The sequence below is a fragment of the Theobroma cacao genome, chromosome 6 (assembly GCF_053813885.1).
Source record: "Theobroma cacao isolate CCN51 chromosome 6, ASM5381388v1, whole genome shotgun sequence".
Lineage (NCBI taxonomy): Eukaryota > Viridiplantae > Streptophyta > Magnoliopsida > Malvales > Malvaceae > Theobroma > Theobroma cacao.
The window spans coordinates 25506050-25641331 of record NC_142644.1 but is presented as its reverse complement, the minus strand read 5'-3'; the positions used below and the strand labels follow the sequence as shown (position 1 = coordinate 25641331).

Sequence of the window (135282 nt, the reverse complement as noted above, 5' to 3'; positions counted from 1 at the left end):
TTCATGAAGTAGCTTTATTAGTTTTTCTTTTTCCATTGACACCAACGTCACACCAATTCTAACTTCTTTCTTATTTTCTTCATCTCCCAAATTAATTGTTTCAAGTGTCTCTTGATGTGGGACAATTTGTCTCCCCTCCTGTTCTGCTAGTCTGAACAAGTCCGGAGTTAAATCATAATCCTCCACGTTTTCTGTATTGTCAAGTTCCCTGACACTTGTACCTTTTTCAAAATCAACTTCAAAACCACTGTCATTATCATCTTTGCATTCATTATTTGGAATCTTGGAAGGTAAAGGGAATTGAAATATGTAGAGCTATTGTATAGGTAAATAGTTAAAATAAAGGGATGAAATGACACTAATGGAAATGATTAATTATGAGAAGAGATATGAGAAATGCACTACGCATGTCAATTTATTAAAATGATAAATGATAAAAAGCCCGATACATAAAATTCCAATGCTTTTGGGCATAAGCATGGATGTTTAGTTTGCATTACTTTGAAATTGAATCATAAGTGACTGGTAAACTCATGGTGGTCCAGTTGCTTAGCTTTAGATTCGGTGGCCCAAGGTATGTAGTAGGAATCTCATCCACATTTCCTGGCTGTTCTTCACCTTCATCCGTTGCACATATTGATAAATCAGAAAAGGTCCCTCCTAAAGCTGACATTGATTCTCGGTTCCCAACGGTGAGTGATTCAGGAAAGATGCAACCTCCAGATCGGAATGTCTTGTAAAGATGAGGATATGTCATTCCTCGAATTTCCAACTCATGCCCCTTAAAGCGAGCCAGCCTTTCCTTTCTTCTTTCGGCTATCATTTCTTCTCTTTCCTTCTTAGTTGGCTTGTACCCCAGGCCAAACCTTTCTTCATTTTTGGTAGTACGTATGGGACTTCTAATGCCTTGTAGTTCTTTTCCCAATCCTGCCCCTGCTCGGTATCCTTTTCCTAATATCTGACTGACAACCATCTTGGTGGTTTTGGAAAGCCTCGGAATAGGCGGTGTGGTTCCTTCTCCCACATACGTGGTGTTAACGAACTCGAAGGATCGAAAGGAACATTCAGGCACTTCTTCCGCCGCTTCCACGTAAGGCGTATCTGCTGGCTTGCTTATGAATAAGTCCTCTTCCCCGTTAACACAGACAATCTTCCCTTCCACGATGAATTTGACCTTCTGATGAAGAGATGAAGGTATGGCCCCAGCCATGTGTATCCAAGGTCTTCCCAACAGATAATTGTACGAAGGAGCAATATCCATAACCTGGAATTCAATGGTAAAGGTACATGGGCCAATTTCTACCGGTATCTCAATGTCCCCTACTACTTCTCTCCTTGTTCCATCGAAAGCTCTTACGATCATCTGACTCTTTCGCATGTAGGACATGTTGATGGGTAAACGGGCCAAGGTCCTCATGGGCATCACATTTAAGGACGATCCGTTGTCAAACAGTACCTTTGCGACGGTACAACCTTTACACTTGGTGGTGATGTGCAAGGCTTTGTAATTTCCTCTACCTCCAGAAGGGATTTCTTCATCGCTAAAGGATATTATGTTACCCACCGAAATGTTCCCAACAATGTAGTCCAAATTTTCAACTGAGATATCATGATCCACATATGCTTGGTTCAGAATCTTCATCAGAGAGTTCCTATGTGGTTCTTAGCTGAGGAGCAAAGATAGTAGTGAAATACGAGAGGGCATCCGGTTCAATTGCTCAACTACATTGTACTCACTATGTTTGATGAACTTGAGGAACTCGGCAGCTTCTTTTTCTGTCACCGATCTTTTTGAGCCATCTGTCGATTTCGGAGGTTGTACCTTTTCTTCTCTAGGACTTTGCTCTTTTTCCTCTCCCTTCTCATTCTTGAGATTCTCGAATGCTTCCGGTGAATAGCAGCGTCCGCTGCGGGTAATCCCTCCAACACCAGTTATATTGGCAGCATCATCTTGAGATTCAGCTATCCATTTCTTCGTTTCCGAAACTTGTACATTGCAGTTGTAGTTCCATGGGACAGCTTTGTTGTCTTTGTAGGGGAAGGGTTTAGGGACTTCGATGATCATCTTGGCACGATTTTTGTCCTCCACAAATTCTCCTTTTGGTTCGTAGAAAATGGTCAAAGGTTTTATCTTCATTGGGTGAGTGGACTCCTTGGATATCATGTTTACTGCTGACTCTGAAGTTTCCGTATAAAACTCGATCTTTGATTCGTCCATCATTCTTTGCACTTCCTTCCAGAAAGAACTACAATCCTGGATTGAATGTCCCACACATCCTTTGTGATACAAGCAACATAGTCTTTGGATATCTCGTGAGTCGTTCACATTAGGACATTCAGGCCACACCTCGAGCATATCGACTTTTACCAAGGCTTCAAATACTTTCTCCATGGAGGTTTCCACTTCCCGAATGTTCTTTTTGACATACATCTCCCTTTCGATTGCATTTACCCCTGCCCTAGCATGATTTGGCAGTGGGTTGTTGTTAACATTTTGTTCTGTCTTTTTTTCAAAGTTCAGGATTCCTGCCTTGATCAACCCTTGCACCTTATGCTTGAATGCCGTGCAATTCTCGATCGAGTGACCTTCGATTCCATAATGATAATCACAATGGGCGGAAGTGTCATACCATCTCGGGAACGGAGGTTTTAATGGCTCTATGTATAAGGGTGCTACTAGATGGTTTGCAACTAACTGAGTAAACAATTCAGCATAAGGGATTGGGATTGGGTCAAACTGCACTTTCTCTTGCTTGTTTCGCCATCCTCTTGATTCACCGGTAGTATGGTTATTTGAAGGTGTTGTTTGTTGTGTGGTTGAAGCTGTAACAGGTGTGGAAGCAGGTGGGTAAGGTGTCCGTTGGATGGGATTATATGGGTACGGGTTAGGGAAGGCATTTGGTATAGGCGGGTATGGGTATGGGTTTTGTGAAGTGTTGTGCACAGCTGGGTAGTAGGGGTATGGTAGGTATGGCTGGTAAGGGTTGTATGTCCCTCCTTGGTGTTGTCCTGAAGTGATGGCTTGGGCTTCTCCCTCTTTCCTCTTGAAAATTCCCCCTTTCCTTGTGTTTGTCGTATCACCTCATTCTATCTTCCCTTGCTTAATGGCGGTTTCTATCATTTCTTCCGAAATCACCATATCAGCAAAGCTCTTTGTGGCACTACCAACCAATCGTTCATAGTAAGGGGCTCACAAGGTGTTAACAAACATTACAGTGGTTTCTTTCTCAGTCAATGGTGGCTGAACTTGAGAGGCCACATTTCTCCATCTTTGAGCGTATTCTTTGAAGCTTTCAGTGGTTTTCTTCTCCATGTTTTGTAAAGAAAGGCGATCCGGAGCCATATTTGTAACATGCTTATACTGAGCTACAAACGCCCGAGCAAGGTCTTTCCACGTGTGGATTCGATTGCGGTCCAGTTGGACGTACCACTTTGCTGCAGCACCAGTAAGGCTATCTTGGAAGCAATGTATCAAGAGTTTGTCATCATGAGCATATGCAGCCATCCTTCTACAATACATGGTGATATGTGTGACCGGGCACTTGGTTCCATCATACTTCTCAAAGTCTGGAACTTTGAACTTTGGGGGTATAACCACATCTGGAACCAAACAAAGCTCAATTGCATCCATAGAACAATACATTCCCATTCCTTCTACCATGCGCAGTCTTTCCTCAAAAAGGTCAAATTTTTTATGGGTATCGGGATTATCTTTCGATTCAACGGATCCACATTTGAGCTTCTCTTGTTCCTTTGGATCATCCAGATCAGGTACAGAGATGGGATCTGAAGGACTTGCCCCTCCAATTGGCCTTTGTTGAGCATAAGTCGGTGGTGGTCCTATGGGTATCCCAAAAAATGGATATTGACCCACGGATGGCATGGGAATAGAAGCATTCCTTGCAGGTGGAGGTGTAAATCCCGGTGGATACACGGGGTCTGTATTGGCTTCTGTCTGTTGAACGTCTTCTAGTGTACCAGAACTCCCTGCCGCTTTCTTTCCTTTATCTGTAGATATTAGCTCCAAAATTTTTGATAACTGACCCATGATTTCTTCTTGCTTCTTCTCAATCTTATCCATCCTCTCTGAATGCTCGTCCCCCATGATCTTAGAACGGGCTCTTGTATTGTATCTGTGGAGAATTTGTTTTTCTCGAATTTTGTTCTATTAGTTCAAGGAATAAGTTAGAATTTTATATTGAGTGCATTATTATTTATTACTTTTATCTGAATCATGCATTATGATGCAAATGAAATGTATTTGAATAGGAAGAATATTGGCCATCCAACATTTACCATAAGAAAATCCGCATCCATAAAACTTAAATATCCAATTGCATCATTGTCTAAAACCATACATAACTATCAAAAAGAAAAACCGACTTTGTCATATTGGTCCCTAACCATCTTGAGGTGACTGATCAACCGCTCACTCAATTCATCCTTGGGAAGGATCTCTCGCCTGAGTTCTTCGGTCTTGTCTGCCATTACTCGAGCTCTAAATGCCACTTCTCTCATCTGTCTCAGTATCCATTGCATTTCAGCTTCTTTCCTTTGAAGGCTTTGTGTGCATGAATTGTTTCTTTCCCTCATTTGGAAATATTCTTGCCTTATTGCTTCATACTGCGCCTTATAGCCCTCCATGGCAGTTTCCAACATGTCGCAGTCATTTTTCAACTCTTGGATGGTTTGTCCTTGTCTTCGTACCTCGTGCTGCAAAGCATTGTTGGCACTTTCGAGTTCTTGTATTCTGGCTAACAAAGAAGAATTCGCCACGCTTACCTCCTCAAACTTGCTTTGCCACTCATCCCGCTCTTTCAAAGCCACCCGTACCTTTCTTGCAGTCTCTTTCTTCACTTCTTCTAGCTCATCCTCATGTCTACGCTTCATATTCATCATCTCCTTTTCAAGTCTTTTTCTCGTTAATTCACTCTCCAGCAGGACGTCTTGAGGTTCTGGGTTTACGGGATGTTTTGATGGATCATTCGGGGGATGTATGACATTTTTCACCCTTTGGTCATGCCAAGTATGATATCCTGTGGTGACTTCATCGGTAACCCTTCCCTGATCTACTCGGCAAGTTTTCTTCCAATCTTAAGCAATTTCCTCAATCCTCTTTAGCGTTTCTGGCTCTCCATATGTAAACTCTAACTGGTCGAGTTGGTGAGTCATGGGCACGAATTGCTCAGATCCGAACTGTCTCCGCACCATTATTGGGGCATAGCTGATGGCTCCCCAAGGTCCCATCAGTGGTACCCACGGCTTATCCCCACATTTATACATTACTTGCATTCGTGGCATCCATGGAGCTCTCCAAGTCACTTCAATGCTCATTAACCTCCGGAGCCTTGCGACCCACTCTTCTTTCTTTTTGTAGTCGGGCCATTCACTTTCGCAGAACTCAAGGATAGGACAACTCGCAGACAGATAAAGCTTTCGAAATTTGCTCTCTTTGCACTCGAAGTGGCTTTTGATCCATATGGTTAGGAGTTGAGCACATCCGATGAATCGTCCCTCACCTTTGCGTCGACAGAAATTCAAGGATCTGAAGGTTTCAGCTAAGATGGATGGGGCCGGGTTGATGCTCCTTGTCACCTGATCAAAGAAGTCTATGACTGACACCTCCACATGACCTAGAACCTTCGGGAAGACCACTAAGCCGTAAATTGCCATCGCAAAAGCCAAGAGACCTTGTTCATCCTCCATGTGTTTCTTAATATATCCGTTCAAGAAACTCCACGGAAGGCATTCTGTGTCTCCTTTCTTCTTCAAATGCTGATCCACTTCTACCGTAGTCATTCCTAACAACTTGGCCAACTTTCGTCGGTGTCCCGTCTTCTGAGCCCTCCAATAGATCTTGTCAGGCTGCATATGGTCTATCCGGAGCAGAGAGGAGTACTCTTCTATGGTAGGGGTCATGTCCACCTTGTTAAAGACAAAGCAACGATATGAGGGATCCCAAAACTGGACAATGGCTCGGAGCATCTGGTCATCGACTGGTACATATAGGAGCCATGCAATGTGTCCATACTTGCTCTGAAAATTATCTCGGTGAGCACGTCTCCATTGTTCCCAAATTCCTACCATCTCTGTAAAGTCGTTCTGCTGAAGATCCAAGTGAACTCTCTCAGGTAAAATTGAGATATGTCCTTGGGTCAAACAGTCTCCTTTTTCCTGTTGAATCTGCCTTATCTGTAACTCTATCTCATAGTCATTTCTGTATATATTGAGCGGGCCTGCTGATGACGATGCCATGGATATAACTGGGATCTCTTAGGTTGAATGTTGTGTAGCCAATATTCCTCCTATATGCAATTACGATGTATGCAAATGAACATGTAACATGCGCATGACAAGCAAAATAAACTTAAGTTAGTATGGTAAAAAGAAATAATGTAATGTTAAAAATAATGAGAGAATAACAAGCAATATCATGGGTATTATTGTCTACTCCACGATACTTTATTATCTCGGGGCATAATTTAAAATAGAGGGAGTGGGAGAAATTCCTTCATGTGTACCAATTTATAAGGTGTATTCTCACGGGTATGGCCCTTTCTAAGGTTAAGCTGCTCTCGGTACTCTATATGCTGAGCGGGGTTTATAAACAGAGCTAAGGTTCCCAAATCGTTCCTCACTGTCGTCCACACGGACTAGTAAGGCACCCCGGTCCTCACCCATTACAGGCTTCAAACGGACTAGGTTCGATTTGAGTGGGAGTCTTCACTAGCCCATGCGGAGGTTATCACCTCACGAGAGCGTAGCTACTAAACTCCCTCCTAAAAAGGACATAACCCGGGTGGAGGGTTTATGCATGAATGTAAAATGTGCTGTGTGTGTGAAGGAAATCATGAGTTCAAAGTAACAATCTCACATCCCTCTACCCTAAAAACCCCACAAGTATTAGAAGCAATAAAGTAATAAATGCGAAATAAACTAATATACCAAACAAAATATGCAGTACAAATCATTAATATTAAGGAAACAGTGGATTATTTAAAACCTCGGATAACCTATTATTTTTTAATGGCTCGACTTCGGCTTCCCCAGTGGAGTCGCCAGCTGTCGTAACGTGCGGGTCCGGGAACCCGACCGCTAGACGTGAATGTGAAAACTCACTAAAAAATTAAACTAGGAGTCGCCACCAATCTTTTTTTTTTACTAGGTGCGATTGGCCACCTATTGACTCGATTCTAATCGATGCAAACTTAAATTAATTTTAAGCCCACCGAAAAGAACCTTAAATCGGTCTACAATTTTCTGGATCTAGGTTCGGGAGTACGGTTACGCCCGGGGAAGGATTAGCACCCCTCGGACGCCCGTTCCATGAACGGTACCATTTTTAGATTATCCTATTGGGCTTTAATTTTTAATTTCACTAGATTTCCTTAATTATTATTTTTTATTTTATCTCCTATTTAACCTAAAATGGAATGCAAATGAGTGGCGAGATGAAATGCATGGCATGAGATAAAAAATGCCGGACAAATAACCTTTTATCGAGGATATTTTCCGAATTCGCCCATCATACTGGTGGGACTCGGGATATTCTCTCACCTAGGGAATTATCCGAGAAACTCGCCTTCGCAAATTCGACGAATAATTTCCGTCTTCGGGGTCATCGTACATTTTCTTTTTAAAATAATATTTCGTGCATAATGAACCTAATTCGGGCAAAAGCCTTTTATTAAAGATGGTTCTCGAGCCCTCCCATCATACTGGTGGGACCCGAGGACATCTTTTCACCTAAGGAACTTTTCGAGAAATACCCGCCTTCGCAGGATCCCCGAAAGATCCCATCATCGGCACTAAGTTAAATGATTCTTTATCTATATTAAATAATCTATTATCTCATCCTATTTTTATTAACTCTACATTTTACATAAAATTATCTCCTTTGATTTGTTGTTTTTTTTTACTTTACCGATCTTATTCCATTACATTTTACATGTATACATATTATATATATTTAGTTTTAGCAATTAGATGTATTTCTTTGTTTTGTTATATATTTATTTATTTTTTCATTTACCTTTGTAACCAAATATCTATCTCTTCATAATTTTATTATTATTTATTATACATTTAAACATATATATATATATATATATATATGTATATATATATATATATATATATCCCTATATTCTTATCTATCTCCATTTTTTTTACATTTTTTTTATATATTATGAAACATCCTATTTTTATTTTTACCTATTTCATTTTTTTTGTTTTTGTTTTTAACTAATCATCTTTAAAATGAAATGCTTGTCATTTTATCTCTTTGCATCTTTACACTTTTGCTCATGCTAATTTCCCTACTTACAGAATGCTATTTGAAGATTTTAAAACATTATATTGAAATGATTTAACTTTGCCATATATCATTAATCACCACAATAAGCCCAATTCATATAAAACACAATAAATTATGAAAGACATATGATTTTTTTTTACCTCACTTGAACGGTGTCGTTTGGAGCCTCTTTTTGCACTGAGGTATGGTTTTCGTCATTTCTTCTCTATGCTTCTTGTTCCTGACTATTATGTTGCCTTTTTCTCTAAAAAAAATAATCTCCATTTTTTCTCTTTGCTCTCTTCCTTTTCTCCGCCCCCTTCGCCGGCGATGGGATCCAGGATCTTGCCGTCCGCCTCTCTATTCCTCTGCTCAGTTTTCCTTTCTTCCTTTTGCGCCAGCTGCCGCTCCTCTCTCTCTATTCCCCCGCTCCGTGCTTCTTTCCCTTGCGCCAGCAGCAAATCCTTGGCGCCAATCTGCAGACTCCCTCTCCCTCACGCCTGCGGCTTAGGAATTTTGGTGCTGTTCACTGCTTCGTCTCTAGCCATGGCAGATGTGGTTGCCGATGTTGTTGCCCCCGTGAAGCCGAAGAATAGAGCATCCAAGAAGTTCAGCTCTAGAGGTGTCGATCTTGACGTTCTCTTGGAGATGAGCTCGTCAAACTCTTCCCCGCTCCTCTCGCCGAAGGTTTTTTTGAGAGATTTGAAGAGGAGGCCCTTGGCTTTGACCAAGAAAATTCTGTAACCAAATGGGAGGCCCCACCTGGTGGTTTTTAGCTTGCAGGTTGCTTTGTTACTTTGGCCTACCGGATCTCTGATTTTTCCCCTCCTATTTTCTCCCCCTGTTTCCCTTCCTTCCTCCCCCTTTATGCTATAGTTCCCCATCCCTTTTATATCCAGTTCCTGGGCTCTCGAGGGGGGCACACTCCACTGCTTTTTCACTTGGCACCGGGGGCAAGTTCCACTACCCTGCCAGACGCGAATTTTTCGCGTCTGGCAGGTGAGAGAGGTGCCTGGCAGGGTGCGTCCGCACCCTGCCAGTCGTACCTCTCTCCTTTCTTTTTTTTTTATTTTTATTTTTTATATATATTTTTAATTTTTTCTTGTTTATAATTTAGTGTCTACACCAAGAAGGATATAATTCAAACCAATAAGCTTGAAAATGACGAGGATGATCATCATTTGATAGAGGATACATCTTAAGAATAGGTTGACATGGCCCACGTTTGAGGTAAGCATGACAAATTTCATCCCTTTGATTGATAGGAAATTCTCATATCATTGGTCGTAATCAAGGGTCAAGTTCTATATGAAAAACATTAATTTCTTTAGGATTGAGCCTTGGATGCTTTGATTCGCACTGCTCTTGTTCATGAGTTGAACTATTAAGGTTTGGTGGCTCAAGTGTAGGAGAATCATTTGAATAATCTACCTCTTTTTTAAAAAAAATTTGTCGATTGTTTTCAACTTACTCATATTTTAATCAAACTTGAAAAAAAAAACAATGTAGTCAACATTCAATATTCTTATTTATTTATATTTAAACTTAAAAATAAAATATAAAACTATAATGAATAAAATATAAATAATTAAATACGAAATACAGGATTTCACATAATAGTTAAATAATATAAATAGAAAGATGAAGGTAAAAGAAAACTTTACCTCCTCTTAATTTAACACAATGTTGGTGGGTGATCTATGTCTTTCCTTGTCTAAACTCACAAGCTCATATATCTCTTTTGAAGAATAAGGTGTGTTTTAATGATGAGTTACAAGAAAAAAGAAATAAAAATAAAAAGACATAAAAGAGAAGAGAAAAGAAAAAAGAGAAAGAGGTGTAAAGAAACTTAAATTAGGGTAAACTTAAGCAGGTTTGTGAGGTTGTTTGATTTTTTTATTTATATTAATTATTAAATAAAAAATTTATTTTGAGTGGGCCATTAATAATATATAATAAATAAAAAGTTTTAAAAATTTTGGGGGGGCCATTGATAAAATATATATAAAAAATAAATATTTTTAAAAATTTTAAGGGGGCCGTGGTTGGCTTACCCTCCGCTCCTATGACTAAGTGAAGTAGTGAAAGCTACAAAAGAAGAAGACTTTGGATAACATGTAATTGTCCTAGTTATCAATAAAAGAAATCAATAAAAGTTGGTATCAAAAATCTAGTTGAATGGTCATTCAAGAGCATGTGACTTTGATACCATGATAAAACTGGAAAAATGAGAGAATGCCAGAAAGAAGAAAATGGGAAACATTCCCATTAATTCATTGATGAAAGAGCTGTTGTAAAAACATATACACAAATAACAAAAAGAGCAAAAAGATAAATAATCATATGCAAAAGACCATATTGGCCCTGTAACTAATTCCTAGCTAATTACACAAGTAATTAAAACATTAAGACATTATAATACAAATTACATATTTCTATTATCTGAGTCTGTAACTTGGAAGTTTGCAGCCTTGTTCTTTTGTCGAATTATTTCTTGTTCCACTTGTTTCCTTAGTAAAAGCCATTGCCTTTAAAAAATAGATACATAAATAACATATAATTGTCCTAGTTATCCTGTCAATTATGTTCATGGACTAGCTAAAGATGACCAAATAATTTAAGCTCCAATTTTAATTAGAAAAGTGATCACCCGAGCTTAGTAACCAAAAACTCTAAGAAGAACAAATGGATAAAATAAGGGTAAAATATCTTACTCTTGTAAGTTTTCATAATTCCATATGGTTTCATTAGAATTTGAAATGCATAGTTCGTCTTAAAAAAAATATCTTTCGTTAGATATGTAAGTCTTATCGTGAACCAATCATCAATATTTTAGTTAGTTTGATAATGCGACAATATTTTTAAGATAATTTTGATTTTTATTAATTTTAAAAATTACTACTATATGAAATACAATATTTTTCATTTTTACAATTTCTTTCTCTCCCTACCCAAGCATTCTCTCTACTTCTCTCACTAAATTTTCTCCACCGCTGCGAATGACCACAACAGATGGCATGGCAAACGTTGATCGGACTTTCCTCTTAGGATGGTAGGGGAGAACCAGATTTGGTATTCTCGCAGCTGAATTTGGCAAGGGAGTGCCATATCTAGCCTTCTCGTGGCTTCGTGCGAGTACAAGATCACATTAGAGGGACACGATCTAACGCTCTCGTGGCCAAATCCAATTGAGGAGCCCTAGATCTGACCGTGGAGTGGTCGATCGACGTAAAAGAGTATCTCTAGTCGGTTTGATAGAAAGGAAAAGAGTGGAGAAAGAAGCAGGATATTTTAAATATTTTACATTTGTCCATTAACGTTGTTTACACATTTAGGGTAGATTGTTCATTTCAAATACTAATGGACTCGCATGGAATTATGATCAAAATTTAAAAAGGAATTGATATTTTACCTTAAAATCAAACCTTTTAAATCAATGAAAGTACATAAAAATAAGACAAAATGCTCAAATAAGTCCTTAAACTATTTAAGAAAATTCAAATAAGCTCTTATTCTTTTATTACATTCAATCAAGTTCTTATATTTTTTATTTTAGGTCCAATAAGCCCTTATGACTAATGATTGATTAATTGCCATTTGCCTAAGTGTATTTATCATTTTATATCTACATGGTATTGACATAAAATTAATATGAAGGGTGAAAAATGTCATACAATGATATTATCATGTCAAATTAACATGTCACATTATCATCAGTTATAATATATTAACATATCATATCATCATCAATTATAATATTTTAATATATCATGTTAACTTCATGAGTCATGAAATAATAAATGATATTTTGATTAAATTAATTATTAGTCATAAGAATTTATTTGAATTAAAATAAAAACATAAAAACTTATTTGACTCAAAATAAAAATATAAGAGTTTAATTAAATGTAATAAAAATAAAAAAAATTATTTTAATTTTTTTAAATAGTTTAAGAATTTTTTTGGATATCTATTACATAAGTAAAAGGAAGCCCCAAAGGGGCTTCCTCATTTACCCACGTGTCGACTCAGATAATGTCCACGTTTTTAATCTCTAAACCCATGATGAGTAAGTCAATTTACAGAAGAGTCAGTCAATACTCAATTAAATTAAAGCAACATTAAAAAAGAAAAATCTTTACCCTCCGTCAATCCAGTGAACGCATTTCCCTCCAAGTCCTTGGTGTTGTGTAAGATGCTTTTCATGCTCCAACGGGGTCCCCAAGTTTTGCCACAAGAAGGTTGGAGGAGAGAAATTGGTGTTGTGATGTGTTTGGTGTCTCGAACAGCACATTTTTTCAAACGAGACACGTGTGTGGTTTTAATGGAATGACGTGCTTAGCTTGCTTTTCATGCTTTCGTTTCACGTCTGACTTGATTTTCAAATTTGGGTGAGGAGTTTGTATTTATTTATTTTGGTTACTCCAAGGCCATCCTTTCTGTTATTTCGAGTTTGCGTCCTTCATTTTTTGGTTTGTATGCTCTGTTGTTGGTGATTTCTCCCTTTGAGTTTGGCTGGTTTGCTTTCCTGTTTTATGTGCTTTGTGTCTTTCTCTGCTTTGATTTTGCATTTTTCTTCTCAAGGGTTTTCCTTCCATTTTTGACTACTATCTATCTTTTCCCAGTTTTGATTTGTCTCATTTTTTCTTCTTTTCGGCTTTCATTGTTGTTTCTTGATTTCATTATATATATAAAAAGAAATTTGATTACTCCCATTTCAGTTTGGGTATTTTTAAAAAATTATTTTTCCTTCATTCCATTATTTATTTGTATAGTTGTGTTTTTGTGTTATAGTGATAGCCATATCTCTCAGTTGTGGTGGATGAATGAGCCATTTGATGCTTTTTTTTTGTGTACTATCATCTTTAATCTGTTGAGAATAAACTCTTATGGTTTTTTATTTGTTGTTTATTGATGTAATCATGAACGTAAGAATGTTGAATATGAATTACTGAACAGTTTAAATGGAAGTTAATTATTTATTTTATTTATATTTATTATAAGTAATTCCATTTGGATCAGTCCCTTGAAGATCTATCTTTCTCATGGAGATATTGATTTGACAGCCTTTGTGGCCTAAACTTAGAGGAGGCTCTAGCCAACGATGTATGTTCTATCCTTCAAAGAGAAGATCATAACAGAGCTGCAGAGTTTGTGGTCAAGGATGTCCAATTAATTCAGGCAAAGGTTTTTAACTTCAACTTATGTGTTTCTATATATCTTTGCTCAGTCAAATTATTTGTTTGTTGCTTGCCTAAGTGACAAACCTATTTACATTTGTTTTAGTCATTCTTTATTTTTTTGTTGACATTTACGTTTATTAGCATTTTGAATTTGATGTTCCGAATGATTTCTTGGTGATGGGCAAAGACTGGCGAAGCATTAAAGCAAACAGTTTAGTGCGAAGTAAGAGCACCCAAAAAGAAGTCCAGGTAAAAGTGATTAAAATATTTCTCTTTAATCTTTATCCCACTCCTCTTAATTATAAGTTTCTATTAACTACCAAGTTACACGTCCGAAGACAAGGATTGTCACAATCTATGGTAATATTTTTTATGATCACATGTTTTTGATTTCATTGTTTTTATTTATCATAAGGTTTTTATTTTTTGTCTTCGTAACAATTGCTTTTTCTCTATTTCTTTCCTTTCTATTATTTTTGCTTGCCTTATCTTATTGTAATTTTCAATTTGTTTTGGTTCCTTATTTGTTACTCATTGATAATCATTTAGTTATTTTATGACCTTTTATTTGCGTTCATTGAGGTTTTATATTATAATCCATGGATTATTGATTGTAAAAAAAGATTTATACAACATCTTAATTTAATGAATATCATGTGCAAACCTCTCTTTAGTTTCTCCTTCTTTCTGCCATTAATAGTTTTTTTCTTCTTTTACATGCTCAGGTCAAAGCAGCTAGCACAAAAGAATCACAAACTATTTATCAGTGTGCTGCTATCCTTATTAGTCTTTTTAATATGACAACTATGTAATTATTTCTATAAATAGTTTGTAAGAAATTTATTCACAAGAGCACATGAAAGTTACAAAATTAAATCTGATATGGAGTTGCTTGATATTTTTTAATTAATTTTTATTCTGACTCCTTATGTTTATTTCTTATCTTTGTATTTGAGCACAAAAATTTTGTTTTTTTTTTTCAGTTTATTTTTTTGTATGTAACTTATTTAGATATTTATTCAATTGTGTTCGAATTTGTTAGTTTTTTTATGAAAAATAGGTTACTTTATTCTTAATTAAGTTAATATATAACAGTAATGTTGGGAATATATTGGTCAAATCATTATACTCTACTACTCTATTAAATTTAATAGAAACTGTTGAAGTTACGAAATTATTTTAATAGCTTTTATAGTAACGATACAATATAATTCCGATTCATAACAGTTTATATTTTATCTTAATTTTTTTTCATAAGCATTAACTTTTTGTAAGTTAGTTGAAAATTAATACATAAATTTGTGAACAACCATGTAATAATTATTCGCTTTGTGGTTAACTTTACAATAATTTTTGTGTATAGATATTTTTACAAACACATATTTTAGGACAAACAATTCTAACTCAAAAGTTTCCTATCCAACGAAATAAATATTCTTTCATTTTGCCGCAACGCAAAGTAGGGGTTCAATTCTAGTTATGCTTAAAAATAAACCCAAAACAATAAAAAAATTAATAATTTATTTGAACAACAGAAAAATATTAAATTTTATTATAAAATAATTTATGCAAAAAAAATATATTTACAAGTTATTTTTCTAGCAGATAATCCAACAAAGAACAAGGAAAAAAAAACAGATACACCCAAAAAAAATGTCGTCAATTTTCGTTCAAAAACTTGCCCGTCGCCCTTTGTCAACCTATCTGTCTCGTACACTCTTCAGATACTTCTCCATCGACTCGGGATCTAATAACTCAGTGGTTACTGAAAGGGCCGAATTGACTCGGGTGCCAACTCTGGTGGAGGGATGCGACTATGAGCACTGGTTCGTGGTTATGGAGGCTCCTAAGGGATACCCACTTAGAGATGAGATCGTTGACACCTACATTAAGACCCTAGCAATGGCTTTAGGAAGGTAAAAACCCTTTCTTTGTTTCCTTTTCGCAGTCCAAAAATGGTTTTTCTTGTTTCATTTCTTTGTATTAATACGCAGTGAAGAGGAAGCTAAGAAGTCTATATACTCTGTCTCCACCAAGTATTACTATGCATTTGGTTGCAAAGGCCCGGAAGATTTGACTTTTAAACTTAAATGTAAGCTTTTCAATCTTATTTTTGTGTTTACTTTCCAAATTTATTCCTTTTTAAGATTGTGAAGTAGTAATACAGAATTGTGTTGGTTGCAGCTCTGCCTAATGTGAAATGGGTTTTACCAGATTCTTATTTGGTTCACGGAGACAATAGCTATGGAGGTAATTCTTCTAGCTTTGCATTGTCTTACTTGCTCCTCATTATGCATTATTATGTTATTAAGATATTGATTAATAGATTTTTTTTAGTTCGGCTTGTGCTTGATTTCTGGATAAGAGACTAATAAGTTCATTTTGTTTCTTTTGAGGATGATAGAAAATTGTTTGAAAGATAAAAGAAAAGGCATGAGAGAGAATGCAATTAAGTATTTATGATGATGCATCTATAGTTGACTACTTCTGAACTCCTTTCTTGTATTACTACATGTTCAACAGTAGTGATATTGCTCAGTTCAGTTGTTCACATCATTAGAAGTTAGAACTTGCGTGGGCTACTGTTGTTTCTTAAACCAAAAGTTGGAATACTTTCTTTGGCTCAGGAAATTGAGACATGCAAGTGAGGTAGTTCATGTACCCTGAAGTTTCCTATTCATTAGTTTGGAAGTCAATAGTTGATGTTTATGTTATGTCTTTATATAGCTAAGCAAAACTCCTATTGTGTCATAATCCAAACTCTTCTTAGATGTTAAGCTCTGTTTTACAGCAATCAGTATCAGTAAGGAGAACTTTTCATGCAATGCACTTGATGGATCTGAATGATATTGAATTCAATCATATTTATGAAATGTGTTATACATGAGCAATTCTTCCTCTCTTTATAACAATTGCAGCAATTCCTTTCTGCAGTTGGATACTTCTCTTAGCCAATTATCAGTTTTAGTTTGTTCTGCTAATCTGCTTGGAGTTTCTTCCTCAATTTCATGTTAATACCATTCATAAACAATTCTTCCTGCCTTCTTAACAATTGAGTGTCAAGCACTGTTGTGGTCATTTCTACGATTAGAGGCTTTTCTTAACCAATTATGAGCTTTTCATTTTTTGTGTTAAAATCCATTTGGTTTTTCCAGGAGAACCATTCCTTGATGGGAAGGTTGTTCAGTATGATGACAAGTATCATTCTGACTGGATCCGGGTTCAAAATGATGATGAAAGTAAAGAAACTCATCCAAAAAATGAAAGGGGAAGACAAAAGAAAAAGTAGCATTATAGAAGGCATGCTGCTGTGCTTTAGCTTTCTCTTATTTGGGTGTTAGAAGCTTACCCATTATTTTAGGAGAATTAAATGAAAAGAAGCAAGCACACCAGAATCAGATGTTACTTCGACTATCTTGTCAGTGGATTCTTAGATATTTGCTTCGCTTATGCGCTATATAGAATAGTGCCTTTGGTGCAACTCATGGTCAAAATGAATCTTTGCATTGCTGGTCAAAATTTTGTAGCATGGGCACAATGTGGGCTTGATCCTGCAATTACAAGGACCAGAGGGTTCAATCACCTGCCACTGGGTTTGCATTGGCTTTTACTGAGAGGGGGAAAAAAAGGATGGGGCACTCAATAGTGGAAGCATTGCCTTATGCAACAAATGTTCAAGATTAACACCCAGTTGATATTTAGAAATTGAAAAAGCTTTCAATTGTATTTGATCCGAAGGAGAACCCTTTTACGGTAAGACTGCTTAGTAGTTTTCTTTGCAAGATTGTAAGGAGAGAAAGAGCTTAATTTTCCGGCTATAGTTTTTCTTCCTTTTCTAACTTCATGCCAGCTGTAACTTGAATTACCATTCGACTAGATGATTGATTTTTTTCTTCTGTTATTAAGCTCCTTTTATATTTTGACATTCTTATAAGCATATTTCAGCAATGACTATTATTAGAAGAAATTCTCATACAACCTGTTAGGTATCTAATTAGAAAACTCAGAAAAAATTCAACTATATTGAGAAGAAATAATTTTTCAGTAATTGCTGAAATATGTTTATAAGAATGTCAGCCATACGTTGGAATTACATCTGCTTTGTGGAAGTTTGTATGAGAATTTTGAGAGTTGTTGTACCAATTTTTAATTTCAAAATGTCTTGAATAATGAATCATTGTTTCATCACCTATCTGATATTAATTCAATAATTGAAGCCTCCAAGCATAAGCTGTACAGTATGAATGGCTAACGGGGTGGTGTTGTGTGAGTTGAAATTCAGCATTGGCCTTTACCAATTCAACGTCGTTAACAAATTTATTTAATATGCAAAGAGTTCCTTGAGGGATTTTTATTTCGTTTCAATGTTTTCCAACACTACTGCGTCGCTTCCCCCTTATGCAAGTTGTGCAGAGTATGAACATCAAGCATCTTGAGGCTGTGCGTCTAAGCTGAAATTTGTCTTTTAATTTCGAATAAATATAGAGTTTTAACTGTTTGGGTTTGTATTGATTTCACACTAATGGTGGATAACAACTGGCGAGTCGTGCTACTAGTGCTTGTTCCTGGCCTCATTTTTGCTACATGATGCCAGGAAATTCTGGTATGACTTCTGGTTCTACTAAAGAATTATAGCAATAAAGAGTTTTTAAGTTCATATAATTTCTTCTGTTGCCTAACTTTAAACCAGAAGGTGGTGTTCAAAACGGGGAAATGCTAAAAACCGTGCGCTGTATCTGGCCAGAAGGTGAGGATAAGGGGGTTGGTGGAGTGGTGGAATTGCAAAGTCTTGTGTGGTAGTCTAGCACGAAAGAATTTGTAGCTCAGCTTTTGAAACTCTGCAGCGGACTCATGGGAGGAGTCATCTCTTGGTTTGCTAATAAGACTTTGAGCATGGGAGGAGTCATCTCTTGGTTTGCTAATAAGACTTTGAGCATGTATGCCCACAAGCTTAGATTTTCCAGTTCATCTTATTATGGAATATTGACCATTCAAAAATATCACAGCAGAAGCCAATGAAGATTTAACATTCAAATCCACAAGAGTTTAGGTAAGTTTGCACTAATTAACAAGGTCCCAGAAAAATAAATTGCAGTCAATTGCCTTCAAGAAGGTTCAGGGAAAGTCAGAATTTATATCCTTTCTAACATAATTAGCATAATTGCAAGAAGGGAATTGGCTGCTGAAATTATTGTGGAAAAACTGGAAACGTATGGTTAACTTGTATTATCGTACATTATTTGTCGTCAAACCTAATCCTTGGCCCACAGCCTAGGCTAATCAAAATTTCTGGTATAATGAATGAAAAGCAAAGAGAGGGTGTGTGTTTTCAAAGCAGAAAGAAAGCATGTATTTTATAGGAAAAGCCATGGAGACACAGGAAAATTTGCATCACGGTTCCGGACGTATTTGAATCACACGTATATCCTATGGAATAAAAAAAGCAATAAGTCCAACAACAAGCAAATGGAAACTTCTAAAGAGATAGACAATGAAAGGAAGGGAAAACAAAAAATCTCATTGTACAGTCTGATTATACTAAAGTATGCTTGTCTGCCTGATTGCTTCTAGTGCTTGGGACAGTACAAACTTGTTCCAAGAGTTCTATACAAATAAGTGTCTGAATAGACAGCCCGAGACCTTGATGGTTTCACCCGACGTCTACGCCCGCGACCTTTCTGGCGCGGTAGTCGACTTTTCTCTTTCTTTTCACCCCGTTGTCCACCATTTTTTTCAATTTTTATCTCATCATCACATTGCTTTTCCTCTCTTCCTTCAATCTTCTGCACAATAGGCTCATCGTTCTTGCCTTGAGTTGGAACTATGTATACAAAGGGTCCAATCGGGATGTCAGTTAAGTCCAGGAGAGGCTCCAAGGCCTTGACCACATTGCTCATGGTTGGTCTAGATTTGGGGTGGTTGCTCAGACACTGATAAGCTAATGCGGCAGCCTTCCTAGCCCCCTCAGTTGAGTACTGTCCTTCAAGCCTTGTGTCCATTATTCCATCAAGTTTGTAAGGGTCCTTCAAAAGAGGCCGTGCCCATTCCACCAAGTTCTTCTCTCGACCAGGTCGGGCCTTGTCCACGGATCGCCTCCCCGTCAGCAGTTCTAGAAGTACTACTCCAAAGCTGAACACATCGCTCATGGTCGTCAAATGCCCTGGAAAATCAGAAATGGCATTATCTCGCGTCAACCATTATTAAATTAAGAATGATTTCAGCAAAACTAAGATAAAAGTTCTAGTACCGGTCGTTATGTATTCAGGAGCTGCGTAGCCTTCTGTGCCCATGACACAAGTGGTGACATGAGTTGCTTCTCCTTCTGGACCATCCGTTGCCAATCCAAAATCAGAGACCTTTGCGTTGTAAGCCTGACAATAAAATAAACCTTTGTTCCTTCAGTTTCTCTTCAGTCTTTACTGATATGTGAAAACGAGTTGGACAATTTAATATTCCTTTTTTGGTATTGGGTCAGGGGTGTTTTTACCAAGTCTAACAAGATGTTTGAAGTTTTGAAATCCCGGTATATGACTGGCTTCTCTTCTTCATGGAGAAAAGCTAGACCTTTTGCAGTTCCAACTGCAATTTTGAGCCTGGTTAGCCAAGGCAATGGCGGACCATATCCTGCATTAAAGGCAAGAATTAAACAATTTTCAGTCATGAGTACGAAATGTTCAAAATTATATTAATTCCAAAAGAGGAGAGCAAACGAACTTTTAAAAAGTTGGTCTTCTAAGCTGCCACGCGCCATGTATTCATACACCAGAAGCCTGTGCTCCTGCTCATAGCAATATCCGATTAAGTTCACCAGGTGGGGGTGCTTTAATTGCCCCAGGAAAATAACTTCAGCCTGTACAAAATCAGAATAACTGGTCTTTTTACTATCTTCGACTCAAACCTCATCAGGAACAGAATTGAAATGGTAACATATAAATGCTCACCAGCCACTCCCTATGCCCCTGAGAGCCATCCAAATCGAGGACCTTCACAGCAACAGATTGAGCTTTGAGGCCTGGCCTGAGATTGTCATCAATGAACCCTTTGTATACAGGTCCAAACCCACCCTCACCGAGATAATTACTCTTGGAGAACTTGTGCGTTATCAATTCTAGCTCCTTGAGGGTAAAAATATGAAGGCTTATTAGGGAATTTGACAGATCGCTCAGTGACAGTGGAGAGCCAGGGTGGCTGATATCAGAGAGTGATAGCCTTTGGCTGGGACTGTGCTTGGAAGCATGAACTTTAGGCCCTGAGGATGGGTTGTTGGATTTGATGCAGCTGGGGAGGATATTTTTCCATGACAAACACCTTTTGAAGGCCATATTTTTACTGAAAGTTTTGTGTTAGGCTTCCAGTTCAAGCTCAAATGCGGTTTATATAAGGCTGAGCAGGACAGGAAACAAGGAGTAGAATATGATTGGATTAGAAGACGAAACCAAACCAAGTCTATGACCCTCCTCTTCCTTCTCGCCCAATTTTCTTATCTACTGTGCAGCAAGAAAAGTTTTATGGCTCGTGGATAGTGAAGTTGCATTTAAATAACGAATTTGGAATCCTAAAGTCCGTATACTGGCCAGAAAGTAGTTTGACTTTGGGCCAACCTCAGGACTTGCAAAAGGTTTTATCAGCAGAAAAACTCTTGGATGGTTTCATATTATTAAAATTAAGGTCATTGGCTCTTTTCTTTTCGTCATATGCTTAGTTTGAGCCTTCTATGTAGCTTCATAGCTGATTTCTAGGGGACTCTGAAGCGGCTGACAAACGTTTCCGAATGGTTCATATTATTATAAAATCCACTTCTGTGCCTATGTGGCTCTTCCCTGCACTTGCGTGTGTCGGTCGTGTGGGATCATGAGTAGGAAAAAGAAAGCTTATAGAAAGATAACTGCTTCTTTAATAAGCCATAAATGATTCATTTCTTCAGTAGTGTCACACGGTTATTGCTATCAGCCAGTGGCTCAGGGGTCCAGTGGTGCCGGCCTCCTCTCATACCAATTTTATTTTAAAGACAGAAAATTCATAAAATTGAAAGGAAAAGGCAATATGGTATACAAGCTATAGTAATATGCGAGCAGATTGCCTAATTGACCATGTCATTTCCATTTGCCCTATAATCATCGTTGTCTTCAAGCTTACAACCACATTTTACGTTTACTTTAGCTAATGCCTAGAGTTTATAATCTTTTTCTTGATTCCTATCTACCTATACATGCTTTAAAACTCAACAATACGAAAATCCAACTTTTCAAATATATATCTCTATTTAGAATCTCAAATTCAACTCTCACGAGATTCATTGATTCTATATACTCTCCGATAATTAAAATAAATAATTGGTGCATAGAATTTTTTTAATATATTGAAAGATATGTGTACGGTTTGTGCTCGCATTCACATATGTATATTTCCTTGATCTCTACTATTATAGGTACAATTGAAATTGAAGTACAAAATCATACAAAACAAAAGTCAAAACTTCAAGATTTTTCCACAATTTTGAACACGAAAATAAATGTATATGTCAAGATTATCAATATAGAGGTATTAATGGCTATATATCAAAATCATGGAAAAATTTGCTTTTCATGAGGAAGCATGAAAGCAGAAGCAAGGTTGTTACTAGAACTAATGCATATATACATGTCTTGATCAACTACCTAATAACCTACCTAAACACTTGGAATTTTCTCTGAAAACAGTCAACAAGCACCTTGTAATTAATAATGTAATCCTCAAATCCAACACAGGCTCAAAGAAAACAACTGCAGTACTATCTCACCAGGGCCGCGGTTTCATTGAGCAGGTTTTTAAGCTGGCTAGCTATATATTTAAATCAATTGCTCATTAAACTATACATAGCCTCTCCCTTAAATCCCTGTCACCGTGAAGAAGGACAAATCCCTCTCGCTTCCAGGAGCTGGGACTGCATTCCTAAGGTAATGAAGCTGATCAACTTCAGCAACTTTGGCTATAACAACATGATGAAAGGGCCCCCCACCCCAAAGTTGTACCTTCTCCATTAATTGTTTGTTTTGCAAGTTGCTAATGAAAAGATATTCTACTTTCTCCATTTGTCTCGAGGTTACTGAGGATATTTTTTGAGTCCCACCATTTTTTTTTTTTTCAATTCCTCATGGATATGTATGACCAATATATTTCAATTCCATGACTTAATGACAATGTATAATGGAGATGATCACCACCGCAAGTTCCTGTATACCAATATCTTGGGTGGAAAAGTCTCCTTGGTACTTTTTCTTTTCCCAATTACAACGATTTATGATTCAAGCACACCACCCACCCCTTTGCTTTTTCGCAAGGGGAGACGATAGCACTAAGGATGAAATGACCATTGACTGCTTTTTGGTCTCTTTAGATATCCATTTACCTTTGCTTCCATGCTTTCTTTTTCGATCCAACCTTAATTTTCTTCTGTGTAATTGCGTTTTTCATACCTATTCATCAATCTTTACCATAGTACTGATATCTAATTACAATAATAATACATTTCCAGCTAGCTGATCAGTTTTTGAGATTAAATTTTAGTTGACTTGATTAATTAATTTGAGCTCTGTTGCTTAATGTAGAAGTAAATTTTGGTTTTCCTAGCAGTACCCAGGTGAAAATTTCCAAATTTATTTATTCTGAACCTAACTTCTCAGAAAGACTTTTGGTTTGGTACATTTTTTCCATCCTAATTGAATCACTAAGTCACTCATATTAGTTAATAAATTAAGGCCACCTTTAAACGTCATAGTAGATTTTTTGTGAGCAGCACCAAAATGACTGCAATCCCAATTAAAGCAAAATTTTAGCTGTTGATATAATTGTTGGGAGTCTGTATTTTATTGACTCTGAATTCCCCACAAAGATAGCTTAGGGTCAATGAAGAAACCATTAAAACCCTTGAATGCTACAAACTTTGATGAAGCTCCTATGCTTTTTACACTTAACAACTGATTTAATTCTTTATAAATATATATATAAGAGAGAGATATGGATCTAATAAGATTACAAAAAGAAATCTTACATGTATGGCGTTGTCCAAAAAGGTTGAGCAATTGTCGTGGAAGGGTTGAGTACCCAAGACAGAAACTAGGGCTGTTTTAAGTCAACCTAAAATTTGGAATGAAAATTCAAAAAGTCTTGCTTGACGGGGTACAAAAAGAAGGGAAAGGGGAACATGTGTAGTTATCTTTTTAACATTACAAGGCTTTTCTAAATCATTCCAATCAAAGTCTTCGGTATAGATGTCAGCATGGTCCACGTGGTGACATTTCACGCTGGTGACTCCACCACTCGTTTCTACGGCTCTCGTGTTTTTGCCGATGTCTTTTAAGGAACATTCGCTCGCATCCTGGAGGAATAAAGCAGGAAGCTTCCTTAGTTTATGTCACCGCTGCACCAGGAAACAAAGTAAAACCCTTTTGGGAGGTGGGCAGTCCTTTCCTTTGCGGTCCAGGGACAATATTTATGACTGAACAATAAACCAATGCCCACTTAAAATTAAATGAAATATTTCAAATGACCCAAGACCGGTAATTAATGTACATAATTTTTCCTTTTCTCTTTTCTCTTTTGGAACTTTGATATAAAGGAAGCAATAGCCTTCAAGTCAGGGTTTTTATTAGGAGATATACTTATTTGACATTAAGAGGCAATTGCAGACTCCCAAGAAAAATAAGCTTTTTCATGATGAACCAAAAGGAAATTTGATCGAATCGTCACCATAAATTCTTTGTAATTTAACAAAATTTTCACTAGGGTCATGATTAATCATGCTTTATGCGTTCAAAAAGGTGAGCTTGTATGTAGGTCTAAAAATGGTTTTATTGACTATTTAATAACCATTTTAAAGCAAGGATTATTTCAGAGGTTTCAATCGATTTTGCTTATTCATATTTGCCAAAATCTTTGAAGGGCGCACTCAGCCCAAGGATCCTAAATGAAGAACGCCGTCTTGACAAATGGTGCATGAGGATTTCGTATCAAGAAAAAGTATAACCTATTCCATTTTCATACTAAGAAAGAACATTATTGCGAATGAGAAACAATTGCTGCATCAAGATCTCCTGGTCTGTTTCCCATTCAAACCAAATCTTTTAACACATTTTTGGCCAATCTACCAACCACTTTTAACTTCTGATATTTCACACTTGACAAAGTACATTTTTGGATAGAATCATGTTGTTGTTCCCAGATACTACCGACTAAGTTTGCTTCTCCAGTCTAACTAGTCGAAAGTCACTAGATTTAAACACTAATCTCAACTTAACTGTTTTAACCCTTTTTAAACTAGAAGTTTATGAATAAACACTCCATTTTACCATTGAAATTTAGAAAATATCACAACGGAGATAGAGAAAATGAGCCACTGGGAAATATTTTTGTTAGTGAAGGTTGGTGTTGGAACATGGTCCCGCTTCTTCTTACCCTCAAAGAAAGAAATACACCCCTTACCAACATCTTGATCCCTTCACCACATTAAGGTGTAAACGTGTTGACCCTGGAAGATGTTTAATTCTATCATTTTTGTTAGTGAAGGTTGGTGTTGGAACATGGTCCTGCTTCTTCTTACCCTCAAACAAAAGAAATACACCCCTTACCAACATCTTGATCCCTTCACCACATTAAGGTGTAAACGTGTTGACCCTGGAAGATGTTTAATTCTATCATTTCACAATCAAATACCTCATCAAAACACAAATGATTCAAGAAATAACCACTCCATGAATCGCTTTATCACTGATTGAATAAGATTTTCAGCAAATAACTCTCATTTCTGATATAGAAATTAACTATATCATCGTCTCCGGGTCATATCAACATCTCATCTACTGAAATTGGGAGTATAATGCCAGTTTGAATTGACCATATAAACTTGCCAACAAACACGACTGTATAAAAGCAATGAACGAAACGAATGTCCTATAGTTATTTTTTTGTAATAATCTAGTCACATACACTCGATTGGAGATCTAAATGAACCAAGAAAAATGTATTATAAAATTGGAGGGGAAAAAAAAAACTATGAACAGCTCTCACAAAAACTTTCATCCTACTCAGCATGTTGAAACTGAAGGATTTAACCAAACTCGAAGATTAAAAAAAAGGCTTGCTTCCGGAAATATACAACTGTAGAATCCATAAAAGAAAATGAAAGAAATCAGCCACATATTGCCAAAACATAACCAAAGAATAATTTCAGCAACTTAAACAGGACTGGGGTTTAAAAATACCTCGTTGTCCATGGAATAGGCACACAAATGATATTTACATAAAGAAACCTGCAATATTGACTTATGATAAGCAAACATAAGCAAATTTATCTAAATGAGGGAAAACAACACAATAGCAAGATGTTAGGAACCTTTGGTGAACAATAAATGGAACGCCAAAAAACTGAAAAAATTTTGGACCATCAAACTGAAATAATCATTTGGCCATCTTGATGCTGCTATCTGAAAACAAGACTTCCATTCTGTTGGAGACGTAAATTTTCAATAAGCAACTGGTAAAATGATCTCAATGCCTTGATGTCACTACCCTGCAAATACAAATAACCAAAGCATAGAGAAAACTAAGAGCAGCTCCAGCAAAATTCATGTAATTTAAGCTTACAAATCAACTAACCAGTTACAAAATGCCAACAATTAGGATAACCAAGCCTAGGGCCATAAAAGCATGGTCGCAATGAAGCAAATTTAAATGTAATGAATTCAAGTATAGATTTTAATGAATACAATTAGTGTGACTTTGCCTTAGCATGTGCTTAAGTGTCAAGCGTTTCCATCCTTGAGATGGGTTAGAATTAACATTCTACTACTATTATAATTTTGTAAGAAGGCTTTTATCAATTCTGCAAGACATATTACCCATATCTAAGGTTCAATCCCATTCAGTATTAAAGGCAGTTAAGAGAAAAGTAACTCATTATAGTAATTTTCTGTAAGGAAAAGTTATCAGAAACCAGGTTCTCAGGCTGTCAAATGCAGGCTCTAACTTGTTGTGTCTGTCAGTTTATCATATTATCCAATAATGAATTAAACCAAAGAATATAAGTAGGAGCCATACCTACCAATAAACCAGAGAAATGATATGAATGGAAAATACATTATAAATAGATTATAGAAAATAGTACCTTCAATTTTTGACAATACTGCTCTACCAGATTTTGAGGGCAGTGTGCAGATGGAAATCCTTTTGATACAAAATGAACAAGAAAATCATCCCCAAACTTCTCATACATCACCTTCTGAGCCAACACAATTTCTCCAAATAAAATAAGCTGACAACAGAGATAAAACAAAAAAAAAAACAAGAGTAAGCATGAAGAAATGAGCATCAACCCTCAGCACATCCATTTCTGTAAGTAACATTGTCTATTCACCAAGCAAAGCAAATAACACTCATCACAGGCCATGCAGAAAGAAGATAATGATTTTTCAGCCCATATAACAGGCAATAAAAGTTCTTCTACTTTTACTTCATTGCACACCTTAGCATACTCTAATGCAGCTTTCACTTTTTACCATGCATTGTAAAACATTCAATCAAGGGTAAGTTCCTAACAACCTGAGAAAGAATGTGGATGCAAAGATGTAACGGTCCAGCATATGAAGCTTTTTTCTTTAGTAAGTAAAAACCCTCAAACCATGTTCAACTATCATGCTGGAATCTTTTTCTTTTTTTTTTTTTTTGAAATATTTATTTAGATCTCCTTTATGAGATACAACAACAATGCACAACAAATATGTAAAGTAGTTCATATTGTTTTACAAGGCAGAATAAAGGTTATTACTGTAAGTCTGTAACAACATATCATACATAAACACCAACTAATGCAAAACAAAGACAAAATAAGTGAATAAAGATTATTCTTACAGTATTTGCGTCACCAAATTCGAACGATTTATCAAGCACACTGTACAAACAACAGTTTGTCGCAAAGGTCTCTATCATAAAACTTTGGAAACCAGGTACCTAAAAATATTTAACCCCTTAGAGCCATAAATATAATTAAATCCACACAATAAAGCAAAGCATGAAATTTTAGAAGGAAACAAACCTTTTCTTCACCATAAGGCCGGGCACACCAGTCTTTAATTAATCTAATAAATATCTGTACACAAGCCTATCTCACAGAAAGCAAAAACAGCAAGTTAGATCCAGTTCCTGTTCATACTAGAATTTTGGAATGTCCAACCCTTTAGGTAATGAATAATCAAAGCTATTAACGCACCTTTCTTGTATTAATATCCTTATGATGGCAAGATGTATGTAACAGCAACTGCATAATTGAAGTCAAGTAGCCCAGGCTTTTTGGGGAAAGGAAAACGGAAGACAGATCATGCGTAGTTATCACATGAAGAAAAGTATATAATGTCTTTTGAAGTTCTAGCAATTCACGAATTTCCTACAACAAAAAGAAGTTTCAATGAACACAGAGAAAGAATTGCACGTGTACCATATGCTTGCAAAGACTCATGATATGTGCTATTGCAGTGTTTCACAATTGAACTGGGAAAAAAATTCTTTACTAATCGCATAGAGAACTTTGTTAACTGTGTAAATTTGGACAACCAACATAGTAGCAAGAACATATCATGAAATGTAAATTTGAGTTAAACTCAAACCATAAAGCAATACAATGACTGCAACAGATAATGCTAAAGATAAAACTCTATAGAACAATATATCATAATTTCAAACTCAGACGTGGGCCTAGGACCCAAAAAATTAGTTAAAGTTCTGAAATTCCTACAACTGATGATTATCTACCTCAGTATTGGCTTCAGGTCCCGAAGAATCAGCAATCCTTCGGATGGCACTAAATATCCTACCAGCAATAGCCGGAAATACTTCTTCCAATATATCATGGACCAAGGTGCTGAATTTGCATATAAGTTGATTGAGCAATAAGAGGAAACCAACCATTTCCTTTGGCTGCAAAAGAACATAATCCAGAATCAAATAAATAAATATGAAACTGAAATACATCAACTTAAGCTCCTTTTTATGCATTTTTCCATGTATCAAGGTAAAAGCTTAATCATTTCCAAAAGAGCTTATGTTAACACCCAATAAGGAAAAAACATCACATTCGCACACCCAGAGAGAGATCCCACAAAAACCCAAGTAAAAAACCCGAGTGTAAATGTTTGAAAAGTAACTCCCATTTAGATCACATTTCTTCTTGGTGTTGACAAATAAATATATAATTAATTAACAACTCGAACACAATATCAGATAATACTTTTGACGAGAAAATTCTGTGCCTATTTCCACATGCAGTAACTACACATATTCCCAACACCCATTGGAGGTTTTCTTTGATTAAGAATTAAAAGTTATTACCTCAATGATTCTCCTTTAATGGCACCTCTTTTCCTTTAAAAACCAGAAGAAAAAATAAAAAGGCTCAATTATAACTGTTATATACCTCACTTTCTGCAAGTAATTGCTCCAATGCCTTTGGAAGGTAAGGAAACACAGATGCACCTAAGGTGTCCACCATACGGTGTATGAATGATAAAACCTAAATACCATAAAGATTAGCGTTAGGCAATGTGTTTGATACCACGAAACCAAATATGTTCAATATTCGGCCTTGAACTCTTACCTTAGTCCGCAAAGGCTCCACCTTTGGAAATACAACAAGGATTTGGAGAAGAACATCCAATGTCTGGATCAAAAAGTGATAAGCTGGCTTTAATAAAATTAAAAAATAAATAAATAAAGATAACACAATGGCATGGTTTCTTTCCAGCACATCCATGTAATTAATTTATAACAAACAATCAAAAAGATCCATTATTAACTACTGGATAATGATGGAAATTTCTCAACTGTGAGCATGAAAAAAGGTGCACTTAAAGTACAAATAAAATCATCTACCTTAAAAACTAACCTGCTTAAACATGTGACCAATCGCAGGGCGACTCGCAGTTGCAAGGCGCTCACTGAAACCCTGAATTACAAATAAAATTACAAGGATAAACTATGCAGGATCAAAACTCAAATTATTAACAATTAAAAGATAGCTTAGAAAGCATCCTCAATTACAAAGGACTAGGCAAATAAGGATTTTTTACATCACAATAATGAACAATATGCTATTAGTAAACGGCTCAACCATCACCGATTGGATATAAAATGAAACACAATAATGATAAGGGAAAAGCTTCTAACTCAGTAGCACATTAGAAGATCTTATGATGATAGTAAAATAACTGGTGACTGAAGATTCTTTGAAAGCAACCAATGTTTAAGGGAAAAACTCTTCACCAAAGAGCATATTAGATGATCAAAGAATAGAAGAGTAACCTTGCTTAGAGCATTAATTGCCACAATTATTTGCTGGATATTGGCAATTTTTAGAGGATACTCTTCTGGAGTCAATATTTTTGCATTCATCAGCATTGCCTCAACCTGCCATATAAACCATATGAGTAAACTGCTGCAGAACACATGAATCAAACATCAATTTGCTCATAAACGAGGCCGCATGAAGCATGCACTAGCAAGAAGACTACCAAAAAAGTTAGATTCACACTACAAATCAAAACCTGTTGACAAAGAGGAGTTAGCAATGAAGAGAGATAATCAGATTGCTTTTCCAGCGGCACATCTTCCATCCCAATCAACAGGCCAATTGCCTGTGAAAAATCACAGAAAAAAAAAAGAAAAGAAAACAAATAAAGGTCATCACTTGCCAACACAAGGAAGGATATTTATGAATGTCTATACATGTGAATGGAAAGAGTGGGAATACACGTGTAAATGCACCAAAACAGGAGGGGCGGGTACTGGGTAGAAACATAAGAATGAGATAAATACCTCAAAAATGTGAGCACCATCTTCAGATGCAAAATTCATACTTGTAAATCGAGCAACAACATCTTGCAGGCTCTGACCATCAACAGAAGAATCCAGTTAACAATTTTAGAAATAAGGTGGCACATACACAGTCACAAACATTTACTAGGAAAACAATAAAACATGGCAACCTAAATCATGATGACAAATAGATAATTTGGTACCTGCAAAATCATCTCTATGAAAAGCAGAAGCTTCGATTTCAGCAATTTTACAACCCTCATGAACAGATAACTTGCCCTGCGACTCACATTGATGTTTGGATGGTGTATGCCTCTTTCATCATGAAAGGCAGCCAATACCAAAGGAATATATTGTGTATTCTCCTGGACAAACTTCATATACCTTGTTATCGTCTCCAAGTACACAAGGGCAACTATCCTATTGGAATGGCATGGAAATCTTGTTGATAATAGATTTGTCACCAGTTCACTCAACAGTCCAGTTCCTGCCCTCATTGCCTCATCAGTCATAGACTCTCCAAGTGCGTACAAAAGGGAAAGGGCAGCTTCTACCTCTTCCACATTCCTGTCTGACGAAGATGCAATAGCACTAGCAAATGAATTCGTGATAAAGATCTGAGTAACTTCAGGTGCTACTCGACCTACGTTCCGTAACAACACAAACAAATCCTTTCTAAACTCCACCATCCTGTCTTCTTCTTCCATCCCAATCTTATCCAATATATCAAGATTATTGCGGTACATGGGATCATAACGAATCTGTGTACGAATCACTTCCAGTATCTGACTGATGTGAAGCATTTGTTTCTCTTGCAAAGGAGAAAGGGTTTTCATGGTGGCAACATAACCTGAAAGAAATTGGACAATACTAAATGCTGCATCCATCTCACAATTTTGCATTACATAGAACACTGTTGGCAAAACTTCATCTAAAAGCTCCATCGAAACCACCTTAGCATCTTCTGAGTTCAGCCGCTTGGAACACTCTAAAACCTCCACTGCATACCCTGTTATTAAGGCTGCTACTTTCAAAACCAACTCAGAATCATTATCATCAGATATCAAACCAAAAACTCGACTTATTTGAAGACTCTTCAAAAGAGTTAGTTTTGACTGTGCATCCATTCGTTTAGAAACTACTGCCAAAACACATCCGGCAGCAGCACCACGAAGTTGTTCTGATAAACCATCAAGCAAAATCAACTCAAACAGTAGCGGAATAAACGCATCATTCACAATCAACCCAATGTCAATCCAGGAAATATACCTCCTCATACAATCCAAAACAGTAGTGCAAACTTCAGGATCAGAACTCCTATACATAGACACAATGTCATACCATGCTCTAACAATCTGAGCCACACACTGTTGCCTCATTGCATCCTTAACCCTTCCTGCAACTGCCACCTCTTCAGGTGTCCGTGGATAATCCAAACTAATCAACTCATCATCCAATGCATTCAAAAGCCGAGAAAACATATCGATCAACACAGCCCCTTTACTCAAATGAGGCAGGAAATCAACAAAAACTGATGACCAAATCAAAGGGTACTCAAAGTAAACCAAAATAACCAAAACCTGAGCAAGCTTGTTTTTAATAAATGTAGGACTTTCCAAAACAGCACACAACTTACCATCGATACGTTCTAAACACGCCATCGAAAAAACTGACTTTCTGATAAAGTTCTTCTCTTCCAAGCTCATGGACCCATATTTTACACTAATAACATCACGTAAAGTTTGTAAACACCAAAACTGAACCTGAACGAGCTTGCAAAAACACAACTTCTCAATACAAAGGCTACATATTGACGGGGTTTCTTTAATTCGCTGACAAAAGTTCACTGCCTGTGATTTTAATCCTGAATCTAAGGTAACTGATTCATCAAAGCTAATCAATATTGCCTTTTCAACATCATCCATACTGATTTTTCCTTAAAATTTCTTTTTTCGTATAGATGAATTTCCAAAGCCCAGTTTGGAACTTTATTTGATTTTACTTCTGGGGTTTTGAACAGATTTTGGAATATACAGGAAAAAAAAACGAAGGGATTTTGAGATATGGGTTATTGAGAGCTTACCTTAAAGGTGAAGAGATCAAATAAAAAGGGATGCTTTTGTTATATAATACAATGTGAAAGTGAGATTTTATAGCCAGGGTTTTTCTCTGTTCGTTTGCTGCAGAGAGAAGAATAGAGGAAGAAGAAAACCCTAGGGTGTGTTTGGATTGGGGTTTTCAATTTATACGTTTTTTAAGTTTTCTCATCAGAAGAGGAAAAAATATACATATAATTGTGAAAACGGGTAATTTACCAGGGCAGAAGGAGAGGGCGGTGGACTCTGGTGGTGATTTTAAGGGATGACAAATTGACTACTTTAACCCTGTTGGTGACAACGGGGAACATACTCTGACCTTTTTCGAGTCTTTTCACTGGTTTTTGTCGAAGCTTGAAATTTTGTTGAGGGTATTTTGGGAAGAAAGGAGGAGACTGTGCCTACTCCTTGAAAAAATTGATAGCCTATATAGGTGGAAGAGACTTTTACTTATTAAGGAAGATGGGAGTATCTTATACTCAGATTAGGTTGTAAAATTTTTATAGTATAATATTTTAAAAAGTTTTTGAATTATTTAAAATTTTTTTTAAAAGTTTTATATTTTTATTATGTTCAATTAAGTTTTAGTATTTATTTGAGCATTATACCAATTATTATCCATTATAGGTTGGGTTGGGATAATATTTCTAAGGTACTTACTATCTAAATCTAATTATAAATAGTGATTTTTAATATTAAATTTTAATTTTTTATATATTACTTTTTGTTTATAATTCTTTTATAATTAGTGCAATATTTATTAAAATTCATGATATATAAATTTAAACTTTAATTATTTTTTATGAATTAATTTATTAATTTAATTTTTATTAATAATATACATAACAATTGATTTCAAATTTATTTTAATCGAATATTTAATGGGTATAAGTATTTAACGAGTGGTGTCTAAGATATCTAATTACGAATTCGAGTAATAATTTTAAAATTTAATTTAGTATTTATAAGATTCTGAATTCTATCAAATAATTAAGTTCGAGTTAAAGTATTTAGAAAATAATAAATACTTAACTTGTTGACTTCCTTATTTTTAAATGAGACTTTTTTTTTAAGATTAATGGGACTTATTATTAATAATATAGATAAGCCACAATTTTTTTTTGTTGAAAGGCGGATAAGACACTAATTTAATATATGGATTTCAATTATGTACATATATAAATGAATTAAGTAGATATTTTATGGTTAAAAGCAATTTTTAATAAAATTTTACAAAAACAAACATGCAAGGATAATAAGATAATAAAAGACAATTACATTTTACTATAGGAATTTACACCTAAGAAATTTTTATTCGTTGACATTTTTACTTTTAAATGGGACCTTTTCTTTTTGAAAGATAAATGATATTTACTATTAATAGTATAGATAAGTCACTATGTTTTTTAAAGGTGGATAAGACATTAATTTAATACATGAATTTCAATTATATATAAATATATATATATAAATGAATTAAGTGGATATTTTATGGTTAAAAACCATTTTTAACATGAATTTTAAATAAATTTCATGAAAACAAACATGCAAGGTTAGTAAGATAATAAAAGAGAATTACTTGTCATACTAATTTAAACTTAGTGCCTATTTAACTTGACTTTTTTACAATTTATCTACTTTTGAAAAGCGTAAAAGAGGTCAAATAGGATTTTAAAAAGTTGTTTTAATAAAAAATAATTTTTTAAAGAACAAAATTAAAAAAAAAAAACTTAAAGAAAAGCTTTAAAAAGGAGTTTTTTTTAAAAAAAAAAAAACATGCTAGCTTTTAAGAAAGACCCATTTCTTAATCAATCTCTCTTTCCTCTCTCTTTTTTTGCAAGTCACCTTCTCTAACGTAAATTGTGATTTCCCCTTTTTATCTCTCTGTACAAAAATGACTAAAAAAACAAAATAGAAGACATAACAATAGAATAGCAAAATTTTAGATTTTTTGTTCTTATAAAAATTAAGGGAAAAGAAAACAAAAAAAATTTAAAATTGCATTTATATACTATTTAAAGGTTTTCTCTTTTCTTCATAAAAAAAATTTAATATCAAATACATCTTTTTTTATTTTCTCTTTTTTATTGAAAAACTGAAGCATTGTAGTTTGATTGTTTGCTATATCAACAAAAATCCAATAATATTACTACCATACAAAATTTGAAAGCTGTTTTATTTCTGTATGGATTTTTTTGATTTTAATATATGAAATTATATATAAGTTCGAAGCAGATTTATTCCGTTTTGGTTTATTAGGTGATTGAAGATAGAAGAATACCCTTAATCATAATTTTAACCAAAATTAAATTTTATATAATTTATTTTACCAAACAGTTTTAATTTAATTTTAAAATTTATTATTTTTCATAAAAGTTTCATAATAGCTTTTAAGCTACAAAAAAACTAGGCCAAATAAGAATAAATTTCTAGGCATAATATTTAAATAAATCCCTAAACTATTCATGAAAACTTAAATAAATCTTTAATCTTTTATTGCTTTCGATTAAGTCCTATGCTTTCATTTTAAATTGAATAAGTCCTTATGACTAATAATTGATTAATTGTCATAAGTCAAAATACCACTTGTCATCATATTATATCCACATGATATTGATATGGCGTTGATGTGAATGGTGAAAATTTATATGGTCATTTTATTATGTCAAATTAGTATGTTACTTCATCATCAATTATGATATGTCAATATATTATGTCATTATCAATTATAATATGTTAGCATGTCACGTTAATGTTACGCAATATAGAATGATAAATAATATTTTCACTAAGGCAATCGTTAATCATAAATATTTATCTAACTAGACATAAAAATATAAGAACTTATTTGATTTAAAATAAAAATATAAGAGTTTGATTGAATGCAATAAAAGTATAAGAACTTATTTGAATTTTCATAAATAGTTTAACAAATTTTTTAGATATTATATCAAATTTCTATGTATAAATGAATAGAAATATCATTTTGGGTTTTATCATTGACAATTTTGTCACCAATTTACTACTTGGGTACACATACATATGACTTGGGAAATGTAATGCATTGCAAGTCAATGCTTTCTATTCAATAAAACAATAAACAAAGGGGAGTAATCCCATTAAACCTACTCTTAAATTATATTATATTATTTAGTATTGCTGTAAGTATTGTTCAAGCATGCAAGACAATGAAGAATCTTCCTTGGCTGTGAGGGTAAATTTTGCAAGGGAACATGATAATAAAGTGTAGCGGCCAAAGAATATCGCTGATTCATGAATCATAGAATAAAATCTCAAAACAATGATTAACTCAAAGCAAGTGAATCGATTTTTCAAATGATGACAATGACCCTATCCCATGTTGCTTTCAGCATAGATACTCACCAATTTAAAGGAAATAAAGTGGAGCAATCCCATTTGTTTCAGAGTAAAAAGTGTTATAATGAGTTGAAATGTCTAAAAATGACATTATACAAGAAGAGTAAAGAATGAGTTTTGTTTTTTTGTTAAGTAATTATTGCCAAAACGTTTCATATTGTGAAATTTAATTTTAAAAAACTATATATAAAAAATAAATTTTAAATTTTGTTTAAAAAATTAAAATTACTTTCAACTAGAAATTAAGTAGTCATATTCTCACTATATTTTATTAATGGTACCAAATTTATATTTGGAATTTCAAAATATTTAAATAATTAAAAGAGTGATTTTATAATTTTAAAAATATATAAATGGAGTATGCATTTGGGCCTTGAACTCCTCCAAGACTAGATGGGCCTTTCAACCCATTATCTTTTAATTAAACATGGATCAGTATTGATATATATCTATATATTGAATGTGAGGAGCCTCAGCCTGAATGATAAACATATAAATGGAGTATGCATTTGGGCCTTGAACTGACTAGATGGGCCTTTCAACCCATTATCTTTTAATTGAACATGGATCAAGTATTGATATATATATATATTGTGAATGTGAGGAGCCTCAGCCTGAATGTAGAGAGACTCAGCTTGTTCGGTTGGGAGTACGACCTAAAGTTTTAGACCCATTTGTTAAATTTGGGTTTGGACCTTATGTTTGCAAAGTGGCTCATAATGTTAGAGCAATGTTTCCATCACAGATTGATTAGAATATGGAGCCCCCGTGGGTCAGAGTTAGAGCTGTGGCCGTGGCCATAATTAGATTTGATCATTTGTGTTTTTATATTTTTAATTATATTATGTAAATATAAAATATTAATAATTATATAAATAATTATGAATATAATACGATTAATTAATTATGTTATGATTTTAAATAAATATATAAATATATGTAATAAACGTGTAATACGACATAATACGACTAATAAATTTATTAAAAATTTTGAATTAAATTTTACATGATTTATAATATGTTTACAAGATTAACACACGATTAATATAATTAAAATGATTAAATTAAAATATAATTCTATTATTCAAATTTATAACAAAAAATTATAAATATTATAATAGTTATCATATATAATAAAATTTAACAAAAATAAATTTTAATTATCATAAAAATATTAGTAAATACATGAAATAACAAATGAGTTTTAAACATGTTTACATGTGAACACTCTTAATAAATGAATAATAAATAAGTCACAAGTCATACAAAAATATAATAACACCATTAATTAATTATGTCTTAAACTTATTTTAAACAAGTTAAATGGAATATGATTTGTTTGTGTCTTAAATGAATTCACACAATTAGTATATAAAACATGATTAACTTAAATCTAAATCCATTTAAATTTGTATATAGTCATATTGTATTATTATGTGTATATAAAATTATCAAATCTAATTAGGTGGTGGTAGTGGGGTACAAATATCGGACAGACTCCCATGGTAAGGCGTGGCCGTATGGTTGTTTCGAGATTGATTTGTTTAGGGACAGCCTGGACGCAATGGACACGACTTCTCTTCATTATTTCCAAAGCCAATGGGATTAAACTTCAAAAGTACTGTGGTGACTTTTAACAATTGACTAATAATAATGTGTTAAAAGAATATTATTATAAAAAATTAATTAATTTTAACAAGTGGTTTAAGTACAGTCATTAACAAGACTATTTTTCTTAATTTATTATTAATTATAAAATTATTATATACATCAATAATGGATTTTTTTTAAATCTACAAACAAATCAAATGATTTTTTTATTTTGACTAAAGATTAAAAGATTAATAATGTGTTTTATTGTAATATATTTATAAAAATTAATAACTTACTTAATTATCAAATAAATATATTATTTTATCTAAATATTTAATTTATTGATTGATGCATCATTTACTTACTTAAAAAATAACATTATTAAAGTTTTTCAATTAGTTTGTTGTGAATAAATAATAATAATCTTTATTTTAATCTTTTTATTTTTTATTTGTTTAATTAAAAAAATATTTCAACAGTGATTTTTCATTTTTTTTCCTAGCATAGACCAACTTACCCCCTCTAGTCATGGGTAGTACCAATGTCTTTATGCATATAGAAAATGTTTTTTTTCTAAGTGAAAAAAAAAACAAAAACAAATTATTTAGATAGGATTGATTAAGGCCTTTTAAAAGAGAGCATGTGCATCCAGATCATCTTTCACAAATTTTGAATATAAACCTTAATAACTTAGCACTAATGATGATCCAAATAAAAATAAAATCAATACAACTTTAAAATGAATGAATCAATCAAAATTCTTTTAATAAAAATAATAATAGAGGTAATCACTGTATTTATTCAAATTCAATATTAAAAAAAAAGATATTTTTATAAAAATGAACAAAAAATAAAAAAGGAAAATTTGAAAATAAAAACAATAATTGAATCTTTTGAATTTGTTTTTGTTTAGATTTAGAAGAGTGAATAATCGGTGAGGAATCTCGATCACTTCAAGTTGGTGAAGGAATTGGAATTAAAAAAAGAAAACATTCTTTCTTGTTCGGATAGTGAGAAAGTGAGAGAGATAGTGAAAGAAAAGTAAAAAATAAATAAATTTAATTAAACAAATAAAATATAAAAATGTTAAAATGAAATTTATTATTATCTGTTTATAAAAACTTAATTGAAACTTTTAATACTATTGTCCTTGAGCTAAAAAGATTTTACATGGAAAAAAAATAATTTCCGGTGCTTCCTGAGAAAAGATCCTTAGACAAAGGGTGTAGGTAGAATTTTATCAAAATAAAAATTGTCAAAACAAATGCCGTGAAAAATTTTTTTTAAATTGATTACTACTTGGCAGCTACCACAGAGTTAGGCAATTGTACGGTGCCAATTTGACTTTGACCCCATGCACATCATTCAACCCATCACAAAAGTCCAGCAGGAGACCAACAAATAAACGGTCCATGATTGATCCTATGTTTAACACTGCTCACACGATATTAAACCCTGGTGGAGAGCCCCTAAATTCGCGGAGCAGAGTCGACACACAAGACACCACGTGGACAGAACGAGACAGACACGGACGGTGACCGTGCCCCGAACGAACCCCTATGCCACCAAATCCTCCGTCTGCGCAATTAACACGTGTTCGCCGACTACGCTGACCATATGGCATCGGCGGCTGCTGATGACACGCCACGTGCCGCCAACGAACTGTCAGGAAACTTTGTTTTTGGCACAAAAAAACAGCGCAAAGAAAAAAACGAAGCGGGGAGATTCAAAGGAACTTGTGTGTGGGAAGGACCAAAGTAGGGAAGTCCTTGTCGCGGAGTAGAATGTGTTCTAGAGCTTCTCCACGAAGGTAGAGAGAATTATCTGTCCATCACCTCACTGTAGATTTCCCATTATGCCCTTTTCTGAAAATCATCAATTAATAGTATTTGCCACTAGAATTTTTTTATTTTAATTTTTTAAATCTTGCATGGACCCACTTTATTATTAAAACTAAATGCTCCCACTGTTTTAAGTATTTTTATTTTTTTCTTCTCATTTTGTTAATATTTGAATTAAATCCAAATGGCCGTTGGATTGTAGCTTCCCCTATACCCATCCTGATCCACAAGCATAGATAATTGCAAAAAACAATTAATTAATTAATTATAGAATATGACGCCATAAAATAAATATAAAAAAGATCCAATGGAATCCTCATCCATGAAGTGAGTCATGCAGCAGAACAATGATTCCCGCAAGAAAGAAAATATCAATAAAGTTGGACCCCACTCCATGTTGTTGTGCACCAAAAGCAACTAACATAAATCATGTGGGCATATTATTTTGGGATGTTTAACAATGCTTGCTTGTAAAGCTACGACACTTGACTTGAGTTCCAATGTCATTGCCTTGCCAACACTGCCTTCAAATAATATTAAATTAATTAATAGTATTGATTAAAAAGCAAATATCAAGAAGATAAGAACAAAGTGAAGTGTCATAAACATTAAATAAATATATTAATGATTTCTACTTAAACCAATTAAAATATTTAAATCAAATTTAATTTTAAAAAATGATCACATGTCGTTCTAAATAAAAAATCCTCTCTCACTTTGACTGTAATTAAGATTATTTGTTTGGTTTTTCTCCTAACTTATATCAGGTTAATTATTTCAATTTTATAAATTTTTACCCTTTTTGTCACTTTACGCTTAATTTTATCTGATCAAGAATAAAAGTGTTCATATAATACGTATTTTATATGAATATGAAATTAATTTACTTAAATTATATCAAGATATACATAAACTGAAAAATATAATTATAAATAGATAACACAATGTAATGTAATCAACTAATTTGTCAATACATAGATATAGTTTTATTAGCTTAATTTTGAAACTTTAGATCCATTGGATGCTGGTAATTTAGCCATCATGCATCTAACTTTATCCTACAAAGTTTTTGTTTGAGTCATTAATTACAAAAGGTTCTATTCGTTATTTATTTTCCTAATTAAAAATCGTTAAGAACATACATAATTTACTTTAATCACTAATCAGTTATTAATCAACCAAAAATCCAGATTATCCAAACGGAAAGCAAAGTTGGATCCTTGGATTTGTCTGGATTCAGTTAATCCCGTTAATGACCAAGGACACCTCTGTAATTTCGATGTTCCTCTCCCTGGCCGCAAAGCAATAACAAAATAACTCATCCCCAGAGAAAAAAGGAAAATAAAGAAAAAAGAAGAGTTCTCAAAGGAAAGATCAACGAAGGAGAAAGAAAGCTCTCTCTATCAAGCTTTCTTTTCAATAATCTCATGTGTCTTTGACTCTCTCTTTTCAAAAAATAAAAAAATTGTCATTTTTCTTTGTTTCTTTTTTTCTTTAATTGTCCATTTCTAAGTAGAAAAAAATGTCTATATATTTGTAAATACTGTAGCTTAAAATTTCTTCTCTTCAAACAAACCCCTCCTTTCGATTCTTTGGTTTTTCTCTTCTGTATATATATAAATATACACGTAGAATCAAAGAAATTTCTTTGATTTCTAGTTTCTACCATTGAGATCCCATTTGGGTCTCTTTTTAGAAATTTCTTTGATTTCTAGTTTCTACTATTGAGATCCCATTTGGGTCTCTTTTTACAAAATTCATTGGTTTGTGATATTAGAAAGAAACCATGTGCTGAGTAAATTGTCGGGGTTTTTTTTTAGAGAAATTTACTGGGTTTTTTAGGGGAAAATAAAAATTTATTGTTTCATTGAAAAAATTGTTTGGGTCCTGAGAAAATTTCTGGGCTTTGTTATTTTCTCGAGAAAATTAGTGGGTTTGTCTGGGGTCTGTGAAAATCTTTGCTTTCCTGGAGGAAAGTACTGGGTTTTGATTTTTAATTAATAAAAACATTTTTTTTTTGTGGAGTCGATCTGGGATTTTCGTAAGCCATGGCTGTTTCAACAATAGCTCTTTACGCTAGTCCACCGAGTAGCGTGTGCTCCACGCCGCACCAGATCAACATCAATTCTCACTCTTCCTACGATTTCGACTTGAATTCAAGATCTTCATCTTCAACTTCCTCAACAACGGCTTCCTCTTCTTCACAGAGACCCATTGTCGGGGGCTTATCATGCCTCTTCTCCTCACCCTCGGTAAAATCAAGCTTTTCTAGCGGTGGAGGAGAGGATTTAGGGTCCTACAGGGGGGAGGAATTGAAAGAATTAAGCAGTTCATTTTGTTATTCATCGAGCAAATTCGGTGGTTCTTCTTTGAAAACCTCTCAGAGCCCAGTATCGGTGTTTCAGGGCCCCGTTTCGTGTAGTAGCTGCAGTCCTCCGACGAGAATTGTTCGTGAAAAGGGTGGTGACGGGAATTTCCAGGGCTCGTTACGTGGTGGGACAAATGGGTTGTTCAATGGATTCGTTAGGAGTGCGTTAGGGTCTTGTATTGATTATGATTCCCCGAGTTTTGAGGGGCAAAGTAGTGATTTGGTTGATGAATTACCGTTTACCATGGAGGATAATTTCACGGAGGAAGTGAATCCGGATCCTTATGCTAAGGAGTTGCTTTTAGGTGCGCAAATGAGGCACAAAATCTTTTGTGAAGATTTTGTAGTAAAGGCATTTTATGAAGCCGAGAAGGCGCACAGAGGGCAGGTACAAACAGAGAAATGAATGATAACTTCGATATTTTTTTTGTTGTTTAAATTTTGTTTTAAGGTGAAATTCTTTGTCTTGTAGATGCGCGCGAGTGGTGATCCTTATTTGCAACATTGTGTTGAAACTGCAGTGTTGTTGGCATCCATTGGTGCTAACTCCACGGTAGTTGCTGCAGGGCTTTTACATGACACCCTTGATGATTCATTTTTGAGTTATGACTATATTTTTAGGACATTTGGTGCCGGGGTTGCTGATTTAGTTGAAGGGGTAAGAGATACGAATTTCTATTCTATATTGTGTTGCTTGATGTTTATGCTCACACATTGCTGTTGCTGTTAAGATTGTTTCTTTTGCTTTGGAATTTGGCATTTGACGCAGCTTTCTCCAGATCTAAAATCATCCTAACTTCTAAAAGTGTTCTAAGAATTATGGAATTTTTGGTATATTCAGTTAGCAAAGTGCACGAATGAATGAAGTATTTCTGATGTCATATTTAGTTAATTGGGCAAATTGCTGTAGCTTGTTGGAATTTAGTTGCTGTAGATAAATAATTGTGGATGAGTTTGTAATTACAAATTACATGGTATATTCAATTAGCAAAATGATCCAATGGTGCACGAATGAATGAAGTATTTCTGTTGTCATATTAGTTAATTGGGCAAATTGCTGTAGCTTTTTGGAATTGGTTGTTGTAGATAAATAATTGTGGATGAGTTTGTAATGACAAATTACAAGGCGCTTGTGTAGTCTTTGTGGTATATGTTCTTAGTCCTTGGTATTTTAATCAACATATTCCCCTGATGTTATAGTTTTAACTTCATTTTCATATTTAAAAAATCTAGGTATAAGCTTCCCCAAATTAGTGCATTATGGACATCATATTGATGGCTGCTACTTGGTTGTTATAGGATCTTTGTAATTTTCTTGCATTATATCAATCAACATTTCTTTGATAAAAGATTTGAGTTATTTGCTTCTAATTATTTAATTGTGGCATTCACATAGGTTTCCAAGCTTAGTCAATTGAGTAAGCTAGCACGTGAAAACAATACTGCAAGCAAAACTGTTGAGGCAGATCGCCTGCACACCATGTTTCTTGGCATGGCAGATGCAAGAGCAGTTCTCATTAAATTGGCAGATCGATTGCATAACATGATGACACTAGATGCATTGCCTTCTCTCAAGCAACAGAGATTTGCTAAGGAGACTTTGGAAATATTTGCACCTTTGGCCAATCGTTTAGGAATTTCTAGTTGGAAGGAGCAACTGGAGAATCTATGTTTCAAGCATCTCAATCCAGATCAGCACAAAGAACTGTCCTCTAGGCTTGTGGACTCCTTTGCTGAGGCGATGATCACTTCTGCTATAGAGAAACTTGAGAGGGCTCTTAAGGATAAAGAAATTCCATATCATGTTCTCTCTGGACGACATAAAAGCTTATATAGCATTTATTCGAAGATGTTGAAGTAAGATCTCTCTTTCTTGCTTGCTCTTGTATACACAGACACACACAGTCCTGCTCCCAAGCATGACTTAAGTTCACTGTGACATGCCCAAACTCGCACACATGTTGGTGTGTGCTATCTAAAAATGTAATCTTTTTGTCAGAAGAAAGACTAAGCAAGTTTTCTTGGAAACCTCTTTCTAGAATTCTTTTGACTAACTGATTAAACAAAGTTTGTAGGAGTAAGCAGTAATAGTCTAGATGTTAGTGTGGGAGTGAATTGTAATTTGAAGCAGTAAATTTTCCTTGTTTATGATCCTATAAGGCTGTAAGTCATATATTTAATGACATCTGTTTCAGTATCTAATGAAGTGTTAGTACTGATGTGTATTTATTGTAGCAACATATTTGTGTGTTCTTATCTGCCTGTATGGGAGAGCTAAATGATCTTATGATAGCACTATTTCTTGTTTTTCTCATGTTATTTAATCTTAAAAAAGTTACATTATTTTATTTTTTGCAGGAAAAAGTTGAGTATGGATGAAATCCATGATATTCATGGACTTCGTGTCATTGTTGAAAATGAGGAAGACTGTTATGAGGCATTGAGAGTAGTTCACCAGATATGGTCTGAAGTACCTGGAAAGCTCAAGGATTATATAAATCAGCCCAAGTTTAATGGGTAGGTTAAAGTTTATATGCTTTGGTATTGTCCTTGGATGAAATTTAAAAATTCTGAAGTTCCTTCTAATTTGAATGTGCAGGTATCAGTCCTTGCACACAGTAGTGATTGGCGAAGGCACAGTTCCACTTGAAGTTCAGATTCGAACAAAGGAGATGCATTTGCAGGCTGAATTTGGATTTGCAGCTCATTGGAGATACAAAGAGGGTGACTGTAAGCACTCTGCATTTGTACTTCAGATGGTTGAGTGGGCTCGATGGGTTGTGACTTGGCACTGTGAAACAATGAGCAAGGACCAATCGTCAATTGGCTCTGCCGATTCCATCAGGCCACCCTGCACATTTCCTACTCATTCGGATGATTGCCCATTTTCTTATAAGCCTCACTGCTGCCAGGATGGACCTGTCTTCATCATTATGATTGAAAATGATAAGGTATGTTCCCTAAATGAGGCTTTATTGCTGTAATGTTGGCATGGCCATTGTGCGCCACATACCTATATGCTATCTTTCCTTTCGAACGGAAGGCAAATGTGAAGTGAACCCATGCTTTTAAGTAAACATGGTAGTTGACCCTGTGCCACTGTGCTTTGGGAAGGTTTCATTTTACTACAGAAAGAACAGTTCATCTAGCAGTGTTCCCAAGTTTTTATATGATCTGAAGTTTGGTCTGAATATTTTTGGTTTGTGAATGTTGCAGATGTCAGTGCAAGAGTTTCCCGCAAACTCGACAATGATGGATTTGCTGGAAAGAACTGGGCGGGGTAACTCAAGATGGTCTCCATATGGGTTTCCTGTCAAGGAAGAATTGAGGCCAAGGCTGAACCATGAGCCAGTGAGCGATCCTACATGCAGGCTGAAGATGGGTGATGTGGTGGAGCTAACACCAGCCATTCCTGACAAGTCTTTGACGGTGTACAGGGAAGAGATACAGCGCATGTATGACCGAGGTCTCCCTGTTTCCAGTGCTGGGCGTCCGGCTAGTAGCATGGTTGGCTCAAGAAGTTGACCCTGTTTGATTGTTTCTTTATGATAAACCCAAAAAAGAAAAAAAAAAAAAAAGCAATGGGTTTTCCTTGTATATAAATGATGAATATTTGTACGGAACATGCTCTATGGTTCTGTTACTAGGAAACATTAGCTAACTGGATTCAACAAAGATTAAAACGATTGATTTCTCATAGTTTCCGCCATTAATGCAATTGCATGTTAGATTTTCATAATCGCAAAACAGCTTTGGTTTCTGTCCATGTTTAACAACAGAAAATCTCATTTGTCTGATGGATACTTGGGGATTTGGCTTTCGAGACGCTGGTTTGGGTACTTAATGCAATTGTTTCACACATTATAATTTGAGTAAAAGGCTCCTTTCGACAGCAAAAATTGAACCTAGAAAGGCTCATTTTACAGCAAAAATGGAACCAACCGCAAAAACACCTTGGGTGGGGCTTGCTTTTACCGCTCCCAATCTATAATTTGGGAGGAAATGATGAATTTCCCATCCTATTTTGTAATATGGCAAAAAATATTCTTTGAGTTCTATTTCGAATATTTTTGAAGTATATATTATCATATTTTGAACTTAAACTGAACATATACATCGAGGGAACATAACTCTATTAAGCTTGAAGTAATTTAAATTTATTTTAAAAAATCTAACAATTATATTTTTTTATAAATTTTTAAAATTAAATTTCATATCTTAATTTGTTCAAGTATTGTTGAAAACATCATGATCATTCATTCAAAAATCTCAAATCACAATTTTTTAGGGTAAATTTTCACGTAATTTTCCACAACCATTTCTCACATCATTTTTCCCAAACCTATTTTTTTCAAAACTCCCAACAGCAACCCCAAACTAGGCCTAATATAGTTTTAGTGTGTGGCAAAGACCTATATTGCTCCCCAACCTTCAAAACCACATTCAGTTTATAAGCATACAGAGAACATAGCAGTGCCCAAATTTCCAAGGTGGAATGTAACTAGGAGTGAATCACATTTAGATTGAAATGATCCATTACATACCATCATGATAACCGATGAACAACCTTTTCTCTTTAGTAATGATACAACTTCATGTATAATATCCTTCATGAAGGGGTTGCTGAAACATCTCACAAAGCTAACCAATTGAATCCTTACTTTGAGCGCTTAGCTAGGGGAAATGATACTCTTTGAGAAGTTGGCTGCGGCATATCTGTCTTCTGCTCTTGGGAGGGATTAGGATCAACACTTTCTTCATCCTCTTCTGTCTCTTCCACTGCCTGCTTCCTAGGGATAGCAAATTGGTAGTTTGTGTTGATCAACGTATCCTGGTCAGGTGGGATGGCGATACCAGGTGCCGGTATGGCCTTTGGCAATGGAACTTTGTTCCGATTTCTTGCTAACTCCAATAGCACCTAACAAGAGGAAAGATCGAATATTTTTCACAATTTGCATTTATACAAACAAAAAGAAACTATCAATGAAAAGGAGGTGAAATCCACGGTCATTAAAAAAGAGAACGTTATCAATCGATCAAAAGCTATAACATTAAAACTTTTGTTGTTGAGCATCAAGTAGGGAAAGAGTGAAAGCAAAATTACCTCTCGCGGTGGGGGTTGTGAGAAGCTGAAATTGACTTTGGATTGAATAGCAAGCTTGACATCATCGCAGTCGATGGTTTGCTTCCCAGCATGCTCCGAGTAGACCTGCGCATCTGTCAACACGTCGACAACATAACGATACCACAGCTCAAGAAACTGATGAATAACGCGAGGTTCATAGTCCTCGACACCCATTGATTTCAGCAACGACTTCACAATCTTAGCATCCCTTGGCAGGTCCTCTTCCCCTTCTGCCATTACCCCCTTAGCTACTTCACCCATATCAGAAAGGTAATGTTAGAAAAATCGCAGATTCGTTCGCAATCCAATTCGCACAGTATAAAGGGCCCATGAAACCTCTTAAGCTTTTAAACAAGTAAGATTAACGAAACAAACAAGAAAAGGATTCAAAATCGGAAACCCTAGGTGGATTGGATGGAGAAAGAATCGGTGGAATTACCTTGCCGAGAGATCGATGGCAGCAGAAATTGCAAGAGTTGCCGCTGCAGAGGGTGAGATCGAGATGGAAAGGGTTAGACTGAGAGATTCGAAAGCCTTGAAGTTGAAACTTGGAAGCCGATTGCTGGAGGGAGAAAATGCAGAGGACTTGTTCGGGTCGGGCCTAAAAGAAAAACAAAATTTTGTTACATTTAAGCATAATAAATGAGACTACTATGATAATAAATGAGATTTTGTTACATTTAAGCATAATAAAATATGAAACTACTATGATATTATAAATATATGTATTCAATAAAATAAATACTAGTTATTATTTATATACTAACGGTGAATTTTCGCCTTGCAATTAGGTCTATTTTTTTGTCCTTCACAAGCTCGTAGGCTTAAAACAGTCAATTTAACATAATGTTCAAAGAAAGAACTTAAAATAGGATGAACAAAAAAAAAAAATTGAATAAATAAAAATTAACTGCAACCTATTCTTTCCAACTACACTATTTTCATAGAAATTTACAATGTATTTTGACATAATAACTTAAAAAAACTCTTAAATTATTTAAAAAAAATTTAAATAAGTCTTTAATCTTCTAATATGTTTAATCAAATTTTTGTATTTCTATTTTAAATAAAATAAGTCTTTATAATTAATAGTTGACTAATTGTTATTAATTAAAATGTCAATTGTTATTTTATTCTCACCTCATGCTAATGTGACATTAATGTAGAGAGTGAAAATATCATATGATCATGTTATTATGTTACATCAATATATTACATTATCATCTATTATAACATTGCAACATATCATGTCAATTACAACATGGCAACATATTATATCAATATTATGTAGTATAAAATGATAAGTGACATTTTGACTAATGACACATAATTGACAGGATATTCACATGGAAGATGGAAATGACACATAATTATGTCATTATATCATATCAGTATATCATGTCGTCATCTATTATGATATTAATGTAGAGAGTGAAAATATCATATGATCATGTTATTATGTTACATCAATATATTACATTATCATCTATTATAACATTGCAATATATCATATCAATTACAACATGACAACATATTATATCAATATTATGTAATATAGAATGATAAGTGACATTTTGACTAATGACACATAGTTGACAGGATATTCACATGGAGGATGGAAATGACACATACTTATGTCATTATATCATATCAGTATATCATGTCGTCATCTATTATGACATAACAATATGACATAACAATGTGCCATGCTAGTGTAACGTGAAATAGAATGATAAATGAAATCTTGACTAATAACACCTTATGCTAACGTGATATCGAAAAGACATTGATATAGAGAGTGAAAATATTATATGATCACGTCATTATATAACATCAATATGTTATGTTATCATTTATTATGACATGTCAACATATCATATTAGCATAACGTAATATAAAATGATAAGTAATATTTTAACTAATAATAATTAGTAAACTAATAGTTATTAAGAACTTATTTTGATTTAAAATAAAAATATAAAAATTTAATTAAAAATAATACAAAAATAAAAATATATTTAAATTTTGTTTAAAATTTACAATTTTCACTATGCTCCATCGGTGGTCCAACCCAATTGTTGCCTACCAACTAGCATCCTAATTGTTTTTATAAAGAGAGATTCGAAATTAATTTTATTGAATCAAATACTTAGTGTACCGTAAATGTGGGAAGTGAAAGATTTGGCCATAAAATGGCATAAACCAATTCTTGGATCGAAGGATATGGCTATATTTATCCATTTGGTGTATATCATAAAGTTCAATTGTGGTTTGCCAGAAGAATTGGCGCGCATAATCTTTGTTACTTGTATAGTATGAGACTGTTGAATAAAAACCCGGGTTCAGAATAAAACAGCACTGGAACGCCGAGCCAACTTTACTAATGCAACTTGCTACTTTTTATTTTTTAATTTTTCTTGTAATATTACACATCCTTTGCCTTATTTGTTAAAAACCAGCAAAAACAATAAAAATGAAGTAGAATATGCTAAGGATAAGCAATAAGTCATCTATCTCCAAAAGAATTCTTGGACAGATTCTTGCCATGACAGCACAAGCATAAGCAACACCAAGATACCAGCTAGTCCCCATGATGAACCCCCGATTCTGAGCACCCACGATGGATCTGGAGATGGAATGATCGAAGCTCTAGCTCCACTTTGCATCGATGAAGATGATGATGTAGTCCTAATGGCAGCGATAAGCCCCGCCAGAACCATCGGCAGAACGAATCCGGAGCTCAATTTCATCTCATAATAACGCGTCTCGTTTTTCCCCCTAACGTACAATGGAGATAGAACCACTGCTGTAATCAGAGCCAATGCCATGGCTACTCCTCTTTGAGATGTGTTGTTTCCGCTTGCGTAAGTGTATGTAGCCATTGCCAGACTCTCGTCTCTCTCTCTCTCTCTCTCTCGCAAAAGAAATAAACCAAATTAATCTGCAATAAGATTGATGGAGGCCGTGATTGAGTTTATAGGAGGAAGAAGATAATACGAGTGAAGGAATCTAGTTGGAAAGCTTGTAATTGGATGACAAAAAGTGATAAACAGCCGTCCAAAAAGTGAAAAAGAAGAAAGGTGAATGGACTGAATTTTGAGTAAAAATTGAGGAAAAGGTGAAAAAGGGTGGTGAAGGAAAGAAAGAGATTTCAAACACTTGGAAGTAAGGCATCTTTTTATTTAAATTAGGCTGTGTTCATACATGGCCATAAGCAATGCTAGCTGTACTGATTCTTCATTGGAATGCAGCTGTTTATGATTCACATCCCTCTCTAACATAAAGTTATATATATATATATATACACACACACACGATAGAATTTCTAGGGCTAATGGGATCTTCCAATAGTGTCTAGTCAAAAAGACAGTATCTTAATACCCTAATCAGGATCTTCTTTCATGCTTCTTTTGATATGAAGATGGAACAAAAACCCTCTCTGGTCTCAAAATGTCTTAAACCAGTGGTTACAATTGCTGCTTCCTTCGAACTGATATCGTGAAGAAATTTTGCACATATTTCACTATGATTGCTTAGGTACGTGCAACTCATGTGACAAAAGGCCTGAATTTAGCAATTTTTTTATGAGATGATAACTGCAAAGTATTCTTTTCTATATATTCCCTTGGTTTTGAGAAAGATATATGCCAACCATAATTTAGGCAGTAAATAACCCTATGCTACAGCCAAGTGAGATTTAATTTTGATATATATAATCCAATTTTTCCGAGGTTATTCTTGAAAGGCAAAATGACAAAATAAGTTCTCAATCTATACTAAAATTCACATTCAATAAGCTTCTACTTTTTTACTTTTAATAAACAAGATTTTATGTTATTATTTTTTCTAATTAAAATTGAATTTGGATGAAAAATGATGACATAGTAACTATTTTGTTAACTTATCCATGTTGACATAAATGTGACATATATATATATATATATATATATATATATATGGAAAAACTTTGGATGATGTGATAATTACTTTGTTAAATAAAAATATTTAAAAATCAATTAACTTTGATTATAAATAAAACAATTATAATATTTTAATTGTTATCAAAGTTAATTGATTTTTAAAGGCAAAAGGAGGGAAGTAAGTGTGAGTTTTCCTCAAAAATCATTTCATTCGATAAAAGAATTTCACTTTGTTGGTCTAATTTTCTTAATTTCAAATCCCTTTCCCCCCATTGATCGTGCTTTTCGCAATTTTGGTTTTCCAAATGTCGTTTAAGTCAAGACAATCCGATTCCTATAAATCGCGAAGCCACTTAAGTATATGATGATGCGTCATTTTGTCGTAATATTTGACCTGAAATTGCTAGTAATAATTGAAGAAAGAAGATTGACAAAGTTAGGGAAGGGAGAGAGTAGAGTGTATTAATTACAGAGTAAAGACTTGATGTGGTCGCATTAATTAATTGTCCTCTTAGTGATTAAATTATGCTTACTTTGTCAACTTGTTGGACTAATCGGCCATCATCCCCATAGATACCCACCACCTCCCTTAATTTCTTGGACCATTGCATTTTCCCCTAATTAATTGCTGCAACTCCTATGCCATGATATTATCGCCTATTTTTGGCCAAAAGTGCTCAGAGCCTTCTTTTCTTGCCTTAACAAAACGTTGTAAGTGGAGATAAGCCGTAAGTTACTCAATTCTTCCAAATAAGGACAAAATATGTCCGGTCGTCACTTTACGGATTGACATAAACATTCAAAATTAGCAGTAACTAATCAAAATTAGAAAATTTTATATTCAAAGTCACTTATTGTCGATAACTTATCAATTACATAATTCTGTTTTTAAAATATAAATTTAACTTTTCTTCAATTTCATATATTATATATTATATTAACTGACTGAAAATTTTAAAAGTGATAATAGAAAACGAAATTTTTTATGATATTGTCTTTCTATCTAATCTTACGGCTTTATTTTTAATTTTTTTTTGTTGGATGGAGGAAGGTTTGAAATTTAGTTTTCTAAATAGAAAATATATGTATAATGTGTTTATATTGAATCAAGTTTTCGACTGCTCTGACATTACATCTCCAAAGAGAATAAGAAATTGTTAGTTTTATACGTTTAATGCCTGTTAAACAATGTATTGAATCTAGCAAATGGATACGGACCAGCTCTTCCCTTATGCTACTGGCTGCTGCTTATTTTCTTAATGGTTTTTCTTGATATAAATATGTTTAATTAGGTCATAATAATTCAATTAATGCATATTTGGCTGGGCATTGACAAGTTATTTATTTATTTATTAGTTTTTGCTTTTGCGTGTAAAACTAAGATTAAGGTTACGTTTTAGACAAAATATTTTGACATGAAGGTTTCTTTGGTTTTAAGGAGTGCATGAAAAACTATAATTTAATATCTTTTGATTTAAATTGAAACTATTACGTGTGGATACTCAGGACCAAAACTCCCAAACCCTCCTAGTGATGAACACTGAGAGCAAAGCAGTGCACGTGTAGCAGATTAGGCCTCATGAATTATCCAAATATAGTATGACCTTCCTGTAAATTACAGGATGTATAGGTCAATGGTGTATAAAATCGAAATTATTAGCGTATCTAGCAAAAAAATTGAGGTGTTATGACTTACCGAGAAGCCTTCCATTAGTTCGAGTATTGATTTGATACACCATATTTAATACGTCCGAAAATCGTTTCTGAAATCTGATTCCCAAGCAAAATCAGCAATGGCATCCACAAAGCTCTGGCATGTCATCTCCTTCTATATCTCAACCGCCCTCGCCATCTTCCGCAACCTACTTCTTTGCACCCTCAACTTAAACCAGTCTCCTTTCCTGACCAAATTCATGGACACGATCTTATCTCTTTATTTTCGTTTTTGTGATCTGTCTCCCTGCGCCATTGATTTGGATGACCAAACCACCGTCCATTTCTGGGTCGCCAATCACCGGCGTTTTAACAAGCCATCTCTTGTCATGGTCCATGGCTACGGAGGCAATTCACTCTGGCAGTTTCTTCATCAAATTGGTCCTCTGTCTAGAAAATTCAATGCATATGTCCCGGATTTGTTGTTCTTCGGAAAATCTCACTCGAAAAGCCTGGACAGGTCTGATTTGTTCCAGGCTAAGTGCTTGGCAGATGCGTTGAAGAGGCTTGGAGTTGACAGGTTCTCTGTTTATGCAATTAGTTATGGAGGATTCGTTGCGTATCGGATCGCTGAGATGTACCCTGATGCGGTGGAGAAGGTCGTGATCATGAGCAGTGGAATACTGTATACTGATGATCAGAGGGCAGAGCAGTTGAGGAGAATTGGAAGGCATCCCTCTGAGATTCTTGTTCCCAAGAACCCGGATGATTTAAGGTTACTCGTGAATCTGTCAATGTACAAGCAGAATTCTCTCCACTGGCTTCCTGATTTTTTACTTCGCGAGTTCGTAACTGTGAGTTTACTGTCTTTGGATTTGGCATTTTGACCGTTTATGTTTGCTCTTGCCTCAATTAAACAAACCTTGCTTGTCATCTCAAAGAATGAGAAAATCAAATTTGAGTCTTTCAGATGATGTATGATCATTGTCGGAAGGAGAAGATTGAGCTTGCAGAGCACTTGGTGGAGAAGAAAGCAGATACCAACCTTCCTGTTCTAACTCAGGTTGCTTGACTAAAACCATCTTTTTCTCATTTCTAGTAAAATAACCTGTCTGTTCTGAATCTAATAGATTGGGGTTGTGTTTGGGTGAAGGAAACACTTATAATTTGGGGGGATCAGGATAAGGTTTTCCCATTAGAACTTGCACATCAGTTGCAAAGGTAAACAGTAGCAACTCTTTTCCATATCTTTTAAGTAGTTGCCATAATTCTAAACTTTATTTCAAATCTGAAGGTTGGTGTGATAATTTCATGGATACAGGCACTTGGGTTCAAAATCAAGGTTGGAGATTATCAAGGACACAGGGCATGCTGCTAATATGGAGTCGCCTGATGAGGTTAATAAGTTGGTTATATCGTTTGTTTCAGGTTGCTCCTAGCATGATCAAATGAATACGATAAGATTGTACTTCAAACATATTATATCAGTGACAGTATCCTTTTTCTCTTTTTAATTTTGAGCATATTGACAATCAGATGAAATGCTGATGCTTGTCTAAAGGAGAAGAGAACACAGGCAAGCATGTTAGTATAATCATACCCCTAGTCAGTTCCAAGTAATTTATGACTCGCACGGAAGGCCTGGAAGGCCTCAAAGATTGCTAAGGCTGCTGCCCCTGGATTGGAATTGGATTATGAGTTTTGGTCTTAAAAAGAATTTAAATCTCCATTTGCTATTCTTATCCACCGCAGCCATTATAACTGTTCACATCATATTTGAATTTCTACTCAATTGTGGAAATGGTGGATGCCATTGGAAAGTGGTGCATGTTTTCATTCACATGGACTGCAATCTGAATGAAGTCAAGCTTGACTGATTCAGATTCTACCTTGCTACATGTTTTTCCCCTTTTGAAGGAAGCGGGAAAGCCAGCTACAAGGAAAAACCAAACCAAACTACCAGAAAAGAGACAGAGAGCAAAGAAACTAAGTAATATTTGATACGAGGGAAGTAAGAACACATTTTTTATAATGTGTTTAATTAAATTACATTATAATATTTATTTTACAACAAATCACTGTAATGTAATTTTACAATGCAATTACATTACAACTAAGGAATATAATACAATTACAGTTCAAAACTAATGTAATCACATTACATTACACTTTATAATATTATTAAAGATATTTTTACCTTTCAACTTTATTACTTTGTTAGAAATATATTGTAATGCTATAAGTAAATAAAAATATTAAAATAAAATACATAATATAAGAATTAGAAATTAAAATAAAATAAAATGTAAGAAATTAAAATTTATATAATATAGGTAAAAGAAATTAAAATAAAATACATAATATAAAAATTTTTATTAAAGAAATAAAAATAAAATATAAAAGATTATAATGAGAGATGAAAATAAAATATATGACATTAAAAATATATTTAAGAGATGATATTATATAAAAATTAATAATATAAAATACAAGTATATTAAACTTACATTTTAGTAAATAAGGATAATTTTGAAAATTAACATTATATTCTCAATAAAATATTTATAAACCAAACGTTATAATGTTATTTTTTTTATATTTTAATAATTATTTTACTTGTACACTAAATATTATTTTTTTTACAATTATATTACTTGTAATTACGTCACTTGCAATCATTACATTGTAAAGCACAAAACATTTTAAAGTAGACAGACTAATGCTAATGCTTCTGAATACCATCCTCGATTCCCCAGCGTTGACGAGATGTATTACTTCTAACATTCGAGACAGAATAGTTGAATATATAGATACGTAGAGAAATCAACTGGAGCAGGTGCTGGTGTTGTTTATTGGGCCTTCCATCCTAATTTGTGAGATGAGATGAGTTCTACTCATTGCCATAGCTTTAATTTATGTCAGTAATTTTAACTGCTTATGTTTATTTATTTATTGTCAATATATATATATATATATACAAACATATTGAGTCTTATGTTAAATAAGAAGAAATTGCATTAAAAGCTTATGAAGTTTGATTGTTGCGTTTAGCTTATTTTATTTTGATTTTGATTCAACTAGGTGAAATTATTAAATTTAGGTATAATATTTAAATTTTTTTTAAAATTTTAAATAAGTTTATATGCTTTTATTACTTTTAATCAAGTTTTTGTATTTTTATTTTTAGTTAAATAAACCTTTATTTTGAGTTAAATAAGTCATTATGACTAATAATTAATTTAGTCAAAATGTCATTTGTCATTATATGTCGCATGATACTAACGTGATATGTTAACATATTATAATTGATAATGATAAAGTATGTTAACATATTATAATTGATGATAATGTGATATATTAATTTGACATGACAATATGAGCATATGATATTTTTCACCATCTATATCAATATTATGTGAATATAAAATGATAAATGGCAATAATTAGTCATAAAGGCTAATTTGATCTAAAATTAAAGTTTAAGTACTTAATTAAAGGTAATAAAAGAGTAACACCTTATTTGAATTTTCTTAAATAATTTAAAGATTTATTTGAGCATTATGTCTTAAATTTAAAAAATAATTTCTAGATAATATTTTTAAAATAAATTAATTTTTATTTAAAGATTCAAATGGTATTTTCTAACTAAAAGATGTAGACATGGATTACAAAAAATGTTCAATTGCTGTGTATTATTTTATTTAAAGGTAAAATACACTGATTTTCTTAATTTTTTATCATAATTATACATGGGTTCATTAGTATTCAAAATGAATAGTTTACTTCAAACTTGTAAAAAATGTTAATGCCTAAACGTGAAATGTTTAAAATACTCTTCTTTTTTCTTCATTCTTTTCCTTTCTTTTATGTTGGTTGGTGTACGTAGAATGTTAGATTCAATCGGATCTTTTTAAGGGAGTGCGAGATTTGGTCACGTACTCTAGATCTCGTGCTCCCCTGATCTAGTAAGATCTGGCATTCCTCGGCGAGATCCAACCTCAATGTGGCCAATCGGGGGAGAATTTTTTTTAATAAGAAAAAAATTTTAAAAATAAAAAATTATAATTTAAATAATAGTGATCTTTAAAATTAATTAAAGATAAAATTGTCTTAAAAATATTATCATGTCATCAAATTAATGATAACATTGACGATTAACTACCGACAGGACTTATATATCTCACAAAAAAATTTTTTTTGAATGGATTATCTATTTTGAATACTAATGCGTCCATGTGTAATTATGATCAAAAGTTAGAGAATTAGTGCATTATACTTTTTATTTAATTACTTTTTTGAAAATATAATACTTTATATTATTTTTCAAACAATAAGATAGTAAAAAAGTACTAAAAAGAGTGTGAAATTAAGACTTTATTTTGAAAATTAAAAAGTTCAATGCTCAAATTGGGACCAAACATTTGGATAATTTTTTAATTAAGAACCAAACGTTTCAATTGTAATAATTAAGGATCAAACGTTTTTAATTCTTTACCATTAAAAACTAAGTTGATAGGTGGATAGAGTGTGTATCACACGTGATAAAAAATCATGTGAGCTAATTGGTAACTAAATTAGCATGTTATCCAAATAAAGTCATGTTGAAAATTTAATTGTTACACCTTATGTTGAAAATAATTGTTACATGTTATGTTAAAAATGTAGTTATTATACGTCATATTAAAAATTTAGATGTTACATATTATATTAAAAAATATAATTATTACATATTATTTTGAAAATTTAGTTATTACAAGCCATGACAAAAAAATTATTATACACTACGTCATAGTTTAAACTGTTATGATTTGACAAAAAAGACCTTTTGACAAAATTACTTTTTCGTCAAGGCAAAAATCTAAGTCAACGTCCACTGTCAAACACTTTTCACTTTAGCTCTTAATTGTAAGGAATTAAAAACGTTTGGTTTTGATTATTACAATTAAAACTTTAACCCTAAATTGACAAAAACCCAAAAATTTGAACCCCAAATTGAACATTTCATCAAAATAAAAATATACTTTATTTAAATTCCCTTTCGGTTGAAATCCGACCCGCCTAACCATGCCCGTACAAATAAAAATCACTTAATAGAAAAGTGCCATGTCACCACAGCCTCGTGATTATCATTAATTGACCAAAAAACCCTCATTTCTCACTCATATTAACCAACCACCCCATCGCAAAATCCAAAACCGCCCACTTAGCAAACAGTTAGCACCCACCCTTCTCTCTCTCTCTCTCTCTCTCGCGCTCAAGCAGACTCTCCTCATTGAGATCACCTCTGGACATCGGTTCCCTCTGTCCCGCCGCCGATTTCGTGACCTCCGATGTAAAAGATAACTAAATTACGAATATGTCCTCTCACGAGCAAGCCCTAGCGTCCTTAATCTCACAACTAGCCCTCTCCTTCGACGGCGCCGTTTTAGGCGTCGCCCTAGCCTACGCCGCCGTCCGCACAATATTCAGGTTCAAGTCAACCTCCACTGCCCTCCGTAAAATTCGTGTTGCACCGTCCCTTGGCGTGGCCGACCTCCGTTCCCTCCTCGAAGAGGACCAGTCGGATTCCACCGAAGAACCTATCGTCGTAATTCGTGGCGCCGTCGAGGCGAGATCGGCCGGCGATGGACGGAGCTGGAAGAGCCTTAGGAGTAATGTGCTTGTTTCTCAAGAGTCCGGTGATAAAGCTGTTATTATCCAAAGAACACAAACTGTACGGTCCATTAATATAAAAATATTTTTATATAATATGATTTTTCTAGTTTTAATTTTGATTAATTAATAATTGGATTAACATTTTTCTTTCTTTTAAATGAAGTATATTTATCATGAATGGAGGGGATTTTTTGGATGGACTTCTGATTTACGTGCTATTATCGGAAGGTCTTGGAATAAAAAAGAGTCCACTTCAATGAGAAAGGTTAGTTAAAAAATTTCCCCTTTCCCTTAGGTTAAAAAATAAATAAATATTTTTTATGCTCAATTGTTTTAGTTGTGTAATGCTTTTCATTAGAAGTTTTTCTTTTTGTGTTTGTTTTGTTCAAGCATTGGATTTTGTTCTGTTTTTGTTATAATACTCTTTCTGGTCCCTTTTTTGGGTATTAATGTTTTTCAGGTTCCTTTCATTCTGGTTGAAGGAGGTCAATGGCCCCAATCTGATTGTGTCATTGTGAACATGGATGGCTCAAGGCATCCCCTGCCCCTAACTACAGTTTATCATCAATTGCAGCCTATCAATGCTTCTCCTTATACATTCCTTCAGGCTTTGTTTGGTCATGAATACCCTGTGAGTTAAGAAAGATGTAAAATTTATATTACTTCTTTGAAGCTAAAAGTTTATATTGATTACGGATTGCAGTCTTGCATCATTTGACGTATTACACATGCTCAACTTTGTTGAAATCATAGTTTTATTTGTTTTTAAGGTTGGTCTGCTTGATGAAGAGAAAATTCTTCCCTTGGGAAAGGAAATCACTGCTGTTGGCATTTGCAGTTTCAATAATGGAGTGCCTGAAATCAAGTCATGCAAGGAGCTTCCTTATTTTCTGTAAGGGGGTTTGCTCTAGACAGTATACTGTTAGCTTTTCATGTATTTACTTTTGGGGCTTGCAAATTTTCATGCTTGTAATGTGAAATCCAAAACTCTAGCTGTGCCTAAAACTTTTTGTTTCTTATTTGGGCTTGGCTGATTTAAATTTTCATGCTTCTAATGTGAAATAGAAAAGCATAGCTGTGTTGCAAGATTTGTTTTTTATTAGGACTTGACTATACCTTAAGTACTAATTTAGTTCCTTTTTTTCTCAAAGTTTCTTGTTTCATTCTCAGTTTCATTATTGACTTAACAAGTTTAAAAAGAGCAATGACATTTTAATTGGCCATAGCCCAGATTAACCTGAAATGTATAGCTCTTGCTTCAAACATATATATATATATATATATATATTGTTTTTCAAAAGCTTGCTTCAACATCTTACAAACCTCTTCATGCATGCAACTGCAGTTCTGACAAGACAAAGGATCAGATGTTGTTAGATCTTGCCTTCAAGACAAAAATACTATTGTGGAGTGGTATGGTCCTTGGTTCACTGTCTATTGGTATCCTTGGCTATGCTTTTGTGAGGTATTTTGTTTTAGTCTAATGATCTTCTTTTTGCTTCTCTTACTACTGAAAGTTTCATTCTTGGATTTATCTCCTATAAAAACCTGTAGAACATTTCAATTATAATGCAGTTATGCACATTCTTTTCTTAACTTTGTGACTACACAATTGCCTTGTTCACTTTGTTTAAGATAAACATTATTTGGTTGATGAATTGCCTTCAGGAATTGGAATAAATGGAAAGAATGGAGGTTAAGACGGTTTCAGCAATCAGCTCATGCTGCCCCTGATGATGCCACCTCTCAGATTGCTGGGGATGAGGAGGCAGGTGATGTTCCAGATGGAGAGTTGTGCGTGATCTGCTTGATGAGGAGAAGACGGTCTGCATTTATTCCATGTGGTCACCTTGTTTGTTGCCAACATTGTGCTGTATCAGTTGAACGAGAAGTGGTGCCAAAATGCCCTGTTTGCCGCATGGCAATCCGTAGTTCAGTGCGTATATATTCATCTTAAAGAGAAAATGGTTGCTGTATTTAATTTTTTAATCATGGCACAAGATATTGACATCAGGGTGGCATGGAAAATCATCAGGTATAGTTCTAAGGCATTCCCTGCTGTTGAAGCCATAACTATAGCTTTTCTAACTGATTTCCATAGCATTGAAAGGGGTTGGAGTTATTTGGAGTTGACTTAGCTGCATAGCATGGTTGGGGTGATATGAAGGGAATTAAGTCAAACTAGAGATTCTTGTGCTTAATATTTTTTATGGAAGAAACTTACAACCCTGTTAAGTTCTGATTTTGAATTTAATTTCATTCTGTCCACTTTATATAGATCCTTGAACTAAAGTTTGTGTATATCCCTAGTAAAGAATTGAAGCAAAATGTATATTCCATTTCCTACCTATGCCTATAATCTAATTTTGAAGCATTGAGATTGGTGCTAGAATTCTTCAATTAAGTTAATGGTTTACTACTTGGATGAAAGAATAGGATAATATGATAAAATGTCATGTAGATGGAATGAAGAATAGCCAATAATGAATATTTGTATGATGTTAATTGGATCGTCAAGGTTGTTAGCTATGCAGTCAATATTTGTTCTTATTTGCTTGGGTATGTCGTACGAGTATTTGTTGGTATGCTTGGTGGGATAAGGATGATTGTAAGATTACGGGTTCAGCTTTTCTTGAGGGAGCATTCCAGAACTTTGTATCCATTTAGTTAGGAAATCTTATGATGGATAGCTTTTAAACGGGTATGGAGTTGATCAAATTTCAGTTCATGCCTTTTACTCGCCAAAAATTGAAATAGAAAGAGGAGAATAAGCTGCAAAAATTGCTTACTAGTCTACTAATCTTAAGAGCAAAACTGCACTACGGTTGAGTTTGCATTTAAAATCCAAATATCTACCTGGATTTATTATGCTTATTCTTGATATTATTGTCAAAAGAATAATTTTTTTTTAGAATTTTAGGAGATAATATTGAACTGTTTACAATGTCCTTGAAATGAATGGTATGTCCATATTTCAAAAAATTCGATATGCTTGCCAATGGAAAAACTTGATTCTATCTCTCAGATTGAATCAACTCAAGGCATATGCAGCTTGCCGCTTGAGAGTGTACCTTGTAGCTAATTGTGTCCCTTACAGCTGCTTTTTCTGCTTGAATTAACTCCTGACGACAAACGGGGGTATTCGTGATGGTAGTTCCCTCGTTGGCCTATGTTTTCATTGTTTAGAAAAAAAAAAAAAAAAAGAAGAAGAAAGGATTCATTGTACGGTGACGCAGAGCTAGCAATTGAGTTTCGTAGATAGAAATTTTCTAGTTAACGAGAAAAGTACTGTTGCCTCTTAATGTATAGTGGAGATCTTGGATGTAACCATTGTCTCCATTTTTCAAAAGATTGAAAGTAGGCAGAAGAATTGCAGTGTTGTTCTATGCCAAAACTGATTGAACACCAGACTGCAAACCATCCTTCACACACAGTTTTATAATTACGAACTTAATAGCAAGCATTATAAGCGAGAATAAAGAAAATAAAATCAACAACAGCTTTTAACTCTCTTCTACCTTGATATCTAGCTTCCACAACGAACAAAAAGAAACAGGCTGCCCTCTCCACCATAATCCAACGCAACCGTTCTTCTCTTCAACTCTCATCTCCCAGTTACTATCATACTTCCTCAACAATGCTCGAGCTCCATCTATGGCATCCTCCCCGAACACTTCTCCAACAAACCCCACACCTCTCATCCTCTCACACCATTTCTCTTTCCCTTCATTCATCTCTCCTTGGTTTGTCAAAGCCTTCGCTGCCTCTCCTTCCATTACTCTTCTTTCTTCGCTCTCTCGTCCTTTAAATGCTGAGCTTGTTGAGTCCAAAAACTTCCATAGGTACTCCACTCTCCGTGAGAATCCTGTTGTGAAATCTCCACAGTTGCTGCAGCTACAGTCCATGTTGTTCTCGCTTAGAATCACCCCTTTTGGCTCTAAACTTCTTAGTACTTTCAAGAACTCCGTTCTTTGATCAGGCGTGTTGTGATTTAGATGATGCAGTCTGAATTGGGCGCAAACGATTAAGGTTTCTCCAGGTGAGTTGTCAATAATTTTTGTATTAAGGTTTTGTAACGGATGGTTCTCGAGTCTATTTATTTGCAAACTGATGTTCATGGACTTGGCGAAACCAGGAAGTCGAGAGTAGAAATCATGATCTGGTGGACCAATAGAAAATGGGGTGTCCATGATTTGACTCTTTTCAGCTGTGGCTGCAACGACGGTGATGCGAACCAGAGGAGGAGGCCCTCCAGAGCGCCGAGTCAAGGCCTCAAGAAGTGTAGGCCATTGCACACCATGAGATACCCCAATATCAAGAATGTGAAGATTACGAGTCTTATCAGGCTCTTGAGCAAGAATCTGGAGTATGGAAGCGTTTGCTACGTTATTAGGGAATGCAAACCAAGGACTAACCTCATAGAATTTGAGTAAAGATCGTTGAAAGAACTTTGGCTCCGTGGAAGCAAAAGTAACTGGCCCTGCGGAAGCAGAGGAAGAGGATAGGTGGTGCGTCAGGGCTCGTAGGCCATGGTCTGCAAGGCGGTGGTTGGAATCTCCGGTGGATGAGGCGAGCTCATTGAGAACATACAATAGATGTTGTACACGAGTCAGGTTACCGGCAGTTATGGCTGTGGCACAAGGGTTCAGTAACTGTTCTGCCCATCTTCCTTCCTTGTTATTACCGTTATTACAGTTATTTCCTGAAGACTTGTTTGAATTTTTCTTGTTTCCAGCTGACCTTTTATTTGCCACCACCTCTTCAAGTCCTGCCTTTCCTTTTTCGTTTTCGTTGATCTTACTGCTCTGATTCTTCTTCTGTTGACGATTCTGGGCTGCCCTTGGAACCTGGTCGTCAGAGGGTTTCCTTTTCTTAGATGAATTGGGTGGCAAGCCAGGATTAGGAAAGGAGGAACCAGACTGTATCAGGCTACCGTTAGTAGTATTTGCAACAGCAGCAGCAGCAGTTATGGGGCTATCGATTGCAGTAGCGCCTATGTTAATCAGATCTTGACCTATACCTTGATCCTGATCCCACCATTGGTAGCTATTGATCTCGCCTGTGCTGTAAGGATCATCCAAGAAAGATGGAAGGAATGATACCGAATCCTCGAGCCAGTCTAGGATATGATCCGGAGTTGGATTTGGTTCTGCTTCTTCCAGTGTCATGATCGTTGATTGAAAACTGTGTTTGAAACAGAGAAAAAAGGTAAAAAGAGAAAAGGGTTGAGAAATATAGAGTTGTTTGATCATTGACCAAAAGAAAGAGAGAGGACAAGTGCTTGGAGACTTCTTTTTGGAGATTGTTAAAACATAAAATAATGTATGGGGCAGTGATGCAGCTTGGAAGTAGACGGTAGAGGGAATATTGAAACTGTTGGTGCGCTGTTCATTTGGAAGATGCGATGTTTTTATTAAGGTTTCTTTAAGCCTGTAGGAAAAGGAAGAAGCTTTTGTCTCTTTCAGGTTTTAGGTATTAACTTATTCGTTTGGTTGAGATGTACAAATGACGATTGGAGAGAAGTTGTCTCGAAGTTTAAGGGATTGAGATGAAGCTGAATTTGGGGTTTGAAGAGACGGCAAACTCTGGTTTTGCTAATTGAAATGTGGGGGTGTCTTCTTGTGTTGGCTGGGCAGTGTAGGAGGCTGTTCTTGTTTTTTACTCCCTGGATCTATTCCACTTTAGATACTCCTTTTCGATTCGTGTGCTTTACAATTCTATCATAGATGTGTGATTTCATACGGTCGTATGATTAAATCTTATGTTTGAGATTGTCATGACCCATCCTATTCTCAAAGAGTTGACCAGCCCAAATCCTATTTGTAGTAAAAAGAATTGAAAAAATATGATTGGGACACATCTCACATGTCATGGTTTTTTTTTTTTTTGAAATGGTAAGAGGATTGTTTGAATAGAGTTGCACAAAAGTGCTATTACAAATTAAAGGAGCTGCTATAAAACTTCGGCTCCTAAGCAGAAGCAGCTTTGAGACAATATAATGCAAGGCCATAACATAGAGACACTCAAAAGATAAACAACTACTCAATACATTAAACGGGGACCACTAACGAAAGCAAAACTGAATGATACATAAAGAACCTGGAAATCAGCAGGACACAACAAACTTCCGATGCAATTTGGCAGCGAGTTACTTGCTATGAATCGTAAAATCATAACACAGCAATAACACAAAGGGCCAGAAAGATAGATGAAAGTTAGTGGCCAAACCTGGTAAAGGTTACAAGAGGGCTGAGAGATGGTCAGACCTGATTGCTCCGGCTTATGCAAGTCCATCAGCCAAGCTATTTGCCTCCTTAATGATGTGGGTAAAGGAAGTTAGATATATTGTTCATGCGGTAAGAAATCGAATTATGGTCTAAAATTTATCGGCATTTTTAGAATCACTTTCAATGACAGGTCAATTTTATTATTTTTAATTTAAAAAAATTAATGAAACTATTTAAAATTGACAGATAAAATTGGCATTTTAGTAAAAGTTGCAATTGCATTTTACTAAATTACTGTAGTAAGGCTTTCACATGGCTTCCTTTTAGTTTAGTTATTTATTTTGAGAACCACTTAATAAAGAACTATATGATTATATTATAGTGCTAAAATGTTAGGTAAGTAGGATCTATAAAATACATATGTCTAGTCAAGACCCTTTTTTTTTTTTTGGAATGGCCGTCAAGACCATTTTAATTATATTTCTAGCGTTTGAGAAAATTAATTACTCTTATACATTATATAAAATTGATACTTTTTTATGCAGATTTTCACTAACGAATTTTTAATATCTTTGTCAGCTTTGATTTTTTTATAAATTATTTTACAGAAATTCAATTAAAATATGTTTTCTAGTTTATAGATAAGATTTTATGATGCAACTTCGATAATCAATTATAAAACCAAAATTATAAAGGTTGAATACTTATTTTTTTTATTATTAAATTTTCATTTTATTAGACAATAGTTAACGTTAAAAGTCTCGAGTTAATACTAATTCAAGAAGAGTCATCTTTACCCCATTCTGTGCTGGACTATCACAAAATACCATGTGTTTTTTTTTAATTACTTAATAATACATGTTTGGGTTTAACGTTTTTCTCTTCTTTCTCTCTCATATTTTTTCCCCTTTGGCAGATGGTGGGTATTCTCTCTTCTTCTGCTTCTTGTTGTTCCAGCAAGAAAAGCAGATGAATCATGACCTTGGGTTGGTAAAGGAATCAAAGCGAAGAGAAAGGCAGATGAATCTTCTTCTGCTTGTTGTTGTCTTTGCGACTCATATGCTTTACAATTCTCTGATCAGAAGTGCGATTTCATACGTCTTATGATTAAATCTTATGTTTAAGATTGTCATCAACCACTCTCTCCTCAAAGAGTTTTTTTTTTTTATTTGAAAAATGAATATAGAATTAATACAAAATAGTACTCTCAATTAAGTTTGGAGAGCCAGGGTTTGATGATTTTCTCCTCGAGCTCGAGGGCCACTTTTCTTAGCTTTTCTTGGGGGCAAGCTTGTTTTTGATTTTGTTGACTTCCTTGGTGCCAATTTGGAAGGTCTTGGTCAAGGCATTGTCTGGCACCGGGGGTGTTGAGGTAAACAATGTTGCAGCGATAAATTGAGTTCCAGGCAGTTGGCTGTTGAATCCTGCGATCACGGAAGCTGGCTTGGCACCATTGTTCTTCAGGAAATGAACAAGACCCTTGGCGAAGACAAAAATGTCGCCTTTCTTGATGGATTTGGAGATCAACTTGTTTGCTGTAGTGATGAATCCTATATCCAATTCACCATCAAGAACAAAGATGACTTCAGTGGCACGGGGGTGAGTGTGGGGTGGGTTGAGGCCACCAGCTTCATAGTCTATGCGGGCAAGTGACGCCTAGGGTGTTAAGACCTGGAATTTTGTCAACGTTGGCTCCTGTTACAACTGATCCGATCGAATTATTAATTGCTCCTGGATTGGCTAGACCGGTAAAGAAAAAATCAGCTTCCGTTACATTTGCTTTGTCCTTGCATGGAAATCCATTCACCTTTATTCCTGCTGCTTTGTTAGCTACACAGAGATCCCGGAGATGATCGGGTTCAGATGCAACCACGCCGAAGAGGGCAATAAGGATGAAGAGATATGAAAAAACCTTGGCTGCAGCCATGAAGATGACAATCAAGAGAAGCAAGGGGGCAATAATGGATAAGAGAAAAAGCTGAGAAAAGTTTTTGTTTTGATTGTTGGAAGAGAAAGGGGCTGTCTACTTCATACATAGAGAGAAATGGTTATGGATTGGGTGGTATAGATGTGACGTAGAAGTTTGGAAACAGGCTTCATCTTAAAAACAAAGCAATTTGTATAAATGCAGGAAAACAATCTACCATCTTTGACCCCATAGCATTCTGGACTTTTCAAGGGGACAAAATGTAAAGAAGAAGGAATTAGCTAAAAGATTTTAATGCACGAACAAAGCGAGGGAAAAATAAATAAATGGACCTTGGAAGCCACATCGTTAAATGATCAAACGTGATAATAAATTAAAGAGAACAAGTTGAAGTGGAAAGAAGAGCAATTAATCAAAGTCTGGTGGCGATAATGTTTTCTGGCATTTGGGAAGGAAAACGGGCTATTTGGGATGGGAACGGGCTACTAACGCTTTCGCTTTGCATTTTTTTGTGTCTCAAAGGCCCAAATCCTATTTGTAATAACGCTTTCCACATGGTTTACCCTTTTTGTTTACTTATTTATTTTGAGAACCACTTAATAAAGAACTATATATATAATTATATTCAAGTGTTAAAATGTTAGGTAATTAGGATCTCTGAAATACATAGATTTAGTCAAAACCATTTTATACTTCTGATCTTTGAGAAAATATAAATTCAATAAAATTGATTAGTTGTGTGCAGATTTTCACTAATAAAATTTTAACATCTTTACTAGCCATTCATTTCATTTCTTTATAAGAATTATATATCATTTTACAAAAATTCAACTCAATTATGTTTTGTGTATTTAACTTTTAAGAGTTTTTGATAAGGTTTTGGTATACAATATCGATGTCCAATTATAAAACTAAAATTAAAAAGGTTGAACATTTTAAATTGTTTTTAATATTAAATTTTCTTTTTATCATACAATATTTAACTTGAAAAGTTTCTTCAAGTTAATACTAATCAAAGAAGAACCATCTTAACCTTTTTTCTTTTTTTGGTTCATATTTTTCAAATTAGATCTATAGTACTAAGTACATGCAAAATAACCAAAAAGAAAATGCTAACTTATTCAGGTGTACATCCCAAGTCTGTTTATTTGAAACTGAAAAAGGACAAATAAAGAAAACGAAATGAAATGTTGTAAAGAAAGAGGACCCGAAAACAAGCCGGATTTCATGAGGATGGAAATGGATGCTTATACATGCATCAAAGTATCTAAGCCAAGTAATAAGCCAATCGCTCAAGCTTATCCCAATCCCAGCTAGGCTTGAAGGCGACTTGAGAAAGTCTTTCAGGTAAATCCACCAAATTGATTTTCCTAGTCAAACCAAGATGTGCCATGAGAAGGGCGACATGGGTTAGCAATTCCTCACCTTGCTGAAGTTGCCTTGTGTGCTCTTTCCACGAGCATTGACTGGCAGCATAAATCAACATGTCCAGCCACACGTCACCAATAAGCTCCCATTTCTCTTGGTGATCCCATCGAAATTGCGATACCAAAACTTGCAATTGAGACGCAATATCGCATCCTTCAAAGAATACTGACTTCCTCCGGCTTCCCATCTCAATAAAGAAGGATCGAGATTTGACGTCTATGCCAAACATTCCATTAACAGCGTCCTCGATTTTTGTATCTTTATGGCAAAAATTTTGTGCTTCAATGCAGGTATGATGGTGCCTTACATTACCAATACCTTCAGGAAGCATTGCTGGACACAGAAAGAGGAGATACATCATGTAATCAGATAAAAGCTTACTGAGTTGGCAATATGGACCGAGGTTACCGACTCGATGTCTTTGACGATCATCAGAGAAAACGAGATCTGTAGCAATATGCCATAAGAGGAGACTGTGGGTAAATTCTGCATCATTTACACTTCAACCATAGTCACCCACAATTCCTTTTTTTTCAAGCACATCGTAACCTCTGTTATCCAACAAATCTGACAGATTTTTGTACCTAAAATTATTGTCCTTATGTTGCTTATGTCTTTTTAGGAGATGATCGTAAATGAGTTTTTTCAAATCAGGAGTCACATCCTTCCAGTTAGTATGGAAGTACTTTTCCAAATTGTCCTCCTGATCAAATATGTTGAAGACTGCAGCAAGCTTGATTTTCCTAGGCTGGAGGCAGTAATGTAGTAGGCTATGCTGTGCCATGCTTTGTATTCCTTTCTTCGCTTTAGTCATAAAAACTTAGAACCAATGGCCTTAAGAAATCTGTTATTTCGACGTGTAAACCAAAGAATGCCGTGGTCTGAGCTAAGATGAAGAATGGCTGAATAGATTTCAATAAAGATAGCTCCAACCATTAACAAGTAGGATATGCCAATGTCAACTTTGGAGTAGCCATGCTTACCAACGATGATCAAGAAGGAAATTAGTGTGGAAACGGTCAATGATAAACAAATGCAGCGGAGAGTCACACCAATTGGAGAAATAACTATAGGAATCTTTGTGTAGAGCAAATCATACAAGAAACCAAGTTCAATCTGTACCATTTTGAAGGCTTCTTCTGCAGACAATTTCCCCAACTCAAAAATGTAACTTAAAGGATTGTAAATTCTTAGCTTGAGGTCCGAAAATAAGGGCCTGAACACCTGAAATAACAAAAAAGCTCGATGAAGACTCTTGTATCTCTTTTTAATCTGTTTATGCTTTAAATAATCCTCCAGCTTCATGTCCCCCTGTGAAGGCTCCTGTAGAAGGTCATTTTCAAACTCGAAGGTGTTGGCATCGGGAGCCGAGAACACAGACTTCCTAAACCGCTTGCTACTGGCTAAGAAGAGAGCCCAAACCCTCTCTCCGTACTTGATAATTCCAACAATGAATATTGGAATGGCCATAAACGTAAGCACAGTTACGGTTAGGGTCCAAAACTTGACATAGACATAGAGAGCAACTCCAACCTGGAAGCATAGCCCGAAGAAATGTCTAGGCCACAGCTCATTGTCTGACAATGAGTAAGCAGTGATGGTATCAGGGCCACCAAGATGCAAGAGCAGGAATGGGGTCCAAAATATAACTAGTGGGCTAGTTATTTGTTCCCGTCTGCTCCTAAGGAGGGTACTCAGGGCAACCGTTGCCAACCAATCTGCAAACAGGTACATCGTCCAAACAAGGAATGAGACGAGTTTTAAACTTTTGCCGCTGAATTGTCGTCGATTCCCATATCTTATCAGTATGAGTTGAACAGTTAGGCTGAGTACAACCATTGCTCGGAGTTCCCATTTGAGCCAAAGGGATAGCATAACCTCTGACAACGTTTTCAGAAATGCTGCATCCTTGATCTCTACGAAGAGCAGAGCGATTGCAACTGCAAATTAAAACAAATGTTAAAGCTAAATGGATATCTTTTTTACGTTCTCGAGCACTAATGCGTTGGGCAGGGACACAATGTATTTGTTGTAAAGTGGTAGGGTTAGTCATGGAAAGGTCTGTTATGGTGTTTTTCGCCATCTACAGGGAACTTTGGAAACTTTTGTCAATTGTACAGGTCTTTTTGAGATGATTATGAGTTGTTATGCTCAAACATAGAGCACAACAGATCATAATCGACTCGTTTTTGTTTCCCAGGTGTGAACAATTGTTCCCCCTGTGATTTATATAAACAATGAATTTACATTTCAATTAATTATGGTAATTAACAAAAAGAATTGGCTAAAACTAATTGATTTCCAAGTGAGATATTTCGCTTAACCAGAGAGGATTATACAGGCTTACTGAGATACCATGATAGATGCAAAAAACATAAGACCTCCAACAGTATTATTGAAATGTTCAAGAAGCTCCATTAACCGAAAAAAAAAAAGAAAATTGTGGGAAATGATATTTTTTGATAAAAATATTTTAAAAGTAACTATCAAAATAAATTTAACTATTTTTAGCCATATTTAGTCATGACTTGATGAAAATACCCTTTAAACTATTTTAAATAAATTAAACCATTCATCACAATTTCTCTCCATTTGTATTTCGAATTTCTTTCTCACCATCTCAGTCTCTCAAATTTTATCGATTTTTCTGTTCGACATTCGTCTGCTATGCTTCCGATTTCTTTCTTTCACATTTTCATATTTCTCTTTCTTACGCTTTCAAAACACTAAGCAATGATTTTAACGTGCTTGGGTAGGTGGGTGGCTGTTTGAGAAATTCGATTTTTAAGTATTTTGAATAAAACTAAAACAGTAGAAATAATCATAAATGTATGAAATAACTTTTAATTGAATCAATTCGAGACCTAGATATCAATAAACTCAAAATTTTGAAATTTATAAATCTAGATTTTCAAAGAATATTTTTTTTTTAGTTAAAGTATGTGTTTTAGATAAAAAAAATATTTATATTTTAATTTATGAAAACATGTTAAAAATACTTTAATCTGTGTCAAATTGTCAAAAAAAAAGTTGAGAAGATTTGAAGTTTCACAGGTTTTTATACATGACGTGTCACAAGTTTTTGTACATGACGTGTAACATGCTAACCATGACTTGTCACAGACTTTTGTACATGGCGTGTCACACGCTAATCATAACTTGTCATAAGTTTTTGTACATGACGTGTAATACGCTAACCATGGCTTGTCACAAGTTTTGTACATGACGTGTCACATATTTTTGTACATGACGTATCACACGCTTACCATGGCTTGTCACAAGTTTTTGTACATGACGTGTCATATATTTTTGTACATGACGTGTAACACGTTAACCATGACTTGTCACAAATTTTTGTACATAACGTGTAACATTGTAACTTTATTAAGGATAATTTTATCTAAACTAAAAATAATTAAAACTATAAAAAAAGTTATTTTTAAAAATATCTTATCTTTAAAAATTATTTTAAAGATATATGTAAATTGCACGTGCAGCAAGAGTGTTATTTTAAAGAATTTTTAAAAAAAATTCAAGGAACTTAATTGCACGTGTAGCAAGAGTCAACGAGAGCAGAGTGTTTGTCTGATATATGTAAATGCCGTCATACTTACTTGTAACTATCATCGCGCCAATGCTTAACGCACCAACGATGTGGGAGATGCCTCGGATGCTCAACTCAAAAGCAGCCTGAACACTTTGAGATCCCGCCTGAAACCGTTTGCGATGTGATTCAGTGCTAATTCTGCATAAATGCGACTACATAAAACTAAATAATTAAGCGAAAGAGGAAGCCACCTGATCTTGGTATAGATGATTGCTGGTGGCGAGATTTGGGTGGAAATCCAATGTTTCAGCTTTTGTTGATTTTCATTAATTTGTACATTGATACAAAAAAAAAAAAAGTTAAAAGGCAATAAAGGATACAAAATTATGGTATTGAGGGAGGGGATGGATTCATAAGAGGGAATGCATTGCTTACTGAATTGGTTAGAGACTTTTTGGGCAGATATGCCTAGATGTCATGAATATGTTACACCAAATAGCTCTATATATATAATGAAACTTTAATATGTTATACCAAAGTATGGGGATAACTTAACAATTTTAAAAGCTAATGTACTCAAGGACTGCATAAGAATAATAGCATGGATTGGCCGATGAGCAATGGATTGATGCAAAGAGCTTGTACGTTTACTAACGTAAAGCGCATAAAAGTTAGAAAAGTTTCAGACTCTCTCAATGTTCTGGCTCTCTTTTTCTCACTTGAAAAGTAAATAGCACAGAAATTATGATTGATTCCTATTTTTGGTGCAACGGAGAGATTATTTTACCGGCCAATCGAATCTTTTAGGGAGTCAATTCATTAGTAGTAATTTGTTGATAATTAATATGTGCTCTAAAGTAATTTCTAAAGTAATTTTTGTCTTGTACTTGACTTGATCTTTGTATCTATTTGTGGCTCTTTAGATTATATATCTTTGGAAGGCATTCCTTTTAGATTTTATCCCAAGAATTAACCCATGGACACGTATACGTGGGAATGAGAAGATACCCAATTCAAAGTTGCAAGCAAACTCTTCTCCCTTTAGGCTCTATTTTATGGTTTTCCCAACGTTGTATTGTCTTTCTCCTGCTCCAATAGGGATGGGTTGTTATTTTTTCAGGAAAATAAAAAGTTAGGAGGGGCGGATGAAATTTCTATAACAACAAACATTACACTGACAATGTATATATGGGTGTGTTTGTTGACAATTGAGATGCAGATATAAGTCAAAAATATAAAAATAGGTATTTTTGTACTAAAATAAATAGAAACAGATATTTAATGATTAAAACATGATTTTCAACATTGAGCTATCAAATAAGTAATTTACTCAAAAAAATAATTTTGTTGACAATTGACATGCAGATATAAGTTAAAAATATAAAAATAGGTATTTTTGTACTAAAAATGAAATGTTGTGTATTTCTTAGTCGACATTTAAAATTGAAAATACAGAAAAAAAAATAAACAATTGAGTGATTTTAATTATTAGTATAGCAATAATTACAAGGATAGTGTGTCTTAGCCTGGTTAAGTACTTCTTTTAATTCTTCCAAGCATATTAAAAAAATAGACAAGATTGGATTCAATTCTTGGACTATATATTTATGATTAAGGACACGTGAATTCATCTCACTTATGCCTTCACTTTGTTGTTTCTCTACATAAAAGAAACCAAAGCTAGTATTAATATTCTCTATTATATCAACCATAAGTAACCAGTTAATCATAATAATAATTGAATACCTATACCGAAAAGATTTGTATCCGAGTATTTAGCTCATTAGTTGATGCATAATCTCCTTACTTAAAGTGCAGAATTCGAATCCCCTTCCTTCAATTATAGAAAAAAGCATTTTAGTAAAAAAACACTCATTGTTATCTCATATAATCACTTATCTTGATTGTCATTTTATCACAAGTTAAAGGTAATCTTTAACCTATATATATATAAAAGATAATCATATTTATTCATTATATTTTAAATTATCATTTTAAATACTCTTTATAAGTAACATTATTAAAATTTATCTAACTTGTAAATATAAAAGAATTTTAATTGTATAGAATGATTTTCATTAAAAAATATATTTATCTTAATTCTAATAGTATTAAATAATTTATAGATTAATATTTAAAATTTTAATTATATACACTACAACAAAATCGAGTTTTAACCACATTTCTTTAGGTAACATATTTTTTTATAGTGAAAGATTTAAAAGTACAACTATTTAAACTTTTAGTTTCACTTTTTTCACATTTAGTAACAATATTAAAAAGTACAGCTCTTGCTAGTATATACAATTTTTATTATTACATTTTATTCATAATACATCTAAAAATTTATATAATGAATTTAAATATACAAAAATGTTCTAAAAAGTATACAAAAGTGTTATTAAAAATATTTATAATAGCCCATTTTAAAAATGTATTGTCGTAAAGTCAAATTTGTGGTAGTGATATAATTATATTTTATTTAAAAGTAAATAACTTTACACTTTGAAAGATTTTCAAAAAAAAAACTTTACACTTTAAAAATATTTTTATGTTATACAATTATTATTTAAATAAATAAAAAATAAATATTTAAATGCAATATACATATGACGCCATGTTAAAGAGTTTAAAGTTACTATAAATTAATCTAGATGCCATGTTAATTTCTTCTAGGAACAAATGATTAGAATAGTACTAATAAACATTAATTGTAGTAAAGGAGGCATTCTTGATCTTCTCAGCCTCAAGATGAAAAGACAATCACTTCTTGCTGATTGAAAGTTATGCGTGCAACGTTGTTAAATGGATTAACGATCCAATGAGTGAATCGTGAAGGTTGAGATATTGGATGATTAGACATTCATTGAAAAAGGCAAATCAAGAAACCGACACATTGGCTAAAACTACCATCCATCTTCAGAGTGAGATTTTAATAGTGTTCTAATTCCCTCTTCAATCTTGGTTAGGTGGTGGTGAGGTTCGATTGTGTCTAATCTTTGATTTGAGTCAGGTTAGGGCTTATATGGTGAATGAGTCTTGTTTCGTTGGATTTGTGTTTTTGTTTAAGTTATGTAATGATCCTTCCCTTGTTTCTAGTGGATTGGGAGAGCAGGTCTTGTTTGATGCAAGGATGTACAGACAAGTTCTTGAGTGTCTACAACCTCCAGGGGATTTTTTGTTTAGGAGGGGTGATTGCAATGGTTGTTAGTGTATTTTCAAAATTAAAGGTTATAATACAAAATGAAAAGCTATCTTAACTTGAAAGTTATATCACATTAAATGACATAGTTTGACTATTGGATTATAGGTAGGTTTTCATGTGAATGGTTATATCTTTTGATAAAATGATATCAAAAGGTTATGAGATAAATTGAAAAAACACCATAGTTCAAAAATTTAAATACAAAAAGTTATTGTTTCAAATTATAACTCAAAGATTATGTTTTATGAAAAGAATGGTTGTCTTTTTATAAGATGATTATTGAAACAATATTTTTATCCAAAGGCTGTTTCTTGCAAAATGTAAAGATATCTTTTAAACAAAATGGTCCTTAATGAAAGAGTTGTGTCCTTGAAGAAAAGACATTTGCAGGCTTATATAAAGGGCTTGTTGCTAACCATTTTGACAGGTCAAAATCAAAACAAAACAAGAGAAAGAAAAGTGTTGTGTTCTATTAACATAAACACTTAAGTTCCCATCAACTACAAAAGCGTTTAAATTCCTTATAATCTATTTGTTGTAGAAAGTAAGCTCTAAGGCCAAACAACTTTGCAAATCCTCAGGTATATCTAGCAGTCTACTATTATAAAGTGCAAGATGAAGTTAGACGTTAGCTTTATTATATCTCTAAAGCTATTCGCATTATTTCCTTTTACATACCGAGTGGTGAGGGTGAAATAAGTCTTAAAGATAACGTCTATTAAAAGACTCATCTTGAAATCAATTTTGTCGATTCCTTAAATTCCATTTAAACCTTAATTGTATATTTCTTGAATTCCATGTAAACTTCATTTGCACTAACGGTGGTTTTCTTTGATGTTTTTGGTTTTTGATCTTGGTTTGTATAGGGGTAAGGTTCCGCTTTGTTTCTTGGAGGAGGTTTTGGAAAAGTATATCAAGTAAATAGGACTGATATATGATCCAAAACTATCTATCATTTTGTTCTTTGCAATGGTGGAGGGGGTTTTTCCCCTTTTTATGAATGAATTTGATGCTTTTAAAAAAAACATTAATAAATAGCCCATAGCGTTATGGACTTTTCAAGGGGACAATATGTGATGAAGAAGGAGGCTAAAAGATTTTGATGCATGAATATAGAAGGGGATGGGATGAGGCTACTAACGTGTTCGCTTTCCAATTTTTTTTATCTCGAAGACTTGTTTAGCCCAAATTCTATTTGTGTTAATGCTTTTCACATGTTTTACCCTTTTTATTTACTTATTTATTTTGAGAACCATTTAATTGTCGTAATGTGCAGGTCTAAGAACCTGATTGCTAGAAAAAATTCAAGAGTCACCACCAATCTTTTTGTTTTTTTATTTACGTGCGATTGGTCACCCATTAAATTTATTCTATTCGATGGAGTTCTAAATTAATTTTAGGTTTATCTAAAGAATAATAAATTGATCTACGAATTTTTAGAGTTGGTTTCGGGAGTACGATTATGCATGGGGAAGAATTAGCACCCTTGTGACACCTGTTTCACGAACGGTACCATTTAATCATATATTATCTTAAACCATTGATTTTATTCTTATGTTTCCTTAATTATTGTTTATTTATTTTATCTTTTATTCTGTTAACAAATTAAAATATTTTATTTGATTTTACAGGTGTGACATGCACTTAATGCAATTATGAAATGCATCGCATAAAAGATCGAATAATACCAAACAAAAACTTTTTATTGAGGATACTTCCCGAATCCGTCCATTATCCTAGTGGGATCCGGGAATACTCTCTCACCTAGAGAAATACTCGAGAAACTCACATTTGCAAATTTACTAGGTAAATCTCATAATTAGGATAGTCGTTTGTTGGTAACAATAATATTTTCGTGAATGCCATCCCTAACACGAGCAAAAGCCTTTTATTAAAAACCTTCTCCGAGTCCTCCTATCATACTGGTAGGACTTGAAGCTATCTTTTCACCTAGAGAATTTTTTGAAGAAACTCACTTTCGCAAGCTTTATCGAAAAGTCTCATTATCAGGGCTTTGATTCGTGTACACAATACATCTATATGCCATGACATTCAACAATGCAATAATGATGTGTGGTATGCCCATAAATTTCAATATTTGTTTCTTCATTTTCCTACAACTCTTTTGTTATTTCTTTGAAATTTTTTTTTATTGTTCTTCTTTGTATGCCTATATATGTTATATTTATTATTTTTATTTAACTATATTTTAATTTCATTTTATTGTGAATTTTTTTTACATTTAAGTATTTATCTATTTTTGCTGTATGAATTTTCCTTTTTACCTAAATACTATTTCTTTTTAAACCAAAAATCTCATTTCATAATTATTATTTATGTATATATTTTATAAATCAATTTCTTCCCTATGTTTTATTAACCTAACCTATTTTCTTTTTAACTAACTATTTTTTATCTTTTCTCATAAATCTATTTTATATTTGCCTTTTTATATTTTAGTTGTATGGACTGTTGTGAATTTACATTTTTTTGAAAATTTTATTTTTACTATTTATTTATCATTACGAATATCATCATTTTTCATAGCCCTATATATTTAAAACAACACATTTCATTTATTTCTTCTTGTATTTATTATTTTCATTATTATATTATTTTTTTATATTTTTTTTGATTAGTAATTAAGTTAATAAGTTTTTCATTTATATAGAATTGCAAATATCATGATTCAAAATTAAAAACCTCCCATCATATTGATAGGGTCTTAATAAAAATCTCTAACCTAAGAAAATTCATTCGAAATTACAACTTCTCGCGTTTCAAATAGACATCCCATCGTCGGTATAATAATATAATTTTCGTTATCATTAATATTATAACATTTAAAAAAAAAACACCAAACTTAGATACTTTCCTAACTATACATACTTTATTAATATTTCTCTATCTTTTCATTTTTTGAATTCAAGTGTTTATCTATTTTTATATAAAATGTTCGCTTTTTATCCTCATCCATTTTTAACCCAAATATTCCATTCTATTGTTGCCATCATTATTTATTTATATATTTTTTACCCAATCTATTTCTTATAAGTAAATACTTTTTCTATTTTTAATTATTTTTTATCCTATTTTTACTAACTTACTTAACCTATTTTCCATGACCATATATTTTATTATTATTTTTACTTCTTTCCTAACCTATTCTCCTTATGACTGAATATATTATTTTTTTTATATTTTCTATATCTACTTGATATATTTTAATATTTCTATTATTTTTCTTATTATTATTATTATTTATTTTTCCATTTATTTTAACTGCTTGTCTTTGAGGTGTTATATAAAATTTTTTGTAATATTTTCTAGAATCATTTGAAGCTATCTAAATTAATTCCACGTAAACAGTATATTTTCAACCAATTACAATGGGTATACTTCAATATGCCCAAACCAAACAGATCCACAAATAAAAAGGAAGGGCTTTACCTTATTGGGCTAGGAATGCCCCAAGTTAACTGGCCTGTCGAGGGAAAGCCGAATCTGCTGCAGCAGGCCACGACCCTTACTCAAACTTCTCCCCTCTCAAAACACGTCGTTTAGGCCAAAGCCTATTCTCCCTTCACTCACCTAAACGACATCGTTTGGCACCTATCCCTATGTCTAAAAGCTTATTTTTCTCATTTTTCTCTCATTTTCCCTCCTCTGTTTCTCTCTCTATCGCCACTCTCTCTGCCTTCTCTCTAAACTCCTTTCTCTTTCAAACTCAAAACCTAACCCTAAGCCTTCAATCTCTTCTCTCCCTAATGGCGGCTTTGCTCTCCTTTCTCTCTAATCAAACAACCAACAAATCTCTAACCCATTCGAAACCCAGAAAACCTCCCCTCCATCGATTTCGATTTTTTTTTTTTTTTTGCTTTTGTCTCTTTCTATTGTGGTTAGCATATTATGCTGGTAGAGAATAGGGTTTTCTTTTTGTGATTTGTTGGCTAGTTCACCGGCTGCTAGAGTGAAAACTAGGATTTTTGGGTCCTGTTCTAAGGTTTTTAGTTGCTTGATTTTTCTGGCTGCTTTGTTTTTTTTTTCTTTCTTCGTTTTTACAGATTCGGTTCCTCTTTAGGGTGTTCTCTCAAATCTAGCCCCCTTAAGTTTTATTTTTCATCCCTCCCCTTGAACCAAAATTTTTAGTTTAGGGTTCTAATGGAACCCGATTGTTCAAATTTTTGGACAATCAGAAGCGTCCAAGTCAAAGGTGACCCCAAATCCGACTGCCCAAGGAGCATTCAATGCTCTGTGTAGATTGTTGACTATGGAGGCGAAGCATGCTTCCAGTTATTTATTTTATTTATTATTTATTATTTGGGAAAAAGAGCTATATATATATATAATTCTATTCAAGTGTTAAAATGTTAGGTAATTGGATCTCTGAAATACATATATTTAGTCAAAACCATTTTATATTTCTGACTTTTGAGAAAATATAAATTAAATAAAATTAATTATTTGTATGCAGATTTTCACTAATAAATTTTTATCATCTTTATTAGCTATTCATTTTTTTATAAGAATCATATATCATTTTACAAAAATTCAATTAAATTTTATTTTGTGTATTTAACATTTAAGAGTTTTTGATAAAATTTTAGTATACAATATCGATATCCAATTATAGAACAAAAATTAAAATGGTCGAACATTTTTAATTTTTTTTAATATTAAATTTTCATTTTATCACACAACACTTAGCTTGAAAGGTCTATTCAAGTTAATACTAATCAAAGAAGAACCATCTTAACGTTTTCATTATTTTGGTTCATATTTTTCAAATTGGATCTATGGTACTAAGTTCATGCAAAATAACCAAAAAGAAAATGCTAACTTATTTAGGTGTACATCCAAAGTTTGTTTATTTGAAACTGAAAAAGGACAAATAAAGAAAACGAAATGAAAATGCTGTAAAAAAGGAGGACTCGAAAACAAGCCGGATTTCATGAGGATGGAAATAGATGCTTATACATGCATCTAAGTATCTAAGCCAAGTAATAAGCCAATCGGTCAAGCCTATCCCAATACCAGCTAGGCTGGAAATCGACTTTCTGAAGTCTTTCAGGTAAGTCCACCAAATTGATTTTCCTAGTCAAACCAAGATGTGCCATGAGAAGGGCGACGTGGGTTAGCAATTCCTCACCTTGCTGAAGTTGCCTTGCGTGCTCTTTCCACGAGCATTGACTGGCAGCATAAGTCAACATGTCCAGCCACACTTCACCAATAAGCTCCCATTTCTCTTGGTGATCCCATTGAAAACTCGATACCCATTCTTGCAATTGAGATGCAATTTGGCATCCTTCAAAGAATGCTGACTTCCTCCGGCTTCCCATCTCGATGAAGAAGGATCGAGATTCGATGTCGATACCATACGATCCCCTAATAGCGTCCTTGATTTTTACATCTTTATGGAAAAATCTTTTTGCTTCAATGCAGGTATCATGGTGCCTTAAATTACCAATACCCTCAGGAAGCATTGCTGGACACAGAAAGAGGAGATACATCATGTAATCGGATAAGAGCTTACTGAGTTGGCAATATGGACCGAGGCTACCCACTCGATGTCTTTGATGATCATCATAGAAAACAAGATCTGTAGCAATATGCCATAAGAGGAGACTGTGGGTAAATTCTACATCAGTTACAATCCAACCAAAGTCATTCGTAATTCCTTTTTTTTTAAGCACATCGTAACCTCTGTTATCCAACAAATCTGACAGATTGTAGTAACCAAAACCCTCATACTGGTCTCGTTTTTCTTTGAGATGAGAGTAAATGATTATTTTCAAATCAGGATTCACATCCTTCCAGCTAGTATGAAAGTACTTTTCCAAATTGTCCTCCGGATCAAATATGTTGAAAACTGCAGCAAGCTTGATTTTCCTAGGCTGGAGGCAGTAACCTAGCAGGCTGTGCTGTGCCATTTTTTGTATACCTTTCTTCGCTTTAGTAAAAAAGACTAACTTAGAACCAGTGGCCTTAAGAAACCTGTTATTTTGACTTGTAAACCAGAGAATGCCGCGGTCTGAGCTAAGATGAAGAATGGCTGAATAGATTTCAATAAAGATAGCTCCAACCATTAACAAGTAGGATATGCCAATGTCAACTTTGGAGTAGCCATGCTTACCAACGATGATCAAGAAGGAAATTAGTGTGGAAACGGTCAATGACAAACAAACGCAGCGGAGAATCACACCACTTCGAGATATAACTATAGGAATCTTTGTGTAGAGCAAATCATACAAGAAACCAAGTTCAATCTCTACCATTTTGAAGGCCTCTTCTGCAGACACTTTGTTCTCCATCTTAAAAATGTAACTTAAATCACGGTAAATTCTGAGCTTAAGGTCAGAAAACAAGGGCCTGAACACCTGAAATAACAAAAAAGCTCGATAAAGATACCTGTATTTGTCCTTAATCTGTCTGTGATTTAAATATTCCTCAAGCTTCATGTCCCTTTTCGAAGGGCTCTGTAGAAGGTCAATTTCAAGCTCGAAACTTTTGGCAGCGGAAGCAGAAAACACAGACTTCCTAAACCGCATGTTACTGGCTAAGAACAAAGCCCTAACCCTCTCCCCATACTTGATAATTCCAACAATGAATATTGGAATGGCCATAAACGTGAGCACGGTTACGGTTAGGGTCCAAAACTTGACATAGACATAGAGAGCAACTCCAACCTGGAAGCATAGCCCGAAGAAATGTCTAGGCCACAGCTCATTGTCTGACAAGGAGTAAGCAGTGATGGTGTCAGGGCCACCAAGATGCAAGAGTAGGAATGGGGTCCAAAATATAACTAGTGGGCTGGTTATTTGTTCCCGTCTGCTCCTGAGGAGGGTACTCAGGGCAACCGTTGCTAACCAATCTGCAAATAGGTACATCGTCCAAACAAGGAATGAGACGAGTTTTAAATTTTTGCCGCTGAATTTTCGTCGATTCCCATATCTTATCAGTATGAGTTGAACAGTTAGGCTGAGTACAACCATTGCTCGGAGTTCCCATTTGAGCCAAAGGGATAGCATAACCTCTGACAAGGTTTTCAGAAATGCTGCATCCTTGATCTCTACAAAGAGCAGAGCGCTTGCAACTGCAAATTAAAACAAATGTTAAAGTTAAATGGATATCTTTTTAATGTGCTCAAGCACTCATGTTTTGGGCAGGGACACTATGTCTTTTTTGTAAAGTGGTAGGGTTAGTCTTGGGAAGGTCTGTTATGGTGTTTTTGGCCATCTACAGGGAACTTTGGAAACTTTTGTCAATTGTACAGGTCTTTTTGAGATGATTATGAGTTGTTATGCTCAAATATAGAGCACAACGATCAGAATCGACTTGTTTTTGTTCCCCCTGTGAATTATATATACAATGAATTTACATTTCAATTGATTATGGTAATTAACAAATAGAATTGACTAGAAATAATTGATTTCCAAGTGAGACATTTCGCTTAACCAGAGAGGATTATACAGGCTTACTGAGATATCATGACAGATGCAAAAAACATAAGACCACAAACAGTATTGTTGAAATGTTCAAGAAGCTTATTTAACCAAAAAAAAAAAATTCAAGGAACTCAATTACACGTGCAGCAAGAGTCAACGAATGCAGAGTCTTTGTCTGATATATGCAAATGCTGTCATACTTACTTGTAACTATCATCGCGCCGATGCTTAATGCACCAAAGATGTGGGAGATGCCTCTGATTTTCAACTCAAAAGCAGCTTGAACCCTTTGAGATCCCGCCTGAGACTGTTTGCGATGTGATTCAGTGATAATTCTGCATAAATGCGACTATATATAACTAAATACTTAAGCGAAAGAGGAAGCCACCTGATCTTGGTATAAATGATTGCTGGTGGCGAGATTTGGGTGGAAATCCGATGTTTGAGCTGTTGTCGACTTTCATTAATTTGTACCTTGATATAAATATTAAAAAAGAAGGGTAAGGCAATAAAAGATAGCTACAAAATTATGGTATTGAGGGAGGGGATGGATTCATAAGAGGGAATGCATTGCTTACTGAATTGGTTAGGGACTTTTTGGGCAGATATGCCAAGATGTCATAACCATGAATATGTTACACCAAATAGCTATATATATATATATATATATATAATGAAACTTTAATATGTTATACCAAAGTATGGGGATAACTTGTCAATTTTAAAAGCTAATGTACTCAAGGACTGCATAAGAATAATAGCTTGGATTGGCCGATGAGCAAAATGGATAGATGCAAAGAGCTTATACGTTTCCTAACGTCAAGGGCATGAAAAATTAGAAAAGTTTCAGACTTTCAAAGTTCTGGCTCTCATTTTCTCACTTAAAAGTAAGTAGCAAATAAATTATGGTTGATTCCTAATTTTGGCGAAGCAGAGAGGAAATGTAACAGACAGATTATTTTGCAGGCCAATCAAATCTTCTAGGGAGTCAATCTATTAGTATTTGTTGATTATTAAAATGTGATCTAAAGTAATTTCTGAAGTTGACAGCAACTAAATTCTTGTCTTGTACTTTGAGTTGATCTTCGTATTTAGTTATGGCTCTTTATACCATGTATCTTTGGAAGGCATTCCTTTTAGATTTCATTCCAATAATTAACCCATGGACACGTATATGTGGCAATGGAAAGGATTCCCAATTGAAGGTTGCAAGCAAACTTTTCTCCCTTTAGGCTCTTGTTTATGGTTTATCTAATATTCTAATCGTTTTTCCAGTCAAAATTGAGGCCATATGCAATTTGGCCGTGGCAAAATAAGCCTAGATGGGTTGTTATTTTTTCAAGGAAAAAAAAGTTAGGAGGGGCGGATGAATTTTCTGAAAGAAAAAAAAAATGACATTGACAAAGTATATATGTGTATTCGTTTGTAGACAATTGACATGCAGATATAAGTTAAAAATAAAAAAATAGGTATTTTGTACTAAAATAAATAGAAACAGATATTTAATGATTAAAACATGATTTTTCAATATCAAGCCATCAAATAAGTAATTTATTTAAAAAGATACTTTTGCATTCATATATTAAAAAATTATACGTTCTATTTGTTTATGCTTTAAAATTTAAAAATGAAATGTTACATATTTTTTAATCGACATTTAAAATTAAAAATACAGAAAAATAAACAATTGAGTGGTTTTAATTAATTAGTATAGCAATAATTACAAGGATAGTGTGTCTTAGCCTGGTTAACTTCTTTTAATTCTTCCAAGCTTATTAAAAATATAGACAAGATTGGATTCAATTCTTGGACTATATTTATGATTAAGGACACGTGAATTCATTACAATTATGCCTCCGCTTTGTAGAGCTTTTTCTCTACATAAAAGAAACCAAAGCTAGCAGTAATATTCTCTTCACTCGAGTGATTAACCATAAGTAGCCAGTTACTCATAATAGGAAACAAATGCCTATACCGAAAACATTTTAAGCAAAACAACTCTCATTGTTATCTCATATAGTCACTTTTTTATTTTTTTTAGAGGCAAAATGAATGTGATTATATTCACTGACAGAACAAGAAATGATAGTCTCTGTACAAGCTCAACACCGCAGTATGTCAAACATTCAAAAAATAGTCCTGCGGCATATCAACCACTTGAAAATGATTCAAGAGAGGTTGATTAAGTTGAAAACTAGCAAAATGAAACCCTGTACATATCTCCTAATTAAGTCAGACAACACTCCTATACATGATATTCACCAATGGACAATAGGACAAATTCAAGCAAGGTTTCAAAATCACGAAAGACTTCTACAAAACAGAAAATTCATCAATGGACACTAGGACAAAAAAATATTTATCTCAATTAATTATGGTAATTAACAAATAGAATTGACCAAAAATAATTGATTTCCAAGTGAGACATTTCGCTTAACTAGAGGGGATTATACAGGCTCACTGAGATACCATGATAGATGCAAAAAACATAAGACCATCAACAGTTTTGTTGAAATGTTCAAGAAGCTCATTTAGCCAAAAAAAAATTCAAGGAACTCAATTACACGTGCAGCAAGAGTCAACGAATGCAGAGTCTTTGTCTGATATATGCAAATGCTGTCATACTTACTTGTAACTATCATCACGCCGATGCTTAATGCACCAAAGATGTGGGAGATGCCTCTGATGCTCAACTCAAAAGCAGCTTGAACCCTTTGAGATCCTGCCTGAGACTGTTTGCGATGTGATTCAGTGCTAATTCTGCATAAAGCGACTATATATATCTAAATACTTAAGCGAAAGAGAAAGCCACCTGATCTTGGTATAGATGATTGCTGGTGTCGAGATTTGGGTGGAAATCCGATGTTTGAGCTGTTGTCAATTTTCATTAATTTGTAACTTGATATAAAAAAAATAAAAAAAAAGGTAACGCAATAAAGGATAGCTACAAAATTATGGTATTGAGCGAGGGGATGGATTCATAAGAGGGGAATGCATTGCTTACTGAATTGGTTAGAGACATTTTGGCCAGATATGCCAAGATGTCATAACCATGAATATGTTACACCAAATAGCTATATATATATATAAAGAAACTGTAATATGTTATACCAAAGTATGGGGATAACTTGTCAATTTTAAAAGCTAATGTACTCAAGGCCTGCATAAGAATAATAGCATGGATTGGCCGATAAGCAATGGATCGATGCAAAGACCTTATACGTTTACTAACGTAAGAAGCATTAAAAATTAGAAAAGTTTCAAACTTTCAATGTTCTGGGTCTCCTTTTCTCACTTAAAAGTAAATAGCACAGAAATTATGAATGATTCCTATTTTTGGTGCAATGGAGAGACTATTTTGCCGGCCAATCAAATCTTTAAGGGAGTCAATTTATTAGTATTAATTTGTTGATTATTAATATGTGCTCTAAAGTAATTTCAGAAGTTGACAGCAACTAAATTCTTTGTCTTGTACTTTGAGTTGATCTTTGTATCTAGTTACGGCCCTTTAGATTATATATCTTTGGAAGGCACTCCTTTTAGATTTTCCCTAGAATTAACCCATGGACACGTATACGTGGGAATGAAAAGATACCCAATTCAAAGTTGCAAGCAAACTTTTCTCCCTTTAGGCTCTATTTTATGGTTTTTCTAATATTGTATTGTTTTTCTCCCACTCCTATAGGGATGGATTGTTATTTTTCAGGAAAAATAATGCTACGAGGGGCGGATGAAATTTCTAAAGGAACAAAAATTACACTGACAATGTATATACGTGTGTGTTTGTTGACAATCGACATGCAAAGTGGATATATATAAGTTAAAAAAATAAAAAGTAGGTATTTTAATTTTGTACTAAAAAAATAGAAACAGATATTTATATTTATAGCTTTTGGGACCAGCTATAATAAGAATGAAACATTCAACTAGTGACCAAAAAGAATAAAAAGCTAGCTAGCTAAGTGTTACGTTGACATGCAAAGAGGTCTCAACCATAGGTAAATAGATAAGATTATAATTTTTTTGAATAGCCGATGTTCCTAGCAGTCCCTTTTTTTACTTTTTCAAAAATAAGATATACGTCCAAATATTTAATTAATTATAAATATATTTACTTTTCTAATAAAAAAATATAAACACATGAGAGTCTTAGAGCTTCATTACAGAGATGAATTGCATACTATATTCCTCAAGGATGCATTTATCTTCTATAGCCATTGCACTTGTGAATCTGTCATTGTTCAATCAATTTCATGTAGTAATAGAATATTGAATGAGCTTGAGACCCCAAGGAAGCAGCCTCAAGCAAACGATTGACATGATCTTTTATTTTCTTTCCCTCTTTGGTGTTTGTATGCATCGAAATATTTGATTATCTTCTTATCAAAAATATGATAATTTATTTAATAATTTAAACGAAACAAGTACATGAATTGAAAACGCAAACATAGAATTCCATAAAATGACATCTTTACAAATTAAATTCAGAAATGTTGAAGACAAAATTAATATTTCCTTGCAATGCCTAGCCAGTACCACCAAGAACACCCTTAAGCTTCTTCACTTGAGCGTCATCAAGGAATGTGGTTGTCTCCACCAAGCCAGAAGGTAAATCATTGGCAAACAGAGCAAAATCGAGGATCTGGAGACCAGGGTTTGGGCTGTTGAAACTAACAATAGCGAGCCCTGGTCTCTTACCAGAACTTATTTGAAAATGCAACAACCCTGGAGGAAAAACCATAATATCTCCCCTTTTCAGTGTCTTCAAGTAAACACTATTAGCTGGAGAAATGAACCCAGCAGTAATGTGACCGTGCACCACACAAAGAAGCTCGGTTGCAGCAGGGTGAGTGTGCATTGGGATTGCACCGCCTACAGCCAGGTCCAACCGTGCTGCAGACATTCCTAGCCCATTTAACCCTGGAAATTGTGCCACAAATGCAGGGCTCACCGCAGCTTTGATAATGTTTGTGGTGTTTCCTTCCAGGCCTAGGCCCGTAAACATGTAGTCGTCAGCTGTGACTTTGGCAGCCTTTTTACAAGCATAGCCAGAAGGGGTTTCTGCTCCCTTCAAGTTTGCAACGCAAAGTCCTGCACCAGGGCAGTAGCTGAAGTGCAGAGAAGGGAGAGGAGGAAGAGATTGTGAAGCATTTTAGTGGGGAACTGTTTTTTTTTTTTTTCTTTCCTTACGGTAGTATTCTTTTCTTTTAGGGGCTTTGGATAAAGATATATAGAAACTTATGCTCACAAACGGACTAGTATGGTGCAATTTGGTAACGATATGCCCATGTTGACGAAGGAGACAAAACGAATGACGAAGAGGACCACAAGTCTTTGCATTGTGTAACAATTTAAGTCCAGTTCCTCTCACGTTGAACTGGCATAAGCTGTAACATCATTCATAACAATCAAAGTTCAAGAATTGACTTAGCAACTTTTCGAATTTAAATCACGTGGTTCTTAAAAATTCAAATTCAAATTTTTAATAATAATAAATTTAAATTATTATACAGTTCATAATAATCATATTCACATCGATGTGAGTTGTGGGGTATCATATTCTGTGAATGCTTTCAAGCCTTCTCATTTTGTAATAAATACTACATTGATGACAAAGATTAACCTATTCAATTAATAAATGTAATACTAGTAAGTTGCTATTAAAAAAAATGTAAAACTAGTAAGTTAAAATATATCTCTATAGCAAGTTGATAGCAATTAAGATGAGTGTTTATTTACATTAATTGCATGCATCTTCGGCATTCAATTCCTAAGAACGAAGTAGGAATAAATTCCCAAAAATTAAAATGGACATATTACTTTGAAAAATCAGGTATAGAGAGGGAATTTAGCAAAACGTGGTCCAAAGTCACGTGCAAAAGAGCCCAAGGGGGACTCATAAGAAGACATCGTGACAGCTAAATGCCTAAATGGTTCTTAAACAGCGCCTTGCTGCCTAAATGGTTCTTAAACAGCGCCTTGCTGTCATTCAAATCGCGACCATGGAACTGTTGTGTGGACTATAAGGATTCCCCCACGTGTTAAATTATCAGGACACTTTACTACTTCATCTGCCTCAATTAATGTATGAATAATTAATGTTGATGTAAATAGGGTTTAGATGAAATTTAAGGAACTAGCAAAATTGACTTTAAAGTAAGCCTTTCAATAAACGCTTCGTTCCCATCACTCGATATGTAAAGGGGAATAATGTGAATAGCTTTAGAGATATAATGAAGCCAACATCTAACTTCGTCTTATACTTTACAAAAGTAGACTACTAGATACATTCGAGGGTTTGCAAAGTTGTTCGACTTTAGAGCTTACTTTCTGTAGCAAGTAGATTACAAGGAATTTAAACGCTTTTGTAATTGATAAAAACTTAAATGTTTATGTGAATAGAACACAACACTTTTCTTATTTTCGATTTTTCTGTTCTTTTTTTGTTTTTGATTTGATGTGTCCAAATGGTTGATAACAAACCATTTATATAGGCTTGTAAGTATCTCTTATTCAAGGACACAACCCTTTCATTAAGATACTATTTTGTCTAAAAGGTATCTTTATATTTTGTCAGACACAACTTTTAGATAAAAAGTATTGTTTCAGTAATCATGTTACGAAAGGACAACTATTCATTCTATAAAACATAATTTTTAAATTATAATTTAAAACAATAACTTTTCATATTTAAACTTTTGAGCTATAGTATTTTTTCAATTTGTCTCATAACTTTTGGATGTCATTTTATCAAAAAAAATAACCATTCATATGAAAATCTGCCTACAATCCAATAGTCACACTATGTCACTTTTTATGACATAATCTTTAAATTAAAATAACTTTTCATTATGTGACATAACTTTTGATTTTGAAAATACACCAACAATTAATTTCACTGACTACTGTTTAGATAAGTAATTTTAAATTTTCTCAATTCCGATGCTCATAATCAAGCCAAATAAAAAACAAGATCTTATAAAATACAAATATATTAGTAATATATATATATATATATATATTTAGTCATAGTGAGAAGGAGATAATTTTGTTTTTCTTTTTCTATGTAAAAAGAATTTGAAGACAAATTGACTGCTCTAACCTTAGGGTGGGATGTAGCTGCGAAAGTTTTTGCTAGTTTTCCCACTTGTCTCGTCAAAACCTTATATTTTATAAGCATCAATGAAAAATAAAGACTTTTTACTGTGGAAACCAATTAATTAATGAATTAAAATAAGAACAGATATTATTTTGGTAATCAGCAAACAAACATATTATTAGTCAAACGATGTTAGGATTTAAAAATACAATTTTCGATCATTTAATTGAAAATTTACAATGAGCAATATGGTGAATTACTCTTTGGCCCAATAGATTGGTCCTGACCCACCAGTCGAGTCCATAAGAGTACATAAAATTCCAAATATGCTTAAGATGGCCAATCTCTTTCTTTGTAAGAGGCAATGACGTGACACATTTGTTCATAATCGAGGAATAGGAATAGCAAAAAGGACACATTGGTAATTTAGCAAAAACAAACAAAAAAGAGAGAGAGAAAGAAAGAAAGTTCTATCCCGTTGTCACTTAATTTGATTGTAAGGAGAAAACACTGAAGCAGCATTAAGGTTGACAAGAGAGAGTCATGAATGAGGTGCCAGAATAATGGTTAAATAATTTAATAATTAGAGGGAGTTTTTATGAGTTTGGTGAGCAATGATAGCTATCGTTAAAATGATATACTGTGATTTGGAAGTTGGGAACACACAGCTTATCACTGACTCATTCATAGAGGTCTGGTGTCTGGTTCTCAGTCAAAAACCTCCAAAAACTTTCCCAGGTGAGCTTTATTAGACCTACCATGTCTGAGTAGCTGCACCCACCCTGTCAAGAAATGCTTCACAAGAAAAAGATGACTGTGACAATATGGAAAGGGATGTGTTCAAGGAAATATGTTGGGTTAATGAATGAAATGCTGCGTTAGTTGAGATATCAGCAAAGAAAGAAAGGAGAGAGAGGGTCATGTGTTTTGGGCAGAGAAACAGAGAGTGAACAGTTCTTTTTCTCAGAGTGCACTTCCCTGACACACACCCTCCTGCCCACTTTCAACAAATGGAAAAGGCCATATTTCTTTTTTTGCCTTTATAATGCAACCAAACAAACCAAGACTTCCTTGTAACCAATAGACTATCACTTGCTCTGCTACAATACCACTTTAGTGTGAACTTACTCAAGTGGCCTTTCCCTTTTACGAAGGCAAAAATAATTCATGCAACAACCCAAGTATACGTTATACCCATGTTCTTACCACAAGTTTTGGTGAGACCAATAATGGCTACTAGCACTATAACTTGGAGAAATTGATTGGACCCTCATCAAATTTCCTCGACTTTTACCCCCAAGTTTTTGGTCAGAATTCTAATAACTGCTAATAGCATTTGCATCTACTTGAATTGATTGCTATCATAGGATTTCCCAAATCTTATCCCAGATATTTTGTGAGACAATGCTTTAGGATCTAATAACATGTGAGTTTTGCAGAATTTGGTGAGATCTTGTACAATTTCCTCTGTTTTACTCAAACGTTTTGGTGAGAGTATTTATAACTTGTACAAAACATAGTAACTTTAAGAAACAGATCATCTTGTCTGTTGTTTGGAATGATATCTTAAATGTGTTTGGGTTCCTAGGTGTTCCGAAGCAATGCAATGACCCGATTCAAACCTAAGATGTAAGGTTATTCCTTTTGATTCATTTAATTTTTTTAACATTGCTCTCCAAATATGATAACATTATAAGATCAATTCGAAAATCTTTTTGTGTAAGATAGACTTCTCTTATTACCCAAATTAATATAGATCCTTCAAACGAAAATTGAATGAAGGCTTATGCTTAAAGAGTAATGACCTACTTTGCATTATAAAGTTGGTTTATGTATAACACAACTTAGAATACAATAACATAAACAAACTTAATTTAGATACATGATATGGTTATAAAAGAAAATTTACATTACAACATCGGAGTTGCCGTCGTTTGATGGATAACATTTAATATCCTCTACGTGATTTTGTAAAAACGTTAAAGGGATTTGAATAAAGAATATTCTTTTTGTATATAAATTCTCAATTAATTTGCCCTTAATATATTGTCGTTTAATTATCTTGATGAAAATATTTAATCAGCATACTTATGACTGCATTAAATATGTGCACATGTCCAGAAAGTGTTTTGAACCTTTATCTTTTTTGACTTTCACTAATTTATTTAGCATTAATTTTTAAAATTATTTAACTGTATAACAAAATCTTATATGGAACTTATTTTAAAAATTTGTATATCTACAAAGAGAAAGTAAACAGGAGAGTGAAAATATATAGTATCGGGTTAAAAATGAGCAAAAGAAACCGGAACGAAAGTGTAACTTAAAAATGATATACGTGCATATTTAAGCCAAACCAAAGTCTGTCAAACTATTCGTGAAACGAAGTTAATCTTTTACCTTTTACTTTATAAAACAAATAATGTAAATTATGAATTTGAGCATTTAATTTTTTAAATTTTTTATTCTAATCATTTAATTTTGAAATGACGTTTTGTTTACCTAAAAATAATAAAATGTAATGTTTGAGTTACTCAGTTATCAAAAGCTAACCGTTGTTTGACATGACGTTGCACCAGGGGCGGAGCCTCCTTAAGTGATGAAGTGACGGGGGCATGGATGGCCAAAGTTTTAAAATTTTTCATATATTTTCTTAATGATTTTTAAAGTAACTTTTTTTAATAATTAACATAAATAAAAACTAATAAAATAATTTTATATATCTCACTCAATTTTATTTTTTTTAAATTTATATTATTTTTATTTTTAGTCGATTTGTTCATATGTTTGAACTTTTTGTAAATTTTCTTTTTCAATTTTTGCAAACTATAAATCATATTTTTTTTTCATTTTTGTTATGTTATATGTGATATTTATCTTTTAGTTGTTATGTTCTTTGATCGTGAAATTTATTTTTAATGATTTTAATTTTTAAAATTTAATAAATTATTTGTAGTTCTCAAATATAAGTTGTAATGTTACCTTATTATTTAAAATTTTATCAATGAATCATTTTTTTAATCTTAATTATAAAAGAAGAAATTAACTTAAATATATATTTTTTATCTGTTTTACATTTTATATTTAGTTAAAATAAAATTATCTTAAATATATAGTTTTTAAACAATCTCAATTATATAAAAAGAAATTATTAATCTTATATATTCTACACAATTTAACTATTTATATTCTACATAATATAGTTTTATATTTTTATTATCTATTTTTTGATTGTTAATTAAATTTAATATATTAATTTTTTAAATTTATAACCCTTATATTTCAATGTTTGACTTTCTCAACAAAAATTAGCTAGTTCCATCCCTACACTTCACATCAACTATATTTAATTACATGGACAATGCCACCGACCAAATGAATTGAGAGATCAAAATTAGTAATTTACTCAAAAAGATATTTTTAGGTCCATATATTCCTAACACTTGTTTGTACGGTAAAATCTAAAAAAAAATAATATTGCACTTTTTTTAGTCTATATTAAAATTAAAAATATAAATAAAAAATAATAAAATAAACAATTGAGTTATTTTAATTATTAGTACAGCAACAATTACATGGATAGTATCTTAGCCAGGTTAACGTTTAAAAAAAAAAAATCTTGCAAGCATTATTAAAAAACACAGACAAGAGGATTCAATTCTTGGACTATCTATGATTAAGGACACGTGGATTCATTTAACTAATGCCTCCATTTTGTAAAGCCAGAAGTAATAACCAATTAATCATAATAGTAAATGAATAGCTACACCGACAACATTTTAAGCAAAAAAACTCTCATTGTTATCTCATATAACCACTTATCTTGGTTTTCATTTTATCATAAAGTTACATATATATATATATATATATATATATATATATATATATATATATATACCTACATACATATATATAAGTATGGATATTAAAAAAATTTTAATTGACTAAAATAATCATGTTTATTTATTAATATTTTTAAATTATCATTTTAAATATTTTTTATTATTAATATTAAAACGATTTATCTAATTTGAAAATATAAAGAAATTTTAATTGTATCAAATGACTTTTATTATATTGTTATACATATTAATAAAATTTATCTAATTTATAAATATAAAAGAACTTTAGATGTAAGGATGATTATCATTAAAAAAAGATTTATCTTAATTATAATAGTATTAAATAATTTAGAAATTAATATGATAAAATTTTAATTATATATAATTATATTTTTATTTAAAAGTAATTTAACTTTACACTTTTAAAAATAGTTTGTATATTTATTATTTGAATAAATAAAAAATAAATATTTAAATACAATATAGAGTAATAACTAATAGTAATTCATCACAAAAAATTCTGAGAAAGTTAAAGAGCAGATAAATCATTCGAACTCTGAAGTTTAGGATGTAGATGTGCAGCTTTTTCACCCATCTTGTCTAAAAACTAATATTTTGAATAGGATCGTTATAAGTCGACCGATGTCAACAAATTAATCTAGGTATGAGGTTTATTAGTCCTAAGAACAAATAATTAGAGCGGTAATAAACATTAATAAATGACTAAAAGGAATTAAAAAGAAGAAAAAGAAAAAGAAAAGGCATCCGTCCGTACCATAAACCAGGCCTTAGCTTGCGTTTCCTCTGTCGCTCCTGTGTATCCTGTGCGTGCGTCAGTATGACACAAAAAAACTTGTCCTTTTTCTTCTGCAAAGTTTGATATGCCCACCAATCACTTTACTATTTGCGCCTCTTCCAGCGTATGTGTATGCATGCATTCGTATATTTGTTTAAGTGCAACCCAACGATAAAGAATTCGGAAAATTTATATTTAATATATTATATTATTTACTCCATTATTTTATTATTTTTTTGTTTCTCGACTCTTGAACTGAGACCATTTAACAGCTTCTTTAGCTGTGAATGGAGTGCTTATTACAAGTAGAATCTGTACTGGTTACCTGATCGAATAAAGCTGAAAAGGCATTCTTCTTATGATAAAATCATACTAAGTGTAAAGGAGGCTGTAGACAAAATGTTGAAAGTGTAAATCCAAAAAGAAAAAGAGTGAAAAAAGCATTATCAGTTCACCATCTAATTATAGCACAGTAGAGAGTACTGTATCTCAGCTTCACATAATGGCATGGCACTCATTTTAAGGAGAATGACGTGGAGACAGCAAAAGCAAAAGGTGTGCATGTAATGTAACATTAATTACACTCAATTTATTATTAACCTTCTTTTCTCTATGCGTGTTATAATACTGGTAGGAAGTAGTATTGTTTTATTTAATTACGCTCTACTTCTTTTTCTTTACCCATTTAATTCGTTTTATGGATTTTTGTAAAGATGTCAGAGACAAAAGCAACAACAACGGCAGCGGCAGCAGCAGCAGCAGCAGCAGAAGCAACAGAGTTGCAGTCATAATAAGAGCAGAGTTACTCAGAAGGAAGAGAGAGAGAGAGAAAGAGGGAAAAAAAAGGAGTAGGAGGAGGAGGTGGCAGCAATATTATCAGAGCCATTAGTTTTATCCATGCACAGAAAGAAGATTCTGCTACCCAATTGACTCTGCAAAAATACCCTTCAAAACTACCAGCCCCAGCGACAAGAGACCCTTCTTTCTGAGAGCTCTTTAGATTGGTTCTTGTTCAACTTCTTGTTCCTTCAGAAAGATTATATTTTTAGCTTTCTTTTTTGTTCGACTTTAGAGATGATTAGTGCCAGAAATAGGTCTCCATTTACTCCAACTCAGTGGCAAGAGCTTGAACACCAAGCTCTCATCTTCAAATACATGGTTTCAGGAGTTCCTATCCCACCTGAACTGATTTATTCTGTCAAAAGAAGTTTGGATTCTTCTTTAGCTTCCCGCCTCTTCCCTCACCAACCTAGTAAGTGTGCAGAAACAAATTGGATTGTTCTATTCATTATGCCTTCGGACTTCGGACTTCTTTTAGCTCAAATTTTCATTTAATCTTGGTGTCTTTTCTTTAATTTTATCTAATTGGCTCCTTGTCAATTAACTTGTGGGGCTGATTTAATAAGTTTTTTTTTCTTTGTTTACGTGTTTGTGTGTTCGGGTGTGTTTTCTTTAATTGTTTTTTGGTCAAATGAAAATTTTGGTGTCTGGGGGAGGGGCTGCAGTTGGGTGGGGTTGTTTTCAGGTGGGTTTTGGCAGAAAAGCAGACCCAGAGCCAGGGAGGTGCAGGAGAACGGATGGGAAAAAATGGAGGTGCTCAAAAGAAGCTTACCCAGAATCCAAGTACTGTGAGAGACACATGCACAGAGGCAGAAACCGTTCAAGAAAGCCTGTGGAAGTTAATTCAACAACAGCCGTTTGCACAACACCACCACCAACAACAAGCTCGATACTTTCACCATCCTTCTCAACAATCAACAGAAACCTCTCCATTTCCACTTCCAGCAATTCTAGTCTATCCTCCAGTTCTTCTTCTTTCTCTTTTTCTCCACTCTCTTCTTCTCCTATAGCTCCTGAAATCTACGCCCATCACAATCCTAACCAAATCACCCATCTTAACCCCTTCCTTTATTCTCATCCTTCCACTTCTACAAGACCTCCTGGTTCAGGCTTATCATTTCAAAATGACACATCACCTCACCATTTCTTGGACTCTGGAGCAGGAATTGTTTCTTACTCTCATGCTAATAAAGATTACAGGTTTTGTTATAGCTTAAGCCTTCAAGCAAGATTAAATTACCTCTTAATCTCTTATACTTTTGCCTTTGCTTTATAATTGCCTGTGAAAGTTGTTATTCTTTATTAATAGGTACGTTCATGGAACAAGGGAGGGTATGGATGAGAGATCTTTCTTCCCTGAAGCTTCAGGGAGTGCAAGAGTTGTATCTGATTCTTATCAGCCATTGACAGTGAGTTCATACAAAAGCTACCCTCAGTCAGAGTATCAGAGCTTTGGTGACAGTGGCTCGAAACAGCGGCAGCAACAGCAACAAGAGCAGCATTGCTTTGTTTTGGGTACTGATATCAAGTCAGCTAGGCCAATCAAACTAGAAAAAGATGATGAAACTCAAAAGCAAGTGCACCAATTTTTTGGGGATCATTGGCCACCAAGGAACACTGACTCTTGGCTTGATCTTGCATCCAATTCCGGGGTCCATTCTGGTAATTCAAATTCACTATCATTTCTTTTTTTTTTTTCTTTCCCTTCTCGTACAAATCTTTTGTCCACTTCTAAAACATGATATTTTTGCTTCTGCAGATAGTTGAGGTCTCAATAATGGATCTAATATATTATGGCCAAAATAGCACTTGTTTTGGTGGGTCTATTCCTTAGCTATTGAAGTTGTGGCTAGGACTGCTTTGTTCAGATAAAGGTGTGGAACCAAGACGGTAGGGCCAACGGGAAGATATATATGTCTTGCCACCTTGATAGCCTACTTCTATCTTCTTCCCTGGAGGAAACATGTTTTCGAATTTGTAGACTTGATTCTTTGACTGGAATCATCCTCATGTGCTTTAAGGTCTGAAAACTTTTATAAGTATAAGCATTTTCCTTTCCGGTTTCTGCTTTATATTACAAAAATCCATTTGCTCTGGGCCCATGTGAAGTCAGAACTTTTGTTATATATATATATATATATATATATATTATTCATTATCCCCCCGCAGAAACTAATATTCGACAAAACAATTATTGCTAAAACTTTTTATGCATGCCAAAAGCTTTGCTGGCGAATTAGTTTCTTGCCACCGTGATCCCAATAATATCACCACTTAGCATCAGATGCATACCCATCCCTAGGTTAGCTGTCAGTAACTTTTCATGTTTGGATTTAATTCTAAGGGTGTTTTTGAAATCTTGTGCTTTCCTTTCCATCTATCTCCTCTTTGTTGTCTTTTTCTTGGGATCATGTTATTTGAGATCCAATCTCTCGCTCTCAATCAGCTAAATCTATAATTAACATCACCCAACAAGAAAAAGAAGAAAAACGAGATGCATCACCCAAAGAACAAGATAAGATAGGCATTGAAAGTAGCTAAGCACTGGCGGTTTTTGGTATAAATGGAAGAGGAACAGTGTGCCTCCCTTCTGCTGCCTCTAGATCTTCTCTTCTCAGCATTGTTTCTGGGCTTTAATTGCTACAATTTCTCAACTAGCTAATATTTTTAATAAACCAATGAATGAATTGATTAAGCCGCCTGAGTTTAACTTTAAGATAATATTTGGTACAAAAAAAGTGAAAGCACATTTTTTGTGTTTAATTAAATTATATTACAGTGTTTATTTTGTAACAGATTATTGCAATATAAGATTGCAATGCAATAATTACAATTAAGGGATGTAATGTGATTACAGTCCAAAATCAATACAATCATATTACATTACACTGTATAATATTATTAAAAATATTTTTACCCTTCAACTTTATTACTTTGTTAAAAATATTTTGTAATATTATAATTAAAATAAAATATATAATATAAGAATTAAAAATTAAAAAAATAAAATATAAGAAATTAAAATTTATATAATATAGGTAAAAGAAATTAAAATAAAATATATACTATAAAAATTATATTAAAGAAATAAAAATAAAATATATAAAATTATAATAAAAAAAGAAAATAAAATATATGACATTAAAAATATATTAAGAGATGATATTATATAAAAATTAATAATAAAAAATACAAATATATTAAACTTGTATTTTAATAAATAGGGGTAATTCTGAAAATTAACATTACATTCTTAGTAAAGTACTTGTAAACCAAATGCTGCAATATTATGTTTTTTGTATTTTAATAATTATTTTGTTTGTATACCAAACACTATAATGTTATTTTTCTTACAGTCACATTATTTACAATCACAATACTTGCAATCATATTATCTATAATCAAATAGCATTATAAAGTACTAAATGCCACTTAAGTGGGTTTGGACTTTGGAAGAGTACACTGAAGTTAAAACTTTGAATGTCAGAGCATTTCAATTTTCATGCACAGTTCACTGCTACAACAACTTAGTACACTTCCTTTCATCAATTTTTCATTTTGTATACCAGCACCAACCACCAACCTCTTCATGCCTGCCCTATTACTCTTAAATCTTGCGGTCCAAATTTGCCCATGAAACTTTTTTGGGTGTCCCAATTACTGTAAGCTGATGGGTTTAGCCCAACTCAAATCCACAAATGCTCTCTTTAGCCTCTGAGATGGATTACAACCTCAAGCTCTCAATTTCAAAAGCATCCCTATGGCCTTGCTCTTCAGGACCGATAACATGGAACATCGTCTAGCGATTATAAAAGTATTAAAAAAATAATAGAAAAAACACAGAAACAAAACGTCAGATTTCTATGGGGAACCGTATTTCACTGCGGCGGCTACAGATCTATAAGAAATTGATTACGCTTTTCCATTTTAATCTAAATTTAATTCCATTTTTAGAGCATGCTATCTAAGTCCAAATCACGTTGAAAAAAAGAACAAGAAAAAGAAAAGACATGAATTTAAAAACTATTTACCAAATCTAGTTGAACCTCAATTCTCAATGCATCCATCTTTGAAAGATTTGCCATATAAAAAAGAAACTCACATCCACCTCAAAAATTAACTAGTTGTCCTCTTTTCTGGTCACATCACATACTTGATCCCTACGTTATAGTCAAACTGAGCTACTTGCCGTGAATCTGCCTAATGGTGTGAATGTGGTTGGCACCTGATGGCCATGACTCCTCCAATACCAATAGTCTGATTAACAACTTATAATTAATTAGATAACAGGCAAGTACATAGAATTGGATGACTTGTTAGTTGTTTCCAACAAAAAGTTAATCAAAACTCTTTTCCTAACACACCAGCTCATCTTAGCTAATATTTTACCGAGTTTGGTATTAAAGTAGGATGCTAGAGCTAATTTCAAAGAAAACCCCACAATGAAGCTTTGGGTATCTAGGAAAGTTGAGTTTGTTCTCCAAATTTGATACTTAAACCATGGATAGAGACCAACTGCCAACTTGATAAAGCTAAATTACATTTAGTCCAGATAGAATATCCTAGCGGTTAACCCAAGAATTAAATGATAAAGTACTTAATTCGAAGCCTTTTGCCTTGAAGCGAAGCAAAATGCAAATTTCAAAATGTCGTTTGCTGCTTTAAAAAGTTCTTTCTTTTTTAAGCCATTGGGCACCTAAATCACTCTATTGCAGAGTTTGAACTTTGAAGGCTAACCAAATAAGCAAAATTAGTACTTACAATTTGTTTTCTACAATTATCCATGATTTGATAAATCCACCAAATGAGCCAATGTAACATCACAAACAGATATTTGTTTCAATCATCTCAAAAAATGGTGTTGATCAGAACATCTAAATTTCCAGAATTTAACATGTTGACATGATCACATCTTATTAAATAATCACCTATCGATTGAACTAGATCCCCAAACCAGCCAACCATTCTAATTCTGAATGAGTTACATCATGTAGCATCATTCCAATGAGAAAAGAACTGCCTTCACTTAGATCGTTCATGACTGGTGATTTTTTTTAGCGATACATGGAAGTAGACCTAAGACATGGATGGCTATTGCGGTTTACCTATTTGACTAAGATAACTGCCAAGTTACCACCAAAATGTAACAGCCATATTCTAAGTATGAAGCAGATTTCTTCATGGGAATATTCAGAATATTTCCTTTGGCGAGTAGCGGCAAATGCAGAAAGTATGTTCATGTTCAATATAAGCTTATAAAGAATTAATGAATACCATTCAACTTCTTCAGTAGTTGGAAACTCAGAAATTCCCATACCAAAAGTATCTTCAGCTCATCACCAACTCCCCCAACCCAAACCACAAAAAGAAAATATGCATACATAACATTTCATACGGTAGGTTGCTTTTAAAAAGCACTGCATATTCATATCAACGACAGATTCACAATTCAATCTATTTAACATTTAGGTAATGCTGAGGTAAAATCAATTTAAATGGCACATAAATGCAAAATTGTACAACAATGCAACAATGACACACATCTCTCCAGAAGCTCAATTACCGAAGGTAGTGTCACAACTTCTAAATCAGCAAGAACTAAGCAGTCTAATATTCCAAGGCCTAGGCCTAGCATTCATACGTTTAATCCAAAAAGCCAGTTCTTTGTGCTTCCATTAGTGTCATTAACAATAACTTCCTAGATTATTCTACAACTCAGAGGCACCTTCTTTTGGGGGGAAAAAGGCCTAAAATAGGAAATAATCTTAAATACTCACAACATCATAGTGCATAACAGAGTGTGTAATAGCATGCTTTAATAAAAGAAAATATCCAACAAGGTATCTAAAGAAAGTTAGATCACAAAACTGTACCAGATGAGAAAAAACTACTAGGACTTATCACCTCAAGAGTCAAGGCATCATCAGTCTTACATTACATCCCAGAGTGAATGCAACTAATCCAATAAATTTACATCACACGAGTACATAATTAATGGAGACAAGTCAATAATACAAGAAGCGTTCTTCTCTCAAATATAGGCAAAAAGCAAGGTAAAAAAAATAAACAACGAAAAGACAATAGAAAATGTTTACAAATTCATTATATTCCTTCCATGATTCCTAACATTGTTACAGTGTCAAACAAGATAGTTAAAACAAGGTAAAGAAAAGTTGAGGCAGAAGTTAAAAAGCTTTTCCTCTAAGTTGAATTACAGGACGTGTAGACAAAACTAAAGAACCCCACAGAAAGAATCAACAGACAAACAGTAACAAGATTAAAAAAAAAATTTCAATCAGCAATCACCCATTTACAGAGGATCTCAGCAAGGACCCATATCCGTGATATACATAATCCTTTTTCTCAGCTCATCAAAGAATTTTCTCAATCCAATCAAAGAACTCCCTAAAAAGAATTGAAATGCAAATGTAACTGAAAAACTTGGCGGAAATTTCATGAAGAAGAAGAGCAAGTCTCGTATGCGCCTTTGACTTTCAACAACTGCCTTCTCTTGAAAACCAGGAACCCAACAACACCAACCTGCAAGATGATAACAATTCCAGTGAACAAAAGCCCAATTTTTTTTCCTATATTGACCTTGTGATCACGTGAATGTGGTGGAGGAGGAGGTTGTGGCTGCGCCCTATGGGAATTGGTTTTATCCTTTTGATTAATTGGACGCGGCTGTGCACTAAAAGGCGCTGCCGGGCGAGAAGGCGCTCCCGGGCGAGAAGGCGCTGCCGGGCGAGAAGGAGCTGCCGGGCGAGAAGGCGCTGCCGGGCGAGAAGGCGCTGCCGGGCGAGAAGGCGGCCCAGGGCGAGAAGGCGCTGCCGGAGGCCGCAATGGTGAATATGGTGGTGTTCGTGTTGGAGGCGGAGGATGAGAAAATGGTGATCGAGATGGTGGAGGTGTTGGCCTTCTATTAAATGATTGTGACTCAACAAGATCAGTGAAGATTGTAAACAAAAGGCATAAACTTAAAAGCACCAATCTTGATAAAGGCGGTTCCATAATAACCATAGCTACGCAAATCCAAAACCTTTTTTGGGTTTAAAATAAAGGATTTTGCAGCATTCTTGATTTTGGATATGACCCAAAATTCTTGCTTTTTTTCTTCTTCAGCTTTCGAATTCTGAGAACTTTGGACTAGGCTTTCAACATTAGGCCGGATTATTGCATCGATCGTGATTTCTTCTTCTTTTGAGAAATCAAGGAACTGGGTAAAACGGGAATCTTCCAAATTCTTGACTCGTTTCAACTTCAGCTTCCCCCAATTCAAAATCTAGGGTTTTTCAAACATTTGGTACCAAAATTTTAGGAATTGGCCTAAAACGGATAGCTCTTTTTTTAAATCAGGGTATTCGTGATTCCTTCCCCTTTTATGAAGGATCTAGGTAATGAATCAAAAAATTCGGGTATTTCCCCTATGGTTGATTCCTTTCTTTGTGAAGATGCAGAAGAAAACAGGGGATGGGAGACATTTTCAGGCTTATGCAACGAACCAGAGTGTGTTTTTGAAGGATATTCTTAATTTCTTGACAAATACCAAAAAAGAAGAGTCATATGAGGAATGGGTCAAACAGGCTGTTGAGAAAACGCATTGGTGAAAGATTAAAGGTTTTCTTTTGTTACCTTTCTGTTTTTTCACCTTCTCAGATATGGCACAGCAAGAGAGAGATAGAGACAGACAGTCTAGGCGGGCTTCACCGGTTGGGGGCTAATTTTGGGTGATTGATTTACATAGAGAGAGAATCTTGAGACCTGTCTACCCTTCTCCTTTAGAGGACAGAGATAAATGGGACAAACAAAATAAACACAAATGAAACGAAGAGATATAAAAGATTTGGTTGATATGTTGTCAACGGCCATGATAGATTTCTTTTTCTTCTTTTGTTTCTGTCCTCTCAAGGAGCCAGGATTACGTGGACCCATTTCCTTGGGTTTAATCATCGTTTTTTGGACTTCAGGGTGTGAAACCAGGGTCCATAAGTAATTAGATCCTCGGTTTTACCCTATAAAAATCAGCCCAAATTGGGTGACATGCCCATTGCCCCGCCAATCTATTTCTCTATTTGGTATGGGACATACACTAGGAGGTCTCTTGCCCTTTTCCCACGCATAAGAAATTCCCATATCAATAAGTTCCAAAGGAAGAAAAATCTGTGCTGGCTCTGTATCTCAAGGACCCACTTTTATATAAGTTTAGAACATAATAATGCACTTGACCTTAGATTTGTTTGAAACGCTTATCAATATCGGATTTCAAATGTATGAGAGTAGTACAAGAAAGAATCAAGTCATACTTGTGCAGTTTATGTTATGTTGCATGTTTCCTCTTTGGGTTGTTTTGGAGGAAAACGAATCTGTTTGATGGTTTAGATGAAGTGAGATCATTGTGATGAAAGATATGTAACTTTTTGTGATTTATGGTTAGTTAAACTTGCAATCTCTTTGATGGAAGTAAGATCCATAGCTTCTACTACAAAAAATCAATGCTAAGCTGTTGAACGATTATTATGAGATAGTTTAGCGATATTCGTATATCTTATCCAATTAAAACAAAAATATAATTAGGTCGACGGGTGAGTGAAGATGAACAGAGTTGATTCTGAAGCCTGGGACTGTGGGCACAGGCAGTCTCCTGGACTTGGGTTTGGGAGAGGAGCTGGAAATGAGTGAAGAGTGGGCTGAACACCCCGCATTTGCAGCCAATAGGTTGGAAGGCAAGCCCAAAACAAGTTAAATGCACCAACAATGTTGGCTTAGCCATTTTAAGTGGTCGAATTTTCTTTGTAAACTACTAAATAGAAATTGTACATTAGAAGTAGAAACTCAGAATACATATACATAAATTTGTCGATTTCAATTTTCTTTTTCCTTTTTCGACTGATATCTGAGCAAGATTCACTGAACTTTTGACTATGTTGAGCAGGGAAAGGTTACCCTTTGAAAAAGAGCATGGTCACGTGGGAGAGAGATGGAGCTGGAGCAGGAGCAGGAGCAGGAGCAGCCCTTTGGGGCATAGTGTTGTGCAGCTAGAGCAAGAAGCATGTTTGGCCGGATCCAGTGTCATCAGCCGCAGCACCGCAGTCTCTTACAGTGTTCCACATTTTGTCAGCACAAAAACTGTCCTTTACCCCCTTAGAAATTGACCCCAAAAGAAGGGGAAAAAAAAAAGAAAGGAAAAACCCAAAGGATCTGAGGCAAAGGGGTTGCTCTTGTCTCATAAGTGGCCCCTTCGCACAAGCCTTGACCCCAGTAAAGACCTGGAAAGCGATGTTATTGTTTCATTATGTCAATGGCAAACGCGTCATTGCATATCCAAGTTTTACTCATTGGCTCGTTCATTCATATATGTTAAATATTTTGTATGTGAGAGAAAGAGAGACAGCTTGTGAAGGTGTTGGAATTGCAGAGACAGCCAAGGACTAGAAAATAAATGGAGGGATGGGCCAAAAGCGTTTCTTCCCCTACCATCTTTTGAAGGCAAACTCATAGATATGCATTATGATTAACAAGTGCCTTGGAAATCGATGTTATGTTTTCTATTAGATGCCTGTATTCAGTAACTGGCTAAGGGCATGCGAGGTGTCTATAAGAAGAAAATTTTGTCCTTGGACCAATTACGAATTTGTTGCTTTTTGGACTTTGGATGCCTTTTATCCGTTGGTTAATGATTCGTGGCACTGTGTTGTTTGGACCAATTACGAATTTTGTCCTTCGAACAATTACGAATTTGTTGTTTAGTTTTGTTTTTCTTTTTAATTTAAAAATTATTATAAAATTTTTATGAAAAATAATAATTTTTAAAATTAAATTGAAGTTGTTTGGTAAATTTTTTTTATAAGTATAATTTTGATTAAAATTATCATAAAAAATATTTTTTTTTAAAAATAATATTATAGTTTTATTTAATAGATAAAAATATTTTTAAAATAAAAATAAAAATTATCTTGTATTTTTTTTTAAAAAGCTCCTCATAAGAGTTTTTTTAAAATTTTATTTAAAAAAAATTATTTTTTTTGTGAAGAGTTTTTTAAAATTTATGTTTGGTTTAATTTTTATTTTTAAGAAGTAAATAAATTTTAAAAAAATCAAGTCAAACAAATTAGTTTTTTTTTTCCTTTTATTATTTAAGCAACATGAGTCAGTGTATGCTTATTGCTCTCTTGCATGCATTTTTCTCAAATTGTACAGGATTAGTGGATGAGTAATTACTAATTGAAGATATATCAACTGAATTATCAAGTTGGAACCCAGTTAATCCTTTTGCAATGGAAACGATATATTCCATGCTTTTTTTGTTACCGATTTCGAAATCTGAGTCAAGGGTTCTGACGTCTGAGTTGGAAATGCTGGTTTCCAAGTAGCTCTCAAAGGTCAATTAGTGCATAATTGAGAACAATCAATCTTATCTAATTCTTATATTCATCATGAATGTCAACAGGACAATGCACCACCCCCCGCCCCCCTAAAAAAAAAGTCGAAGAAAAACAAAATGGCCAAATAGGTTTCACTCAATTTTTATTATAATACTATTAGCATGCCATGGCCATGACCTGTCAAAATCAGTACCAAAAGCACAAAGCAAGTAACACCCATAGCTGGCTAAAGCCTTTCTAATGTCAACAGATAATAACGAAACCACGCAAAATGAAAGTACCCTACACGGCTATACCTAGAATCCTAGCCCTACAACCTTACACCCCTAAACCTAGGTGTATATATGTAACAGGACTCCGTTTCATCTGGCACTATTAGCTAGCTCTAGCTCTACAATCTACTTAGATTCACATAGATGTTACAGGTTGTAGATTGGTTTTGGGGACAGTATGATGGGGAAATGTCTCTGCATGAAGTATCTTGTCCTGCGGATTTTGTCTTCTTCTTCTTCCTCTACCGCGAATGGGGAAATGTCTGCCAGGTCTTTTTTTTTCTGCTAGATTTATGTAGATCCCCCTTCTGCCCCGAATCTATCCCTAAATTTTCCGCCTGTAACACTCTCTCAATCCGTACATATTCTCCAACTTTGTTATGCCAAACTAAATCAACGAAATCCCTATATTTCCCATCTTCCTACTCTGGCAATATTGCTATCCATCTCATCCTCATGCACTCGATGTACAAAATTACAGCTTCAAACAATATGAAAAAAAGGAGTTAAAAATACATTAACTGTTTATATATATATATATATATATATTCTTTGGTACAGTAGGACAAAACATCGGTGATTTCAATGTTTCCCCAACGTGGCAAAAATCAGAGGAGCCAGCCAGAACCCACATTAGAAGAGCTTTTGTCGCCTGGTTGGAGGTGAAATAGCGTAGCTGCAAGAGGGCGTGGGGGTGGGACTAGCAATGAACAAGGCTAACCTGTTGCTTTTCTCTCTCTTTTGTCCATACACAAAATAGAGCTAACTTCACCGCACAGAGAGAAGAATAAAGCCACAAGGCACGCAAGTTAAGGCACACCGCATGCCCCTTAGCTTAATTTCTCTCTCTTGGATTCTCAAAGGAGTCAAAGCCAGTCCCACTGGAAAACAAAATGTTAATATTGAGTCAAAGTAGGTATCCAGTTTTGACTTTTACTCAACATATATCAGCAACTTGAATTTGCCCATCTTCCTTCTCATAAACCATGAACAATAGTTGCCTTTCCCTCGCAAGAGGTTAATAATACATCAGGACTAATCGTCTGTTACCCTGTTCTTTCTAACACTTACCCTCCACTTGACCATATTTACGGTGAAGGCGAGATCAATCCCAAATTCTGGTACAATTATTGAAAGATTCAGATTAGACAAGCAAAGGCTGGCTGGCCGGCCCGCCTGCTAGCTGTTACTCTGCCTACAAGCACTGTGGCATTTGTGCTGTGAGCTTGTGATTGTTTTGCGACAGAAAAGGACCTTTCGCTAGCTGAATGGCATTAGAAATGAAATTTGAGCATTCCACCAGGCGATCCTTTGGTTTTTCTCTGCCGTTGCTTTTTAAATTTTGTCCTTTTTACGTCAAAAAATCCAATTGTTTAATTAAGAAGAAATTTAAAAATATTCAAAGCCAACAAAAGAATAAAAATAAAAAACAGAACAATAATTGGTGGATCATCAGATAGCATCTCTGCTATTACATGTCCTTCCCTTCAAGCTCTGCATTCCATTGCTTTCAATTTCGCTAGATTCCTCGCCAGGGTGTATTAGGATGCCATGAAAATCACCCAAGTTTTCTTGAGAGTTAGGTAATCTGGCATTAACGCTATAAATGTCAAAAAATGGGGTCATCAAGACAGCAAAATTATCGAACTAAAGGCCTCATCTTTCCATTTTACTTTGATAAGGTAGAGAACGGTGAATTCATATTGAAACCAAAACACCTAAAGAACATTGAATCCATTCTATTCTGTGTGACATATCCTACCCTCTTTCTAGTTTCTATATTGAAACCAAGCCACTTCTCTATCATCAATCAGTGCCTCTCAAATTCTTAAACAATTGACTCACTCGTTCCAAAGCGCAAACATTGGAACCTGATGAACCACACCCAAACTCCCCAGCCGGTTTTCATTTGAATTTTCAGTCCCGTTGCTGCCATCTTCAAACTTTGGACCCTCTAATGAGAAGTAGCCTTGAGAGTAGTCTCCACCAATGCCAAACTCACTAGCTAATCCGACTGAGCATTTTGGACTTTGGGGGTTAGAGGAATTACGGCCATTTGAAGTTGCCAAGGATGCGTCATTGTTAGTGTTACTACCTTGATGCTGCTGATTATCATCTGAATTTGCATTCCAAACCATGTCAGCCACTTCGTGAGATGCTTCACCGTTTGATATAGCTAGAAGCGGGTGAGCTGATGTTGATGAAGAACACGAATTATAATCCTCGAGAGCAATTGGGCCAGAGTCTTTTGGTGAGCGTTTTGCAAGGTCACCCCCAATAAGAGTAGAGCTTGAGCAAATTCTCTTTACATCATACCTACTTATGTCAAAGTTGGTTACAGCACTTGTCCCCCTAAACTTAATTGCAGCAATATCATAAGCTTCAGCTGCTTCTTCTTGTGTGCCTATAATGTATAACATAAGTTATATTATTGCATATCACAGTTAGGATTTTTTGGGAATTGACAGCTTAACTACATTAAATTTTATGGATAAAAAGTGAAGGACAAAATTATAATCCAGCTGCCAATTTCATCAAAGCATGTCCCTGTATTACCTAGCTGTGCAGTATAAAGGCCATTGCAAGGGAAAAAAAATAAAAGAAACACTGACATGAACTGGTGGGACAGTTCAAGAAACTTAATGCAGGAATTGAAGATAAGCTGGATCTGATTCTATCATAAATGGTTCCCAACTCGGATGACACTATTTATTTACCCAATTGAACTAGGTCTTCAAATTATTTCTACCATCAATCCTGAAACCTATAATCATTAACTTCAAAGTCTATAATAACTGAACTAATTGAACAATTATGAGAGATGTTGAGACATGGCAATTTCTAAACAATGAACCAAAAGTTAAAAGGAGAAGGAAAAAGAGGAACTGAAGCTCACTAAATGTTCCGAGGTACAAGTCCTTGTTTCCAGCAACCCTTCCTATTCTAGCTTGCCACCTTCCATGCTGATGGTGCCTACACAGAGAAAGAAGAGAGCTTGACACGTAAGAGGAAATATTGATAGACATAAAGTTGGATGGCATTTAAAATAACGTACCAAGTATACGCATTTGAGAACTGAGATCATCTGAATTTATATAATAATGTTTGCCTATTATTGTCTATTATAATTGAAAAGGCTGCAAAATGCAGTAAATAATGGAAACTTTATCATCGAGGTCGTTTTCTTGCCATTACCTTGTCACTCCTCTGTACACTGAAGCTCCTCTCGAAAAACCACTGCTTTTCCTGTCAAAAGAGTAACATGTTAATCAATGTTACAACTTCCTTTGTCTGTCAGTCCTTTTTCTTTTCCTTTATCTTTGAATTTAAATGTAAAAGACTTGTACCTTCTCAAATGAGCTACAAATTCTTGACGGGTCATGTTCTTCATCTCTTCCAGCTCCTTCTCGTAAGTACTCAACTAAAAGGACAGTATACTTTCTTATACAGTACGATAAATAATATATAAATGATTCTGGCTGGTACTTGACCCATAAGATAAACTGTAGAAACCCAATGCAAAGAACATTGTAGTTCAGCTACGAACTTACAGGAAAATTTATATGAGTTGTTGGACCCCAATACTTCAGAGCAGCTAAGTCATAAGCCCTTGCTGCTTTCTCTTCCTTATCATAACCCCCTGATCATCGAAATTTTACACAAAGAGAATAAACGATTAAAAAAAACTGCACAGAACCCAATGTTCTTTGTTCTTCTAGTTACATACTCCATAAAAAGTTAAAAATCATTTAAATGTTTAATAAAGAAGAGACAGGCAAAAGGATATGGGAGTTCACTTACCAAGATAAACTGCAGAGAATCGAAGGACGGGAGAACCAGGAAAGTGAAAAAAACATAAGCATTAGTATATTCTTTCCAGGAACCAAAAAAATGAAAAAATAAAAATAAAGAATCAATAAACAAAAACCACAAAAGAAAAAAGAAAAACAACAGTTATTATTGAAATGAATCTTATGCTCCTCTCAAGTCTCACCTTGCCTCCCTTTCCTTGTTTGTCCCTCTTTCCTACAGCTATTATCCCATAAGTGAGCCTCATATCTTCCGGTCCATCTATGCCTTTAAACAACAATATATCAAAAACGAACAAAAACAACTTAATTCTCCATATTTGAAAGGCGGATAACAAAGAAAGTCAAAAGGTAGAATACCTAGTAACACCACGATATTGAGAAGTTCGTTGACCAAAAGTATCGATAGATTTGCGAGGAACTGGTTCTCTGGCGAGGCTCTTCCCAACAGGCCGTTTACGGTTATCAACCCCTTCCAATGGTGCAATTGCAGCCATCGTCCCATTTTGGGAGCTTGGGGTCATGGTAAGAGAGAGTGTCTGAAAGTTGCAATGATTACTTGCTTCACTAGAAGCTTTCCCATCAGAAAATGGCGTTTGTCTCAACCAGGATTTGAACCCTGAAACCGAAGTTGCACTCTCGAAAGGCACATGGTTCATGCCATTGTTATGGTTATGGTTAGGGTTTGGGTCACACTGTTGGAGGTTGTCACTTGCCATTAGGGTTTGACGGTTTTCGTTGTATTGGTAAGTTTGGATCAAAGAAGATGGATTTGTTAAAGTCTCTCCACCTTCCATATCCCCATTAGTGTTATAGCTTGGTGCTACATTGACATTGATTCTAGTTGAAACAATGTTCTCGTTTGAGTCCTCTTGGGTTTGGCCGTAAACTTTGGTCTCCTCAGATGGAGAGTTTGAGTAACAACACCCCAAGAAATCTTCAAGTTTGGGACCGTCCTCACTTTCAGTTGCACCGCCAATATTTTCATATCTCCAATCTACAAAATCAGGCGTTGGAAAAGAAAGCAAAAGAGGTCCCCATTTCTTGTTGTTAGATCTTTTCAAGTATAAACACCCCAAACATGAGCAAGATAGAAAATAAAGAGACACTTTTCCCGCATGCAACAAAAATTTAACCATTAAATTTCAAAAACATGCATGCTGCAAAGTTAAAAGTACCAATATACTACATAGTATTATTTCCATGGTGAATGATACTAGAGAATAAAGAACGAAGCAAAAACCTTCGGCGCCGTTAGAAGAGCGACGAAAAGGGTCAACAACATAAAGAGAGCCATCGGAACGCAAAGGCATGACGGAAGAGAAACCTCCATGGTCTTCTCTGCCAAAGCTTTCATCGATTCTTAGGTGTGGAGTCAGAGAAAACCCCAACCAGTTACTCATGATGACGATGATGATGAATCCCTTTTATCAACGCAATCTATTACACTTTCTTGTTACACCCTTCTCTAGAAAAACACAACAAAAATTGAGAGAGTCTTCCCCCTCTCTCTTCTCTTTCTCTTTCTCTTTCTCTGTTTTCTCTCTCAATAAAAATGCTTTAAGTAATGTTGTTCTCTCCTCTTTCACTGTTACTTGGGTGCGGGGGTAGCATTTGGATCTTAAAGAGCTCAAACTTCAAAAAAAGAAAACTTTCTTCACACAAACAAAGCTCTTCTCGTCTTATATTCTCAGCACTGTATCTGCATCTGCATCTGTTTTGCTAATGGTTGCGTTGGGTTTCGTGCCTCTCTTTCATTTCCTTCTCAGTGTTTGCAGAGGTGGCCATCACATAAATATTATATCATTATGGCGACAAAAGAAGAAAATTGGAATATGGCCAAAGCATTTTTAGCCCCTGTTTGCTACGGCGATCACCCATGGATTCTTAAATTTCCCACACTGATGAGTCCATTGAAAATTAAATGGGATTTTGATGGACCGTCAGGATTTGAGTATAGCCTGGTCTAGGGGAAATAGAGCAGCAAATCTCTGCTAAAATTGTTTAAGGTCTTTTGTCAACAATTGGTCCACGTAAAGCTGGCGGCTTGCAAATGCAATGCAATGCAAGCGGTACACAGTACAGTAGCAGCGTAGGGTCAAGAGTCACTCGCTGCCAAATTTTGAACATGTTGGAGACTGACCAGGTATGGGTGCTTTGCTTTGGTAAGTTTCTAGGTGGCTTTGAGACTTCCGCTGTGGCAGGTTAAGCAAAAAAAAAAAAAAAAACCGAAGCCCAAAATGCTTCAAGGTTAAAAAATGGCAAAGAGCTTTGGGGTAAGTTTGATGTCCAAGTAGTTGGGCTCCACCAAGGAGTCCATGTCAAAAGAGATCTTATGGATCCAAAGATCATGGGCCAATCTTTGATGAGCAAGGAAGAGCCCAAGTAATAGGAGGAAATGGGAAAATGGAAAAGCTTTGTTTCAACTAGTCAGAAGAAACAGAAAAAGGGTTTTGACAGAGGATCCTGTTGTTGGACTAGGATTGAAAATGACTTCAATTTCGGCAGATACTATATACTAGTATTACAGTATTCTTATTGCCATTGCAATCTTATCCACAAGATGAGCTTCCCAACCACATAACTTCAGCAATGCAGCAAGCTAAAAAAAGCCTATCATTTCGTGATAATCTAGAGAACTTCTTCAAAAAATTAAGAGCGTGGTTAATTTAATTTGACTTACCAAATTAAGAGACTAATTACTAGTATTATAAAATCATTTGCTCTAGGTCTATTGCAACATGGCGTCGTTGAGATTATATAAATTCAAGCTACTATAGGATTTTATAATCCTTGATTTGATTCCCTTGAAAAAGTAGCTGCTATGATTCCAAATATCAATGTGCTCCTTTACCCTAGGGTTTGACAAATAATGCATTAATGCATTAATGAAGACGTGTCCAACATCAAATGGGAGCTATATACCGCACCTTCTACCTTTTCTTTCTTATATGTTGTGTTATAGATGAAGGTTTGTAGTTTCACTACCATTCCACCTGTATGGAGTAGTCAAGCAACAGGGATTGTCTCTCTCCCTCAATTGTTTGAAAATTTTGAATTTTTTTATTAATAAAGTGAAGGGTTGGTTGAAAAAGAAAGGCTCGAAAAGATTGTTGTAGGTGAGTTATGTGACATAATTGACTCATAATTATGTATATATGATTTGAAACCCCTTTTAAGTACTTAGTATTTAATAACAATTATGGTATTCAGAAGATCAAAGGATGTGAAAGACTATGGAACTTCAGCTACTGTGACGGCTCCATATATCAAAGGTTCTATAATTTAATTTTTGATACAGTTATTTTTGAGGTTATATGTATAAGTTTGTTCTACAACATCTGCAGAATTGCTGATGCCTGATGTGCTTGGAATCTTTTACTTCCTTCCAAGTCCAAGTAGAGTTCTGCCGTCAGCATCTTAAGGCGCTAATTCCCATTGGTTTGCTGGGCATAATCATTAAAGAAATGCATGTTTTTGGCGTTAGATTAGGGGGCAAAAGATCTTCAACACACAGTTAAAAGAGGTCCCTATCTGCATTTGTCATAAATGCATACAATTACATATTTAATTAAAAATAGATAAAACTAAAGGCATCTTTGTTTGGATTTATGCAGACTAAACTCTAGTACACTATAGTTTCTGTTCTCTAGTTATTCCATGTCTTTTAATCACAAATTAATCCAATCTTTTCGGTAACTGGTGATCAAACTTAAATAAATTATGAAATATTTGCTCTTTCCCCTACACATCGCATGTGATCTTTCTCTCTTTCAGTGTTGGAGAGACTGGCACCAAGAAAATGTTGTCATGCGTGTGACAGATCAGTTGCTCAAAATAATATCAATTGAAAGATTTCAGATCAGTAACAGAACTTTACTATTATTTAACATTTTTTTCCCTTTCTTCCTATGAGTCAAGAAGAGCATATATCCATGCAAATCTGTAGACTGAATTCATCCATTTCAGAAGATCCAGCATGCCACAAGGTTCCAAACTATTAGCTATACTAGCTAAAGAGATGCAAGCTGAATCTACTTAGTCTGTCACACACCCTTATTCTTGGTCCAAGCAGTTAACTAGTGATGATCACTGGTCACTTTCTTTTGTTTTTCACCTAACCCCTTAAATAAAAATTAACTCCTAACCTAATTCCACTTTGGGGTTAAGCCTTTTCTTCTTTTTCGTTTATATTTAATAAGAAGACACATGCTAATTTTGAGTAGAAAATATAGTATAAACAGAAAGATACAGAATTTGGTAATTTGCTTATGTAATGACTCACGCATAGTCGCATGCGAATGAAATCAAAGACCAAAGCTATAGTCAAAACGTTTTCCCCAAGAAATTAGAATTTTGGGTGTGGTGGCTTTCTTCCTGGTGTATACATGATACTAATTTTTATATCTCAAACATTGAAATAGGTTAATTAAGTTGAAGAGAAAGAGGTCAACGTAGCTAAGGATAAGACACCATAAATTCACATACGTTAGATTTTATTCCTATTCCATCAACTTATATTTATATTCGAAGGTTATCTTTGAAGCTTTCCTGGTCATAATATTAAGGTTATAAATTAAAAACAAAAATGGAGAACAAGATGAGCAAGTAGGTAGCTACCATGGGATTATTTTGATAGGCCGCATGCATAGCTGTTCGTGCCATGGTCATATGGGTCTAGGAACATAGTCAAGACAGAGACTTCCAAGCATTGCTGAAAGCCAAATAATTAATAATAATAAAGGTGCCTTAGCTAAGTCTAACTACTAATTACCAGTCACAATTATTGACAATTATTCTTTATGCACTCACTTAATTAAGGATTATTTCTGTTTCATGGCTCTGAAAAGCACATCCTTTAAAGACAAAACTATCCATCTCTCCTTTAATATATGAATAATTGTACTCACCTCCTTGTCTAGTTCTCTATCCATAGGTTTAACCTTTTGTCATTAGACCTTTTGGCATAAAACTTAATGCTTTTCACATACCTTAATATATTTGCACATGCTAAAGAAAAACTGTTGAGATGATAAATTACCCTCCATTTGCAACTAGATGACAAACTGCGAATGCATGGGGATCTGATTACTACTCCATAGCCGTCTGATTTGTAGACATTCTTTTAACCCAATGCCCAATGCCCAATGTCATCTTTTCTTTCGTTTTCTTCTTTTTCTAAAAGCAGTCACAGGCGCACTATGAATAAAGTATTGTGTAAATACTCTCTCTTTTTTTTTTTTTTTAAATGGCTGTCCAGTAGCAGCCTTTGTATAGAATCTGCAGCTTGTACAAACTTTACAGCATTCTTATTACTCAATGATCAAAGCCATCATCGATGTCCTTTTTATGAGGTTTGTGCCAAAGGCAAAGGCCGAAAGCTCATAAATTATCTTTCACACACACACACACACACATATATATATACGTCCACGTATTTAGGTGGTAGTTGAGGTTCTTCTCCAACACCTAGAAGGGTAGATAACACAGTGACCCGGAAAATCTCTCTAGATAAGTAACATACGTCTCCCTACCTCAATCCAATTCCTCTGTCTCTGTCTCTCTCTCTTTCTGATCAAAGCACTCAACCAGAAGAAACGATGGCTCCTCTGAAAGATGAGACCATTAAAATGGAAGAAAATGTGTCCCCTAAGAGAGAAGTCAACAAGGGAGCATGGACAGCAGAAGAAGATAGAAAATTGGCTGAGGTTATTGCAGTTCATGGTGCTAAAAGGTGGAAGATAATTGCAATTAAAGCAGGTAACAAATTATTCATGTGACTAGTAATATATATATATATATATATATATAGCCTACTCCTTGATTAAAGCCAATTTGATTAATTTAAGACTTGATGGGTGTGTGCTTTCTTCTTTTTGGCAGGCTTAAATAGGTGTGGTAAAAGTTGCAGGCTGAGATGGATGAATTATCTGAGGCCTAACATCAAGAGAGGAAATATATCAGACCAAGAAGAGGACTTGATACTGAGGCTTCATAAACTCCTTGGAAACAGGTTGACCCAGAATTATAAATATGAATTTGGATGATTGCAATATCTTCCAGGTTGATATTAAGGATTGAACAGCTTTATTTATCTGATGGCTTTCTTTTCAGGTGGTCTTTGATTGCTGGAAGGTTACCAGGAAGAACAGATAACGAGATCAAGAACTATTGGAATTCTCATTTGAGCAAGAAAATAAACCAGAAAGAGAAACAAAGTGGAGCTACAACAAGAGAAGGCTGCAAAGCTCAAAAGAGAGTAGTGGAGAATGCCAAAGAAGTGATAGAAGAGAATACATCTAGGGGAGGTGAGGACTCAAATATCAGCTTTGATGTGGATGAGTTCTTTGATTTCTCCAATGAGGATCCCCTGAACTTGGAGTGGATGAGCAGATTTCTTGAAGTTGATGAGGGTTTTAATTGAACTTTATGGAAGGTGCAAGATTTGTTCCTATCTCCATGATCATGAATTCAATGCAATCCAAGGTAATCTGTAAGACTTTGTTAGCTATTCATGAATTTGGCAGGGTTCATGTTTTTTGTCAGCTCTCCTAGTTGCTCAAACGGTGAAAGTGCGGCACGACACTTTTGATTGGTCCCAATCACTTAATGCAGTGAATATCCTTCAGTTTTTTCTTTTGCTCCACGCTGATACTGAATACTCTCTAGACCAAAGTAAAAGAAAATAGGAGAAAAGGAAGAGAGAGAGAGAGAGGAGAGGAGATTAATTAGGAAGGCAAATGAGGAGGATACAGCAAAGCGATTATATACTGTAGTTTTTGGACTGAAGGTCTCAAAAGGGTGTAGAGATTCTTTCTGTATATGAAAAAAGTGGTTGGGAAGAAAGAGTTAAAATAAAAGTGAAAAAGGATTTGTCTGAAATACTGTGGACAAAATAACTTATCAGATTAATCTGATGAGACAAAAAGCTTCATGTAAGTTAAAAAAGCTATACATTTAGGCCAAGCAAAAAGAGACTTTTGGCCTAAAAAAAGAGGGACTTGTTTCATCCCAAAAAAAACGTTCATATGGTAGCAAACAAAATAACTTTAGTTGAGAAGAATTGATGTCTCATCAGTCATTCAGCTGAACCAACGCGACGACCGACTGCCAGGCAAACCCATATCTGATACACGCTACTGCAACTCATCCAAGTGGACTTCTTTGATCAAACCTTCTCACGTAAGATCAATGATGACAGATTATATATTGCACAGAAATATTGGGTATCTATTCCTGTTGTTTTAACCTTGCAACTTTTTCATATTTCACCCCCCCCCCCCCCCCCCAACCTTTTTTGGGGCCAGATCAGAAGATAGCCTTAATGTCTGGAAATAAGCAGTTCTGCAGAGACTTGAACCGTTTTGATGGAATGTTTAGAGAACACATATGAGACACATTTTGCTCCTGAAAACTTCTTCCCATCCCAATTTACTGAAGAACTCATGTGTTCATTCCCTTTTGTCTCGTTTGAGTCCTATTGTGATTCATTGTGAATTCAGATTCCCAGCACCAAAAATTCCAACAAAAACATTATTAGAAGACAAAATGTTTGCCAGGGTCAACTTACGAACGAAATAATTAATGGCCAGAGGAAGATCTGAGCTAGGACAAAGGGTCATATCTGACCGATTCTTGTAAAGAATATATGTCTTCATCATCTCAAAACTGCTTTGGAGCTAGATTGTACGGGTGCGGACTTAATCATTAAGGTTTGGATTTAGTTTAATGCCATTCTGTTTTCTCGATACACAACTCTCTAACGCTGGGTGTTTGGCAGTGGGTCCTGCCCTATCAGATTTTATGGTTTCTATTACCTCAAATCAGTCTCAAAATAACTGCAGGAGAGAACCAGTGCAACATTGCATTCCCCCGTGAAATTTTCATCTTTTATGTCCACTTTTGTGGTCTATTCAGCTTGAAGTAGCATGATTGCAGAATCATGACTGCTCCAAGTGTATCACGTTGCCGTTTACTTCTGTACCATGAAAACGTAACAACAAAAGATTCCCACATTTTAGTGGTTCCCACCTAATGCAAAACCTGATCGCTTGAGCCGGTGCTGGGCTATAAATGTCGAATAAATTGCTAGGGTTGCTCCAGAGGGTCAAGTGTAAATGAAATTCTGACTTCCTACTCAACAATCATCTACAGCTTTAAAATGGTATATCTGGCTATGAAGTCTTTAGCCATAAAGGGTACAACAATCTTACACGTTGGAACCACATTCGATAAAGTTTCTGATGCATGGCATGCATTTGATAAAGTATTAGATGGGAAGCACTAAAGAGTAATAATTTCTGAAGGGAGCAAGGGTACGCAGCAAGCAAACCAAGGACAATTTGTCTTGGCATCAAAACACATTCAACAATTGACGCCAATCAACAGAGAAAAAATTCACAGGATGTACTTGAAGCACGTGAACCAAGAGAAGTTTTCTCGACTTGAATTATGAACAAGTTGGAATATACAGGATGCATAACTCCAAACCGTATAGCTATGTTAATGAAATCAACAATAAAGAAAAGAAGAAAAAACAAAGTGACAGATGCACATTAACTGCTGCTTCAATCAATGTCTCCTTGATCAGAATGCTCAGAATACCACCAATGATATTCCCTTGCTTGTGTGGAAGTAAGAAGTTAGTATCTGCTACAGAAACACCATTATTTCAGAGATAAAGATAAAGAGGAAAAAAGCAAAATTAAAGAGGGTTCTACGAGGACTGCATAATGGAGAATTGAAGGAAACAATTTTTTTTTTTTTGAAAAGCTATTGAAGGAAACAAATGAACAGGTGATATTACAGAATGAACAGTTTTATCTCAGCAAATCCATCACAGAGAGTTAGCCCCATGCCATGGAACAGGCATAATTAACCACCAGTTTACCATCAAAACCAAAATTCTGCAATGCAAAGGCGGCTATGGTCAGACAACAGAGAAACATAGACAAGACCAGCTAAGCAATTAAATAAAGTATGTAGCTTGTGAAAATTGAACTTATTGGGAGACACAAGCAAGTTCTATAAAGGCATCATCCCCACCAGAAAAATTCACTCCATTTTTCAGCAATTGTGCAAATAAAGAGTAACAAAATTTCTCTTCATTTTAATTCCAATGTGGGGCAGCTGATAGATAGCAGTCATAATCTTCAAGGGTTCTACTTAAAAACCAAAATGTCTAACGGTGGAGGCATTAGATGTAAATAAGAATCTACTTTTTATTTGAATAAACATTTTTGTCAGAATACACAGACCAAGCTACTGAGTCTGTGAGGTAATGGACCATTTCATGTGAAAACTCATCTGATTCAGCCATTCTGGGCCCAAACATTAATGTTACATAAAGGGCAATATTTGCAGATTTAAGATAAATAAATTTCTCTATACATGCAGACAACACAGACAATCAGTAAAAGATCCCATCAAAATCATTAGTTAATATATGCTACGCCCACGTTTAATGCCATAAAGTTGGAAGTATAGTGATCTTTGTCATTATCATTATATAAATGAAAAACATGTTGCGTCAATGCTCTGACAACAACACTTTGCATCACCAAATGAGTAAATTTTCTAAGCTAATCTAGCTATGAATGAATACACACCAAGTCAATTCCACAATATAGCATCTATAAATACTCCCAAAAGCATAATTAACAGAACTAACATCAACAAGAGAGAGTGTGTAAGTATTATGACTTACATTATACAGGTCAATCACTAATTCATCTGGGTTTGGTGAGAAGGCACTGTTGACATACACAAACTACAAAACAAGGGATAAGAAATTAATACTATGCAAACAACAAATATAAATAAATTTGACAGAACAACAATATACAAAAATCAATTACCAGTGTATCCCGGTGCAGTTGCCGGCGTAAAAAATCAATTACTTTAGCAAATTTGTCAGTTCCTGGTATCTGCCATGGCAAAAGTTTTTAACATAAGAAACATACATTTCAGCAAATAACAACCCTGACATGCAAGAAGTGTTTGAATGAAAAAATCTGGCTTCAAATGCATAGTTTATCTATAATACTTCATATGGAACCTTGAAACATTGGACTAAAGCATACTGAAGAACATGATTTAAGGAATGGTCTCACACTGAGGCGCAAAACTCCATTCCCAGTGCCAACACTTCATTATATCAACTAAAAATCGTACAGCTTATTTGTGTGCATATTAAACTAAGCTTCTAGTTACAAAGTCCAACCCTAAGCCATCAAAAACATGCTCTTTGGTTTGTAAGTGCTTTACATGATTTAAAACTAAGCCGCAGATTCTGTAAATAAAATCAATGAAATAAAAAACACGAAGCATGTCTAAGAATGTATGAAACAAGATGCTTTGTCTACATTATATTTCTGGCCCATAACAAAAACACTAGCTAAATTTCTGCAAAAAACTTCCAATTGTTTTTCTATGCAATTCATACTCTAATAAGAAAGCCTAAAATTGAAAAAAAAAAAACCCATCAGTTTACATAATCTATTTAAGAATTAATTACAAAATCATCCCAAAAATAATTTAATCCCTATCAAGAATTAATTTTTAAGATCAAAACTCTAATGGGCATATAAATTCATCCTATTATTTGATCAAAATTGCAATTTTTCTCGCAAAAAATTATTCTATAATCTACACTGGAGAACCCCTAAAACCTCTCGAGGGTATTAAAATTAATGCAAATAAAAATAAAAGAAATACCTTGAATTTGGCTTGCTTTAGTATTGGGGCATCCCCAGTTGCTCTCAAATGAACAACAACTGCATCAAATTGAAAAACCCAAATAAAAGAAATTGAGAAAAAATAATTAATTATATAAAAAAAGAAGCTCAAAAACTCAAAATTTTAAGGCTACTAAACATTTTGATAAATCGAAATACGAAATCAGAAGGGTAAGGTTCATAGTTTTGACCTTTCCGAACAGAAGTAGGTGACTCGGCTGCCATTGTTGCCTGAGCTAAAACACGAGTCAGATGAATTTCGGAGCAAGGATGAAGGAAAATTGCTACTTCCACGGTAGATTTCAAGTTTCCAATATTCTATGGGCCATGGTGAAACTTGGGCCGAGGTTAGGTAGCAGAATTGAGCTCAATGTAAGCCTATGACTAAGTATATTAGATTTTGACCCCTTATAGTCGAATCCCAAACGGGCCCAATTTATTTTTATTTTTGTTTTTTAGTTTAATAAATTGAATTTTATTCCAAAATCCAAAGAAGCAGATCACGTCTCCTACATAAAACGAATGGAAGGGGATAGCCACCGAGCAACTAGCTAGCTAAGATGGTTTGGCTTATACCCAATGCAGACGAAGCTTTACCAACAGAGGAAGTAGAAAGAACCTTCTGCCACAGAGAGCCCAATTTAATATACTTCATGGTTCTTTTATTTATTTATTTATTTTAATTTTAACCTAAAACGGTATTAACCCTTGTAATTTTTAAATCCGGTCTCTATCCTTAGTTATAGGCAGGCTATGAAAATAGAAAAATTGTAGGGAGAAAATGGGAAAGAACCTTCCATTTTCATTCTTCACCTTTAAATTAACTTCTTGTGCATAAGCAAGTGGAGAAAAAGAAATTACTAAAAGTGATGTACCTACCCCCCCCCCCCCCAAATCTAATCCTAGAAGCTATGATTTGCCTAGTTGATTAGAAAAATGTTGTCACTTTTTCTTTTTGATAATGAAATGTTGTCACTTATAATGGGCAAGGAAAAGACTATAGTCCATGTTTAGATTAAAGAATTGAAGATTTTAGACTTGATTTGAAAAGGAAAAGCATGCTTTTTACTACCGTACGTTGATAAGTGAGAGGATAATATGTGTATTTGAATGAGTGAACTTTAAACTTAAACATGGATTACATTGATTCAAACTAGAGGCAGTATTCAATCTTTGTTTATTTGTCACCGATCTTTATCGGATCTATCAGCCTGATTTGTTTTGCATTTTGGATCATTTTTCCTTCTTATATGCCTCTGAAGATAATGGAACCATTTCTGACACCAATCTTGGACAGTAAGAGTTTAAATCTGGTCTTGCATAGAGGTTTAGTTCGGAGATTTTCTAGCTAATGAGAGCTTGGGGCATGGTTGAGAATAAGTTGTCCTTGATTAAACTTTTCTCGTACAAAGAAGTAATTTAATGCTAGATGTTTCATCTTAGTGTGAAATATTTGATTAACAAAAATATAGATGGCTCTTTGATTGTCATAATAGGCCACTGGTGCTGATAGGAAATTGAGCTTCAATTCTATCGGTGGAGATTGCACCCATGTAAGCTCAAAGACCACTACTGCGATGCTTTGGCATTCAGCCTTTACCTAGTTATTATCTTTTGCCTTTTAATTAGAACTCCTAGAGATAGGTGTGCTTCCAAGGTAGTCAATATATGCTATGGTAGATATCTTGCCATTAAGAATACTAGAATTTAGCTCGCGTTTTGTCATGGTTTTTTTTTTATTTATTTATAAGAGAATTGTTGAAAATAATTTAATAGAATTAATGTGATAATATTTATTTACATACTAAAAAATTAATATTTATTCCAGAACAGTTGATTGAAGCCTACTACTAAGAGTCACTACAATATCATTACAAATTGAAACCTACTATAGTCATTTAAAACCCCCTTGTTGAAGACTTTGGCGTGACCACTCTTTAAACTTATATACGTAGTAAAATGAGATAACCCTTTTGGGACTTCTTTTAAGTATAAAAAATATTGAACGTTTGAGCTGACATTTTTTGTTGAGTAAAAGACCATGAAATAAGGTTGTCATCAAGTATTTGAGGACTCTTTTATGGCTTGATGATGTTTGTTGAGTTGATTTGAGCACGAATTTTGATAGGTTATTAATTGCCAAAGCTTATACATGGGTCGGTTAAAAAAAAGATACTGCAAGGCACCAACTGTTTTTGTGAACTCCTATTGATCAACAAAAGCATATTCATCATGAAGTCTGAGTGGAGTTGAAGTTGAGAGTGGGATTCTTTGGTACCTCTCATTTGTGTCCTATGCAAGATGTTGTTAATGTTTGTAGATGTCCAATTCTGGTTAACTATTATTTTTGAAGTATTGTTTACAGGAAAATTACATTAGGGGTGTTCCAAGCATGGAAGCGCTCAAGGGTGTTCCAAGCGTAAAAGCGCTAAAGTGTTCCAAATGTAGAAGTGCCCAGAGGTGTTTCCAGCTCGAAAGTGCTCAAGGATGTTCCTAGCGTGAGAGTACCGAGGAGTGTTCCAAGCGCAGAAACACTCAGGGACAAGCATTGAACAATTGTTTGTATGGGGAAGTGAAAGTAACTCAGAATAAATGATAGGGTTCATGAGTTATCTTCATATTTTGGATGTTTTAGAGAGTTTAGCTTGGTGGCTCAGATATGGAGATTGTTAAAAGGACTTTCTTTTAACCTTTCCTTGAAATACATGTATTTTACCATTTTTCTTTCCTTACTCTTTAAAAATACACATGGCGCACTATCAAATGCCACTACTTCATTTACCAAAAATTGACGCCCACTGCCCAACTACATGGTCATTCTTTTAATATCCCTTAAATCATTCTTTAATTGCTCTTTCATGACAAGCACGTTCTCCCATGATTGAACATGTTTTCCTAACAACTCCTAAGAAAGTGTTCTTGTTTAGTATAAATATAAGAGCCTTGAAGGTTGGAAGGTAAGGAGAAACCATTAGAAACTCAACAGAGATTATCCTAAAAGCTCTCTCTAAACTTCTCCAAGCATTATTTCCATTGAGCCTTTCTCATTCTCTGTAATTTGTTGTTTTCTCCACTTTTTCTCATCTCTCACTACTTGTCATCCAAAGCACTTACACTTCAAGGACTACTCCAATCTTCCTCTCTGTCGCCTCTAACGTATTCTGATTCACTCATTGGAACATGTCCTCTCTCTCTAACCAAAATAACCTTCAACATTTTGGCAACTGCACTAGGATGAGTGATTGCAATAAGTGAAAATTGCTGAAAATTTTTATTTGAAGATATGGAGAGTTCACCCAACAACCAAGAAATACCCGTCCCTACTTATGTCCAAGAGCTTATGAAAATGCTCCAAGCCTCCCAAGAAAGAATGCAAGTCTTAGAAGAAAACAATAAGAGGATAATGGAGACCATTAACCAATTTGCATCCTCAACTGCCACAACTTCTCAGCCTCTGCTTATGCCAGTAGAAAATACCACTAACTTGGTTAATAATAATGGAAACAGAGGAAAATGAGAGAGCAGTACTGACTCACTCATCAATACCACTCATCCTTCTATTGTAAGCAATCCGATCATGGTAACTCCTACTACTAACGCTTAAAGTTTTGTCACGAAGGAAGAATTAGAGAAACTACTCGATCAGAAGAGTATGTGTCTCAACTTCTCAAAGTTTGATTTGAAACTACCCTATCTTGCTAAAGTAGCTGCTAAGCCATACCTCAAAGATTACACTAGCACAAAATTCAAACAATTCAATAGTAAGACCAATGATGCTCGAGAACATGTAATGAAATTTGTAGAAACCTTGGGAGTCGTAGGCTTGAATGATGATCTAAAATTGAAAGAGTTCTCTAAGTTTCTTACTGAGAAAGCCTACACCCGGTATGTTAATCACACTCTCGGCTTAGTTGACTCTTGGAACCAAATGTGTAGAATGTTTAGAGAAAAAATTCTTTTCTAGGGATGTTAACGGATAGGGTACCCGTTAATTTTGAGGTACCCGAACCTTAACCTTATTAAAAATTAAATACCCTAACTCTATTAACTACTTGAATAATTTGAAAATTACAACCCTAACCCTAACCTTAATACATTCCCACTACCCTATAATTACCCTAACCTGTTTAAATACCCCGATTGAATAAAAGAATTATTAAAATCTTATTCATGGGTACCCAATTACCCAATTAACTTTTCTAATCTCGTAACTTCCCTTTAGATTTATATATTATAAGTTTATATAAACAAAGGTATATATACTGTAATTAATAATTTTATGAGTTATAATTTTTGCAATGTTAATACAAAATAAAAAGTAAATATATTTATGTTTAAAGTACATATATATATATATATACACACACAAACACATACATAAAAAATATTTTAATATATAAAATAGTAATTATATTCCTTATAAATTAACACAATATATAAACTATATATATTAAAAGATATTACAAGTTAATTAATAATAATAGTTTCATAAATTGATTTAATTAATTATAAAGATTTGTTCTTAATTTCATGAAATTAAAAAAAACATTTAGGTTCTCAAACTATTCTAATTTCAAAAGCTTTCTTTAAGTATATATATTATAAGATTATACAAATAATGGTTTATATATTATAATTAATAATTTTATAAGTCATAATTTTTATAATATTAAAACAAAATAGAAAGTAAATATATTTATATTAAAAGTATATATATAATAGTAATTATATTCCTTTATAATATGATATAATATTCAAATTATTTAAACATAATAAACAATCTAATAATTTTTTAATTTAAATATATTAATGTCATCATATTAATAATTAGAATAACCATACTTTTCATATATTAGTTAGTTTTTAACAAAAAATTGCTTATAAAGTTAGTAAAAATTGTAAAATTTTAATTTAATTATTAAAATAATAATAAAATATTTATAAATAGTAATCGAGTTCGGGTAACGGGTATCCAAAGGGTGGTATCGAAACCCTACTCGAGCTCGATTCGGGTAGTGAAATTCCTACCCCGAACCCGTTTATGAAGTACCCTAACCTTGGGCAACCGGGTAAGGTACTTGTTGACATCCCTATTCTTTTCTACCCAAGAGAAAGTGACCCTTATTGACTTGGGGAGAGAACATCAAAAGGCAAGAGAGGATCTTATGGAGCACATCTAGCGGTTCAAGGAATTTTGACAGGATATACAAGATTCTCACGATGAGAAAGAGTTGGTCAATGTATGCATCCAAGGTATGTTCGATGAATATAGGGTGCATTTGGAAAACTTACCTCTTTCTACTTTTGTCACTTTAGTAGAAGCTACACGATGTACCAATAATATGGTTCTTAGGCAAAAAAGAGCTAATCGTTTCAATAGACGAAACACCTCTACTATGAACATAATTCAAGGAGGAGGTAAATAAAGAAGAGGACCACGAGAAAACTTGAGACCAAGGTGTGACAACTTTAAAAGAAGACAAGATGAAGAGATTGCTGCACCTCTTTCATTTTTAGCTTCTCTTGATAGAGTAAGGGCACTTCTTCAAGAATGGATTAGAGACAGGCAAATAAATTTACCTTACGTATCGAGACTTCCAACGATAGAAGAGAAGTCCAATCCAAGGTATTGTGACTATCACTGTACAGTCAGTCATTCACTTGCTGAATGTAGAGATCTACGTAAAATATTTTATAAGAAAGTGCAAGCATGAGAAATAATGGTTGGAAATAATAGGATATAGAATAACCTGTTTCTCGCTCATGCATGATATGTATATGATTTCTACTACGATTATTTCATGTATTCAAAATTTGATATTTTTTTAATTTATTTGATATATCCATGGAGGATAGGATAATTCAAAATTTGATATTTGCAAAAAAGTAAATTCATTTTCAGCTGCAAGTTTTACCATTCTTGTTTTGGCTACAATATTATTGTTTTACTTGGTCGTAAAGGTTTGAATCTTTCACCATATAATTCATATTTCATCTGCAAGCTTTAAACGCTCATAATCTGGCCGTAATAATATTACGCTATTGGCCACAAGCTTTATCGCTCACTTCTTGGCCATAGTTTGCTATTCACATATTGGTGGCAAGCTTTATCGCTCACCTCTTAGCCATAGTTTGCTATTCATAAATTGGTCGCAAGCTTTATGGCTCACTTCCTGGCCATAGTTTGCTATTCACAAATTGATCGCAAGCTTTAGTGCTCATTTCTTGGTCATTGTTTGCTATTCACAAAAAAGCCGTAGCTTTAAACACTAACGTAATATGTCATTCTTCTTCTTATTAGGTTAAAGATTATTCTCCCTAATATTAAGTTAAGAATCCCTTTTGCCCACACACAATAATATTTGTGAAACATTCATATGTTCGAAAAGAATGAAATACGAAACCAAGCAACTCAATAAAAGCCACGAAGAAAGCAAAGTAAATGTTCACTTTAGAGAACAAGTTTACAATATCAGAAAAAGAAGAACAAGGAAAAGCTTACTAAGTATGAAATTCAGAGGGTAGGAGGATTTATCATTCTCAAAATTGGAGAGGCTGTCTTCCTTACGTCAAGCTTTTTTATCTCAGCCTCTATGCTAGGTCTATTAACCTTTATCATAATGTATCCTTTGGCCTTAACCATGCAAGCGTCAAGGCATTTAATGTGACAACTAGAGAAAAAAACATCTTTTATAAGACCCACCATCTTCTGTAATTCTTCGAGAGAAATGTCTGCCTATGGGGAAGAAGCAATCACTAAAGTAATGCCCAAGCAGTAACCATAGTATGTGAAAAAGTACTCCACTGTGCAAGAATAGCGCCCCATACTTCAATTTTGGATTCCCGACAAATGCAGATTTTGTGGCGACTCTTACAGCGTCAAGGACTCCAGCATTGTTGAGAACAGTCACATAAGTGTAATTCTTCAGGACTTTCTTTACCCATTCATCCCAACCTTGGACCCATAATGAATTATATCCAAAATTTAATGACTGAAAGAGGGAATTCACCATGTTCAAATCTAAACTTCATTACTGACACTCTTAGAATGGAACACTTTTTATCTGTAGCGGCTTCATTACAAATACAATCCCAATGATAGCTAACAGATGCACATGGATGCCTATTGACCTGTTTTACACGCACTGCTTCTTAAAAGCAATCTTCTCCTTCTTCCCTGATGACACCATCATCCCAATTTTCTAGCACAAGAGGTACTTCACCAGTTTTCTCTACTTGCATTCTCTTAGAAAGAGAGGTTGTAACAACATTTTTCCTTTTTTTTTCCAAGAGTGGCCCTACTAGGCTCACCATAGCGGACTTTTGGGGTAAAACGAGTTCTGGCCATTAAAAGAAGTAGCAAATTTCCTACAAGCACAAATGACACAAAGACAACCAAATAAGTACTCATACAGTACTATTCCTACTTATGTATTAATATCCCGTGTTTATTTATTTATTCTTATTTGTGCATCATATTTGTTTGATTATTCTTTTATGCTAAACAAAACCAATAAAGATATATATATATATATATATATATATATATATATATATATATAAATCACTAAACAAAAAAAATCCTCAAAGAAAAATAAGCACTAGTAAATAAATAAATACTCCTTCTATGTTAAAATAAAATAAAATAAAATAACAAGTAGTATTCATTCTAACTTCCAAGAGGTGTCCATTTTCTGTTCAATTTTTTTTATATATAAGTATCTTTATAGTTTATAATCCATATATATATGCTCAAAAAAATTAGGAAAAAGCCTTAGAAGTTCATTATGAGTTTTTGCACAACCAATCTCTCTAGGGAAATTTATAAAATCCTTAAATATCAAGGTTTGTCATTTATTTAAATATTTCCACTATGCATGAAATTTTTAATAATAAAATTTTCCTACAGTAGGCAAACTATTCTAAGTGGTTCAGGCGTTCCATGTAAGGAAGCATCTAGAACTATTCTAAATGCAAAAGCACCTCTAAACATATACATAAAAAAAAAAAAAAAAACAAAAGAAAGAAACAAACACAATATTGATGTAAATAAAACTTACTTGTTCAAAATTTTAAGGAAAAGCCTTTGAGAATTGATTGTGAATTTTTACAGAACTATTCTCTCGTAGTTATAGATTTCAAAAATTATTTTCCTAGTAGGAATCTAACTCTTTAAATTTTCTTATGAAATCTTTTTCTGCATTTAATTGTTTTTGTACACACATCTCTGCTTCACCCTACTATCTTAAACTACATGGTCATTCTTTTAATATCTTGTAAACTGTTCTTTAACTGTTCTTCTATGACAAGCACGTTCTCCTATGATTGAATGTGCTCTTTTAACAACTCCTAAGAAAGTGTTCTTGTTTAGTATAAATATGAGAGCTTTGAAGGTTGGAAGGTAAGGAGAAACCATTAGAAACTCAGTAAAGATTATCCTAAAAGTTTTTTCTAAACTCCTCCAATCATTCTTTCCATTGAGCCTTTCTTATTCGTTGTAATCTATCGTTTTCTCCACTTTTTCTCATCCCTCACCACCTGCCACCCAAAGCACTTACTCTTCAAGGATTGCTCCAATCTTCCTCTCTGCCACCTTTAGCGCATTCCGATTCACTCATTGCAATACATCTTCTCTCTCTAACCAAAAAAACCCTCTACAATGTTCTTGTGCTGAAATAAGAAAGAGGCCTTTGATAGAAGGGATGACTTCCACACCAAGAAAATAGTTCAAATTTTCTAAGTCTTCGAGAGAAAATTTGTTGGATAAAGCTTGAATGAATAGAGATAGAAGTGAGGGAGAGTTCCTTATTAGAATTAAGTCATCGACATAGACTAACACGAAGGTTGTAACATTATCTCTATGATAAACAAATAAGAAGGTGTTTGCAATGGAGTTTTGAAAACCATAAAAAGGCATAAATAAGCTGAGAGCTTTATACCAAGCCATTTGAATCCTACTACACTGCAGTTGAAAGATTAAGGGACCAATTCTTAAGTGTCATTCTTGTGGAAGGTAATAAGTTCTTCTAACATGACTTGTTTCCACATAGGATCATTCATAGCAAAAGTGGCACATGTTGGTTCAATGCCTGAAGGTAAAGGGTATTTGGTAACCAAATTCAATTGTTTAGACTTGAAAATATTATTCTGTGATCTTGTCACCATTTGATGAGTTCTTTGAGGAGCAGAATGAGTAACGGAAGTGTTTAAAGTATGAGTGGAGTTAGGAGATTCTTGAGGAGAGGTAGATGTAAGTGAAGACCTAATCTTGTAATGATCATTGCCACGTGTTCGGGAGAATGGAAACTATGTCTCATCAAACAAAACATATATGGTGATGTAAAAACTTTACCAGTGATAGTATTTAGACACAAATAAGCATTTTGATTCTTGGACTTTATAATGAAAATAAAAAGTTTGAATTCTTTATGACGTTTATGAGCGACATAAGGTCTTTACCTTAAATAACACAGACAACCAAATTTTTTTGAGTAAAATATCCTTACCTTTTTAACTTTTGATCGAAATTACACAGAAATCCATTAGTTTTTAAAATAGACACTCCGCTCTAAGAATACAAATACCGTTAACAAAAGTTATGAAAAGACTAAAATACCCTTTTATTAATTTAAAAAAATTATTATTATATATTTTTTTTAAAAAAAATAGGCAACACTGATCTCACCAAAAAAGGGGAGCATCGGCTGGTGCTCCCAAGGGAGTGGAGCAGTGATCAAGGAGGAGAGCACTAGATCGGTGCTCCCCTAGAAAGCTTGATCTAGGGCTTCCTAAGGGAACACCAGTGCTCCCACATGGGGAGCTTTTTTAAAAAAATAATAATGAAAATATAATAGTAATTATAAAAATTAATTAAGGATAAAATTATTTTTTTATCCTTGTCACATTAGTAAGTTGACAGAAATACTAACAGTTGGCTAACAGTTAGACCTACGTGTCTAGCGAAAAATAGTTTTTTCGAGTATAGTATCCATTTCGAAAACTAATAAATTTTCGTGTAATTTTGATCAAAATTTAATAAGTAAGGGTATTTTTCCCAATATTTTTTATTTATGATGGTTTTGTTTTTGATTGTAAAGTTACTCATAGGTAGAGGCGGAGGGAAGGGGGGGTTAGTAGGGGCCTCTGCCCCCCAAAATTTTAAAACTTTATTTTTTTTTGCATTGTTTTATTTTAAAATTTTATTTTTATTTTTTTAAAAATTTTATAATTTCGTCTTTTCAAATATTAAAATTTTCATTTTTGTCCCCTTAAACCTAAAATCTTAACTTTGTCACTGCTCATAGGGAGTTTTGTTACCAAAGAGAGAAGAGAGTAACCTATTTAGAAGGTACACAACAATAGAAAAATAATAGGACTAGAAATTGAGAGGCATGGAAGCGTAGGGCATTAAGGTAAGACCAGTTTAAACTATACTCTTTATGTCTTCTTTCAGCTATTTTGCTTTGAAATTTGAATCACTTTTTCCTCGAATAGAGAATCTTCTAATAAAAAACGTGAGTATTTTTGGTGTAATTCTTTTTTTATTTGTAAAAAGATGGGAGAGATGGAAGCAATAGCATTGGAGTAAATTTTTTAAACCATTGACACAAGTAATGAATAATGATGACGTTTTTAACTGTTTCCGAGCGTTAGTATGCTATGCTATTTTAACTAAAAATGTATACAAATATATATATATATATATATATATATATATATATATATATATATAAAACAAAAGTTTCTTAAAAGTGATCATTTGCTATTCAATAACATTATTTATCATGTAAAATTCCTATATCACTTATTTATGGGACTCCTACTCCCTATTTTTTTTAAAAAAAAAAAAAAACTTATTTTAAATCCATAATTAAATTAATATTCGTTATGGTATTAGTATTTAGTTGGACCCCCCCAATCAATCCTAAACCGACGACAAAAGACAAAGCCCTAGCAAGGCTACTCTTGTTCTCCAGCAAGGGAAGCACTAACCAACATCAAATACCGACAATCCAGGCAGCCAGAATGGGAAAGCGAGAGCATAATAGTAAAAATAATTTGATTTCCTTAGTATAAAGAAACGGTAATTATGCTTTAGTAATAATGATGATTTTACTACTTGTACGAATTCGTCCAGTTTAGAAGGTTAAAATCTCAACATTTTGGGGAAAGAAACAAATTTATCTTGTTTTTTTCTTTCTTTTTCATATATGGAATTTCTAATCAATTTAATTAAATTATCATCACAAATAAGCCATATCAAGTCGCTATGTCTGCCAATTTCAGATTTTGCGAAGCTATCAGCAACCCCATTCGCTAAATGAAGAATTTTCCTCAAGCTCCAAGTGGTTATCCTAGATTCTAGACTCTCAATTCTTATTACAATACTCAAAGCTTCCAAGGGACCTTTTAAGGGTTAAGAACCCAAGATACAGCGTTAAGGGAATCACTCTAAAAAAAAATACTATGAGTGTTAGCCCACCTCGAGGCAGCAACCATCTGGAAGCCCTTCCATATGGCTAACAACTCTGCTGAGTTGGAATCGGTAACTCCCACCCAAGGAGAAAACAGGAGGAGGATAGTACCTTTGTCATCCCTTAGCACGCCCCCAATCCCTACCTTGTTTGGGCAACCACTAGCAGCGATGTCAACGTTCATCTTAAGACTACTGGGGGTTGGTTCTGCCCATGAATCCACTCTTTTAATCAATAGGGTTTTCCGTTTTGCATAGAACGCAGGTAGTATTGTCTTGTCGAATGATGCCTGTATTAGCTAGCTCCAGTTTCACAGGTAGCTTCCCTTTTAACATTAGCCAACATAAGGCTTCGATCTTGAGGAGGGCTAGACCCTCCCATATTTGACTCCACATATCCGATCATGAATGATTCTGCTTCTCCACTGCTCGACAAAAGGATTTTGAGCTATAGTCACCACTTGTTGAATACTTCCAGATTAATCTGTCTCAGAAGCCCTTACCTAAGGTTTGATCATTAAGCAACTCAAGAAAGTCCTGAAACGGTTTGGCGTCCCAGATCACCTCTTCCGTGGTCAAATCTGAAATAAATCGAGGAAGGCATAATTGTTGAATGCTGTGGCAAGCCTCCAAAATCTCAATAGAAATCAAAAAGCGATCTAATCTACTAAACGAAACCACTTCCCTATTACTTGTCCAAGTAAACTTCCCTCCAGCCATAGGTGAGTCAACAAAGCCACATTCCTCAATAAAGTCGGTGAATTCAGCCATTGACCTTTCATTAGCTTCAATCCTTACTCTTTCATCCACATAGCGAACAACATTAAAATCTCCCCCCACACACCAGGGGATGTCCTTTTCTCTGAAAATTGCTCTTAGGTCTCCCATAGCACTAACCTTTCAGCATCTGAATTAGGCACATGCACATTTCCTATGCCGACGTTAACTTTTTGCCCAATTATGCAACCCACTAATAAAATAAACCTCTTTTCCACAATTTCCTTTTCCATCTTGAAGAACTCATCATCCCAACAACATAAAAAACCCCCACTGCTCCCCACTGCTGGCGACATAGTCCAACCTAGTCTCCTATTCCCCATATTCTCTCAACTGCCCCCTGACTCAGTTCTTGATATGACCTCTCTTGTTGAACTAAGTACACCAAATTTTTGATTCAAACAATTTGATCGATTAATTTGATCAGATTTTTTTAACATTATTATATTGTAACGATTTAAATATTTATTATTCTACTAAAATTGTATTATTATTCAATATTATATATTCTGAACCCTCATCTAATTATAACAATTTAGAAATTCTGACTTTAAATGATTTTTCGAAATGATTTCACAAGTAGACTTTGAGTAAATTGAAAATTAATTATTGCCACCGGTAAGCCTTGTGATAAATTATACTTTATTCATCTCCATGGTTTGGACTTAGAAAGGCAGTTGCACGTGAGAGGTGGCAATGGTAGTCAAAATTTTTATATTGTGTACTCTTTTGCATACCCGTTAAAGTATTAAAAACATATACAAGATTTTCTGTCTAGTAAAATATAATGAATTTGACAATTATGCTACATATATGATATTAGACAATTACTATTTATTAATTGATAAGGAATAAAAAAATTAATGAAAAAGATCCAAACTTGGAAATAGGAGGAATCACCATAGATGGATCACGCCGATCGTGGGCATTGTCTCCTCCATTGGCTGGCCCGTTCCAGAATTGAATTTCTTCAAAGGACAGAATGAGGTGAGGTACCAAATCAGAACTAGTAATTTGACCGTCATAATTGAAGCCTCACTCCACCTTTAGATGACCCAAGTTCAAGCATTAGTTAATTTTTCAAATTTAAATCACTTGATCTTTAAAAGTCTAAAGTCAAATTATTAGTAGTGATTGATTTAAATTGTTATATAAATTTTAATAATTACATTCACATTTGATGTGAGATGAGATATTATAATACAATGCATTTCAAGTGCATGAAACAGGATTATGATTTGAACCCACAGCCGACCACTGTATGCAATGGTCACTTTTCTTATAAAACTTGGTCATAACCAAAGTTTGTTTTAATTCTTTCAAGTTTGAGCTGACAATACTATCAGTATCTTAGTTTTCCACCTCATCGACCTTGTCATATTAATTATCCGCCAACAAAAAGATTTAAAAAAAGGACAAAGAAAAGAAAAATGAATGAATCTGGAACGAGGGGAGGGAAAAAGAAACAGATGATGATCAAGCAAGCCTTTTCATTGGATTCGTACATATATATAAAAATTGACTCCCATTATTGCTATGATTTGAACTTTGAAGTGCCACCAATAAGAGCCAAGCTAAGAGAAGGACCAGAAAAGAAAGATTCCTTGTACATATAGTTTAACCAAGCATGGTCAGGGCCAGATCATGATCAAGAAAACCACTTCACTAGTACAATATGTCTTAAGTCTAATATATACATCATGAGATTTCAACAGTAACATGCATGTATTCAACACATAGAGTTTTCGGCGATTCTGGAGGCTGCTACGGCTAGGTTTGACTAATTTGGATCTGCTTGGTCTTGCAGCCAGTCCAATTCAGACTCCATTAAAGAAGCCATGGATGTAAAATCTGCGTCTTGCATCATATCATTAGAGAGGAAGAGGGATTGATCAGAATTTGTTGATGAATATTGGCCTAGGTCACATGTGTCACTGTTACTGTAACTATCTCCTTTGTTTTGGAAATGAGATGGCTGTAGCTGTGAGAATTCAGAGTTGAGAAATTCTGATAAAAAATTCTCATCTACCTCGAGGTCGATCATGAGATTCGATGGATCATTATCCTCCTTGGGAACAAATTCTGATGATTCAGGTTCCTCGGGTAGCGGAAAGGGTCGCAGTACTGATGGCTTATAAGTGTCTTCAAGCTGCGGTTCTGGGACATTAATGAACACTTTTGTGCACCTTGTTGCCTTGGTCCTGATCACGCATGAAGTCAATTTTGCTTCAGAAGGCAGCCTGGCGGATGTTTCAATGGTGGGATTAGCCTTCTGTTGGGATCGATTTGATGGTTTGCGGTTACTTAAGGAGCGGCTTTGTTTGTCTTGCAATTTTTTGCCGATGTTGGTGTTCCAATAGTTCTTGATTTCATTGTCTGTTCGCCCTGGAAGCCTCCCAGCTATTAAAGACCATCTGCACTCAACACATAAATTGCCATCAGCATCAATTAATAGGTGATGCTCCTTTTCCGTAGCACCAAAAAATGAGGAACAAGAACAGACAGGGAATAAGCTTTTTAGATCTGTTTTAAAGGCATTTGTGTAAATATTTATCATTACGCAAAGTGCATTACTTTTAAACCATCAAATTAATGATATGACGTTTGCCAGTAACCTCCATGATTCCTCATACCTGTCAGAAGTTTGATTTTGTTGGCCAATAATGCAGTACTGAATAATTGTATCGTATCAGTTTTGCATAAAAAAAAAATGGGGTGGAAAGGGGAAAAAGAGAATTCCAACCTGTTTCCCAGTAGCTTGTGAAGCCTGATGATGAGTTCCTCTTCATCACGAGTAATGTTCCCTCTCTTGATATCAGGTCTCAGATAATTAAGCCACCTGAGCCTGCAACTCTTCCCGCATCTTTTAAGACCTGCATGAGCCATACATGTAGCACAACTTTAGCTTTAACAATTTCTTGTTTGAAGTTTCAGATTAGTTCCAAGTTCAAACCTAATCCAAATTCTCTCTCTCACCAGCTCTTTTTGGAAGGTTTCTCCATTGTCCTTCACCATGGATTTTAATGTAGTCTTTCAGTATTCTGTCTTCCATTGCTGTCCACGCTCCTCTATTCAATCCTTCTTTTGAGCAGCAAGGACTCCTCCCCATCTCCAAGCAACTCTTCAAGAAACACACAGCTCTATCTATTTCCTCTAGCTTTCTCTAGTTCTTTCTCAGTGTGTAGGCCAGTGATTATTTTGTTATTAGTTCCCTAGGAGTAGGGCCAGGACAGGGAGAGAAATAAGACGCTGAATCTGGTGTGCTAAAACTTGATACGTTGCTCCTATATTTATATAGTCTCCCCGGTCAGTAGGTGGTGGATCTGTAATTCCTCATTTCATTCATAAACATGTTTCACCTTTCAAATTTATAAATAAAAGCTATAAAAATGTTCATTTAAAGGCTTTGGTTGCATGTGCAAAAGGGACTATCTGTTTTGCTCTCAACAGTATTATATAGCAATATAAATGACAGGCACGAAAAACCTTCCAACTAGAAATTTATTAAATTACACCAACGAATACACACA

At 34.3% G+C, this 135282-nt stretch overlaps 16 protein-coding genes and 2 pseudogenes across 20 annotated transcripts; 6 read left to right on the top strand and 12 right to left on the bottom strand.

The window, feature by feature from the left end:
- The first annotated feature begins 12500 nt into the window (after positions 1-12500).
- LOC18596232 (plastid developmental protein DAG) lies at positions 12501-17380 on the top strand. Of its 2 annotated transcripts, none has more exons than XM_018123875.2 (7): positions 12501-12687; positions 13363-13483; positions 13621-13728; positions 15085-15395; positions 15474-15571; positions 15664-15729; positions 16635-17380. In XM_018123875.2, exons 1-7 carry the CDS (start codon positions 12626-12628, stop codon positions 16766-16768), a joined length of 900 nt encoding a protein of 299 aa, XP_017979364.2. In that variant the 5' UTR covers positions 12501-12625; the 3' UTR covers positions 16769-17380. The 2 variants fall into 2 exon arrangements, with proteins under 2 accessions (XP_017979364.2, XP_017979363.2); XM_018123874.2 differs by lacking the exon at positions 12501-12687 and adding an exon at positions 12713-12788.
- A 1472-nt stretch (positions 17381-18852) lies between these two features.
- LOC18596231 (Protein kinase superfamily protein) lies at positions 18853-20986 on the bottom strand. Its single transcript, XM_018122529.2, has 5 exons — positions 20421-20986; positions 20194-20329; positions 19967-20103; positions 19727-19850; positions 18853-19639 (listed from the first exon to the last, which is right to left on the bottom strand). The coding sequence occupies exons 1-5, from the start codon at positions 20799-20801 to the stop codon at positions 19047-19049; spliced, it is 1371 nt and encodes a 456-aa protein (XP_017978018.2). The 5' UTR covers positions 20802-20986; the 3' UTR covers positions 18853-19046.
- Positions 20987-25228: 4242 nt separating this feature from the next.
- On the bottom strand, positions 25229-32608 carry PSD (ARM repeat superfamily protein). The gene is made up of 15 exons (XM_088807607.1): positions 30522-32608; positions 30319-30390; positions 30048-30137; positions 29806-29910; positions 29390-29449; positions 29102-29164; positions 28922-29017; positions 28261-28425; positions 27722-27895; positions 27548-27613; positions 27364-27462; positions 26621-26767; positions 25850-26026; positions 25719-25766; positions 25229-25614 (listed from the first exon to the last, which is right to left on the bottom strand). The coding sequence occupies exons 1-13, from the start codon at positions 32241-32243 to the stop codon at positions 25937-25939; spliced, it is 2949 nt and encodes a 982-aa protein (XP_088663733.1). The 5' UTR covers positions 32244-32608; the 3' UTR covers positions 25229-25614; positions 25719-25766; positions 25850-25936.
- An 8531-nt stretch (positions 32609-41139) lies between these two features.
- Positions 41140-45293, top strand: RSH3 (RELA/SPOT homolog 3). Its single transcript, XM_007024572.3, has 6 exons — positions 41140-41982; positions 42067-42252; positions 42991-43451; positions 43953-44111; positions 44194-44545; positions 44811-45293. Exons 1-6 carry the CDS (start codon positions 41275-41277, stop codon positions 45117-45119), a joined length of 2175 nt encoding a protein of 724 aa, XP_007024634.3. The 5' UTR covers positions 41140-41274; the 3' UTR covers positions 45120-45293.
- Positions 45294-46076: 783 nt separating this feature from the next.
- On the bottom strand, positions 46077-47360 carry TAFII21 (TATA binding protein associated factor 21kDa subunit). 2 transcript variants are annotated; one of them, XM_007024571.3, is made up of 3 exons: positions 47159-47360; positions 46699-46970; positions 46077-46512 (listed from the first exon to the last, which is right to left on the bottom strand). In XM_007024571.3, the coding sequence occupies exons 2-3, from the start codon at positions 46954-46956 to the stop codon at positions 46252-46254; spliced, it is 519 nt and encodes a 172-aa protein (XP_007024633.1). In that variant the 5' UTR covers positions 46957-46970; positions 47159-47360; the 3' UTR covers positions 46077-46251. The 2 variants fall into 2 exon arrangements, with proteins under 2 accessions (XP_007024633.1, XP_017978066.1); XM_018122577.2 differs by having other exon boundaries at positions 46699-46967.
- A 4955-nt stretch (positions 47361-52315) lies between these two features.
- LOC18596225 (alpha/beta-Hydrolases superfamily protein) lies at positions 52316-53806 on the top strand. The gene is made up of 4 exons (XM_007024568.3): positions 52316-53146; positions 53263-53355; positions 53446-53513; positions 53614-53806. The coding sequence occupies exons 1-4, from the start codon at positions 52433-52435 to the stop codon at positions 53729-53731; spliced, it is 993 nt and encodes a 330-aa protein (XP_007024630.3). The 5' UTR covers positions 52316-52432; the 3' UTR covers positions 53732-53806.
- A 3677-nt stretch (positions 53807-57483) lies between these two features.
- SPL2 (E3 Ubiquitin ligase family protein) lies at positions 57484-60187 on the top strand. The gene is made up of 6 exons (XM_007024566.3): positions 57484-58005; positions 58111-58212; positions 58408-58578; positions 58718-58839; positions 59293-59412; positions 59616-60187. Exons 1-6 carry the CDS (start codon positions 57649-57651, stop codon positions 59902-59904), a joined length of 1161 nt encoding a protein of 386 aa, XP_007024628.3. The 5' UTR covers positions 57484-57648; the 3' UTR covers positions 59905-60187.
- A 1005-nt stretch (positions 60188-61192) lies between these two features.
- On the bottom strand, positions 61193-63367 carry LOC18596223 (GRAS family transcription factor). The gene has a single exon (XM_007024565.3). It carries the CDS (start codon positions 63197-63199, stop codon positions 61451-61453), a length of 1749 nt encoding a protein of 582 aa, XP_007024627.3. The 5' UTR covers positions 63200-63367; the 3' UTR covers positions 61193-61450.
- A 2037-nt stretch (positions 63368-65404) lies between these two features.
- On the bottom strand, positions 65405-66248 carry LOC18596222 (germin-like protein subfamily 2 member 4 pseudogene; annotated as a pseudogene).
- Positions 66249-67296: 1048 nt separating this feature from the next.
- Positions 67297-71526, bottom strand: LOC18596221 (uncharacterized; annotated as a pseudogene). Its single transcript, XR_016027098.1, has 3 exons — positions 71328-71526; positions 71144-71240; positions 67297-69469 (listed from the first exon to the last, which is right to left on the bottom strand). The product of XR_016027098.1 is annotated as an uncharacterized LOC18596221 (transcript).
- Positions 71527-79029: 7503 nt separating this feature from the next.
- Positions 79030-84759, bottom strand: LOC18596220 (uncharacterized). The gene is made up of 5 exons (XM_018122677.2): positions 84539-84759; positions 84356-84458; positions 82115-82200; positions 81931-82033; positions 79030-81374 (listed from the first exon to the last, which is right to left on the bottom strand). Exons 4-5 carry the CDS (start codon positions 81941-81943, stop codon positions 79273-79275), a joined length of 2115 nt encoding a protein of 704 aa, XP_017978166.2. The 5' UTR covers positions 81944-82033; positions 82115-82200; positions 84356-84458; positions 84539-84759; the 3' UTR covers positions 79030-79272.
- A 1412-nt stretch (positions 84760-86171) lies between these two features.
- On the bottom strand, positions 86172-86847 carry GER1 (germin-like protein 1). The gene has a single exon (XM_018122647.2). It carries the CDS (start codon positions 86729-86731, stop codon positions 86252-86254), a length of 480 nt encoding a protein of 159 aa, XP_017978136.2. The 5' UTR covers positions 86732-86847; the 3' UTR covers positions 86172-86251.
- A 7436-nt stretch (positions 86848-94283) lies between these two features.
- On the top strand, positions 94284-96164 carry LOC18596218 (growth-regulating factor 5-like). The gene is made up of 4 exons (XM_007024559.3): positions 94284-94715; positions 94969-95503; positions 95613-95965; positions 96063-96164. Exons 1-4 carry the CDS (start codon positions 94538-94540, stop codon positions 96068-96070), a joined length of 1074 nt encoding a protein of 357 aa, XP_007024621.3. The 5' UTR covers positions 94284-94537; the 3' UTR covers positions 96071-96164.
- Positions 96165-100379: 4215 nt separating this feature from the next.
- LOC18596217 (uncharacterized) lies at positions 100380-102133 on the bottom strand. The gene has a single exon (XM_018122613.2). It carries the CDS (start codon positions 101321-101323, stop codon positions 100757-100759), a length of 567 nt encoding a protein of 188 aa, XP_017978102.2. The 5' UTR covers positions 101324-102133; the 3' UTR covers positions 100380-100756.
- A 4463-nt stretch (positions 102134-106596) lies between these two features.
- Positions 106597-110458, bottom strand: LOC18596215 (Integrase-type DNA-binding superfamily protein). Its single transcript, XM_088807407.1, has 8 exons — positions 110010-110458; positions 109127-109763; positions 108952-109034; positions 108509-108597; positions 108305-108378; positions 108153-108203; positions 107854-107930; positions 106597-107361 (listed from the first exon to the last, which is right to left on the bottom strand). The coding sequence occupies exons 1-8, from the start codon at positions 110167-110169 to the stop codon at positions 106799-106801; spliced, it is 1734 nt and encodes a 577-aa protein (XP_088663533.1). The 5' UTR covers positions 110170-110458; the 3' UTR covers positions 106597-106798.
- Positions 110459-114040: 3582 nt separating this feature from the next.
- On the top strand, positions 114041-115399 carry LOC18596214 (transcription factor MYB114-like). Its single transcript, XM_018124009.2, has 3 exons — positions 114041-114526; positions 114650-114779; positions 114881-115399. The coding sequence occupies exons 1-3, from the start codon at positions 114367-114369 to the stop codon at positions 115188-115190; spliced, it is 600 nt and encodes a 199-aa protein (XP_017979498.2). The 5' UTR covers positions 114041-114366; the 3' UTR covers positions 115191-115399.
- Positions 115400-117186: 1787 nt separating this feature from the next.
- Positions 117187-119852, bottom strand: ATG12A (Ubiquitin-like superfamily protein). Of its 2 annotated transcripts, none has more exons than XM_007024552.3 (6): positions 119694-119852; positions 119483-119541; positions 118624-118692; positions 118473-118535; positions 117573-117672; positions 117187-117418 (listed from the first exon to the last, which is right to left on the bottom strand). In XM_007024552.3, the coding sequence occupies exons 1-5, from the start codon at positions 119725-119727 to the stop codon at positions 117613-117615; spliced, it is 285 nt and encodes a 94-aa protein (XP_007024614.2). In that variant the 5' UTR covers positions 119728-119852; the 3' UTR covers positions 117187-117418; positions 117573-117612. The 2 variants fall into 2 exon arrangements, with proteins under 2 accessions (XP_007024614.2, XP_007024613.1); XM_007024551.3 differs by having other exon boundaries at positions 117187-117415; positions 119694-119851.
- Positions 119853-133222: 13370 nt separating this feature from the next.
- LOC18596211 (transcription factor MYB1-like) lies at positions 133223-135039 on the bottom strand. The gene is made up of 3 exons (XM_007024549.3): positions 134729-135039; positions 134496-134625; positions 133223-134166 (listed from the first exon to the last, which is right to left on the bottom strand). Exons 1-3 carry the CDS (start codon positions 134859-134861, stop codon positions 133533-133535), a joined length of 897 nt encoding a protein of 298 aa, XP_007024611.2. The 5' UTR covers positions 134862-135039; the 3' UTR covers positions 133223-133532.
- Between the last annotated feature and the right edge of the window lie 243 nt (positions 135040-135282).

What these genes read in the sequence shown, in the direction of transcription:
- LOC18596218 (XM_007024559.3), top strand. Translation starts at nt 94,538, where the DNA reads ATGATTAGTGCCAGAAATAGGTCTCCATTTACTCCAACTCAGTGGCAA. An exon ending in CCTCTTCCCTCACCAACCTA is followed by an intron (nt 94,716 to 94,968) that starts GTAAGTGTGCAG and finishes GAGGGGCTGCAG; the next exon opens with TTGGGTGGGGTTGTTTTCAG. An exon ending in CATGCTAATAAAGATTACAG is followed by an intron (nt 95,504 to 95,612) that starts GTTTTGTTATAG and finishes CTTTATTAATAG; the next exon opens with GTACGTTCATGGAACAAGGG.
- LOC18596232 (XM_018123875.2), top strand. Translation starts at nt 12,626, where the DNA reads ATGACGTGCTTAGCTTGCTTTTCATGCTTTCGTTTCACGTCTGACTTG. An exon ending in GCACCCAAAAAGAAGTCCAG is followed by an intron (nt 13,729 to 15,084) that starts GTAAAAGTGATT and finishes TTTTTCTAGCAG; the next exon opens with ATAATCCAACAAAGAACAAG. An exon ending in CTAGCAATGGCTTTAGGAAG is followed by an intron (nt 15,396 to 15,473) that starts GTAAAAACCCTT and finishes ATTAATACGCAG; the next exon opens with TGAAGAGGAAGCTAAGAAGT.
- PSD (XM_088807607.1), bottom strand. Translation starts at nt 32,243, where the DNA reads ATGGATGATGTTGAAAAGGCAATATTGATTAGCTTTGATGAATCAGTT. An exon ending in ATGGTGCTCACATTTTTGAG is followed by an intron (nt 30,138 to 30,318) that starts GTATTTATCTCA and finishes GATTTTTCACAG; the next exon opens with GCAATTGGCCTGTTGATTGG. An exon ending in AGTATTGTCAAAAATTGAAG is followed by an intron (nt 26,027 to 26,620) that starts GTACTATTTTCT and finishes TTGTATTTGCAG; the next exon opens with GGTAGTGACATCAAGGCATT.
- LOC18596231 (XM_018122529.2), bottom strand. Translation starts at nt 20,801, where the DNA reads ATGGCCTTCAAAAGGTGTTTGTCATGGAAAAATATCCTCCCCAGCTGC. An exon ending in AGGGGCATAGGGAGTGGCTG is followed by an intron (nt 20,330 to 20,420) that starts GTGAGCATTTAT and finishes GATTTTGTACAG; the next exon opens with GCTGAAGTTATTTTCCTGGG. An exon ending in TCCTGAATACATAACGACCG is followed by an intron (nt 19,640 to 19,726) that starts GTACTAGAACTT and finishes CTGATTTTCCAG; the next exon opens with GGCATTTGACGACCATGAGC.
- LOC18596223 (XM_007024565.3), bottom strand. Translation starts at nt 63,199, where the DNA reads ATGATCAAACAACTCTATATTTCTCAACCCTTTTCTCTTTTTACCTTT.
- LOC18596211 (XM_007024549.3), bottom strand. Translation starts at nt 134,861, where the DNA reads ATGGGGAGGAGTCCTTGCTGCTCAAAAGAAGGATTGAATAGAGGAGCG. An exon ending in AAACCTTCCAAAAAGAGCTG is followed by an intron (nt 134,626 to 134,728) that starts GTGAGAGAGAGA and finishes TGGCTCATGCAG; the next exon opens with GTCTTAAAAGATGCGGGAAG. An exon ending in CACAAGCTACTGGGAAACAG is followed by an intron (nt 134,167 to 134,495) that starts GTTGGAATTCTC and finishes TGTTGAGTGCAG; the next exon opens with ATGGTCTTTAATAGCTGGGA.
- GER1 (XM_018122647.2), bottom strand. Translation starts at nt 86,731, where the DNA reads ATGTTTACGGGCCTAGGCCTGGAAGGAAACACCACAAACATTATCAAA.
- TAFII21 (XM_007024571.3), bottom strand. Translation starts at nt 46,956, where the DNA reads ATGGCAGAAGGGGAAGAGGACCTGCCAAGGGATGCTAAGATTGTGAAG. An exon ending in CACAACCCCCACCGCGAGAG is followed by an intron (nt 46,513 to 46,698) that starts GTAATTTTGCTT and finishes TCCTCTTGTTAG; the next exon opens with GTGCTATTGGAGTTAGCAAG.
- LOC18596225 (XM_007024568.3), top strand. Translation starts at nt 52,433, where the DNA reads ATGGCATCCACAAAGCTCTGGCATGTCATCTCCTTCTATATCTCAACC. An exon ending in ACCTTCCTGTTCTAACTCAG is followed by an intron (nt 53,356 to 53,445) that starts GTTGCTTGACTA and finishes GTTTGGGTGAAG; the next exon opens with GAAACACTTATAATTTGGGG. An exon ending in CTTGCACATCAGTTGCAAAG is followed by an intron (nt 53,514 to 53,613) that starts GTAAACAGTAGC and finishes TCATGGATACAG; the next exon opens with GCACTTGGGTTCAAAATCAA.
- ATG12A (XM_007024552.3), bottom strand. Translation starts at nt 119,727, where the DNA reads ATGGCAGCCGAGTCACCTACTTCTGTTCGGAAAG. An exon ending in ACCTACTTCTGTTCGGAAAG is followed by an intron (nt 119,542 to 119,693) that starts GTCAAAACTATG and finishes AATTTGATGCAG; the next exon opens with TTGTTGTTCATTTGAGAGCA. An exon ending in AACTGCACCGGGATACACTG is followed by an intron (nt 118,536 to 118,623) that starts GTAATTGATTTT and finishes CTTGTTTTGTAG; the next exon opens with TTTGTGTATGTCAACAGTGC.
- RSH3 (XM_007024572.3), top strand. Translation starts at nt 41,275, where the DNA reads ATGGCTGTTTCAACAATAGCTCTTTACGCTAGTCCACCGAGTAGCGTG. An exon ending in ATTTATTCGAAGATGTTGAA is followed by an intron (nt 43,452 to 43,952) that starts GTAAGATCTCTC and finishes TATTTTTTGCAG; the next exon opens with GAAAAAGTTGAGTATGGATG. An exon ending in AATCAGCCCAAGTTTAATGG is followed by an intron (nt 44,112 to 44,193) that starts GTAGGTTAAAGT and finishes TTGAATGTGCAG; the next exon opens with GTATCAGTCCTTGCACACAG.
- LOC18596217 (XM_018122613.2), bottom strand. Translation starts at nt 101,323, where the DNA reads ATGGTTATTATGGAACCGCCTTTATCAAGATTGGTGCTTTTAAGTTTA.
- LOC18596215 (XM_088807407.1), bottom strand. Translation starts at nt 110,169, where the DNA reads ATGAGTAACTGGTTGGGGTTTTCTCTGACTCCACACCTAAGAATCGAT. An exon ending in CTCTTCTAACGGCGCCGAAG is followed by an intron (nt 109,764 to 110,009) that starts GTTTTTGCTTCG and finishes CTGATTTTGTAG; the next exon opens with ATTGGAGATATGAAAATATT. An exon ending in CTTGTACCTCGGAACATTTA is followed by an intron (nt 107,362 to 107,853) that starts GTGAGCTTCAGT and finishes TATACATTATAG; the next exon opens with GCACACAAGAAGAAGCAGCT.
- LOC18596214 (XM_018124009.2), top strand. Translation starts at nt 114,367, where the DNA reads ATGGCTCCTCTGAAAGATGAGACCATTAAAATGGAAGAAAATGTGTCC. An exon ending in GATAATTGCAATTAAAGCAG is followed by an intron (nt 114,527 to 114,649) that starts GTAACAAATTAT and finishes TCTTTTTGGCAG; the next exon opens with GCTTAAATAGGTGTGGTAAA. An exon ending in CATAAACTCCTTGGAAACAG is followed by an intron (nt 114,780 to 114,880) that starts GTTGACCCAGAA and finishes CTTTCTTTTCAG; the next exon opens with GTGGTCTTTGATTGCTGGAA.
- SPL2 (XM_007024566.3), top strand. Translation starts at nt 57,649, where the DNA reads ATGTCCTCTCACGAGCAAGCCCTAGCGTCCTTAATCTCACAACTAGCC. An exon ending in AAGGAGCTTCCTTATTTTCT is followed by an intron (nt 58,840 to 59,292) that starts GTAAGGGGGTTT and finishes ATGCAACTGCAG; the next exon opens with TTCTGACAAGACAAAGGATC. An exon ending in CTTGGCTATGCTTTTGTGAG is followed by an intron (nt 59,413 to 59,615) that starts GTATTTTGTTTT and finishes AATTGCCTTCAG; the next exon opens with GAATTGGAATAAATGGAAAG.